Consider the following 144179-nt stretch of genomic DNA (forward strand, 5'->3'; position numbering starts at 1 on the left):
GATGAGAGATACAGCCTAATTGGGTGTGTAGTCATAACTTTTTAAATGTTATTTTTCTATTTTTATTTTTATTTTTTAGAGTCAGAGGAAGAGAGAGAGCAAGAGTGAGAATGGGTGCGCCAGGGCTTCCAGCCACTGCAAACGAACCCCAAATGCATGTACCCCCTTGTGCATCTGGCTAACATGGGTCCTGGAGAATTGAACCTGGGTCCTTTGGCTTTGTCAGCAAAGAACCTTAACCACTAAGCAATCCCTCCAGTCCTGTAACCTTTTTATTCTGTCTTGTTCCTGAATAGTATGTGGCCTGTTTTCCTTCCTTACTTCCCCTCCATGGTGGTTTAAATATAAACACATGCACCCCCCCCCATAGCCTTAGGTTTTTCTATTTTTAATTTTTATTTATTTATTTGAGAGGGAGGAAGAGAATGGGTGTGCTGTCAGGGCCTCTAGGCACTGCAAACAAACTTCAGATGCATGCACCACCGTGTGCATCTGGCTTATGTGGCTTCTGGGGAATCAAACCTGGGTCCTTAGGACTTGCAGGCAAGCACCTAACTGCTAAGCCATCTCTCCAGCATACCTTAGGTATTTTTGATTAAGCTTCCTACTTAGTCTTCAGCAGTCCTTCTGGAGAAGGCATGTCACTGGGGGAAGATCTTGAGCCCAACCCTATTAGATGTGTAGAGAGCTAGCCTGAGCACTGAGGTCATCTGTGGCAGAGCCTCATGGCATGAAGGGTATAGTGGAGCAAAATCGGTAACCTTAAGACAGTCAGGAAGCAGACAGAATTGGACCAGAGATCAGGTACAACATTCAAGGACACATCTTCAGTGAGCTACTTCCTCCAAGTAAGCTCTACATCCTAAAGTTTCTACCATCTCCCAAAATAGTGCCACCAACTGGGGAATAAGTGTTCAATAACACAAGCACGTGAGGTACTATTACAGCACATCCGAACTATTACAGTACTAATCCAATAAGTAGCAGATTCATGAATCTTGAACCCTATTCAGATGACAGCGTTCTCATCAACAGAATGCAAATAACAAAGCAAGTGCTCATGGAGCTGCTCCGAGAATTGAATGAGGTGATCTGAGAGAGACCCTGACAGTAGTGGCTGACAATGGCAATCAGGGCTTCATTATTTGTGTGTTTCAAGGCTCTGGGGAATTCTGCAGTAGGGGGACCCACCTAGGCCTCAGCAATGCCTTAGGGACCAATTTATAGAAGAAGGGATATTGCTCAGGAGAGACCTGGGCCTGAAACAATACATAGTTCCCAGTCTGAACCCAGACTGGGCCAGGACATCTGGTGATGACCTTTTAGCCTATTCAGGGCACAACACAGCATGGCTCTGGCGCAGTGGGAGACATTTAAATACTGAGATTTTAGCAAGTTCTGGGAGTCACCAGAGGTTACAGCATTTGGACAGACATCAGCATAAAATCCAGTATGGATCCTGAATGTCTTCCAAAGGCGCATGAGATGCTGCTGGGAGGAGTGAAACCTTCACAGGTAGGGCCCAGCGGGAGGTCTCAGATCCCTGAGGGTTTGTCCTTGAAGAAGCCTGTGGGACTCTGATCTTTCTCTCTTTGTTTTCTATCAGTGGAGTGAACAGCTTTGTTCCGTTATGAACCCCACTAAGATATGTCGCCTCACACACGCTCAACGCAATGAACAGGAACCTCTGAACTTACAAACCAAAGTAAGCCATTCCTCTTTGTAAACTAATTGCCTCAAGAACTTTGTGATAATGATAGAAAGCTAATTCACACATCCACCAATAAGAACTCTGCTCTTTCAGGAGATGAGGAATGCCCAGGGTACCTAGTGATGTCTCTCTTTACTGTGCTTTCTTCTGTTTTCATATTCAGAGAAACTGTCTCTTTGTGACACTAAACATGGCATGTACGGGCAGACGATGTCACTCAGTTGGTGCTTGCCCAGCATGCGTGAGGCCCTGAGTTCAAAGCCAGCACCACATAAAGCATGGTGTCTGACACCTATAATCCCAGCATTAGGATGGCAGAAGTGGGATGACCAGAAGTCAAGGTCCTTGACTACACAGCAAGTTCAAGGCCAGCATGAGTGCAAAAGACCCTGTCTCAAAATGTGAATGAACAAACTAAGTATATTGGCATCTAGAATAATTTCTTAATATTTAGCTTTTAAATTTTATTTGTTTTTTTGAAATTCAAATAAAGTTACATTGAAACACTGCCACATTTGATCATTTACATATTTTTAATTTAAGAACTTTATTGAGAGCTTTACTATATGAACATACTGCAAACTGGTCTTATGTCCCCTCTTCCCTGCTCCCGTTCCACTGAAGGCCCTCCTCAGTGGAGCTATTGGTAATCACTGTGGGGTCATTAATGCCCTAGTCAGTCTCTGTGTGGAAGGGGGTCAATACCTCAGAGTACATCTTCCCACTCTGTAGCGCTTACATTTTCTGACAGTTTTGTTCATATCACATGTATGCTACTATCCTCTCCCCCTAATGCACCTTTACCCACCACCATGGCCCTTTTCTAGTTCTTTTACCTCTAAAGATACTCACTCCAACTTAACACATAAATCAAAAATTTGAAGCTAGGCTCTAAATATGAGAAAGAACATGTGTATGTATTTGTCTTACTGAGCCTGGGTTAACTTGCTTGGTATAATATTTTCCAATTCCATCCATTTTCCTGCAAATATCATAATTTTGTTTTCCTTTACAGTTGAACAAAAATGCTATATTATGTGTGTGCAAACACATTTTCATTAGTTACTTATCAATTGATGAACATCTAATCTGGTGGCATTTCCAAGATGTTGTGAATAGAGCAGCAATAAAGATGGGCATACAAATATCTGTCCTAGAACATAGAGTCCTGTGGGCATATGCCTAGCAGTGATTAGTTGGGCCATGTGATAGTTCTATTTTTAACCTATTGGGAAACCTCCACATTGACTTCCACAGTGGCTATACTAGTTTACACTTCCGCTAACAGTGAATAAAGGTTCTTTTTTCCCCCACATTCTCACTAGCATTTGTTTTCCTGATGACAGCCATTCTGACCAGAGTCAGAGTGGTACCTGCCCCTTACAACAAGGCGTCACATGAAGTGGTCAAGCCCTCTACACTCCTCAATCCACCAGCTTTTTGAAAACACAGATGTTATCTATTGCATTGATAATGAAGCTCTCTATGACATGTGTCTCAGAACGATAAAGCTGACCACATCCATCTATGGTGACCTGAGCCAGCACGTGCACACCACCATGAGGTTGGTAAATACTTGCCTGTGGTTCTCTGGCCAACTAAATGCTGACCTGTGAAAGCTGGCTGTGAATCTTCAGTGTGCAATTATTCAGTTGAGGATTTGGCATCTGTGTTCATCAGGGAGATTGGATTGTGGTTTTCTGTTTTTATTGTATCTTTATCTGGTCTTGATATCAGGGTAATATTAGCTTTGTAGAAAAAATATGGTTCATTCTTTTACTTTCCTATAGAATAGCTGTGGTGTGTTGGTGTTAATTCTTCCTTGAAGGTCTGGTAAAATTCACCAGTGAATCCACCTGGGCCTGGACTTTTTGTAGTTGGGAGATTATTTTTAGTACTGCTTTTATTTCACTGCTTGTTAAAACTCTGTGTAAAGTATCTCATTATCATTTAATTGTCATGATATATAGTGCATATATATGTATATATGTATGCATATAGGAATTCATGCATTACTTTTATATTTTTTCCAGTTTAATGGAGTATATGTTTTTATGGTATTTTAAAAAAATTTCATCGGTATATGTTATAATGGATCCCAGCTCATTCTAATTTTATTGATTTAGGTTTTCTCTTGGTTAGTTTAGCTAAGACATAAGATATAGGACCCAAGATAGATTAACTTTTTCATTTGAGCTCTCTCTGGTTTCTTAATATGGGCACTTAGAGCTATAAACTTTCCTCATAGGTCTGCCTACAATATATCCCATGTCTTGGTATATTTATTTTCATTAAGAATTATTATATTTCTTTATTTCTTCAATAACCTATTTATTATCCAGTAGTGTGGTATTTAATATTCATTAGTTTGTTCATGTTCTCTAGTCTTTTTAAATATTTTTTATTTTTATTTATTTATTTGAGAGAGAAAGAATGGGTGCACCAGGGCCTTCAGCCACTGCAAACAAACTCCAGATGTATGTGTCCCCTTGTACATCTGGCTTACGTGGGTATAGGAGAATCGAACCAGGGTCCTTTGGCTTTGCAGGCAAGAACTTAACAACTAAGCCCAGCCCCCTCTAGTCTTTCTTTATGCTGATGCTGGTTTTATTCCATTGTCATAATATAGAATACAAGGAATTATTGCAGTTTTTCTATATTCATTAAGACTCTCTTTGTAGCCTAATACATGATCTATTTTAGAGAAAGTTCCATGTGCTTCTTAGAAGAACGTGTATCTCTGCCTGTTTGAATGGAATATTCTGCTCATATATGTCCATTTGATCTATGATGTTATTTAATCCAGATGTTTTAAAAAGGTTTATTTAATTAATTTATGAGAGAGAGAGAATGGGCATGCCAGGACCTCTAGCCACTGCAAACACAACTCCAGACACATGCACCACCTTGTGCAGCTGGCTTATGTGAGTACTGGGGAATCAAACCTGGGTCCTTAGGCTTCAAAGGCAAGCACCTGAACGGCTAAACCATCTCTCCAGCCCCTCATCCAGATGTTTGTTTTTTCCTGGAATAAGCTGTCAATTGGTGAGAGTGAGATATTAAAGTTAGTACTATAGTGCTGGGATTAATCTATGGCATCTAGTAGTGTTTGTTTTATGAAATTTGATACACCAATATTGGTACATATTCAGAAATGTAATGTCCTCTTGACACACTGTAGTGTGACCTTAACCAGTGTAAGGTGACCTCTTTGCTTTATCTCTTCTGAATAGTTTTGGTCAGCGGTCTGTTTGTCAGATAGTGGATGTCTGCTTGTTTCCTAGCTCTATTTGCTAAGATAGTGTCTGGTTCTTTTATGTTTCTTGAAGACAACAAGTAGATGGATCCTGCCCTTTAGTCTTTTCTGCTATTCTATATCTTTAGATTGAAGAATTGTGATCTTTTAAATTGAGTTGCTATTTGTTATTTTTATTTTATTTTGTTGTTTTGTGTTTTTTTAAACATTTTATTAGTAGTAGTAACAAAATGTTTCAAATGAATACATCATGTGTTGGTACTCTCTTTTCCTTCGGCCCTGCCCTCATTCTATTGAGGACACTCCTCAGTGGGGTTGCAGGTATTCCCCATAGTGTTGTGGTTTGTGCATTGTGGGAGCAGTAGTCAGTTATTTTGGGAGAAAGGGTATGATGTCTCAACCTGTGGCTCTTAACAATCTTTCTGCCCCCTCTTCTGCAAAATTCCCTGAGCTGTGGGTGGGTGAGTTTTAAGTCTACTTCAGTGATGAGCTCTTTGGAGCCTCTGGATCTCTGCTTTGGTAAGTGTTGAGTGTCCTCAAGGTCTGTCTCCTTCACCCTGGTGCTTATCATCAGGAGCAGCATGGAAGCAGCACTCTTGTTCATGTCCCCATTCCTCTGTAGATTCAGCTGGCTTGGCTGAAGTGTGAGGGGTGGTTTATCTCCTCCAGTCTCTCTACCTTTGGGACCAGGAAACTGGGAGAAGCCACAGGGATCAAATCTGGCCTGCTCAGTCCATGCCTGCCTGTTTTGGTTTTTCAAGGTAGGGTCTCACTCTAGCCCAGGCTAACCCAGAATTCACTATATAGTCTCAGGGTGGCGTCAAACTCATGGTGATCCTCCTACCTCTGCCTCTTGAGTGTTGGGATTAAAGGCATGCACTACCACACCTGGCTCCCAGAGTTAAAGGTGTTTGTTGGGCTGGAGAGATGGCTCAGTAGTTAAGGCATTGGCCTGCAAAGCTAAAGACCCTGGTTCAGTTCCCCAGTACCTACATAAAGCCAAATGCACAAAGTGGCACATGTGTGTGTAGTTTGTTTGCCATGGCTGGAGGCCTTGAAGTACCCATTCTCTCTCTCTCCTCTCTGCTCATAAAAATTAAAATAAAAAAAGTTAAAGGTGTGTGTTAATTTTTGTTAAATTTTATGTTATCCAATTTGGTGTTTTCCTATCCTTCTCTTGTTCAACTATTATTCAGGTGTGAGTGTGATCTATTTTTTCCTATGGCATCACCAATATGTTCATCTTCCTCATCAGTCTAAAGGGCTCCTTCAAGTACCTTGTAGTGCTGGGTTAGTGCATATGAACTCCTTTAGCCTATTTTTATCATGGAAAATTATTTCTCCTTTGGTTATTATGACAGGCAACTTTGATGGGTGTGGTGTCTAGGATGGAACTGTCTTTCAGAAACTGAAATGTATCATTTCAAACTCTTCTGGGTTTTAAAGTTTCTGTTATGAAATCTGTTGTTGCCCTGATGGGCCAGCCTTTGTAAGTGACTTGGTCTCTCCTGCCACTTTTGCTGTTTCTTTGTTCTAAATATGTACTGGTTTATGACATGACCAGGAATGATTCTTTTCTGTGATTACTTAAATTCATTAGCAATTTGACAGGACCTATGTTCACCTAGGAAGTGAGCTGCTGTGCATGCCTGGGTGGGGCTGTCTTGAGCAGGTGGTGAGGTGGGAAGACCCACCTTAGCTGTGGGTTGGTAACCTTCCACAGGCTGGCGGCCCAAACATGACAAAACAACATGCTAACAACACATGAGCCTCCATCACTTTCTACTCCTGACTGTGGACACAATGTGACCAGCTGTGTCATGCTTCCGTTGCTAAGCCTGCTCTGCCGGGACGGAGCTGTAACCTCCAACTATAAGCCAAAATCAATCCTTCTTTCCATTTTATTTTGACGGAGTGAGGGAGAAAAAGGCAGATAGAGAGAATGGGTGCACCAGAGCCTCTAGCCACTGCAAATGAACTCCAGACAGATGCACCACCTTGTGCATCTGGCTCTACGTGTGTCCTGGGGAGTCAAACATGGGTCCTCTGGCTTTGCTGGCAAGCATCTTAACCACTAAGCCATCTCTCCAGCCCTGTTCCTTCTTGAAACTGATTTCTATCAGGCATTTTGTCTGAGCACAAAGAGTAACTAAAACACTGCTCTTGTCTGTTGGTGTTGCAAATGGCTCCTGGATTGAAATCGCTTTCCCTGATTTGGGGAAATTTTCTTTTATGATTTTGTTGAAAATGTTTATGTGCATTTAGACTAAAATTCTTTTCCTTTGCCCACAGATCTTAATTTTATCTTTTCATAATGCCTTAACTGTCTTTAAAGTCCTGCTTATATTTTCTTATTAATTTATCTTTGTCATGGTTGGAATGTACCAATTCTTCCACCTTGTGACCAAATCCAAATATTTTATAAACTCCTCAATCCATTCTCTTGATGAGGCTTTCATGGAGTTTTTACGTTAATTTACTGTTTTTCTTTCCCAGTATGTTTTTTCAGAATTTATTTTTACTGAATCCCTCTTTCATATTTTTTAATCAACATCCTTATTTCATTCAGCTGGTGTGTGTGTGTGTGTGTGTGTGTGTGTGTGTGTGTGACACATGCATGTGCGTGTGTGGTTTTCTCTTGAGCTCATTGATTTTCCTTGATTCCTTTGAACATATTCATAATTATTTTAAGTTTTCTGTGTGGGATTTCATCAAATTCACTCTCATTGGAAGCCAATACTCTGGGATTAGCAATTTTGGGGGAAATTATGTTACCTTGACTTTTCATGTTTCTGTTTGTCTTTTTATCTCACCCCCGAGAATTCATTTTTTTAATATATTTCTTCATTAGGATTGAAGCATCTGAGATTATTTGGTTGCTTGCATTTTTTCCCATTGGCTGTACTCATAGGCACACAGTTCAGAAGTTATATTCTTAGACCAAGAGCTCAGAGTGCCTGGTGTACCCTCAATGTTGCTCACAGTTTAGAATGGTAACTACAGGAGTGACCACAGCTGTTAGATATGCCCATTATGAAACTATCCTACCAGCCAGTTAACAGCAGTGGTCCTTTGCATGTCAGTAACTACTGGAGAATGGGAAGGAGCATATTGGGGTCTTAGTTGCTGATATTAGAAGTGGGGGGAGTGTAGAGAGGGTGAGAATAGGGACTATTGTTAGGATGACCCTGGAAAAACTCAAGGTGGGAAACATATCTGGGAGAGGAAAGCTGGGATAGTGTTAGCGTCCACAGATTTCAGAGGTAGTTAAGGTGTGAAGAGGGGAAATAAGAAAGAGGGAAAGAGGAAGAGAGGTTGGGGTAGCAGATTGAGTGGTGTGTGGGAAGACTGCCCAACTGTAGACTATGTTGAAAAATGTGCAAAACAATACTAAAACTTAGCTGAGCAATATACAAAAGTAAAGCTACTATGAGCTACTTATGCAAAAATACATTTAAAATAGGCACTAAAAGGTCAGAAATACTAAAAATGACAAATACTAACTATAACATAGAGACTATCAGCAAGGGGGAATGTATAAAAAATGCACATTAAACTGAAAGAAAGGAAAATACTGCATTGGTTAGTACTTCTTCCCTGGTGGGGTGAGTTTGAATTCTTCTCCTCCCCGTGGCCTTTCATTGAGCAGATTGCATGAGTGGGGAGGTACAATTTGCACTTCCAGGTTAAACCTATAGAAGCAGGTTTGGTGTAGGTACTGCCCTAGTGCAGTTCAGACCAGTGACTTTTGGAGTTTCTAGCCCCCATGTGCCGAGGTGGGGAGGCAGGTCCTTCCTAGATGCACTCTTGCCTGGGCTCAGCTTGCCCTGTGCTGTGTAGTAGAGGAGGCAGCGGGAGTCCTTGGCTTCAGCCAGTCTCAGTGTTACTGGTGCTAGCACATGGCGGAGCGGAGGCTGTGAGCTGCAGCCTGGCGGTTCCCCCGACCTCAGCTGTCCCCGCTCTGTGCTATAGCATCTTCGCATCCTGCAAGGCTGATACATTGCTTGGAGAGAAGCTGTGCCCTGAGCTTTCCACTGCTCTGACAGGCAAGGGCCAGTTCGTGTGAGGAACTGGCAGCTGGCACCATTTAGTTCAGCTGGGCACACAGATCTGGGTCAATTTGTAGCAGCTCCCACCTGCTTCCCTCTGGAGATCTCACCTGGCCTAATAAACTAACTTACAGATCTTGTCTCCTGCAGAAAAAGAGCTTATTATGTCTTATCTTGAATATTTCTCCCCTCAGTTTCCTTGGTGAGCCTTCTAATCTGCCACATTACCTGGAAGTCAGCATCTAGTGTCTTTAGAGCTTCTGACTTACCACCCCAAAGGGAGAGGACTCATCTTCCCCACTTGGTTTGACAGCTTGAGTGACATATCCAGCCTAAACATCTTACAGAGCCACAGAGATGTGACATTCCAACTGGCCTGGTCTAGAGCCTAGGCTGAGGATCAAGATGGTGGTAATCTCCAATGGGCTGAACACTTGAAAAGGATGAGTTTGAATCGAATCTCAGATTTCCTTGACTCCTTGTGCTGGGTCAGGTTTTCCCAGATATACACTTGAGATGAGAATGCATATGCTCATGATTTAGAAATTGCTCTCAGGGGAAACCTGGAAGAGCCAGAGGGAGAGAAGCAGGACAAGAAAGAGGAAAAGCCTAGAAAGAGAACAAGTTCAGCAAAGTGCCATAGGGACTAACTGAAGCCTGCACCTCCAGGGGAACCTAGAAATGGAAATTATACTTCATATCTGTCCCCAAACTAGACAGCTGGTCCTGTGTGCCCATGGCATGCTGCAGGAATGGAAATGTCTAATTACTGCTACCTTCCCTAGCTGTGGGCCATCTAGCCCCAGCAGACCACAGTGCTCTGGGTAGAAAGTTAAAGATACCAACCAGTGGGAGTAGAATCAAGCCAAGATACAGTCGCATTGGAGGGGTGGGGCACAGAGCCATGGACAGTGGTTACTAGAACCACAAGCTCCATACCTTTTGCTCTGTGCCACCCTGCCTAGCCTCCAGTTCTTCAGGCCAGATAGCAGTGTGTTGCCTGTGTTTTGAGTGGGGGCACTTGGCTCTAAAACACCCACGTCACAGGAAACCAAGGAATTAGACAGGAGTTGTGTTGCCATTATGACCACTTACCAAAGAGCCCATTTGCCAAGCCAAATGTGCTTGGCACACAGGATGGCCCCTTCATTTCCTTAATGATCCTGCTATGCAAATGATCTTCGGTTTGTCCATTGCATAATCAAAGCAGCAGACAATTTAAGTGGAGGCATGCACCAAGAGTGTATTTGGCTCTCTCGTCTTTTCCAACACATGCCCAGGAAAGAGCTTCATGACCACAGGGATGGCATGCACCATTAAGGACTGCAAAATGTGATTCTGGTGTGTCGTTGCACATCCTAGCCTGGGACATGTGATGTGGTAGGGCTGAGCCCACTCCTCTCCCATGAATCTTAGCTGGTTCGGCTGTAGAAGGGCTGTCTGGGCTTTTTCTTGGCCAGATTCCCTTTATTGTGAACGCAGTCTTCCAAGAGCCTGCATCAATTGGTGCCCCAACATTCTATTCTTCCATCACCAGCTATATCCAAGCCATGGTGGTCACCAACTGTATTTGTAGATGCAGTCACTGGGGTAACACTTTTCCAAAGTCATCAGCCCTAGTTAGACGGTCACTGGCTGTCTCCCTCGACTAGGCTCGCTCTCCCTCTCAGCTCTTGCTTGGATGCTTTTCTTGGTCAGGAACCAGCAACATGTAGTCCCCATCACTGCAGGGGTGTTGGTCCTTTCAAGAATCCTTACTTCTAGCCTTCATTTCCCTTCTTGTTTATTTATACAGCAACACTGGGGATGGAACCCAGGGCCTTGTGCATGCTGGGCAAGTGCTTCACCACTGAGGCTCATTCCCCAGGCTCATTCTTCCTTTTAAATGTAGAAGGCAGTATCACAAAACCAAATAGGGGCTGCTGGAGAGATGGCTTAGTGATCAAGGTGCTTGCCTGCAAAGCCAAAGGAGCAAGGTTCGATTCCCCCAGGAACCACATAAGACAGTTGCACAAGGTGGGGCGTGCATCTAGAGTTTGTTTGCAGTGGCTGGAGGCCCTGGCGTGCCCATTCTCTCTCTCTCTCTCTCTCTCTCTCCCTCTCTCTCTCTCTCTCTCCCTCTCTCTCCCTCTCTCTCTCTCTCTCTCTCCCTCTCTCTCTCTCTCTCTCTCTCTCTCTCTCTCTCTCGTAAATAAATATAAATAAAATATTTCTTAAAAAAGAAATAATCAGTCAAAATACTGCAGGAGTGAATACTGAAAGAGTGGAATAAATGAAAGAACGAACAAATAATCTCACCAGCTAACTTAAAACTCATCCCCTGACATTTTACTGTATGCTCATTTGTACCCATAAGTCATTTCTCCAATAGTATTATAGGGCTCCTGGGAGAACAAATTATTGTTATTTCATTTTGGAGAGCAGTCTGGTGCAAAGAGGCATTGTAGAAACAGCAGAGTTCAAGATCCTAGTTCTGTCACACTGCGGATGAATTTCCTGGAACTCAAAATCCTCATGAGTGTTGGCATTACAAGCCTGCATCACCATGCCTTGTACTCATGAGTTGTTTTAAAGATTTAATGGTATGTCTTTTGGGTGATTAGCCTGCAGCTAATAATTACAGCCTGTAAGTTCCTGTCCATATGGACACAGTGAGAACCATTCATTCAAGAATGCTGTGTTAGGCTTCTCTTTAAAAGAAATGCAAAGTCAATCAGCACGTGAAAAAATGTGCAGTGCTTAGAGCCAGCTAAGTCAAAGGCACTTCAAAATCGCAATGAGATGACACCTCACACTTACCAGGATGGCTTGAAAAGAAAGCTCTGACACACACTACAGAGTGAGTGAACCTTAAAGACATTACTCTAACTCAGATGAGCCACCAGTCACAAGAGGCCAAATATTGCATGATTCCACTTACAGGAGGCAACTAGCGTACTCAAAAGTAGAATAGTGACAATTAGGTATCTTAGCCTGTTTTCTGTTGCTACAACTAAATACCAAAGAATAAACAATTGATAAAGAATAATTTTTTTTCACAATTCTGGAGGCCAGGAGATCCAGTATCAAGAGCTCACATCTCTTAAGGGCTTCCTTGTTAGTGGGGACTCTTCTGAGCTCCTGGGCAACGCAGGGCACCACATAGCAGGAGGGGTACATAGCAGGAGGCCCAGCAGGGCTGAAGAGATGACTCAGCAGTTAAGGAGCTTGCCTACAAAGCCTAAGGACCCATGTCTGACTCCCCAGATGCCACATAAGCCAGATGCACGAGGTGATGCATGTGCAAGGTTGCACATGTGCACAAGGTGGTGCACACATCTGGAGTTTGATTACAGTGGCTGGAGGACCTGATGTGCCAATTCTCTCTTGCATACTTTCTCTCTCTTTCTCTCTCTCTCTCTCTCGCTCTCTCTCTCTCGCTCTCGCTCTTGCTCTCGCTCTCGCTCATTTAAAAAAGACCAGTCTGTTGGGCTCACCTCAAAAATTTAAAAATTAAAAAAAAAAAAGAGAGAGCAAACTGACTCTTCTTTTTTTAATTTACATTTTATTTTTATTTATATTTGAGAGAGAGAGAATGGGTGTACCAAGGCCTTCAGCCATGGCAAACAAACTTCAGAAGCATGTGCCACATGGGTCCTGGGGAATCAAACCTAGGTCCTTTAGCTTTGCAGGCTAGTGCCTTAACCACTAAGCCATCCATCCAGCCCCAAACCAAACTGGCTTCTCTAACACACTAACTCTTTTTTTTTTTTTAAATTTATTTATTTGAGAGCGACAGACACAGAGAGAAAGACAGGTAGAGGGAGAGAGAGAGAATGAGCGCGCCAGGGCTTCCAGCCTCTGCAAACGAACTCCAGACGCGTGCGCCCCCTTGTGCATCTGGCTAACGTGGGACCTGGGGAACCGAGCCTCGAACCGGGGTCCTTAGGCTTCACAGGCAAGCGCTTAACCGCTAAGCCATCTCTCCAGCCCCCTAACACACTAACTCTTAAATAAGCCATCACCCAGTAATCTACCCACCCATCCTAAGGACAGGGCCCGCCTGGCCTGATGTGGATCCATGTGGTCCCAGCTCTTAATGGTTCAGCGCGAGATGTCAACAGGAGTGCCGGTACTGAGGAGCTGAATGGGCAGAGAGGTGGCATGAGAGGAGGGGAACCGTCTGCAGACAGTTCTGGCGGCAGTGATGTGCATTGAGCCTCACACCTATAGCGGCAGTCTCTTTTTAAGCACGAGGACATGAGGGGACAACCATAGGAAAAGCAAGTTGCGTATCTCAGCACTCACTGGGCAAAGGGACATGTGTAATGGGAAGCCAGCAAGTCATGGGCTTGGAGTGAAGAGCCAGAAAGTAGGCAGGTTTAGCAATGGAGGTGGGCAACAGCTGTGTGGTGGTGAGCCTCTTCAGAGAAACAGTGAGAAAACCCAGCGCATCTGGGCAAGCCTGGTTAAGATCTTGGCCAGGGTGCAGGGAAGATATATAGAAAGGGGAAAAATAGGGAAAGTTACAGTTTTTGAACTAGTACTCAGAAACGCAGGCCGGCTTACCAATGAGGACCCACAAGCAACTGCCATGCGTTGTGAGTTGTGGGCTTAGTGGTTAAGGTGCTTGCCTGAAAAGCCAAAGGACCTCAGTTCGACTCCCTAGGACCCTCGTAAGCCAGATGCACAACATGGTGCAAGCATCTGGAGTTCATTTGCAGTGGCTAGAAGCCCTGGCATGCCCATTCTCTCCCCCCCCCCCGCCCCGTCTGTCTCTCCTTCCTTCTCTCGAATAAATAAATAAAATTAAAATATTTAAAACTAAAAAATAAAATAATTCAAGATGATGAGAAAACAACTGGCATAGCCCAAACTTGGGTTTCTTTGGATATGTTTCTTACCAGGTAAAAAAAAAAAAAAAAAGGTCAAGAGTGCCAGATACCACAGGAGCTGAGTGAGGGTCAAGACCAGCCCGGCTGAGCCATGTTTTATGCTATGACCCTAGAAGGTGACCTGACTGACCCTTTAATGCTGGTCTCGCCTTTCCCCCATGCACACAGCCACAGCTTTTCACTATGAACCTGTGCATTATGAACTCAGAAAATGGACATTTATTTGAAGTTTTCAGTACTCCATTTAGCCTTGCCCAGAAATGACCTTCTTTCCAGGGCCAAAAGAAAAGTGATTTCTCTGATCGTCCAACTGACCCCAGACTCTGACCTCCTGCATTTTTCAATTCATTTTAAATCATGCTGCACTGGCCAATATGATTCCAGTTCTTAGAAAAAAAAATGACAATTTTACTGATGATTCTGAGCCATTTTCAGATTTGTGCACTTGAATAGCAAAAAGAAAATCGTGCCTATTGAGTCCTTCTGCTTTGGGGCAGTACGGGGTAGGGGGAGGAAGATGAAGGAAGCAGTAGCATGAAGATTCAGAGAGACATGTGAATTGGCTCTGAACTAATGGCTGTTTGGGCCCCACTGAAGTTGGGGGAAGATTGGGTGGGAACTGCGGTTCTTTTTTCCTCAGGTCAAGATCACCATCATCCCAGGAAGGACAGCCTGTGTCTCTTGTATCGTTTATGACATTTGGAACTGCAGGTTAACACCAAGCCCAACGTGACCTGGCTTGAATGATGCAGAAAATATTTGTTCCTGCAACAAAGTCCCAAGCAGAGTGACTGTGTGGTCGGTAATCAGAAATTCAATGTCATTAACAAGGACCTATCCTGTTCCTCCACAGCCACAAGCCAGCTTTCATAGCTGCATATACAGACCACACGATGGAGGACGTGTCATCTTTGGCAACCCAACCCAACCCAACAACCAGCGCACTTCCCCCTCGCGTGAGTCTTTCCTCATGCCGATGCCAGACCAGGCGTCAGCAAAATTGTCCTATATGGGGCTGTTGCAGTCAGGTTTGCGCTGCTGGTAGAAATTGCCCAACCAAGAGCAGCTTGTGGGAAAAAGGTTTATTTTGGGCTTACAGGCTCGTGGGGGAAGCTCCACAATGGCAGGGGAAAACGACGGCATGAGCAGAGGGTGGACATCACCCCCTGGCCAACAGAAGGTGAACAATAGCAACAAGAAACTATGGCAAACACTGGCAAGGGGACACTGGTTATAACAACCCATAAGCCCGCTCCCAACAATACACTGCCTCCAGAAGGCTTAATTCCTAAATCTCCATCAACTGGGAACTAGCATTCAGAACACCTAAGTTTATGGAGGACACCTGAATCACACCACCACAATGGCCAAGATGAGAAATGTGTTTGGCTTTGAAGTCATATATTTGATCACAATGACTGTACATTGCCATAGGGTGGGAAAATGGTCCTAAGGAATGTGTCTGCAAACAAGCATGGATGCCTTCCAATAAAGCTGTAGATATGTAGCCAAGTGGCTGCCTGGATTTGGCCCATGGACCACCCTTGTACACCCCTGCTATATTCCAGTTATCCTCAAATACAGAACACAATTGACTGAAACACATCACAGGAAATTTCTAACTAATTTATGACAACAGTATAAGTGGCTTTCTTCCATTCTCCATTGGCACCTAACAAGGATATTTAGGGCTCTAATTGATAGCATTGAGCATAAAAATCACCCAATAGGCAAATGAAAATCATAGCACAGAAAATCTGGGGCATGGCTGGAGAGATGATTCCATGGTTAAGTGTGCTTCCTGCGCAAGCATGAGGGCCTGAAACAGCCCAATTTTGAATCTCCAGAACCTATGCAAACAGCTGGACATGTCCACATATACCTATGACCCCAGTCCTACAAAGGGGAACAGAGACCAGGGAATTGCCCAGGCTCATGAAAAACAGCCAGCTCTGGTATCAGTAAGAGATCCTGGTTCAAAAATGAGACCAGGCGGAAGAGCAATGGAGTGGGACATCTGATGTTCTGCTCAGACCACAGGTGAGTACCCACACTACAGATAAGCATATGGGTGCTGCAAGGGCACACAAACATGCATGCATACACCACACACACACACACACACACACACACACACACACACACACACCACAAAGGAATAAAGGGGGGGAGGAAGGAGAGAAGATATGAAAGAAGGAAGAAAAGCAGGAGCACCAAGATAAATTAGAATAAAATTTCAAATAATTTCTTATTCCCTAATGATCATCCAAATAGGTGCTATGGGAGAATTGAGAACTCAGCTAAACCTTGTTCAACTTTCAGGGGATGCTATGATTCTTCTTAACACCTAAATTCCACTGTCAGTGTTCTAGAGGTTGTTCGCATTGCTTTTCCTTGCTCCTAAATTGAGCGACAAGACTAAAGAGACCCTAGCACCTACTACAGGCCCCAAATCCTGCAGATGAGGAAATGGAAGCTCAGAGAAGGCAAGTTCCTTTTCCAAGGCCACACGGTCACTCGGTGACAGAACCAGGCTCAGGCCCAGGCTGTTGTAGGTTGTAATATCCTTTCAGAATATTTGCCCACTCCAGAGAGGAAAATCAATTGCGCAACTTGCTGCAGGAACTAGTTCCCAGCCATGATGGACCTAACTCTAAAACTGGGAGCTCAATTCTTCTTGCCCTTGCATTGTTTCTATCCCATATCTTGTCACAAGGTGAAGAGAGTAACTAACTAGCATAGTAAGTTTCAGGGTTAGCCTTCCAGGGTTCAAATCTTACCCGTGGGGTGACTTTGATTATTGTCTCAGCTCCTCACTTTCCCCATCAGTAATGTAATATTAGTACTGTTTATACTTTCATAACAAAAGACCCTAGAGTGAGTAAATTTATAAGCAACAGAAATTTATGCCTCATGGTTCTGGAGGCTGTGCAGTAGTACCTTATGGGGACTGTCTGCTCCATGGGGTGTGGCCTCTGCATGTCCTCCATGGTGAATGGTTTAAAAAAAACTCCTTCAAACTTTTTTTAATATAGGTACTAATCTCATCTATGAGGGCTCTGCTTCTATGACAGTCCCCTAATAGGCTCTGCCTCCTAATACAATGCACTCATGATTAGGTTTCAACATAGGAGGGACAGAAGGCTTCAGGCCATGGCTGGTACCTATCCCTCAAAGACATGCTAACAATTCAATAAGCCACAGACTATTCAACACAGTCTGTCCCTGATCGGACATTTCAGTGACAATGAGTGGTCAAGAGATTTCACTGCAACATGCCAATACCCACCCCTCCAGAAATTGTTGGCCCCCCATGTGTGAAGCTGACAACCATCACTGAGCTTGAACAGGCTCAGGGGACAGGGCAGGTGGGGTTCTATGGCAGGGGTTTAAGGAGGAGGGCCTCTGGAGCCAGACTGATCAGGACTCACATCTTACCTCTAGCCCTTCCTTCCTCTGTGCCTATAGCTAAGTCCCTAACCTCAGTGAATCTCAGCTTGAATCTTGTGGGGTGAGGTAAGGATTCAGTGAAATGATTCATGAAAAACTGCTTATCACGGTGTCTGGCATACTGCAAAGATTCCGCCGACATCAGGATCAATATCAGTGTTCTACCAATACAGCTGAGGAAAACATGGGGCAGAAAGGAGCTGCAGGAGGTGAGTCATCTCTCAATGTCTAAGGAATCAACTGGGATCATTGCAGCCTACTCAAGTCCCCAGAAAATTCACTTCCTTGAAGTCAGGCTGATTGTCTGGTTGGTGACAAGTTGATAGAAAATCAGCCACCCCCGCCCCCACACACACACCTCATTGCTGGAATGGATACCCATAGCTGTCAGGGAGGGCCAGGTTGGGCTGCCAGGTCTGAGGAATTTACTGGACATCCATCGAGATGATGAGCACTCAACCTGCCCATAGCCCTGGGCATGTGGGTTTGACAATGAGAGGAGGCACAGATTAGGTGAAGATAAATGGTGTCCCTTCATATCTGGCATGGGGCTGCCCATGAAAGGAATCCTGTCACTCATTTCCTTCTCAGCCACCTTCTTCTGAGGGCAATGCTGCTGGCAGGAGTCATGCCAAAATGTCCAAGAGAAGCCTTTAACACCCTCACTGGACTGGGAGCTCCACTAGGGCCCAGGCATGTTTGCTTCTCTCTAGTCTGCTGAGGGCCTATGCTGAGGCAAATGACTGGTTAGAGGTAAACCCCATAAGCCCAGGCCTTGCCATGCTGAATGTTAGCTTGTATGTTAGCTACTTTCCTCATTGCTGTGACAAAATACCTGATAAGAAACAAGGGAGGAGGTGGGGGGGGTCGTATTTTGACTCCTAGTTTAAAGAAGGGAGACAGTCCACTGTGGTGGGGAAGGCAGCTGATCACATCAAATCCATAGTCAGGAAGTAGAGGGAGATGAAAGCTGGTACTCAGCTCCCTTTCTCTGTATGTTGTTCAGGATTCCAGAGCCCGTGGGATGGTACCATTTAGGGTGGGTCTCTTTACCTCAATTAACCTAATCTAGAACATCTGTCACAGACATGTCCAAAGATCTGTCCCCTAAGTGGGTCTAGATCCATTCAACTTGACAATAGTAACCATCACAGTCTATCCCTTCTCAACTTGACAGCCAATTATATCACTTTAAACCATAACCTTTCACTATTTGTCCCCATAGGCTCATGCCCATCATCTCATAATACAAAATACATTCGTTCTGACTTCCAAAGTTCTCATAGTCTTTAACAGTTCTGATACTGTTCAAAAGTTCAAAGTCCAAGTCTCCTCTGAGACTCAAGGCAATCTCTCAACTGTTAGCTTTTATAAAACAACAACAACAAAAAGCCACAGAGTTCCAATATAATGGCACAGAATAAATAGTCCCATTCCAAAAGGAAAGATAAGATGGGCATAACAAGAAAAGACTGGACCAAAGCAAGACTCAACATGGCAAATGCCAAGCCCTGCAGCACCATTTCTGGCATCTGGAGTTCACCATGTAATCATCTGGTTTCCAAAATACTTGGGTATCCATGCCCCTCCATCTATGATACTTGTAGCACACACAACCTGTCTCACTCTTGGGCTCCATGCCTGCAGCTACTTTTGCAGGATCTTCCATGGCCCTGGCGTCTCCACCATACTGGGATCTCTACTGCAACTTCGGCTCCAACTTCTCAACTTCACACAATGGCCCCTTAATCCCTCCTTGCAGGGAGGGGGCTCCAGTCTTGTCACACATCTTCTGGCCTGTCCAGCTGTTTAGGGACCTTGCTGCAAACCTCCATGACTCCCTCATTCTTTCATCTTTTCATGTCTGCAAAACCAGTACCGTGTGGATGATTCTGCTGAGTTCTGCTGCCAGCTCAAGATATACCCTGACCCTTTGGCCCATAGTGGTAATGGCCTTTGCATGCTGATCCAGAGGAAAGAACTCCCTGGGCAATTGTTTTGGAGCAGGAAACTCCCAATTCAGGCTTGCTCCTTTCAAGTAAATTTTAATTTTCATAAGATGGAGCCTTGCCATCCTGTTTCAGTACAAAACACTAGATTTCTCTAATGGTAATGGCCTCCTTAATAATTATAACTGGTTTCTCAGTCACTGTGTCTACAATTTTTAAACTCATTTCCCAATCAAATTGTACATTTCGTATTTTTCTGCCTCATTTGTTCTTGTTTGCTATAGCAGTTACCTACTTACTGCTAGGACAAAACACCTGAGGAAGTTTCATCATGAGGGAAAAAGTGTAGCAAGAGTAGACAGCAAGACATCACATCTTCACTTCAGTGGGTCGAAAGTAAAGGAAATAAGCTGGCTAGCAAGCTGTGCTGGACTATAAAATCCCAGAACTTCCTGCAGCAAGATGATCTGCCAAAGGCTCTCCAAGCTGGGATCAAGTATGAGGCTTAATCACAAACACATGTGGCTATGGGTGAGATCTTACATTCAAACCACCACATTCCACCTCTGCCCCCCATCTCACAGACTCATGGCCACCTAATGATGTAAAATTCATTCAGTACAGCTTTGAAAAGTTCCCTTGACCAGGCCCAGTGCTGTTCAAAAGTCCAAAGTCTCTTCTGAAACTCAAGACAGTCTCTTAATTATGTGCAATCAAAACACAAATTACATACTTAACAGAATAGCACAGAGTAAACAAAATTGGAACAATCAATGCAGGACAGAAACCAGCAGGGAAAACATCACATCCTCAAGTTCCATATTTGGTACCAAGGACTCATGATGAAATCCTCTGGGTTCCAAAAGGCTTGGGCAACTCCTCTCCTCCAGCTACACTGCTTGATTCCTGGGAAGAATCTACCACAGCCAACATTTTTCCATAGTCCTGGCATGTCCAACATCCTGGGCTCCCCACTGAAACCCACAGTTCATCTTCACAGCTCTGTCCCATAGTGCACCATGGCCTCCATGCAGAGACAATGACCTGTCTCACATTGCTTTGTCATGGCAGCTCTCTTCAGAATTATGTTGCAATCCAACAACTTTCTCTTCCATGCATTTCTCATACTTCCAAAACTAGTACCATGTGGGTGACATGGCCAAATTTTTATCCGGATGGGTGAAGGGTGACTTTGACAAGCAAGAAACTGCTTTAGCATTCTTCCCTCAGGACCCTTCCTTACGAAGGAACCAGCACTCTTCTATGTGTCCCAGTGCAGAGCAGCTGGTCTAACCTCAAGATGTAATTCTCTTAAACAGCAGGAGTGGCTACAGTTTCTGGGACCAAAGACCCATTCACATTTCCTCCTATGCCAAACTTCACATTTTTACATCCTTCTCTTCTGTACTTCCCACTGCCAAACACATATAAGTCCATTCCTTCTCATTCAACTTTGCTCTAAACGTGGATTGAATGCAGCCAACCTAACTTACTAGAATATCACACTTCATAACAATGGCCTTAGCCTAGTTCCTAACAAAGTGAGTTCTCCCCCTATGAAACCTCATGAGCCAAGCCTCCAGAGTCCACATTTCTCCCTGCATTTTGATCTTTCAAATGCTCATCAGAATGGCCCAATAAGCTCTGTCTACCTTACTGCAAAGCTTCTCTAGTTCCTAGTTCAATTCCTTCCATGTTCTTCCCACAAGCCAGTTCCAAAAACCTAAAAACCAAATTGTCAAGCTTATTGTAGTAACGGCCCCACTTCTGGGTACCAATTTTCTAGAGCATTGCCTTCTAGTTGCTGGGACAAAACACCCAACCAGAATCAGCTTATGAAAGGAAGAGTTTATTTCTGACTTTGAGGGGACATTATATCCTGGCAGGAAAAACATAGCAAACACAGACTGCAGGGCATCACATCTCCACATCAGCCCACAGAAAGGTGAAGAAGTAAACCGGGGCTGGAGAGATGGCTTAGCGGTTAAGCGCTTGCCTGTGAAGCCTAAGGACCCCGGTTCGAGGCTCGGTTCCCCAGGTCCCACTTTAGCCAGATGCACAAGGGGGCGCACGCGTCTGGAGTTCGTTTGCAGAGGCTGGAAGCCCTGGCACGCCCATTCTCTCTCTCCCTCTATCTGTCTTTCTCTCTGTGTCTGTCGCTCTCAAATAAGTAAATAAAAATAAAAATAAATAATTTTAAAAAAAAAAAAGAAGTAAACTGGCCAACACTGGAAAGCTGGGCTGGATTATAAAATTCCAAGGTCCGTCCCCAGGGACAACACCTCCTACATGAATGCTCCACCTCCCAAAGGTCTACCAGCTGGGGATTAAATATGAGGCTTAATCACAAACACCTGAGGCTATGTGGGAACTTTATATTCAAACACTCACATTCTACCCCTGATAAGCTAATAACCATCTCATGATGTAAAATGCATTCAGTCCAATATTGAGTCCCCATAGTCTTCACCAATCCCAACATTGTTCAAAAGTCCAAAATCCAAAGTATCATCTGAGACAGTCTCTCAACTGTGAGCCTATAATATCAGAACACACACTGCCTACTTCCAGCACATAATAGCACAGAGTAAACCCAGCACCCTTTCTCCTTCTTATTGAGTCCAAGAGCCACACAGCCCATGGAATGGTACCACTCACATTTAGGAGGTGCACCTTTCTTCATTTCACCCAATCTAGAAACTCCCTCACAGATATGCCCAGAGATATGTCTCCCAGGTGACTCTAGAAGCTGCTAAGAGATGGTCAGTATTAATCATCTGAACTTGTCTGCTAGAAATCTTAACATTTCCAGAATAAGCCTTTGTCATGCAAGGGAGCCTGGGAGGAAAAGGTGGTAGTCCCTCTTGTTTGAACGACTTTATTGGATGTTGCTATTGTGAATGCCACAAGTGTGTTTCTCGAATGTTCCTATGTACCAGACAATGTTTTTCTCCATGTCTCAAGGGTGGGGAAGTAAGTACCAAGACTCAGAAAGGGGTAAAAATGAAAGGCAGATCCAGTGGAAGCTTTGCTGACCACTCTGTTCTATGTCATGCCTAAGAAAATGCTGGAAAGAAAGTGCAAGGGACCTCATGGAAACATCACAAGAACCTTCAACCCTCACCAGAAACATCATGAGGGGCTTCAATCCCAAGGAAAGAGAATGGGAAAGAACAGTGGGTACAGACCTTGACAAACTGCACAAGAACCCAACAGTCTTCCTGCATTTTTCCTCACAAGCACCACTGTGAATTAGCAGTGCTCACTGCTGTGCTACTAGGAACACCTTCCCACAACCCTCATTTGAAACCTTGAGGGTGCTGAACAATTGTGTAGGTTTATCACTGAGGCAAGAGAGGTGGCAATGAAGGCCCATGAGAAGAAATAGTACAAAAATGGAGACATCTCTGGGGAAATAATTGCAAAGTGACATTTCAGGGTAGTTTAATATCCGATTACATTTTAATGACCAATAGAGAAAATATAAAAATGCCATTCATAGAGAAACTACAGTGCTTTGTTTTCTGGTTATTTTAACAGATCATTTATAAGGTATGTAATATGATTTCTTTGAACAATCTTCTGCCAGACACTATCATCAGTCTTTCCTGCTATAGATAATTAATGTGTGTCCCATAGTCAAGATAGAAGTGAATGGAGATGAAACGGGAAGAAAACTCACCCTTCACCCCTTCTGGAGCCTTTTGCAAACTCCAGCCGTGGGCATTTTCCCATCTTGTTTATTTTGACTGATTTTTAACAGAAATAATGTTTCTGTTCTTGGGCATTAAGTGGTCATGGTGGGGGATGCATGAGAGACCCTTTGGGGTTTGGGAGGCGAGAGGCAGCTTTCTAACCCACTAGCTTCCCCTGCCTCTCTTCACCATACAGAACCAACCCCAAAACTACCAAGAGAGGTGAGGGGGCTGGGCTGGGCTGGGCTGGGCTGGGCTGGGCAGGGCTGGGCAGGAGGACACCTTCAGCCTCAGCTCAGCCAGTGCTTCATGGGTGGGAGGGACCATGGCCAGGGCTATCTGCAGGGATGAACTCATCTGGCCAGCAGACTCCAACTCATCTCACATATCCGACTTAGGTCCACCACACAGGGATGTTTACCATCCAACTTCGGCTGCTAGTAACATTGCAAATGCAGAATTGGGCTTCTCAGCAAGGACTTCCGGCTTCTCAAACTCAATCACCTAAAAGTCAGAGAAGAGCTGAAATTTTCAGAAAAAAAAAAAAAAAATTCCACCCACCAAACTATGGAAGCCTTTGAGGAGCCAACCAGAGCTTCCTGCACCTTCCCATTCTCCATGACCAGGACGAGGTCACAGTTGAGAACCGTGTTTAGTCGGTGGGCGATGGTCAACACCGTGCACCCTTTAAAGGCCTCTTTGATAGTGCTCTGAACAAGGGTGTCTGTCTTGGAGTCCATAGAGGCAGTAGCTTCATCAAGAAGAATGATCTGCCAAGGAAGAAATGCTATAAAAGTCACAATAGGCCAAAGCCAGATATCTACTAAGAAGAACACAAGGAAAACAAAAACTGAAATGCTATGAACAAAACATCTTAAAAAGTCACACACAGCCGGGCGTGGTGGCACATGCCTTTAATCACAGCACTTGGCAGGCAGAGGGAGGAGGATGACCATGAGTTCGAGGCTACCCTGAGACTTCATAGTGAATTCCAGGTCAGCCTGAGCTAGAGCGAGACCCTATCTCGAACAAACAAACAAACAACAACAAAATCAAAAAGTCACACACAATGAGCTAGAAAGATGGCTTAGTGGTTAAGATGCTTGCCTGCAAAGCCTAAGAACTCATGTTCAAATCTCCAGATCCCATGTAGCCAGACACACATGGATACAAGCACACAATGTCACACATCACCACAAGGGGGCACATGCATCCGGAGTACTTTGCAGTACTGAAAACCCTAGCTGGTGTACCCATTCTCTCTCTCTCTCTCTCTCTCTCAAAATAAAAAAAAAAAAAAATCACACACACAAGTGAGATGAAAGAAAGTCCAACCTCACCATCTTCATCTTCCTCAGAGAGACCTACCAGAGGAACAAGCTTGAATCCTCAACTCCTCTTTGAGTGGTTTAGTCAAACACTGCCCATAGGTAGGAGGAAACCTCACATGGGCTTTCTGTACTCTGCTCATCAGAGCCAGCATGGGGCAGAGTAACAGCACTGACAGTCATTGGCTACAGCTGCTATAACAAACTACCACAAATTTAGAGACTTAAGGCAACTCAGACTTACTTCTCATAGTGCTAAAAATGACATCCCACAGCCAAGATGCTGTGAGGGCTGCACTGCTTCTGCAGCGGTGTGGACAAAACCACCGCCCTTCCCGCCTCTGCATTCCTTGGTCCGTGCCTGTTTCTACTCTCTTTAACTTTCCTTCTTGCTTCTTAAAAAACATACACTAAACCCACCAGACTCAAGATAATCTCCCCATCTGAGATCTTACAAGTAATCAATACCTTCAAGGTCCCTTTTGCCATGTAAGAGAACACAGAGCTTTGGGGTGCTGTGGTGCAGAGAGCTTTCTCTTTTTAATGTTTTGTTTTTGTTTTTGGAGGGGAAAGGTGCATTTTTCTTCCTGCCAAAAGTGCTGAGTGAATTTTACAAATCAGAGGCTTAATCTCAACCCCTGCCTGAACTTATCCTTGCCAAGGTACCTAACTTCCTTACACGGGAAAGAGCCATCCCTGATCACACACATGGAATAAGAAGGTACACGGGGGGCCCATGTGCCACCACAGACATTACATGGTCCCCTTACCCTCTCCGGGAACACGCTGAGGACACACAGCACGGTGCGTCCCTTTACCCGGCTTCAGTGAATCAGAGTTCAAAAGCAACACATTCCCTTCCTCAAAATTAGAGAGCAAGGCTTGGTTAAGTCACTTGGACAAGTAAGTATCAATGTTACAAATCTTATGTGCTGGGATTTGGATAGTTTTCTTCGTGCCCAGGCTGTTGTGCTGGAGGACTCGGAATTGTACAGGACAAAAGAGAGGAAGTTGAGAGGCAGATTGTCCCAAACTCCAGCCACCTAGGAGAGTGGAGAGAATACCTAAGGAGACCTCCCGAGGTGAAGCTCAGGGGAGAAAGGTGTTATTGCTGGAAATGGCTGTCATTTTTCAATTTTTTTTTTTTTTTTTTTTTTACCCCTCACAACTTTGTCTTAAAAAAAAAAGTGATTGGTTTTTAAATGACTCAATCACTCTGTCTTTACTGAAAGACAAGCATGTGGCTCGACCTCCTGGATTGAGTGGCACTGCGGGAAATATCCAAAATTTAGCCAATCCATTTTCCGTGCTGTTTCCTTACTTTTGAATTACGGAGAAGTGCTCGGGCCATACAAAGTAGCTGGCGTTCCCCTACTGAGAAGTTTTCCCCATTTTCTGTGACTTCTGCATGTAATTTCTCAGGGAGTTTCATTATCTGTAAACCATAGAAAATGCCACGTTTTTGCTGACAATCTATAAAATTGTCCTGTACCGTCATATTGATTGCCCCTCCTCTTGCATTCATCAGCTTGCTTTATTTTACTGTGGGAAAAGAGGTACAAGACAACAATCATTTCAATATTGCAAACAGGCACCAGGGAAGACCGGGGAGTAGGCAGACATTAATAATTTAAAATCACAGTGTGACTCACCAGAGGAAGACAAATGATGCATTCACATTTCCAAAGAACACACAAGCAAGGGGAAATGGCCTTCGGGGCTGCTATTTCCATGGACAAAACAGAGAAGGGACAGGAGAGTTTTGTGGGGAGGGTGAGACAGGGACTGATAATTCATCGTGACAAGCCTCACTGGCTGTGGGAGTCTCTTACCTCGGCACCCCTGGGCTGCACAGGTAGTATGCTCACCAGCTAACCCCAACTGGGACTACAGCTCTTATAGGGCAGGGTCCTGTGACACAAAGCACTCAGTTCCCTCAAACCAGCCATATGCCCTTTTCTCAGAACATGCTACTATACCCACTCAGTTTCTAGTGTCTCGTTTATCCTGATAAATCAACGAAGCCATTGTCTAAGAAATCAGGCTCACACTAACTTTAGACTCAAACTGACCTGGGTTCAAATCTCCATTTTGCTACTGACTGGCCTGGACAGTTTTCATCTTACATCACAAAAACACGGTGCAAAAATACCAGCGTCAGAGGGCCGTGGTGTGGATGAAGTGAGAAGATACAGGAGGAGCTCTCGGACAGAATCAGCGCCGAACCCTGATAAACAGCACCGTGGCTGCTTCTGGCAACAAAGTGTGCGTAAGGATTGAAGTCTACTAACTTATGTGGCTGCTACAGATAAACCTGGCCAAGTGCTGGCCCAGGGGCTTGTAACCTGAGACCCAGGAGCCAGGACATGACCTCATGCTGAGCAGCCCCAGAGACTTACTGTGTCTTTCATGAATGTTCTTTCCAGAACGTGCCAGAGCATCTCATCGGTGTGATTCTTGAGAGGATCCAAGTTGAACCTATAGCGAAAGAAAGGAGAGGGAGCTGGATTTCCAGGAATGAGGGAATGAGCGAACATTGTGAGGATGAGAGGATGGGGAGTGGGTGTGATGCTGGAAACAGGCACTGGTAGCTATTTAAGGATGTAGTCTCTTCCCTGCATTATTTTGGAAACAACAAGAGGCAGGATGAGAAGAGCCCACGGCTCCAAGAGCTCGAATCGACCCAATTCCTGAGGCCAAGGACTATACCATACCTCTGTGACAGAGCCATGAGGCCGTCTAAGTGAAAACACACCTGGGCCTCTGCATTCATGTGCAGCAAAGCACATTAAGCCTCATGCAAGTGATTGACAGAGAAAGAGGGAGAGAGCAACTTGGGCTGACATCTGTCACATTAGAGGCACAGCTGCAGATGCCAAGGGCCCCACAGAGGAATGTGAATTGAGTGTTTCAAGGTATGTACTGCATCGTTCATACAGTCAACTCTACAGAAATACAATTCCCCGACAGCATCTCTTGCTCACGGGGAAGAATGCCCCTTTCCCGGAACCAACTGAAGTGCCATGCTACAGGTCACAGCCCTGCTCTTCTCATAGGTGAACAGCTTCAGTTCTGTAGTAAGAATGAATTAATGCAAAAAAAAAAAAAAAAACAAACAAACACATGGCTGCACACTTACGTAGGGGAACTACTCATTCTATTACAGATTCTTGGGTACTGTGAGAGGGACCATTGCTAAGCCTGCTGAAACCAAACAGGACTGTCCAGAGTCAAATAGGATACCTACGTACTCACCCTATGTATAAAAAGGATCTTACTCTTTGGTAACACTGTAGTTTCTGAAATACTAGCAGGTCTCAGGACCCTGTTCTCCAGTTCCTTCCAAAGCTTTCTCAAAAACAGGCATCACCGAGGCTTCTGAGCCCCTGAGGAAGCTGGCACCCTGAGCTAGGAGAGCCCCAGAAGAGCCTCGGCCAGGAGACTTGAGCAAGCTCCTGGTTGTCTGATTCCACCATCCCCAAACAGCAATGCACGATGATTGAAGGCAGCTACCTTACTGTACCTACAAACAGGACAGGATCCTGAGGGATCATAGTCAGCTTGGTTCGGAGGTCTTCCAAACTCACGGTGCAGATATCCACCTCGTCAATGAAGACCGTGCCACTGGCCGGCTCCACCAGACGGAACAGAGCCATTCCCAGTGAAGACTTTCCTGGGGACAATAAGAGCAAGGACAACAAACCAGACAACAGTTTGTACTTGCTTCATATCTAGGCATTTAATTAATGGAGTCTTCAATGCAAGGCACATGGCTCTGCATGGATAACCTTGCAGGCAGATGTCCCTTGCTCTGGGGCCCCAGGCCGCCACAAAACAGTTAACCTCCCAGGCCCTGCAGCACACAACTCATCTTCAGGGCCTCATTTCCTCCAGAATGATTCTCATTTAATTAATTCAGAAATTTGTGTGTGTTTGCTCCCAACTCCACACACCCATTCAACCTGAAATCCTAATTTACGATAAAGAGATGTGAGGGAAAAGAACTGTCAATCCAGCAATCATGCACACGCCTCTGAAGCAGGGCTTAACTAGGGTACATTCCATGGGAATTCAAAGAAAACAGCTCAAAAGAAACAAAGGCAGAGATTGTCCTCACCAGATCCTGTTCTTCCCACAATGCCAACTGTCTGCCCACTCTGGATGTTCAAGTTGAGCCCGTCGAGAACAAGGGGGGTGTTGTCTCTGTATCGCATCCGGTAGTCCTTGAAAGTGATCTCCCCACGGCTTGGCCAGTCCTTGGGACAGGTCCCCTCTTTGAAGGGGTGGGTGCATTCAGGAACGCAGTGCTGAAAAGCAATAGTCAACCACCAACTTAATAGCCACTTGCTTGACCCGTTGCTGAACTCCTCAATCACACTACAAATGAGCCAGTGGACTGGCGCTCAGGGGTGAGAACTAGTGAGCTAGACTAGTCAAGAAGCTCACATTCTGCCAGGCACAGTGGCACACACCTGTAATGCCAGCACCCAGGGGGCTGTGGAGAGCTCCAGGGAAGTCTGAGTTACATAGACAGACTCTGTTAACAAAACAAAACATTCATATTTTCCAGGTGTGGTGGCGCACGCCTTTAATCCCAGCACTCGGGAGGCAGAGGTAGGAGGACAGCTGTAAGTTCAAGGCCACCCTGAGACTACATAGGGAATTCCAGGTCACCCTGGGCTAGAGTGAGACCCTACCTAGGGGGGGAAGAAAAAAAAAAAAGCTCATATTCCAGTGGGGTGTCAGGTAATAAAAAAGAGATAATGGAAATAAAACCACATACTAAAATAATTATGTTAGGTGAGGGCAAAAGAAGAGGAAAAGTCCTTGAGGGCTGAAGAACACATCTTTGAGGATGTGGCAGACCTACACTGAGAAGAGGATGCCAGTGGCAAGGATTTGCACCCAGAACCCTCCAGAAAGGGAAGGTGGCCAATGCAAAGGCCCGGAGGCCAGAATTTCCTTGGGCCAGTGTTTAGTGATGAATGGATGAGTTAGGGGAATAAGCAAGGGACAAATCACTCCAGGCCTTGTGGGCCTAGGCTAGCATTAGCAAGATGACCTTGGGGCTGTGAGACAAACCCAGACTGAGCCTGAGATTCACAGAATTCCATCAGACATAACCTCAGCATCTGCTGGACTCATCATGGTGCTAGGAATAGATGAGATGTCAGGAATGAATGTCCAATTTAAAGACTGTTAGAGCTTAATGGACAAGATACTGAATTTTCCTTCATAAGTGTCCAAGAAACTCCAAATCTATTAGTAAGAAGATATGGCTTCCTTACAAGACCAGTCCTGCCTCTTATATTATGAAGTCTCTCTAACAACTAGAGAGAGGTCTCAAGGGCACCATCAGGGTGATTGGCTGCCCCAAATTTCTGGTCAGTAAGGAACCTCAATTAGCTGAGAAAACAGCTGCATCCTTAGAGGGTTTTTAAACCCCAGAAAACTTAGAATTGAGAATAAAAACATTTAAGGGATGCAATACTATGCCAGTAGTATTTTTAGTTTAAGTAATCTGCATGCTTTATGCTTCAAATATTTATAATATTTACAGAATTTGGACTTGGGATTCTAATTTTAAATGTATAATTGAATAATTGATTTTAAGCTAAAAGCTTTCTGTTTATATATGGCATGGGAACTGTCATGAGAACTTAAAGCTCACCATATTTGTGGGTTTAATTTATTAGATTTATACAAACTCTGGAGGGTTCATTTGTTAAAGCAGATCATTGAGGTACTTAAAAAGGAAATTGAATGTAGTAAATTTTAAAAGGCAGCTTTAAATGTTTTAAAGTATTTAATTAAGTTTGTAAGTGGGGCCAAATACCATCCAAAGGCCCTTAACAGTGATTGGTAGGCTTGGTTAGACCTCTTTTCAGAAGAGTAGCTGTATTCGTAAGTTGAACAGACAAACTTACAAAGAAGAGTGAAATGGTCCTTATGCAACTGACAGCTTTAATCAAATGTTAATTTTTTAGAAGCCAGGCTTGGGCACTAAATTGCTTTTTCTGTGTATAGAAACTGCTCAAAAGGCGTTTTTTTTGGGGGGGGAGATAGAATCTTACATTCAACATCAAGAATATTGGATTATACTGTAAATACAGGTTTTAACAAGAGATCAAATAGAAAAGATCCTCTTTCATATAAAAAAAAAGATCAAGCCGGGCGTGGTGGCGCACGCCTTTAATCCCAGCACTCGGGAGGCAGAGGTAGGAGGATTGCCATGAGTTCAAGGCCACCCTGAGATGACAGAGTTAATTCCAGGTCAGCCAGGACCAGAGAGAGACCCTACCTTGAAAAACTAAGAAAAACTAAAAAAAAAAAAAAAAAAAAAAGATCAAAATGTACCAGCCAGAGAGAACCTGCCCCTGTCCTGGTCACACACTTGTTTCTTACCGAAATGTACTCCCTGAGTAGCTCCACAGAGGTGAACTTGGCTTGCGTTTCTATGCCCGTCCGCACACACACCTGCAGCAGGCCGCTGAGCTGTCGGGAAGGGAAGGAACAGGTAGCTGCTATGAGTCCCCTTCCCTCCTCCCCTCGGTTCTGCTGTTCCAGGTTTTGGAGGACCGCCCCTGGGGAAGAAGCCCCCAGGCCTCTCTCTGGCCACGTGCAAAGGAGGCCTGCAGTTCTAGTCAGGCCCCCAGAAGCAAACATTCCTGTTGGAGTGTTTTGTCTTTAAACACTTCCTTTGTATTTGAAAACAAATGGTAATTACATGTTCCTGGCGCTCCAGATGGTGAGAATCATCCCACCACCTCACCACTTGATCACTCTCTCTTCCGAGAGCCAGGGAGAGAGAAATGCTCTGGAAAACCCAATTGCTGGGAACCTGCTCCTTGCTGCCACCTAGCAGGATCCCACGTCCCTCCCTCCCCATTCCATCCCAGCCAACAAGACACCTTGAAAAATCACAAGAAAATGCCAAGCTATCAGGCATATCCTCTGGCTTCAGGTGTGAGAAATCAAAGTCCAAAATGAGGGAGGTGATTTACTAAGGGTCCCTCAGAAGCTAATCTCAAAATCTGAGTGCAAGGTCAGGTCAAAGGATGTCTCTTCCACTGAGGAGGAATTAGGTCAGGACAGAGGGCCCAGAGTCCAACATCTGATCCAGCCTATGGAATCAGCTCTCTCTGCCCTCATTCCTGAGCCAGCCCCTGAACCCAGAGCAATCAGCTCTCTCTCAGACTCACCTGAGCCTGAGGATAAAGCCCACTACAGTATGATTATAAGTGAGTAAGGCCTCCTTTTTCACCTGCCTTCAGCTTTCAGGTCCCTGCTCTGTTAAGCCCCCTCATCAGCCCATTCATCTGGGCTGAAATGGTGGGTAACCCTGACCCCCTAGTTCCATGAGGGCTCCCTACCCCCTCCCGCCTTCCACATGGCAGGAGCTCTCCATACTTTGCTCCTCTTTCCTTCTCTTAATTGAATAAAGTCTCTCTAAATCTTACCCTCTGGTCTGTGGATTTTAACTCTTTAAATTCATAGGACAAGAACCCAGAGTACCCTAAATTTATTGGCAAGAAGCCACCAAACTCCCATTATAGCCCCATTGTAAATGATATGTCCATATACAAATCTCCAGGACCTGGGAATATTATCTCATTTTGAAGGCAGCTGTGCTCATCACTATACCACCAATGCACATTATTATCTCCTTCTGAAAAGGATTTATTGGTGCAGGTGTCATTAAAGACCATGAAAACATCCTGGATTCTCCTGGGTGGGTCCTAAGTCCAATAACATATGCCCTTATTTAAAAAAAAAAAAAAAAGGAGAGGAGGGGGCTTCTAAGAGACAGAGGTAGGAGTGGTGCAGCTCCAAGGCAGAAATGCCACCAGCCACTGGAAGCTGAGAAAGACCCAGTATGGTCAGCCTTCCCTGGAGCGACAGAGGGAACGTGCATCACCTCACACGTTACAGACTTTGACCCTTCAAAACCATGACAGAATGAGTTTTTATTTTAAGCCACCATGATCATGGGAATTCAGGGCAATACGCTTAGCAAATGACTAGCTAAACCCGTGGTGTGTCCTGGGACTTGTGAAGCCTGAGGGCTGACTGGAGCCACTCGTTCCCTTGGACATTGCTCAGGCTTGTCTGGCTGTGAGAACCCCTCTGGCCCCCTCTACCTGCCCTGGGCTTAGATTGACAGTAAAGGACCAGTTAGCCCATGCGGGGGAGGCAGGGCGTACCATGGGAAGAGGCAAGGTTGGCCATCTTTCACTGAGTAGTATACATTTCCAGAGCAGGCATAACGGGCCAGGCATGGGTAGGACGCAGGCTCACTGAGGTTGAACATGATAGACAAAACCTTTGCACCTGAAAGGCTCATAGTTTAGTGGATGGCTGGATGGCACACAGGAATGCCAGTAAGAAAGGCAAGGATGGTGTGGGAGACTGGGCTGACCTTAGCACATTGGTTGAGAGGAAGGCTCGAGTGAGGTGTTCTCATGGGCCAGCTAAGCAAGCTCTGGTAAGCAGCAACTAAGCGGCTTTCACAGAAAAGAGGCAATGGGTCTGGAGAGATGGCTTAGCAGTTAAGCCACTTGCCTGTAAAGCCTAAGGATCCGGGTTCAATTCCCCAGTACCCACATAAGCCAGATGCACAAGGTGACACGTGTCTGGAGTTCATTTGCCGTGGCTAGAGACCCTGGTATGACCATTCTCTCTATCTGCTTCTTCCTCTCTCTCTCTTTCTCTCTCTTAAATAAATAGATAAATAATTTTTTTTAAAGAGGCAATGCAGGGACTGGAGAGATGGCTCCGTAGTTAAAAGCCAATGCTTGCAAAGCCTGTTGGCCTGGATTTAATTCCCCAGTACCCACATAAAGGCAAATGTACAAAGTAGAGCATGTGTCTGGAATGCATTTGCTGTGACATGAGGCCTTGGCATGTCTATGGTCTCTCTCTCTCTCTCTCTCTCTCTCTCTGCCTCTTTCACTCTGTCAGTCTTCCTCTCAAGTAAATAAATAAAAATTACAAAAAAAAAAAAAAAGAAAAGGTGGGCCTGGGGAGATGGTTCATCAGTTAAAGGTGCTTGTTTGCAAAGCCTGCTGGCCCAGGTTCAATTCCCCAGTACCCACATAAAGCCAGATACACAAAGTGGCACATGTATCTGGAGTTCATTTTCAGTGGCTAGAGGCCCTGGCATGATCTCTCGTTTTTTCTCTCTCTCTCTGTCAAATGATAAGTAAATAAATAAAATATTTTAAAAGACAAAAAGAAGCAATACAGACAAAGCCAGTGAATAAGACAGGTGTGCAGCCACTCCAGGCCCTCAGAACTCTTCTCAGTCTGCCTCGCCCACCTCCCTACTTAACACAGGCCTCAAGCTTCCTGTTTCTCTTGACACTCCTCACCTGCCCTGGCAGCATGTGACAATACCCACAGACATTTTGGGGTGTCACAAAATAAAGAGGGAAGTAATACCGGCAGGCAGAGGACAGGGAGGGCACTAAGGGCCATTCAAGCTGCAGGTAGTTCAATGCCCTGTCTGCCTCACAACGCTCCTCGGATTCCAACCCTCCGACCTCTCTACTCAAGCCGCATGGACTTCCCAGCTCCTCGGCCAGGCCAAGTGCACGTCTATCCGGAGCTTTTCCCTGGCCCCTCTGCCTGAAGAACCTTCCTCTCAGTCATCCTTGGCTGGCTTTTCCTTTTGTTTTGTGGTTTGGTTTAGTTTAGTTTAGTTTCCTTTTTTGAGACATGGCCTCACTATGCTGCCCAGGTGGGTCTGGAACTCAGTCCTCTCCCTCCCCAGCCTTCCGTGAGTGTTGGGATAATGCAGGCTTGCACTGCTCTGCCCAGCTTCCTTGGCTGGTTTTTCCTTGTTTGGAATTCAGCTTGAAATCCCCCTCCCAGGAGAGGCCTCCACTGGATGTTGGATGCAGTACTGCCTCTCCTGACAAGATGCTTCCCTTCTTTATCCCGGTAACACACACTCTTTCTGATGCCTTCTGAGTTACCGGCCACCTTATTTATTTGAGCTCTCCACTAGAATGTAAGCTTCTGAGGCTCCAATGTGTCCAGACTGTTTATTACTGGACCACAGCAACTGGTGCAGCCTCCTGCTTTATGACAGTTGCTCGGGGGTATCTGGTGAGTGAGTGAATGCCCTTGCAGAGGACTCATGAACATATTCTGACAGAAGAGTATCAGCTCTTCAATGCCTGGCACAGTCCCACCCTCTCTCTAGGACTTGGGACCCTACATTGACACATCCCTGGCCCCAGTAAGTGCATATTCTCCACTGAGTCATGCAGCATCTGTAATTTCCATTGTTTTTGTGCCCTGTCACACTGTACATCAATTTCTCATCCATCTAGAGAGTTTCCTCTGTTTTCAAGTGAAAGCACTAGAAAGTATGACCTTAATTTGGGCAAGCTGTTTTACTTAGACCAATTAAATGAAACCTTCCAATGTCATCTATTTGATAGTTTACATGGCAACAGCAACTGGAGAACTCTACCAATAAGAAAAACTGATTATCCAAGGAAAATGCATTTCCTTACCTCAGAGCACTGAGAGTATAGTTTTATATATCCTCCTTCCCAAAATACCATTAAAATAATATCAGAGAGATTTTCAAAAAGAATAGACCTTCAACATCAAGGGGATGGGAAGAGACTTTAGTTCATGAAAGACTTACAAATTTCTGCTAGGCAGAAAGAGGATGAAAGCCTGTGGATGAGACAGAAGCAGGAGCTGCATCTGGGGTTTGGAGTGTTCTATCTAGAGGAGCCCAGAGCCACTCCATGTGTGAGAAGGGGGCCCACAAAGAAGCAGTTGATACTCTGTGTATGGAGCACTATTCCTGGTGCACCCATTTATGTCCCTCCCTCCTCTTCCTCCCAAACACACACAGACACTTTCCCTCTATGCATGTGGCACACCTGCCTATGAACACACACACACACAAATTTTCTCTAGAGAAAGTCAGTTAACTACCTGGTGATTAAATGGGGCTCTAAGAATATGACCTTTCATTTAAAAATAAAACAAAACAAGAAAGCAGTTAAGTCTAGCATTCGAATGTTTTCTCTAAGAGAAGCCAGCCTACCGAGAGTTAGAGAACTTTCCAGAAGAGGAGATAGGCATTTGCAACCCTGAAAAATCAAACCAGTCATACATTCTGAACTACAAATGCACACCTTTAATCCCAGCACTCAGGAGGCAGAGGTAGGAGGATCACTGTGAGTTTGAGGCCACCCTAAGACTACATTGTGCATTCCAGGTCAGCCTGGAAAACCCTACCTCGAAAAATATATATGGGTTAAGAGACAGATGAACAAACCAATGCAAGACAGAGCAAGAACTGTAAAAAGAAGAAAAATTGACCCAGGAGAAAACATATAAATCCAAGAATAAAGGGAAGCTTTAAAGAGAGAGACTCTAATGTTAATATCCTTAGAAGAATTAAAGATATGTATTTCATCCACTTAAAACCAAAAGAGAGCCAGGCGTGGTGGCGCACACCTTTAATCCCAGCACTCGGGAGGCAGGGGTAGGAAGAGCGCCATGAGTTAGAGGCCACCCTGAGACTACAGAGTGAGTTCCAGGTCAGCCTGAGCTGGAGTGAGACCTTACCTCAAAAAAAAAAAAAGAGAAAAGAATAAGAATTTGGAAATTCAATGTATGAATATATGATTGCCCCACTTAAAATTCAAAAGGATGTCTTGATAACAAAGCTGAGAAAAATTCCCAAGATAAAGTAAAAGATAGGAAAATAGAAACTTTGAGATGGACAAGAAATACTAAAGAGTGTTGCAAAAAAATCCAATAAGCATCAAGTATGAGTCACAGAAAGAAAACAGGAAAGGAGGAGATTGTCAAAATAAAGATGAAAAAGTGGGTAGTTTTCTGAGTTGCAAAGAGACTTGACTTTCATCTTGAAAGAACAAACGGAGCCATGTGGGGGTGCAGAGTGCAGGGGTTCACCCTGGTCATCCCAGCGCTTGGGAGGCTGAGGCAGGAGGCTCAAGACGTCAAGGCCAGCCTGGGCTACATAGTAAGGCCCTGTCTCAAGATAAATAAAAATGAATAAAAGAGCCCATGTCATTGAACATAATATATATGTTTTAAATACCTAAATTCAGATGCCTTGTCCTAAAATTTCAGAGCACCGAGGGTAGGAACTTCAAGGGAAAAGATTCTAAAGAGGACATGGTAAAGCATGTGCCCAGGGACCAGACTCAGATGAGATTCACACAAACATCTGCTCAAACCATGACTCGCACAAGGAAGGGGCAGGTCTTGCTGGAGCTCAGCTTTCTCGTCTGCAAAGCGAGACTTGCTGTGCCGGCTCAGGGAGGCTGAGGAGGGCAAGACCCGAGGCAGGGAAACACCGTGTGCTCGCCTGGCAGACCAAGCGTCATGGGGATGGGAAGAGACCGACTTCAAAGGGGAAAATGCCCAAGCCGGCAAAGGCTGTCAGTAATAATTTGCTTATGTCCACCTAGAGTTAGAGAACTTTCCAGAAAGGTACACAGGCAGATGCAACCCAATACTATGCTCACCCTTCCAACAGCGCTCCTCCCATGGTGAAGCATCCCTGGGAGGGGATGTGACTCTGCCCTCCACCCTAAACCAACTACCCTGCTCTCATCAAACCACTCATGAGTTCTTGGACACCTACATCAATCCAGACAGTAAATCTTGGGCTTTGTCCAGTGGCCCAGAAGGGAAATGTTTTTGCCTGCTTTCCTCCTCCTGTAGAACTCCAAGGCCGCAGGCCACTGCTGCATGATTACAAGGGAAGTCATCACAGGAGGACGAAGCTAAGAGCCACGATCCAGCTATGTGTGAAGCCCACACAACTGCCCCAAGTTTCAGTGATCTGAACCACTAGACCCTCTTAAATTCTTTAAAATTATTTTTATTTGCAAGCAAAGAGTGAGTAGACACACAAGGGCCTCCTGCTACTGCAAATGAACTCCAGACGCATGTAGCACGTTGTGCATATGGCCTTATGTGGGTACTGGCGAATAGAAACCAGGCCAACAAGCTTTGCAATTAAGTGCCTTTAATTACTAAGCCATCTCTCCAGCCAATAAATTTTAAGTAGTTTGAAATTTTTTATTTAGTTGCAAGCAGTGAGACACTGAGAGGAGACAGAGAAAGAGAGAATGGGTACACCAGGACCTCTAGCTTCTGCAAACAAATTCCAGATGCATGTGTCACTTTGTGCATCTAGTTTACGTGAACACTGGGCAATCAAACCTGGGTCATTAGGCTTTGCAGGCAAGAGCCTTAACTGCTGAGCCATCTCTCCAGTTCCCTCCCTAGCCAATAAATTTGAACACTTTTCCTGTCATTGTTGGTTTTCAGGTAGGTTTCACTCCAGCCCAGACTGACCTTGATCTCATTCTGTAGACCTAGGCTGGCCTTGAACTCATGGTGATCCTCCTACCTGTGCACATCCCGAATGCTGTGATTAAAGGTGTGTAACATCATACCCAGGTCTCTTAAATTTTTAAAAACTTTTCTGAGTTTTGTGACATAGTCATCTAAGAGGAACCAGCCCCTCTTGATAAGACTCTGAGCCAGAGCCTCCAGGCCAAGCTCAACCTTGTGCCAGCTGTTACCTGGATGATGTATGACAATGACAAGCCTTTGGATGAAGCACTGATTGAGGAGAAACTCAGGGTCACCAACAAGGCCACAGCCAAGGTGACGATGTTCATGAGGACATCCATTCGGAGTGCAAACCACCTGAGAGCACAGTTGAAGTACAGCAGGTGGCTGGAGTTCTTATCGTTTAGCACCTTAAACCTAAAATTGAGAAAACCAGACAGAATAAGAGGTCAGGCTCTGCTTCCAAGGAATGAAGGTTGGAGCTCCTTGAGGAACAAAAAGATTTGTTAAATCAAGGAACAGTGACTTCGTGCAAAAATGAGCATATATTCACACTTCTGTCTGGCCCATCGAAGGCATTTCTGATTTGCACATATTCTGGGAAATCCTGTGTGGCAAAGTTGACAAGTGTGCTAAGTGGGCCCTGTCTGTGTTTCCCAGAACTGGCAAGTGGAGACACAGCCAGGAGCAAAAGCAGCTGAGAACTTCAGACTTGAGCTTCACAGGGTGCACTAGCTTGAAGAAGCTATAACTGGCACCCACGATATGCAAAGAGAGTGTGGAAGAGGCCACCTTCAGAGACAGCCAATGGTGCTGGTGGAAGAGCATTGGCAGGGTCCTCCTCCCACCGCCTGACAGACAAGGGCAGGGTCACTACTTAACCTTCACACAGTGGTGCATATATGTAATTCCAAGAAAGGAGGCTTAGGAGTTCAAGGCCAGCTTGGGCTACATGATAGATCCTGTCAATCAAACAATCACACACACACACACACACACACACCCCTAACAGAATCACTGCTTAGATAGCTGAGGGTCTCTTCATGGAGAGAAAACAGATATCTTGTGTCCCTGTTGAATATCCACTGAGCTCCAGGATGTGCTGAGAGAAAGAGCATAGAGGAGAATGACAGAAAGATGGGGAAATTGGACCAGGTGTGGCACATGCCTTTAATCACAATACTCCAAAGGCAGAGGTAGGAGGACAGTTGTGAGTTTGAAGCCAGCCTGGGACTACAGAGCGAAATCCAGGTCAGCCTGAGCACGAGTGAAACCCTACCAGAAAGAAAGAGGGGTGGGGGAGGAAGGAGGGAGGGAGGGAGGGAGGGAGGGAGGGAGGGAGGAAGGAAGGAAGGAAGGAAGGAAGGAAGGAAGGAAGGAAGGAAGGAAGGAAGGAAAAAAGGGAAGGGAAGAAAAACAAGAGAAGAAAAGAGAAAGGAAGGAAGGAAGAAGAAAGAAAAGAAAGATGGGAAAATGGGGGCATGATCCACCCTTGGAGGTCCTCATTCCCTAGACATAAGCAGGGTGTCCACTGCCAGTTTCTGCAGGTTAGAGCTGACAGTGCAGAGTGAAGGTGACATCTAGGCTGAAATTGAGCCAGGACTCTCCTCAGCAAAAGCCTTCCACAGCCCAGGGGCATGGTGACATGCGGCCAGGCCGAGATCCTGAAAAGTCAAGCAAATTGTGCTGAATAAAGGTGCAGCACTGGAGGGGACTGGCTTGCACTGGGACCTCCGCCCAGCCACTACATCTGCACAGTGAGCTGACTCAGTGGTAAGGACCTGTACACAGGAAGGAATGGCCCAGGGTCTGGGTAGTCACGTGAGGCTGTTTCCCTCCTGGTCCTCTCCCCTGTTCTCCTGAGCCACTATCAGAGACCAGGGTCACAGAACAGGTGTGGGTGCGAGAAGAAAACAGGGTGCTTCCCGAGTGCAAACCTGTTTCCCATCCACAACATACATGCATACATACACACTGCACATGTGTGTGCACACACACAGCCCAGTCTGCCACGCCCAGCCTTTAGGGGAAAAGAAAGCTTTGACTTGACTAAAGTCCAAAGCTAGAAGTTTAACTACCCATTTGCTATAAGAGACATCCAATTCCATGGCCACTGAAGGCCTCTTGACCATGTGAGAAGGGGCTTGTCAAAACAATTGGTGGAAATAACTGAAAAGAAAAGGAAAACCAGCCAGGTGTGGTGGCACATGCCTTTAATCCAGCACTTGGGAGGCAGAGAGGTTAAGAGGATCACCAAAAGTTCGAGGCCAGCCTGAGACGACACCGTGAATTTCAGGTTAGCCTGGATTAGAGTGAAACCTTACCTCTAAAAACAAAAACAACAAACAAGGAAAAGGAAAGCTTGAGAGGAGTCTTGGGTATGGACCGGTACAGTGGGAAGGGCGCAGAGGAGGCTACAGCTATTGTGTGCTGAAGGTAGCATTTGCAAATCTTGCCAGAAACCTGCAGATAAATCTATCAAGTTATCATCTAACTTAATAAATGCTACTTTCAGCAAAGACCAGGCTTTTTGCCATTTTTTTTAACAGTAAATTCCGGGACCCCAGCTCATATTCAGACTGGTCTTCTCTCCTCAGTTAATGATCTCTGAAAGTACCGTCACAGACAAGCCCAGAAGTGTGCCTCACTAGCAGTTTTTTTTTTTTAATCTAGTCAAGTTGACAACTGAAATTAACCAACAGAGGACACAATTATACCTAGACATATCAAATATTAAAGCTATTTTATTAGATATTTATTTATTTAAGAGAGAGAGAGAGGCAGATAAAGAGAATGGGCACACTAGGGCCTCCAGCCACTGCAAACCAATTCCAGATGCATGCTGTGCATCTGGCTTACGTGGGTTCTGGGGAATCACGCCTGGGTTCTTAGACTTTGCAGGCAAGCATCCTAGCCTTAACCATTTAGCCATCTCTCCAGCCCTAAAATGATCGTTTTAAGGAGAGAAAGCAAACCTTCCCAAGTGGAAATCCCTAAGGAGATACAAGACAACTGCTCTACCCACCTTCAGGTTTTGCAAGTCAGCCGGGGACTTGGCCTGGAAGTGCCTCTCACCAGCCATCCCGGGCTCTCCACAGCTCCTGCTTCCTGTTTCCACTCTAGCTTTTTTCGTACCAGAGTTTAGTTAAAAAAAAAAAAAAAAAATCCCAGCACCATGATATTTGAAATAGAAATCTGTCTAGTGGCAAATGCAGCATGTGTCACAAGCCCAGGCTCTCAGGAAAGTGAGTGTTAGGAGAGGGGGGAGATCACATCAGTCACGCGAGGCGAGGCCAGGCTCAGCTCGCTGAAGGATGCTCTGCTTGGAGGAGAGGCTGCGGGGAGACCGCGTGTCTTCTGTGTTCAGCTTGAAGAGCTGAATGAGTCCAGGGATGATGCCCTTCAGGTTTGGATGTTAGAAAGGTCTCTGTGGTGAGGGACTTGGGGCAAAGGCTGTGACCTCAAGGGAACATTGAGCTCCTCAGCAGCAAATGTGATTGTGAGGCAGACAAAGAAATTAGACACAAACAGTGAAGTGCCCAGCATGAGCTCCTTCTATTCCTCCTCCTCCTCCTGCTGAGACAGGGTGTGTCTATTCCGGCTGCCTCCACCTCCCAAGTGCCATGATCACAGGAGCGCGCCATATGCCGGCCTCATGTTACATTCTAAGGACTGAAAGAACGTCTATGTGGCAGAGAGTGCTACTAGTCGGCCACACTCCACCGGCATTCCCTCCGTTGGACATAGCTGGAAGATGTTCCCCCAGTTCCTCTGCAGTCAGTTGAGTCTGTGTGATTGAGATCCTACCAATGAACACGCGAACAGACTGAGCTTCTTTGCTGGGATTCAGCCATAAAAATTTCCCATCGGGAGCCTTTAATCCCAGCACTGGGGAGGCACAGGTAGGAAGATTAGCATGAGTTTGAGGCCACCTTGAGACTACATAGTTAATTCCAGGTCAGCCTGGGCCAGAGTGAGACACTACGTTGAAAATCCAAAAAAAAAGCCATGGGGATCCATCACCTTCCTCCTTGCCCTTCTCTGCACATGACTTTTGATAAGGAAAAGCCCCAAATGCAAAGCAACTGCACAAATCTCTTTCCTCGACTTGAGGAGGAATGAACCTTACTCATGGTAAGATCCCAAAATGTGGGGTGGTTTGTTACTTCAGTGAGCTTTCTGTGACTGATAACTTTTTATCTTTTATATTTTCCAAGGTAGCAGACAATGTAACAAATTTTATTATGGGATTTTCATACACAATACATGTATACCATTTTACTTGGTTCTTAGTCATTCCCCTTCCCCATTGTTCTGCTTCATCCCTCCAACCTCTTTTGCTGTTTCCCTCTCTCCCCCTAAAAAGTCACTTCTTTCATGTCATGCCACATATATTCCATTACCTTCTTGTCTTTTCCTCCCTCTCTGTCTTAAGATCTTTTCCTCTCTTCTCACAGTCCCTTTTCTTTTTTTTTTAAGTTATTTATTTATTTGAGAGACAGAGAGATAGAAAGACAAAAAGAAAGAGACAGACAGAGATAGAGTGAACATGGGCATGTCAGGGCCTTCTGCCATTGCAACCAAACCCAGACACATGCACCCCTCTATGCATCTGGCTTTAAGTGGGTACTAGGTAATCAAACCTGGGTCACCAGGCTTTGCAAGTAAGTGCCTTTTAACCACTGAGACATCTCTGCATCCCATCACAGTCCCCTTTTTATTTATATGACCTGCATGCATATACACACATGCATATATAATATACATTACTTATAATATATAATAATATATGTCTAAATATGAAGTCTACATATGAGAGAAAATATGTAGCATTTGCTTTTCTGAGTTTACCTTATTTCATTTAATATAATGATCTCCAGTTCCATCTATTTTCCCACAAATATAGCAACTTCATTTTTCTTTATAGCTGAATAAAATTCCATTCTGTACATGGGCCACATTTTCCTTATCCACTCACCTGTCGATGGACAAGTGAACTGGTTGCATTTCTTAACTACTATGAATAGTACACCAATAAACATGGATGCACAAATATTTCCGTGATGTATCTTAGAGTCCCTTGGACATATACCCAAGTGGTAAAACTGGGTTATATGGTAGTTCTACTTTTACTCATTTTGAGGAACCTCCATACTACTTTCCACAGTGGACACACCAGTTTCTACTCCCACCAACAGGGAACAAATGTTCTTCTTTCCCTGAAGCCTCACCAGCATTTGTTGTCCTTGATTTTCTTGATGACAGCTATCTGACTGGGATGAGGTACAGTCTTAAAACACTTGTAACTTACACTCCCTCAGTGGCTAAGGATATTGAACACTTTTGCAAATATTTATTGACCACTTCTAGTACCTCTTTGGAGAAATATTTATCAGTTCAATTAGCCTGAAAATTGATTGGATGATTTGAGTTTTAGCAAAATATATATATATGCATACACACACACACACAAGTATGTATGCATGTATGCATATATATGCATATATACATATATATATATTTCTGTATAAATTAAAGATATTAATCCCCTATCTGATGAGTAATCCATAAAGATTTTTTTTCCTATTCTATAAGTTCTTGGCTCTGTTGAATGAATTTCTGTGCTGTATAGATGGGATTTTCTATTAATTTTGTTTGTTTCATGCATTCACATTGTTAATTTTGTTATTATTTCCTATGAAATTGGAATCTTTCCAGAAAATCTTTGCCTATGCTCTATTTTGAAGTATTTATCTGTGTTTTTCTCCACTAGTATCAAAGTTTCAGGTCTTAAATTTAAGTCTTAGAATCATTCTGAATTGGTTTTATGCAGGGTGAGAGATATGGATCTAGTCTTATTCTCATGTAAGTGAATGCCCAGTTTTCTCAACACGATTTCTTCAAGAGATTATCTGTTTTCAAATATATGTTTGTGACACCATTGTCAAAAATTAGGTGGCTGTAGCTGTGTAAGTTTATTTCTGGGTCCACTATTCTGGTCCACTGGGCTATGTGTCTGCTTTTGTGCCCGTACCATGCTGCTTTGTTACTATTGCATTCTAGCAGTTTGAGATCAGGCACTGTGATGCCTCTGGCAGTGTTCTTTCTGCTTAGGATTACCAGGGATAATTGGGGTCTTTGGGGCTTCCATATGAACCTTTGGATTGTTTTTTTTTTTTTTTTTCTTTTTCTGTTTCTGTAAAGAATATAATTGGGATTTTGATAATATAAATTGAAATTTGATGTGGCTTGCATTGGATCTGTAAATCACTTTCAGTAATATAGTTTCACAATATTAATTTTGCCACTCCATGAGCATAGGTTTTTCCATCATTTAATACCTTTTCAGTTCTTTCTTCAGTGTCTTAACATTTTTATTGTAGAGATATTTCACATCATTGGTATGTTGTTTGGTTTTGGACTTTTGCATATGCATGTGTGTGGTATTCATGTGTGCATGTATGTTCATATGTGTGTGAGTACACATGCATGTAGAGGAGAGAGGACAATGTTGGGTATCTTCTTCTATTATTCTCCATCCTATTCTTTGAGACAGGGTCTCTTGATAAGCCCATAGCTCACCAACTCTGCTAGACGGGCTAGCCAGTGAGCATCACAGATTCCCTGTCTTTGCCTCCCAGCAATGGGATTACAGGCACCCGCCACCATTCCTAGCATTTTTAGGTGAATGCTGGAGATCCAAACTCAGGTCGTCACATGTACAGCAAGCACTTTACCCACAGAGACATTTCCCCAGGCCCTTCGGTAATTCTTTAAAGCAATTGTGAATGGGATCTTTTTCCTGATTTATTTCTTAATAAGTTTGTTATTGATATATAGAAAGACTACTGATTTCAATGTCAATTTTTTTTTATATCCTGCTACTTTTCTAGAAGTGGTTCTCTGAAGAGTTTTCTGCTTTAGGCAGAATCATGCTAGATGTAAATAAGGATAATTTGACTTTTTACTTTCATATTCTAATCCTCTTTATTTCTCTTTTGTCTTATGGTTCTAGCTAAGACTTTGAGCACTGTTTTAAATAAGAGCAGTGGGAATAAGCACCCCTGCCTCATTCCTGATTTTAGAGGAAGTACTTTCAGTTTTTCCCCACTTCGTATAATGTTGGCCATAGGTTTATCATATATATCCTTTATTATGTTAATATATATTTCTTAATTCCTAGTTTTTTCTATGCTTTTATCAGGAAGAGATATTGATCTTTATCAAAGGCTTCTTCTGCACCTATCATGTGATTTCTGTCTTTACCCTATTTATGAACTATACTACATTTACTGACTTTTGTTTGTTGAACTAACCTTGCATCCCTGGGATGAAACCAACTTGCTCATAGTTATGATCTTTTCAATGTGTTCTTAAATAATATTGGCAAAATGATTTTGAGAATTTCTGCATCTGTCAAGGAGATTGGTCTATGGTTTTCTTGCTTTCTTGTGGTGTCCTTGTCTATTTTTGATATCAGATTAAATGCTGGTTTCTTAGAAACAGTTTGATAGTATTCCTTCCCTTTCAATTTTGTTGAACCATTTGAAAACTATCAGTGTTAGCTCTTTAAGTTTTTAGAATTAGGCTGTGAATCCATTTGAGCCTGAGTTTTTTCTTAGTGGGAAGACTTCTTAGTACTGCCTCAACCTCATCATTTTTGTAGGTTTTTTTTTTTTTTAAGATTTCTTATATCTTCTTGATTTAATTTGTCTAGAAACTTATCCATTTCTTCTGCATTTTCCATTTTTTGGAACATAAGTTTTCAAGGTACACCCTAATGGCTATCTGGATCATGTTGGATATGTTGTTAACCTCTTCTGTTCCAGCTCCCATCTTATTAATACTTCTTTCTTCTTGTTATTTTGGTTAGTTTGGTTAAGGCTTTGTCAATTTTATTCATCTTTTCAAAGAATCAACTTTCTGTCTGATTCCTTGCACTGTGCCTTTAGTCTCTCCATTTCATTAATTTCTGCTCTGATCTCATTGTACTTTGCCATAACTGTTACTGAGTTTGGCTTCTTTTGTCTGTATTTTTTTTTTTAAGATCTTTGGTAACATTAAGGGTTTTTGCCATGTTACTTATTTGAGATTATTCTGTTTCTGTTTTTTTTTTTTTTTTTTTTTTTGGTTTTTTGAGGTAGGGTCTCACTCTAGCTCAGGCTGACCTGGAATTCACTATGGAGTCTCAGGGTGGCCTTGAACTCATGGTGATCCTCCTACCTCTGCCTCCCGAGTGCTGGGATAAAAGGCATGCGCCACCATGTCCAGCCTGTTTTTTTTTTTTTTTTTTTAATGTCAGTTCTCATAGCTAAAAACTGTCCTCTTAAAATGTCTTAACTGTCTCCCAAAGGTTCTAGTAAGTTGTGATTTCATTCTCATTTGGTTCTTGAAACTTTTGAATTTTATTCCTAGTTACTTTAAAGACCCACTGTTCATTCAAAAGTAGGCTTGCCTCCCCAGCAATGGGATTAAAACAGGTTATGAATTATTGTTTGTCCTTTTCTTCCTCCCTTAGTTAGTATTAGTAACTTGCTGATTTGCTGTGCTAGACATGACAGATTCCTTTATAGGTCTCCTTTGGTCAGCTGTTTCTCTCATGAATTTTATTCTTTCCTGTGTTCTCGTAATTGAGGCTTTCTTCCTCCTTTGTGTATAGCATTCCCTTAAATACTTTCTGCAGTGCTGGCCTTGGTTGTCATGAACTACCTATCTACCTTTGTGCTTAACATATTGAAATACTCTCATTTCACCTTCAATTTTAAACGGCAACTTTAGATCTAACTATTTGGTTGGCAATTGTTTACTTTCAGGGCTTAAAGCACACCATTCCCTGCTCTCCTGAGTATCAGCGTTATTGATGAGAGATCTGCTATGGTTTGGATGTTTGCAGCTGAGTTGATATTTCCCCTTTACCACTTTTAATATTGTTCCTTTGCTTTGTCATTTTGACATCTTGAATAACATGTTGTGGAGAGCATCTTCCCTGACCATGTCTTCTTGGGGCATCTTAAATGCTCCCTGCATTTGGATGTCCATTTATTTCTCTGCGGCGAACCCCCTGACAAGCAGGAGAAGAACGACCAGCAAACGAAGATCCTTCTTGATCACACTTTATTGGAGAGCCACTTGGTTAACAGGAAAGCTGATGGCGAGGGGCGAGGGGCGCAGGAGTGTAGCTGCTTTTATAGGGCAGAATACTACGGGGCGCCTGCTGATTGGCTGCCATAGGCTCACCCGCCCACAGGAGCCACGGGATAGGCTCGGGACAAGGTGCGTCAAGCGCATGCGCAACCTCAAGCGAGGTTGGCGCCAAGGCGCTGCCTAAATAAGGAATTGTTTACCTCAAGACTGGCAGGAAGCCAGTGCCATCTTGTAATGGCGTCTGCATTAGCTCCCTACATTTCTCTATATTTGGAGTGTTTCCTGCTAAAATTTCATTGAATGGATTAGCTGACCCCTTAGTATTTATCTGAGCTCCTTCTTCTGTCCTGTGGATTCCTGGGCTGTCTCTTGATTGCATCCCAGTGTTCTCAGATGCTGTGGTCATGCTCATTTACTTTTTTCCTTATCAATTTTATTGAAATGTACTATTTCCTGACCCTTCCTCCATCCATGATATTCTTTCCTTGGCTTGATCAAGTCTATTGTTGATGTTTTCTACAACATTCTTTATGTAGTTCACTGACTTTTTCATTTCTAACATTTATATATCATTTTCTTTTAGTTCTTAATTTTCTTGCTGAATTTTTCTTCTATGTTACAGACTTAGGGATTTCTTCATCCATTTTCCCCCTGTATGTTGCTAACTTTCCTCTCCAGATTCTGTATGGAACCCATGTGCTTGTTTGGATCCTTTCTTGGGTTACTGATCATTTGTACTGGGAAGCTGTTGAAATCTTCAGCTGGCATTTTATGTAAGTCAGTGTCTTTGAGTCCAGCAGTTGAAGATGTATGATCTTTTGGAGGAGATGTGTTGCCTTGATTTATCTTATTTTCCGTGATGAGATTTTCCATAGCTGTTGGTTTGGATATCTCTTCAGTTTTGTTGGGGTGGGGGGAATCTTCTCATTGACCAGCTGATTTTTATGTATTTTTAAATTAATTTTTCAGGTTAGCATAAAAAGTAATTGGTTTCATCATGGCATCTTCATGTAGTGCCTTCCCAGAGCCCCTTCTTCCTCTCTGGCTTGTTACCTTTCTTCCCTCTGAGCAGGCAAATTTGAGGGCTCAAACCCCAGGATCACTTTTGAAGGAGTCTTCACTTCCCTTCCTACCATCGGGGAGCCACATGGCTGGAACTGTATTTGGCACTGCTCCTTTCCCATGAGTCGCCTATGTTTTTGGTCACACTTCTCAGGCAGCCTATCACCAGCCTCGAGCTCTTTTCTCTTTCTCTCTTTGGCATAGTCTCTGTTTTCACTGGGCCACCATGGCAGCTTGTAGTCTGTCATCTCACCTGGAAGTTGTGACTTACACATTTTCTATGGTTTGTTAGAAGTCTGTAGCTGAGAGACTGCAATGAAACATACTAATCTAGTCTGTAAAGCTTTAAAAAGAATGAAACTAGTCTACCCACAAAATGAAAAGTCTTTACAAAATTGTTTTTGAGCTTTGGTAATCCCAACACTTCAGAGATGGATTCAGAAGGATTGCAAATTACAGGCCAATCTAGGCTGCATATCAATCAAGACCTTATCTCAAATATGTATGTATATATAGTATATGTAATTATATGAAGATGCTATGTTAAATAATTTCTGAGAACTAAACATTGTTAGTAAAAACAAGAAAAGAATGGAAATAAATAAGGTTTGAGTATTCCTTATATTCTCTGATTCTTGGGACCAATAATGTTTTCAATTTGGATTTCTGGATTTTTTTTAAATGTTGACATATTTACATATACGCAAGAAGATGCCTTAGGAATGAAAACCAGGTGTAACCACAAAAGTAATTCATGTTTCATCTCTACCTTAGATATCCTGAAAATTATTCATTCAATTTACCTTTTGAATATTGAGTATTGACCATAGGACTTTGTACATCCTAGTCAATTCCTGTGCCAGTTATCTATGCCCTTATCCATTTTTCTTAACTATTTTTATTTATTTATTTGGCAGAGAGAGAGAATGGGCACATCAGGGCCTCCAGCCACTGCAAACGAACTCCAGACACCTACGCCCCTTGTGTATCTGGCTAACGTGGGTCCTGGGGAATCGAACCTGGGTCCTTTGGCTTTGCAGGCAAATGCCTTAATTGCTAAGCCATCCCTCCAGCCCTTAGCTATTTATTTGGAGACAGGGTGTCACTAAGTTTCCCAGGCAGGCCTTGAACTTGTGACTCTTTGCCATAGCCTCTGAGTAGCTGAGAATATAACATACACCACCAGGCATTAAGGGTTCACTGCATCTTTTAGGGGAGGGCAATCTCTAATAGCCAGTGGGAGGGCGCAGAGGGGAAAAAAAGGGAATCACTGATTCCCTCGCTCGCGGGTAGCCCAGCAGACCCCAATCTCCCCCAAGCAGCCATCCCCACAGTGCCAGCTTCAGAAAACTCCCACACTTATTGTAGGAAAGGGGACCCAGGCCAGGATAGTTCCACTTGCCTCAATGCACAGGGGAAATCACCCTGCTACCCCCGCCCATGTGTGACCTTGGACAGGCTCCACCCACTGGCCTGCTCCAGCTCAGGCTCCATTGGTCCATCTGCTCAACACACATGCACTGCCCATCTCTGCTTATGCAACTTAGCCTGTTCTGCCCATTTGCCCACTTACTGCTCCAGCCACTGCCCATCCATGCACAAGCTCAGGCCCATTCCACCTGCCCAGGCAAGTTCAGGCTCACTCTGCCTGGCTGCCTGAGCCAGCTCAGACACAATCCCCTGCCCGTCTGCCACGCTGGCCACCCACTGGTGTCCTGTTGCACTAAGACTGCTTCTGTGTCTCCGTGTCATGCCACGTGTAAGTTTAGGCTGCTTCTGTGCTTGGTGCACAGCATCCCGCAGAGCGTGAGCTCAGGCTGCTTCAGTGCATCACTATGTGAGAGCTGAGGCTACTTTGGCACCCCAGCCAGGAAGGAGCTCAGGCTGCTTTGGCATTCCACCAAGTGAAAGCTCAGTCTGCTTTGGCACCCGGCCTCAGGCTGCTTCAGCTTCCTGCTGTGCATGGGTTCAGGCTGATCCACCCACCCACATGTTAACTCAGGACCACTCTGCCCATCTGCTTGCCTGCCAGCTAGCTCAGGCCAGCTCCCACAAAAAGCACCACTTCCCCCACCCATTGAGACCACAGTCCTACTCTGTCTGCCCATACATTATGATGGGCAGACCACAGCACAAAAGTAATAACATGAAAAATGTAATGCAAGTCAATCCAGTAAGACCACCCAGTCCTACAGTGAACATCTCTAATCAAAACATAGAAGAGAGACATTAGAATCAGGACACCAAAATGAAGCTATGTGCAATGCAACCCTGACCAAGCTACTGGTAGAACTTGTAGAAAAGCAACAAAGGACCGATAATCTTGTGGATGCTGCCATCACCAGACTAGACCTAATAAATAAGAAAATGGAAGGAGATCAAAGAAAGTTAAGAGATATGAGGGAGAGTAAAAAAAAAAGAGAGAGAGAGAGAGAGAACCTCAAAAATCAGCTGGTGATGCTAAATGAAGACATAAAGAAATGCAAGGATGAATTCCAAGAAGCATCAAGAAAACCAGAAAATGATGTGAAAGGGGAGATTGACAGAGGGATGGAAACTATACATAGAAAAGTAGTAGAAAATGCAAACCTAATTGAACAAGTCCAAAACTCTCTAGAAGCTCTCAAGAATAGAGACAGTCATGTGTAGGATAGAAACTCCAATCTGGAAAACAAGACAGAAGAAACAGTTTGAGAGTTCAAAAATTTCAATAAGTTCAAAAACTTCTGTGAACAGAACATGAGGGAATTGTGAGATACCATTAAACGTCCTAATATCCAGATCATGGGAATACCAGAAGGTGAAGAAATTTAGACCAAAGGTATGGAGAATTTATTTAACAAAATAACTGAAGAAAACTTTCCCACTCTCTCAAAATCCATCAAGATACAAGAAGCTAACAGAACTCTAAACAGATTAGAGCAAAGGAGAAACTCTCCAAGACGTATCATCATTAAGACTCTAACCATTAACCCCAAAGAGAAAATCCTAAAAGCAGCTAGGGAAAACAGCACATTACTTTTAAAGGTAACCCCATCAGAATTACTTCAGACTTCTCAATGAAAACCCTAAAAGCCAGAAGGGCCTGGAATGAAACACTGCAAACTCTAAGAACCTATGGCTTCCAACACAAACTACTATATCCAGCAAAAGTATCCCTCATAATAGATGGTGAAAGAAAATCTTTCCATGACAAAACTCAGCTTTACAATTATATGAACACAAAACCAAACCTACAGAGAGTATTTCAGGAAATTCTCCACACAGAAGAATCAAATAATCAACTTCAAATGTCTACAAGAAGCAGATCACAATAAACCAAACTCAGAGAAGGCACAAAAACTTCAAAGTCCATGAAAATACCAAACCACATATATCAACACAATATGGCAGGGATCAAATCAAACCTCACAGTCATTACCCTAAATATTAATGGCCTTAATTCACCCATCAAGAGATACAAGCTAACAGGATGAATCAGAAAATTAGACCCCTCAATCTGTTGTCTTCAAGAAACCCATCTCACCACTAAAGATAGATACCTCCTCAAGGTGAAAGGGTGGAAGACAATATTCCAAGCAAACAGAAATAAGAAACAAGCAGGCATAGCTATATTAATATCAGATAAAATAGACTTCAAACCCAAAATAATCAAAAAAGACAAAGAAGGCTACTTCCTACTTACCAAGGGAACAATCCATCAAGAGGATATCACAATCATAAATCTGTATGTACCAAACACAGGGGCACCACAGTTCATAAAACAAAACCTACTTGACAATAAAACAGAAATAACCACCAACACCATTATAATTGGGGACTTCAATATACCATTATCAGTAATAGATAGATCATCCAAACATAAACTCAACAGGGGAGTAAGAGAGCTCAACAGAAACATAGATCACTTCGACCTAACAGATATCTACAGAGCATTCCATTCAAAATCCACAGACTACACATTCTTCTCAACAGCCCATGGAACATTCTCTAAAATAGATCATATACTGGGTCACAAAGCCTGTTTCCATATATTTAGGAAAATTGACATAATTCCCTGCATGATATCAGATCATAATGCTATACTGCTAGAAATTAATGACAGAAGACCCACCAAGAATCCCATTGGCACCTGGAAACTAAACAGCACACTTTTAAACAATAAATGGATAGTAGATGAAATAAAAAATGAAATTGTGAAATTTCTAGAAATGAATGACAATGAGAACACATTGTACCAAAACTTATGGGACACAGTGAAGGTGGTCCTCAGGGGAAAATTCATAACACTGAATGCCTTCATAACAAAGACAGAGAAATACCAAATCAATAACCTAACCATCCACCAAAAGGCACTAGAAAAGCAAGAAGAATCCAACCCAAAAAGCTCCAGAAGGAGAGAAATAATTAAGATCAAAGCATAAATTAATGAATTGGAAACTAAGAAAACAATTAAGAAAATTGACAAAACAAAGAGCTGGTTCTTTGAAAATATAAACAAGATTGACAAACCCCTGGCCAATTTGATAAAAGAGAAAGAGAGATGCTTCAAATTAACAAAATTTGAAATGAAAAAGGAGAGATCACGATGGACATAAGTGAAATTGGGAGAATCATCGGGACTTATTTCAAAAACTTCTACTCCACAAAACTGGGTAATATGGAAGAAATGGATGAATTCCTGGACACATACCATCTATCAAAGCTAAACTCAGAGCAGATTAATCTCCTAAACAAACCTATCACACTCAGTGAGATTGAAAAAGTAATAAAAAAAAAATCTCCCCAAAAAGAAGAGTCCAGGACCAGATGGCTTCTCAGCTGAATTCTATCAAACCTTCATGGAAAAACTAAAACCAATCTTTCTCAAACTGTGCCACAGAACTGGAGAACAGGGAAAGCTCCCCAACTCCTTCTATGAAGCTAGTATCACCCTAATTCCAAAACCAGGCAGAGATGCCACAAGAAAAGAAAACTACAGGCCTATTTCCCTGATGAACTTAGGTGCAAAGATCCTGAACAAAATCCTCACAGACCAAATCCAACAACACATCAAAAGCATTATCCACCTTGACCAAGTGGAATTCATCCCAGGAACACAGGGGTGGTTCAACATACAGAAATCTGTCAATGTAATAGACCACATAAACAAGGTTAAACACAAAAACCACATGATCATTTCTATAGATGCAGAAAAAGCCTTTGACAAAATACAACATCACTTCATGATCAAAACATTGGAGAAAATTGGCATGGTTGGTTCATATCTTAACATAATAAAGGCAATATACAAAGCTCCTAAGGCCCAAATAATACTTAATGGAGAGAGACTGGAGGAATTCCCATTGAGATCAGGAACAAGACAGGGTTGTCCTCTCTCACCTCTGCTCTTCAATATAGTACTGGAAGTCCTAGGTCAGTCAATAAGACAGGAGAAGGAAATAAAAGGGATACAATTTGGAAAGGAAGAAGTTAAGTTAGCTCTATTAGCTGATGACATAATTGTATATGTAAGAGACCCAAGAGATCCATCCCAAAACTGTTGAAGGTGATTAACTCCTATAGCAAAGTATCAGGATACAAAATCAATGTACAAAAATCAGTAGCCTTTCTATTTGCAAATGACAAAGATACAGAGAAAGAAATAAGGGACATGGTCCCATTTTCAATAGCAACCAAAAAAATAAAATACCTTGAAATAACATTAACCAAGGAAGTGAAAGATCTATACAATGAAAACATAAAAGCACTCAAAAAAGAAATTGAAGAGGACTTGAGAAAATGGAAAGATCTCCCATGCTCCTGGATAGGCAGAATTAACATTGTGAAGATGGCAATCCTACCAAAGGCAATATACAGATTTAACACAATTCTAATTAAAATCCCAACATTGTTCTTCACAGAGATAGAAAAAAAAATGATCTCAAAGTTCATATGGGAAGGCAGAAGGCCTCGGATATCCAAGCATATCCTCAGCAAAAGAAATACCTCTGGAGGCATCACCATACCTGATCTAAAGCTATATTACAAAGCCATAGTAATAAAAAGAGCATGGTACTGGCATAAAAGCAGGAGTATAGACCAATGGAATAGAATTGAGGACCTGGACTTTGGGTCAAGCAACTACAGCTACTTGATATTTGACAAAGGCCTTAACAATATAGGCTGGAAAAAAGACAGAATCTTCAAGAAATGGTGCTGGACAAATTGGATAACCATATTCAGGAAATTGAAATTTGATCCACACATCTTGCCATGTACTATACTCAAGTCCAAATGGATCAAAGACTTCAATATAAGACCAGAAACTTAGCTACAACTGGAAGAAAATACAGGAGGAACGTTCCATGATATAGGAATGGAAAAAGACTTCCTGAACCAAACCCCAGTCACACAGGATCTTAAACAACCACCTAACCAATGGGATCACATAAAGCTGAAGAGTTTCTTCACAGACAAGCATACAATAAGCAAAGCCAATAGATTACCCACAAAATGAGAGAAAATATTTGCTGAATATCCAACTGACAGAGGCCTAATCTCTAGAATCTACAAAGAACTCAAAAACCTAAACAATAAACAGTCAAATAACCCACTCACAAAATGGGGCAAAGAGCTCAACAGGCAGTTCACAGAGGAAGAAATACAAATGGGAAACACACACTTAAGAAAATGTTCATCATTCCTAATCATCAGGGAAATGCAAATTAAAACAACTATGAAATTCCACCTTATCCCAGTAGCAAATGTCAAAAAAATCAAATGAAAATAAATTCTGGAGAAGATGTGGAGAAATAGGAACCCTCATCCACTGTTGGTGGGAATGTAAGATGATATAACCACTTTGGAAAGCAATATGGAGACTCCTAAAAAAGCTGAGCATAGAGTTACCAATAGACCCATTTATTCCCTTCCTGGGCATGTACCCTTAAACCTTTAAACCTCAGTCCAGAGAGCTTTGCTTAACCATGTTTATAGTGGCTCAATTTGTAATACCTAAGAGCTGGAATCAACCCAGATGTCCATCACTAGAAGAATGGATAACTAAGATGTGGTATATTTACACAATGGAATTCTACACAGCAGTAAGAAAAAAATGACGCAATGAAATTTGAAGAAAAATGGTTGAACCTGCAACAGATCATTCTCAGTGAACTTACTCAATCACAGAAAGATAATCGCTGCATGGTCTCACTCATCTACAGCAACTAACCTGAATCTACCCAAGATGCTGACATACCCAACAAGCATCTCGAGGACTAGACAATAGGGTGGGTGGGGAGGGAGGGGAAAGAAAGGGAAGAGGTGGGGGATACAAATCTAGACCCAAACAGCAATGGTACCATAAAATTTTACATACTAAAAGGCAGACCAAATGGTTGAACCTTCACCAGGCCCTTAGAGGGAACACCTCAATCACAAGGCACTGGAAAGGGTATGATGAAGACTGACCTTAATCTTCTACAGCTTCCCTCCCTCCACCCCCCCTTCTCTTCTGTCTAACTCTTTTATATTAGTTATCTTTTTCTTCCTTCTCTTAGTGGACACTAACCTGGAACTCCCAGTACCAGCAGGTGGCTAACATCCACAATGAGCTTTTGATCAGAGAAACCTACAATGTTTCCTAAAAGAAAGACAGATTTCTGTCAGAGTACTTGATGACCCACCAAAGGTTACCAAAGGTTACTGCTGAAGACACCATATGTGGTTGACATGTAAAATGGAATGACATGGCTGGAAGCTGGAAGAGAGTCAGTCCCCAGACAGTCAGTATGTCTAGTGCCAGAAGGTGCTACATGGGTGACTGGGGGAAAATTACCAATATCTGTCCAAGCAACTCACGGTCTAATGTACTTAGCAGCAAATTACCTGTCATGATGCTCACACAAATGCACAGCCATGGTGGGAAACTAACTGCTCTTGATTTGGCTGATCCACTCAGTGGAACAGAACCCATAGCTGGATCTGGGAAACAAGTCAAAACCAGATCCAAACACAACCCCACTCTCCATTATCAAGCTACCACCAATCGTAGGCTACAAGAGGGCCTACACTTACTAAATGCTCTCTTTAAAAAAAAAAAATGGTTATCCCATTTATCTTGTGCTAATTTTACTCCCTGTTGGAGAATTTGCTTCTCTTTTTCAAATAGATGCAGATCCTAAGGAGAGAACCACCTCATCATACCTCAAAAGGGCCCCAGCTGAAACTAAGAATAATTGGTAAAACAAGCAAGGGTGCTGTTTTTGTGGTGAACCTGGTACCAGCACAAGAGTGAAGGAGATCGACACAGAGAACAATCAACTCCTACCAAATCAGATATGCAGAGACACAGAGGCTCCTAAGACTTCATCACTGAAGCAGACCCAAAATGTACCCAAGATGGCTCAGGGAAATTTTGTGGAAGAGGGGGTAGAAAGAATGTCAGAGCCACACTTTGGGTCATGATACTCAGATACATTTCTACCCATAACTGTGGGCTAATTCCACAATGCATGACCTATATACCTCAACAAGGAGGGGCCAAGGGGAGGGAGTAGGACCTTGAAAAGCCTAACAATGGTACCAACTTGACTGTATTCACTTGAGTACAAAACTAATTAATAAAAATAAATAAATTTTTTTTTTTTTTTTTTTGGTTTTTCGAGGTAGGGTCTCACTCTGGTCCAGGCTGACCTGGAATTAACTCTGTAGTCCCAGGGTGGCCTTGAACTCATGGCAATCCTCCTACCTCTGCCTCCCGAGTGCTGGGATTAAAGGCATGCGCCACCACGCCCGGCGATAAATAAATTTTTTAAATGGGCATGAAAATACAAACAGAATCAGGATTTGAGGCCCATGAGTTACTTTCTTCTTCATGCTTTTCCTTATTTTCTTGAACATGTTTTCAACATTTAAGAGTGACAAATAGAGCTGGAGGATTGCTTAGCAGTTAAGGCGCTTGCCTGAAAAGCCTGAGGACCCAGGATGGATTCTCTAGAACACATATAAAGCCAGATACGCATGGTGGCACATGCATCTGGAGTTCATTTACAGTGGCTATAGGACCTGGCATGCCCATTCTCTTCTCTCTGTCTCTCCCTCTGCCTGTGCCTCTCTCTGTGTGTTTCTCTCCCAAATAATTTTAAAAAAAAAAAAGTGAAAAATAGGGGATGGGGAGATGGTTTAGTGAATACAGCACTCAAGTTGGAGTAACAGAGTTCAAACTTTTGATCCCATGTAAAATATGGAAGCGAGTTTCTGGTATAGCTCATGGGAAATTCAGCAAAGAACAGCCAGAGAGAATCCAGACAGGGAAACTCTGCCTCCAATGAGTTAGAAAGGCAAAGGCTAACCCAAAAGTTGCCCTCTGACCTCCACACATACTGTGATATACACATGCCCCACACACCAACATGCATACACACACACAAATTTTAAAGGGGGGGGAGGACTGACGCTTAATGTTCATATGCATATACCAATGCTACCCTCATTTCTGATTAAAGAAGCATTTCTTTTCAGATGACAATGATCACTGGGATGACCCAAAAGGCAAGATGGTGCTAAGAAGAGGGGACAGAGGAGTTTCCAGCACTGCAACATCTCACATCTTCCAAGGCTCAGAGTTCATTGCGGAAGAGGTGGTGGAAAGAATGTAAGAGCAAAAGGAAGGGTACCACTCCTTACATGCAACTGTCTGGACAGAAATTGGCCTCGATATCCCTGGTATTGCAGTGCCTAGCAATACCTGCACAAGACCCTCATAATGGGAGAAAAAGATGATGTCATCAACAAGAGAGACTAATGGAGAGAGGGAGGGGATATGGTGGATATGATATATATGATGGATGTGATGGAGAGCAGAGTTATGAAGGGGAAAGTGGAGGAGGGGAGGAAAATATCCTGGTTTGTTGTCTGTAAGTACAGAAGTTGTGTGTGTATATATAAAAGGGGGCTGGAGAGATGGCTTAGCAGTTAAGGTGCTTGCCTGCAAAGTATGAGGACTCATGTTCAACTCTCTCCAGTCCCACATAAGCCAGATGCACAAGGTGACACAAGCACACAAGGTGGCACATGCACACAGAATGACACACACGTCTGGAGTTTGATCTCAGTGGCTGGAGGCCCCGGTGTGCCTCTCTCTTTCTCTCTCATATAAAATAATTTAAGAAAAAAGTTTAAAGATAAAGAAAACAAGAATTAAAAAAATAAAACATGTAACACCATGTCCTGGAGTGGTAGTACATGTTAGAGGTAAAGTGCTTACTGAGCATGCATAAGCTCTGCATTTATCCCCAGTACTGTGAACATGTATACATGCATGTGCACACACACACACACACACACACACACACACACACACACACACATGGAAACACACATTTATGGAGGTCATCATCGAGCAAGCACTCATAACTCACATCTTTTGGGACCCGGGATACTGAAAATACAGCTCTTACCTGCTCCTGCTGGCTCTTTACCCATGTTCTACACCACAGCAGTCTACATTTTCCCCTCTCAGAACCAAAGAACCTTGGTACCTCCTGTTTGGGGTGGGACAAGAGGCGGGGAGACTCTGGAGGCAGAGCCCAGTAACTCACTTTCTGATGCAAGCCTCCGTTTTGTTGTAAGCATGGATGACGCCCAGGCCCTGGATGGAGGTGGTGATGTGGGAGAACCAAGGTGACCGGCTAATGTTCTCCACCTGTTTGAGCTGCTGGACTCCCCGGTGAAAAATGCTGCAGGGAGAATGAGACAGGCCAAGAAAGCACAAAGTGAGATGTCTGGGAACACTCTGTCAGTACAGTGATCCTGAACATAGCTGCGTCAGATTTTGGTGCTATACGTGGGAAACAGAGGGACCTGCTATCCTCTCTAGTATGTCCTCCTCCCCAGTCGAATGAGAGATGGGCACCTGAAAAGTACGGAGTACACTATTCCTTTATTGGATCTCAGACCTGAGACCTGAGAGCATGCTGTGGCATAGGATGTGGCTCTAGTCTTTGAAGACCCCACATTTTTAAACAGTGCAGCCCCCAAATATGAGCCAACCTTTTTTTAATGCTCACTTGACCAGACAAAGAGTGATTCATTCTAGCTCAGAGGAAATTCTGCCTGTTGACTGTCAATGTGTGGCCTGCTAAAGGGCCTGCTAAAGGCATTTACATATGCAATTTTGAATGGGCATCATGACAGCTTCAGGAGCTGACTTTCAAACTGAAGCCTCACAGGATTCCTCCCCTGACATGGAAGTCCCAGAAGCCCTGCTGAGTGGGAGACTTGTTTGCTGGCTATCAATGAGAGAATCAAACCTGCGTATGGGCTTTCAGCTAAAACAAATCCATGGGCATAAGAGGGAGCCTCATTAGCCCAGAGCTTAAATGAGTTCACCGGAAATATTTGGATAATTCAGTCAAGGCAACCCCTGGTCTTTTCTGTCTTTATCGAAAATGTGGGGGTGCAGGGAAGAGACTTAGAAAGCTTCTACTAGGTCAATTAATAGCATAGATAGGAGAGTAGAGAGCAAGCCAACAGAGGGGTTACAGAAATGAATAGAGGCTCAGGGAATTCATATGAAGTATTAGTATCCATGACATGCTTTATCTTTGTAACAGCTTTCAGAAATTACTTTTATCTGATCATTACCATACATCCGTCAATTTGGAAACATGTCTTTTTACGGTGCCACCAAGGGTAATACAGTGAGACCCTGGTTCTGCCAACTCCCAGGGCAGTAGCACTAAGTCTCATGACCACACTTGGTCCCAAAGTCAAAGCCAGCTCTTCAGCCACTGTGCATCTTTCCCCCACCCACCATTATCATAGGTTCCTTGCTTGGACTTGATGAATGAGATTGGATCCAAAACCAAACAGCAGTTGTGATTGCCCAAACTGCTTCTCCCACACCACTCACATTGCTGAACATCAGTCCCCACACCTTGATCACCCCCATCTTCCTAACACCTAAAACTCTACCAGCTGTAAAACCTTGATGATTCTGCCTTGCAAGTGGCACTGAAATCTGTGTTTTCTGGGCCCTGTGGTAGCTACCCATGGCTGGTCCTTCATCAGCTCTTACTCTAACTCTGAATCTCTCAAGTTCACTTAACATTTTATACTATTTTTGATTGACAAGACATTCATCATCTAGTCTCCTGTGGTCCTCAATGCAGTCTTTCTGATGCAGGTGAGGAACACATTTCAATGACTAGGTTTTGGAGCTAAAGAAAAAGATGTGCGGCATCTCAAGGTTCTTCAACTAGTTTAGTGACAAAGCTGAGACTCTCTTACAAACTTTTCTGACTGGCAACGTCTGCCTTCACTCTATATTCCTACCTGCTGAGAACCTGTGCTTGCCCTCCACAGGAACAGAGGATAACTGTGCCCCCTGGAAGCTAGAATATTGCCACCTCCTGCTTCCCCCTAGTTGGCTGTACACAGCCTCATTGTCTACCACACCTTTCTCCAGCATCCCTCTAGGGTGAAGGCTATTTTTCAACATTCAGAGTAACTAAGGAAGTATCTCCTCTCTCCTTTTGGACAGCAGAAATGATGGAGCCCAGTGGGAAAGAATATGTCAGCAGGGGGTTAGGGAGATGGCTCAGCAGTTAGATACTTGCTTGCAAAGTCTGGAAGCCCTGGTTTGATGCCCCAGGTCTCACATAAAGCCAGATACACAGGGTGGCATATGTGTCTGGAGTTCTGCAGTAGCAGAAGGGCCTGGTGCACCCATACTCACTCTCTCTGTCTGATTTTTTTTATCTCTGTCTCTCTCAAATAAATAATATATATATATATATATATATATATATATATATGTGTGTGTGTGTGTGTGTGTGTGTGTGTGTGTGTGTGTGTGTGTATATACATATATATATACATATATACATACATACATACATACATACATACATACATACATACATAGCAACCATGGTTTCTAGATTCCTGGCTTGGGACTGGTGACTTCACCTCCCAATAATCTGCCTACCTCCTGTGATTGCTGAGGAGCTAAAAGCCACATGCAGGCAAAGGCCTTAGCATAGCACCCAGTATTTGGTGAGTGACAAATATCAGTGGTTCTACCATCAGAGAAGAAATCAGGCATTCAACATCACCTGACTACCACCCATCGTGCATATGCACTGTGAGTGTGGGTTTAGTTTTCCCTTTTTAAGTTCTGTAGTGTCCTACCGTAAAAGAACGATGAAGAGTATGGTAAGACCAGCCAGAACCAAAAGGACTGCAGGAAACACAGCAGCCAATATTAGCAGAATTACTATCACCATAAAAAACTGCTGTAAAAAGTTCTCAGCATGAAATGGCAGCCTCACATCCAGTTCATCCATATCTTTAGAAAAACGGTTCATTAGCCGGCCTGTGGGGGTTGTGTCAAAGAAGCTCATTGGACTCTTTATGACCTGTGGATAAAAGCAGAGAGTCAAACCAAGTCCGGGTGAGTGTTTAGTGAATCCCAGCCACTGTGTCAGGCTGGAATGGTAGATGCAGGACACCAGACCTTTTATTCCTCCAGAGCACAGCACAGCCCAATAGGCCAGGAGATCCTAGAAAAGTGGGATGGATCCTCTCCAGCCTTGTGGCATCACCAGTGAATGTGGGGGAAATTCCACCTCTCTGTGGGGCTCCTGTGGGTCAGGTTTCCTCTCCAAGTCTGAGGTGCAGACTGGAAGGAGGAGGCCAATGCTCTTGGAGGAGGGAAGGATTCTGAGCCCCAGGGCAATGAAAAGCCTCATTTCACTGTGTGTCTCTGCTCCAAGGTATGGAACACACCTGTGCACTCTGATTAGAGTCTCTGTAACCAATGGCTACTGCCCACTATAACAAAGGGATGAAGGGACCAAAGAACACATTCAGATTGTCCCTGTAGCTAAAGTCTTTATGGACAGAAAGTTCATCTCAGATCCACAGTGGCTTCCCTACAAAAGCCCCCGAAACAGCTTAAGGACTCACAATGTGCCCCCATAGCTCCCTGTAATTAGCCTTCACAGTTGGTAATTAGGTAGGAAAGATTTTGTGAACTAGATAGTAGGGCAGGAGTAGATCAGGACAGCTATCCTATCCCCAGAGCCCAGCACAGTATCTGGTACATTATAGGGCCCTTAAAAAAAAAAAAAAAAAACCTGTTGGCTGAGTGATAAGGTGGGCCCGTAGCCCCTGGCAGTGCTACCTTCTGAAACACTCTGTTGTGCAGTGAGGAGGAAGCCATCAGTGTAATGTTGGTGAAGGTGAAGCCTTTGATGATTCCGAACACCAGCACAGCCATCATGCTTGTCGCGTACACCCACCGGTATATGTGTTGTTTGGTGTCTACCAGCATCGTTCCATTATCAAACACAGTCTGATTGACTTTTTCATAGATGATCTTTGGAACAAAACAAGAGATGCAGCAAGAATTGGTCAACTGTCAGAAAAAGGGAATATTCCAGAGAATCTCTTGAGAGAAGAAACTACAAAGAGGCAAAGGATTGCTAAGAATGGGTCAGGTGAGTAAAATCAAGTGCACGCCCCCTGGGAGCCTCCGGAGCTTGGCCTGGACTCCTCCACCAGGGGCACTGTAGCTTCTTGCTGGGACAAAACACCTGAACAGAAGCTGCTGGTAGGAGGAAAGGATTTATTTCTGGCTTACAGTTTTAAGGGGAAATTTTGTCATGGTGGGGAAAGCATGGCAAGAGGATAGCTGAGCATCACATCTTAGCAGGGAGGAAGTAGAAAAAGCAAGATAATGAACACCCAATGGGGCAGGACTCATAAACCTCAAGGCCCACGCCCAGTGACACGCCTCCTCCAGCAAGGCCCCACTTTCCAAAGGCCCCACCCACTCAGGGATCAAGTTTGAGACTCAACCACAAACATGTGAGGCTGAGGGGGAACATTTTGCACTTAAACCACCACAGGCACCTTGTGGTGTGGAAAACAAAGCAAATGAACAGATGCAGAACAGCTATCCCAGATGTAACCAGTGGCTCGGGAGACTACAGAAGTGATGCCCAACCAGGAACGTCCTAACCCTAACAGGGCCTGTGGATTCCAAGAGGCAGCCCAGAAAGGGCAGGGGATGAGGGATCAGCCACCAACATGCTCAGCTGGCCAACAGCAGCCACCCTTCTGTGAGACTCAAGACACACAGGAGGGGTTGGCAAGCTCTAAGCCCTATCTCTGGCCTTTCTCCTAGGACTAACTGTGAGGATGCTTCCACAGTGCTCCACAGTCCCTGGTGATAACAGAGAGCCTAGTGGACACAGCAGGCTCTCAGAAGATTCCGAGAAACCACGACTCAGTCCTGCCCCACAAGCGGGGGTGAGGGCGGGGAATGCAGCCTGACCATCATTTCTTGGGAGGGACCAGCTCTTCCTCCTTCCCAGACGCTGACAGCTTCATTCTACTCTGGGCTATATGCTAAAAGTCAACAATGCCTTTGGGGAGCAAACAAGCATGTTTCTTCTAAATGCCATTCTGCTGATTACAGTAATGCAGGAAGTACGCGCCAGAGTTAGCTGATGGATGAGCCTCTACCAAGGCGAAAGCATCCCTGGGGAGTTTACTGATGAAAGGCTCAGCTTGCTGAGGACACTTCGCTGTGTTGCAGGTTGTGCCTGGGAGCCAGGGATAAGCACGGGGGATCTGACACCATTGCAGCGTGTTCAGTGGTCTACTGAGAGAGCAGGCTAGGAGGAGACTTCTCTAGACCCTGCACCCCGAGGTTCTCCAGGAAAGGGCTCTTCAAGGAGTGAGGACCTGGAAGGACGTACACATTCCAGAGGTAGCGCTCCACCTCTGCTCACTTCTTCCTGTGGGAATGGACTCGGGCAGCTACGTCCCACGGCCTCCTTCCCTCCTCTCCCTGCATTCCCGCTTTGTCATAGCAAAAAGATGGTGCCAAAATGTCTTCCTGGAAGATAAGCATTCCCTGAAGTTTCAGAAAAACCACTGGGCAACAGCAAGGAGAGATTCCAGCAGGCTTGAGGGAGAGCAAAATGAACCAGTAGGGTCAAGGAAGGACCCATCCAAAATGGGAGGCAGGAAAGGCTCCTGAGTGTCCTGTAGCATTTCCAGGGACTTGGGTCCATTTCATTTTCCCTCCCTATGGGAGCAACTTGGGAGAGTACTCATATAGAATCTTCTGGCCCCCAGCAGTGTACATGCTAGGCTGCCACTTTGTCTTCAGAGGCAGAAATACAGCAATCAGCGTTCAGTTTTCCTTGTCCCTCCTCAGAGGATGCTTAGGGCCAAGGCTGCAGAACTGTCCTACCCTGCACATAACTTGTCGCCCACATCCTGGCCTGGACTGGCACTGTCTTTTCCAGCCAACCCTTCAAAACTGAATTTGGCACATAAACTTGCAGACACTCTACTTGTCTTGAAAAATAGAAAGAGACCTCAGAAGTTTAAACTGTGTCACATTAGCCACTGACCTGAACTTCACAACAAGAGTCCAGGGGACAATGGTGAGCTTGTTGTGCATTAGTGGGTGCACACAGCCTCTCTTCACTTAGTAATCTTTTAGCTCCAAGATACAGGCATACTCAACACTGCTGATGGAAACTCACCGGGGGGGCCGTGTCTAGCCAGAGACCCAGCCACCAGGTGCTGAAGGCAGAGCTGCCCATCATCATGAAGAACAAAGACATCACCAGGAGAGAGGAGAGGTACCCTGCCAGAGGAATAGAGGGCCCAAAGGGTTATGGATGTGAGGGGTAGCACCCTTCCCAGAGCCCAGACCATGGCATTTGGGAAATTCAAAGACTGAAGGAAAAAAAAAAAAAAAACTCCTCCCATCTTAAGAATCTACCCTTTAGGCTTATTCGGGATGTCTGAACATTGCCCCCTGAAGCCCCAGTGAAGATATCTGTTCCATGTGGTTGGAAAATCAGACCAAACTGTTAATATGCTAGAAAACCCTCCAATATGCAGTTTGTTTCCTTATTTGTAATATGGGCTTGTTATACAGTGCAGGATAGCCTCAAACTATATAACTAAAGCCAGCCTCAAAGTGGTGATCCTCCTGCCTCAACCTCCCCAGGGCTAGCATTACAGACATGTTTAATCATGTCCATTCAGTGTCCCGTTTAACAGAAGCGTCTCAGTATGCCTTCAAAGCAAATCAATAGTCCAAGTCTGTAATCCCAGCCCCAAGGACGCTGAATCGGGTGGATTATGAGTGTGAGGTTGGTCAGCCTGGGGTGCACATGAGATCCTAAATAAATACCTAACTCTCTAGGCGCACTGGGAAGAGACCTGCATATGCAGAAGCTCTTGTGTGATGAGCCAACTGCGCCTGCACTCAGCAATCAGAGTGCACGTTTGTGGAAGAGCCATTGCTCGCTTCTAACTGCTGCCCACTCAGCTCCAATAAAACGGAGCCTGGCAGCTTTAATGGAGATAAAAAATGATTCCATTTAAAAGGCTGTATTATCAGACTTTAGGTTTTGGTAGGGGGGGAATGAAAGCACTGATAAGCAGTCCCAAGCATAAAAAGAGTAATTGGTAAAGGAATCATAAAATGTGAACCCAACAGTTTAAGAACAGATTTTTTTAAATGCAAATTAAATCAAGAAACTCGTTGTTTTATACCAGACCTCCAGAAGCCTTAATGTACGTGTGATATGTTTTCCAGGTCACGACTCCTTCCTGGGGGGATTCGCTCTGGACAAGCTGGTGCATTGGAACTATGGAGACAAACACAAAGCCGCCAGCTGGGGTGGGTGGGCAGTGAGGCCGGCCCGCCCCTTCTGCACACTCCACTCTACTGCTAAGCGACCCTGTGACCCACCCTTCCCTTTTCCCCCTGCTTTCAGACCCCTAACGCTTTGTTCTGATTTTATTTTATTTGATCTTCATTATGGCCCTGTGAGAACTCAAGTGTTTACTGTGGACTCAGTCCTGGAAATCCTGAGCAGGCCTGTTCCCTCTCTTCCAGAAGTAGACCCCAATCAGATGAAATGGCAGGCTCTCTCTGCACCCACAAGCTACCTGTCTGGGGAGTCAGGCAATCTGGCCGTGAAAAGAAAGATCTGGGGTAAAAGAAGCAGCTGACTTTTTTCTTATACTATCCCCTAATTAATATAATAATTATTTATATAGCAGTAATATTGCATGTGGTGTTTTATTAAACATAAAATGTACATTATCTGCATAACTGAAATCAAAGTGATATCAAATGTAGGGGGATGTACATGGATTTCGTGCACATGTTGGGCCATTTCATGTAAGGGTCTTGAGCACCTTGGTATCCATGGAGGTCCTGGAACCAATCCCTGGAGATATGGAGGGTATGACTGAAGCTCATTTGGGAGCTAATGGTTGTCAGGATGGGAGGACAAGGTGAAAGTCAGATGGCCAAGCCAGGGACCACTGTGGGCACCTTAACCTCCACATAGAGAGACAGAGAGATGGAACCAAGTCATATAGAGACATCTACCTTGGAGCCTTTTCATGTGCTGAGAGAGATTAGGGTGTCCCTGTACCAACTCTTCTTGCCCACTTGGGGGAAGGGCTACTCCATAGTGGTATTAATTTCCTAACCAGAGAAAGCCTGGCTTTTACAGTCAGTGGGTGCAGCCTTGGCATGCGGAAGTTGTTGACTTGGTCATGTGGTGACATGGACACTCACACTTACTTTTACCCTGCTCATCCTCTCAATGCTCACAACAAACAGAAGGAATCCCAGGGCATTTTCCTACCCAGCTGCTGTGTGGACTCCTGGATCCCTCCATATGGTTGGCCCAGGCTGCCCTACTCCCCAAAGGGAAGGCAAAGTCCTCATGGAAATAAAGTTGCCCAAGAGCATAGGAGAAAAGTCTGGGCACTTCCTTTCAGCCCGGGGAAGACTTAGAAGCTGTAAAAATAAGTTGTATTTCCAAGTGCGCATGCATATGCCACAGCAGCCTCAACAGTGCCAGGTTCCATGGATCCAAAGACTTTCCCCCTTCATATTTCAATGCACTAAATTCAAGCTGGGTATGCCGTCCCTTTGATAAGCAGTATAATTTCATTGGAAGAGAGGTCTTTTCATTTCTAACAAATACATAAGACGATGGTGGGCTTGAAAAAAACAACTGCCATTTTAAATTTAATGACATGGATTGATTGATTTTGTTTGTTTGGGAGCCAGGGTTTGTTAAGCAGCCCAGGTGAACCCTGAATTCATGATCCTTCTGCCTCAGCCTCCCTGGTACTGGATTACAGGTGCATGCCACTACACCTGACCAAAAGGTACCCTTTTATCCCCCCAGCTACACATTGGTGAGTAACAGAGCTCTTAACAGAAAGACAACCCACTGTGTGCACTTTGAAGACACAGGGCGGGGCAGGGAGCGGGTGCTCGGGAAACGAGCAAAGGATGGGTAGCACAGTGTAAGGAGGAGAGATGGCCTCTCTCTCTTCCTCTTATGGAAGCCCCTTAAGATCCCATCCACAAGCCCTCTACACTCTCTCCCGCCTTCTCTCTGCACAGTCCCTACGAAATTCCTATCCATCCCTAAAAGACCAGGGCAAAGGAAGTCTGCCTCCTCCTTGAAGCCCTCCCCGGCTTGTTATACCCACGCCAGTGCCTCATTACTCTTGTCCCAGTTTCTCGCACCTCCCTACTTGACTGGGACTCCACCAGACCATAAGACCTTGTGAACAAAGACATCTCTCCTAGTGTAACTTAGGACCTGGCACTCGTGATCACGTTCAGAATTATTTGTCAGAAGAATGAAGAATGTGATCCACCCTTGATCCCTGCCTTGCTTCTCAATCCTTTCTCAGTGTTTCCCATGGCGAGAGGGGGCAGCTCTGGGCTAGCTTCACTTCTGGTCCATTTCTAGACATTGCTTTGCCCTTTCCAGCAGACGACAATCCAAAGTACTAAAGGTGGCTGTGTGCGGTGTTCTGAACATGGAATGTCCCCTATGGCCTCATGTACTTTTGGTGCCTGGTCCTCAGCTGGTGGCAATTTGGGAGAGTGATGGAGCCTTTGGGAGGTGGAGCTGTGCTGGAGGGGTCGTGTCATTGAGAGAAGACCTTGCCTGCCACGATGAAACTTCCCTTCAAACCCATAAGCTAGAATAAACCCTTTCCTCTCATCAGCTGCTTTTCATGGGATGTTTTGTCCCAGAGACACAAAGGTAACTGCTACACTATGTTTCAGGCACTGTGCTAAGCCCTTTGTGTACAGTTCATTATTTAACCCTTGTAAGAATTCATAAGGTCAGCACTATTATTTCCCCACTTTATGAATCAGAAAACTTGGGTTCAGAGTAGTCAAGTATCTTACCCAATCTCAGAACTACTCAAGGGACAAACCAGAATTTGGACTCTTGCTCCATGTATGATTTTTCATCCTTGTGACCAAAGAGCTCAGAGATGATATTTAAAAGGAGAAGGGGGAACCGGGCGTTGTGGCACAGGCCTTTAATCCCAGCACTTGGGAGGCAGAGGTAGGAAGTTCGCCGTGAGTTTGGCCTGGGCTAGAGTGAGATCCTACATTGAAAGAGAGAGAGAGAGAGAGAGAGAGAGAGAGAAGGGGTTTATTCTGGCTCATGGTTTCAGGGGTTTCGGTCCCTCATAGTGGAAAGGGCATGGTGGAGTAGAGCAGTTCACCTCAGGATGGCCAGAAAGCAGAGAGACAGAGAATGCCTACACTGTTGGGGGCTTTCTCTTTTCTTCCCTTTTATTCCACCTGCGCCCTCAGCCTATGGGACGGTGCTGCTCTCCTTTAGGGTGGATATTCTCCCGTAGGCAATTTTCTCTTGAAAAGCTATCAGACACAACTCAGAAGTAGACTTTCCTGATCTCCCAGCTGTTTCTCAACCCAGCAAAACTGACAATAAAGATGAGCTTTGTCAGGCTCATACAATATGCCATTCAAGTCAACCTGCCTCAAACAACATCGATGATACCTATACCTTTCGGTCCCCAACAGTAGATACCCATCATGCACTTCTAGGTAACACAGCCAAGGGAACAGATGGCAAATACCTTTTATGTCTACAAATTCTGAATCTGTTTCAGGCTCTTTTCCTTCATCTTTCTCATCTCCTGAAGACAAGACTAAAGTGAGAAATTAAAAAGAAAACGTCTGTCTCCATTCAAAAGTCAGGGGCATTACAGGAGGGAAGAGTCTCTAAGTCTGATCATACCAGTTTCTTCATGTTTCCAAACAGGGCTCTCCTTCAGAGTTTCTACCATGGCTTCATCGTAAATGTGCTCTGGATCCTGGAGAGAAAAGGAAATTCCTTCTGAAAGCTTAAATGACAGAGCTCTCCCAGGTAGGAAGTCATGAAGGCAGGCTCTCAATCTCCCCCAGCCAGGCTCACAGAGTTACCTTAAATTGCAACCCTCGGAGATTGTGAATCAGCTTTGCATAGCGCCCTCTCTCTTCCATTAACTTCTTGTGGGTTCCCTTTTCACAAATCACCCCATCCTCTAGTAAAATGACTTCATCACAAGACTCTAGGAACTGCAGAGACAGTACAGTGCCACTGTGAACTTCTGCCTTGGTACGAGCGAGAAGATGCCACACCAAGTTCTCATTCAGCTATGGCCCAGGCCCACCTAGTTCCATGGCTTCTCCCCCTTGCCACTATTGACATGACAAGTCAAATCACTCCTTGTCTTGGGGCACTGTCCTGTGAATTGTAGGCTATTTGGTAATCTCTCTGGTCTCTGGAGGCTAGTAACACTCCTTTCCCCAGTAGTGACAAACAAAAATGTCTACAAACATTGACAACCACCCCCTGGAGGCCCCAGCTGAGAACCACTGATCTAGTTCCCAAAGTCCTCAGAGTGCCAAAGCTGAACTCTGGCTGCCACCGTGAAGCAACTGAACCCTCCTTGACTTCTTCTCCTCACATGAACTGCCCTGCTAAGAAGTCAGACAGTTTGGTAGAGAGGAACACGATCTCACCCTGACCCCCACTTATAACACCTCAGTCCCCAGCCTTTCTGAGCCTAAGGGATACAGACCAAGTCACAGGCCACACTCCAAAGTCCAAGTTCACACCAGCTTTCAGAGTACAATAAATGTACGGCTACATCAATATGGGAATTTCCCATTTTACCCAAAAAGCTTCTGCTGTTTTATTTTTTCTGATTCAAGTTTCCTTTACCTCCACAGCAGTCCTGTGATCAAAGAGTCCAGATTCCCTTCCATTTTGGGATCAGGCAGAGCTCTCCCCATGGGACCAAGCCATCAAAGAGCAGGAAGCCCCCTCCTAGAGGCAGGCAAGATGCTGTGAGACTCAACACGGTGCCACCTAAGGAACGCCTTTGCATGAGGACCAGAGATCTCCCCTTGCACTGCTGGCTCCAGCCAAGGCCAAATTACACTTGTGTGCTCTCAACTAGAATCCTATCAGGACTGGTCATTGTACACTGACACGGTGGACGGATAGTGTCCAAGTATTGCAACACAAGCAATTCTGACAGCTTGCCCGGCCTCTGTGTTTTCTCCAGATGGACAGTCCCAGCGCCTATCCTCTTCCCCAGGCAGCCCAAGCCTGAGTGTTCGTGTCCAGTGGAGACACTTTCTGACCGAGTCGTTCCTATAACCTCGTAGCCTTTGTCAGCATACCCTAATGGTTCACGGCCTGATCTGCTGTCTTACCGTTAAACCTCCTGCAACTCTTACTGCAAGGAAGCAAACAATTTTGTTACCAGCTGATATTTTAGGTAGGAGAAGGAAGCATGTAGGGCCTCTTGCAGCCCATGGCCTTGTCAGCCTCTGTTAGGGTCGCAGCCCAGCCCAGGAAAGGCACAGCCAAGGCGCCTCTGGCCACCAGGCCCTCGGTTTACTACAGCTTTGCCCTGCAAATGCTCATGGATCTCACCCCCAGGTAGGTATCAGCAGCAGGCCACTGGCCTTCACTTCATTTGCTTCTCCAAGTAAGTAGAAGAGCGATCATCCTGTCTAGCTGCTCCAGAGCACTGGGAGTTAAAAAGCAGCAGAGAAATGTTATGAAAAAGCCCCAGGGCTCCAGTTCTGAGTCCTCTCCTTTCCTCCCCCACAGAGGATGGGATGACTGGATCAGGATTCTGGCGCCACCTGCTGGCTGCCTGCACTTTCCAACATGCAAAAAGTGAGCTGAAATGACCTTGGGGAAAGGTCTAATGAGAAGACTGCGCCTAAGCAAGAAATAGCTTGCTTAGCTAAGATCAGGCTTCTACTTCATAGGGTTCAAAGATGGACCGCAACTCGAGCTGCGATTTCCCCTCTAGAACGACTCCTGGAGGGACAACTCTGACCCACACCTGTCAGGAGCAAGGCATTATCCTCTGGGTTCCTAGAGCCCTCCAGGAGGACAGCTGCCCCAGGGTGAAAACTGAATATTCATAGACTAGAGCTGTGGTTACCGCGTTTACACCCTGGCTGGACCAGAGTTCATATCCGGTCACCACATGGAAATCCAGATGGGACCCAACCTTCTCCACCCTGACCCTTGACCAGCAGAGGACCTAGGAGCTCCTGATCAACCAGTCTAACTCATTGCTTCCTGGATGTAGTGGATAACCAGCCAAAGAAACAAGACAACTTTCAAGGGCAAAATTTAAATGCTTCGAGCTCATTCTGTGGTGCTCAGGTAAAGCCAAGTTTTCTGGGTCTTCGAAACACTCCTCCCTTTTCATGATGGTCCGCTTGGCCTCGGCTACTGTCCTAACATACTGGCTGCAGTGTCCTACAGCCATGGCAACTTCATTTTCTGCCTCACCCCCACCCTACCAGCTGGACTCACCCTTGGATGGCAATGAGAATTGCCCCCTGCCCTCAGACCAAGTCTGCTGGACAAGGAGGCAGGCCTTCTGTACCCTTGTCCCAGTGGGCCACCTCTTCATGTCCATGGGATGTCCTCTCCAGCAGGGCAGATCAGAGAGAGGGAGGGAGGGAGGGGGTTGGAAGGAAGAGAAGGAAGAAGAGAAAAAACCTATCTAGAGACTTGGGGATTTTCCATGGCTAAAAGTAGAGGGAGACAGCAAGAGAGGGTAATCCTGGCTTGCATGAGATGGAGATGGAGACAGGTCCTAGATTGCCACTAGATATTCAGGACTTGTGTGGGGGACAGATGGAACAAAGACAGTACCCATCCTGCCAAATTCTCCAGCTCACTCAGCACAAACCCAGTTGCTTTCTTCAGCAAGGTCCACACTTCTTAAGTCTGAAGGTGACACTTCCTCAACTGGGGGCAGACATTCCCTATCTTATAGAAGTGAAGACTGGGGCATCTGGGCCTTTCATCAAAGGAGTCTACAGCTCCGTCCGATCCAGCCAACGTGACCCTGGCCTCAAGCCTGTCCAGCTTCTGTTGGAGGAAGGGTAGAGCCTAAACTGTTTCTGCCTGGCTCCCCATCTCCTCACCGCCAATGCAGACCTCAGAGTCAACCTGATCCTGGAGAATCTACTCTGTGGCTTGTCCCCTCTGATCCCAAAGATGGTACCAATGGTGGCCATGAACAGACAGATGGGGAACTTGTCAGTGTCTCCTGAATGCCCTGCCCTCTCTACACCATGTTTCGGGGAAGATGGTCTGGATGGGAAAGGCAGGTTTAAACAAGGGTCTCTGTGTACAGCCAGTGCCACACCCAGCCTGAGTCCTCACGGGTCCTGCATGTCCCTGGCACCTGCAATTGATGAGTCACCAAGACAATGGTCTTCCCCCTGAGTGTCTTCTTGATGCACTCTTCAAAGACATGTTTCCCCACATGGGCATCTACGGCTGACAGCGGGTCATCCAGCAGATAGAGCTGACGGTTGGAGTAGACAGCACGGGCCAGGCTGATCCTCTGCCTCTGTCCCCCAGAGAGGTTGACACCCCGCTCTCCAATCTGTGGACAGGGAGAATGGCACTGCTCATCACTGGGCCCAGGCTGCCATCCTATAGCTCTTGGAGATCAGGAGATTCCTGAAGATTCTCAGGACCCTGAGGATAATCCTGCTTGCTTCCTTGTGAAGCAAACATCCCCTGTAGGCAATTCTGTGCTCTGAGAAGACAGGGGACATGTTCCCTTGCTCACCATCACATCCCTTGGGTCCAGCACCACATGGGGCATGGGCTCAGGCATGTCCAACTCCATGGTTTACAGACTGCATCTGACTCAGGAGAACTGTGAATGTAGCCCAACACAAAGGCATACACTTATTTAAAACATTATGAGATTTTGTGTGTGTGTGTGTGTGTGTGTGTGTGTGTGTGTGTTGCGTGCGTGCTTGATTTTTGTAACTGCTTTGTGCAGTTCTCAAGCATGAACTCTGTAGAGAGAAATAAAAATATTGTGTCACAATGTCTAAAGGTTGGATACCCCTGATAGATGCTCAGTAAATATTAACTGAAATGATGAAAAGCCTAGATCACTTACTTCAGAGGAGCCCATCCTCCCAAACCTCCATCATGCTCAGCTGCTCAGCTCTTAAGCTGGATGCCCGGAGCATGACACACAAAACTAGACAAGAAAAGTGTCATGAGCTCACATTATAGCGGGGAGATTTGAACACATGAAAATAGCACCTGGAATACACAGAGCGCTAGGTGGGAAGCATAACTGTGGCGCTTGGAGACTAATTGCTGTGGACTGTGGTAGGACTTGGGAAATTCTCCCTCGGTGGATTTGGGGTTGGAACTGCAGACAGATTACCTGAGATGCTAGGAGGCTGGATACCTGAGCTGACAGGTAGGAGTGTGGAGGCACATCTTACATCTTGGAAGGGGAAGCCAGAGCTAAGTGGATGGCCAGGAGGGCCTACTACTCCTGACAGGTGGAAAGAAGGCCCTAGCATAGGCAGAGCAGGTGGCTCAGCAGAGAAAGGGGTGCAAGTGGGCAGGGGACAGAGGAGGGCGGCACAGTGACTCTGGGTCACCTGAATCAGCAGGCTCAACCCAGGACTGAGCCAGTCTTTTGGACAAGCAGCCCAGGGACAAGGTGTAGGAGGCAACAGCATACTTCTGGGCTGCACAGAGCCAGCCAGGGAGGCTAGACGTGTTCCTAGGACTCCAACTGTGGGGAGTCCTCTTGTCCTCTGCTTTGAGAACAGAGCTGGCTCTTGAGGTGAGGAAGCAGTTTTCACCAGGAACTTTTCCTGATGTGATGGGCAGATTGGGAGTGGGCCCTGGAGGCGACCACACTAATCCAAACACAAGAGTAGGCTTGGTAGCACTTCCAAAGTGATGTTCACCAAGCGTGGTCCCTGGTGGACAATTCATAATGGGCAGGGGCTGACTGTTGCTGATGTTTCCTGACAGCCATGCCTGTAGCATCTAGATGTGGCTCTTGGGCCAGAAGAACTAACGGGATTCCCAGCTCTGCTCACCTCGGTCAGGTCTCCGTAAGGGAGGTTGTTCAGGTCCTGCTGCAGGCCACAGACATGAACCGTGTGCTGATATCTGTGGGCACAGAGGTCAGAATGGTAAGAATGACCCCTGTACTAGTCCTGGGCTGCTTCTGAAGACACCGGCATTATTGCTGGAACAAAGTGAGGTTCAGGCCAGTGCTGTGTTCAAGGCTCCCAAGCCAGTTGCCTTGTCTTTGATGGCCCAAAGGGACCATTCCCTTCATCCCTGGGGCCTCCCCATGACCTGATACAGAGGGGACTCAGGGTTGTTCCCTTCCCTTGTTGGGTTCCTATGATGCAGGGAAGGTAATGCTAGTGTCCGTGAAATCCCAAGGGAGCCATCCGCTGACCTTGCTCCTTGAGTCAGGGAAAGGGGTTGAGTACGTGGACCAAAGTCATTGAAAGTGGATTCTGAGGGGATGCACAACTGAAGCAAGACCATGAATGGAACAAGAGATGTGTGCAGTGGAGCAGCTTAGGGATGGGTGATTACAGGTGTCAACCCTGACATCTACTGAGCCCTTCCGTGCAGAGAGCCTCAAGCCACCTTTCACTCCTTGCAGCTGGAGAAAATAGGACAATGAGACAGAGGATGCCATCTAAGGGGACAGAAGCCAAGCAGGAGTGGGACCCTACTTCTGGGGCCTCCTGAGCTCTCTGCTTTCTCCCTCAGCATCACCCCCTTGTCAAGCCTTGGGAATCTGAGTTCTGAGGCCCTGCCATCTAGGTACAATCAAGCTGCTGGGACAAGCACCTTGTTCTAATGAACATAAAAATTCTACTCATGCCCAGAAAGAAGTCCAACCCTTGGGAACTCTGGCACCCAGGATCTGGTGGGATATGTAAGCTCCTATTTGCTGTGTACTTCAGTCCCAGACATCCTCACCATGAGAAGACTTGTCCCAGGGGTACCACAGTCACCACATTGTCAGAAACCGGCCACTGCACTGAAGGGCTGGTGTGCCTGGCAGCAATTGTGGTGATGTTCCATCCAAGTAACTATCAGACCCCACAACTAGGTCCAAGGATTATGTCTTACTTGACAAGCTGCCTGCTTCTGCTGGGGGTGGTTGGTGAGTAAATGATTAATGACCTCATCCTCACCATCTTCATCATTATCATCTCATTATCATCATTACCATCAATTTCAAGGTCCTCCTTTCTTTGAGGTATGACAGAGAGTGGGCTTTACATTATTTAGTCCCCGCACTTTCCCAGTAAAAGGGCAGACGCAAGGGAGAGCATGTGGCAGACATGAGAAGCTGCCCTTTGGGTGTCACATTGGCCCCTTGACAGATTCCAGTGCAGATCCTGGCATAGCCCTGAGCATCAGGTCCATGTGTCAACTTGGTTCTATAGCATACAAAATGGCCAAAGGTTTTCAAATCAGAATGGCCTGGGTTTGAATTCAGAAGGGTGACTTAACAAGTGACTGTACCTCCCTGGGGATGCAGTCTCTTCCACTCTCCATGCAGTATGACACAATTAATCAGTCACTGGTTGCTGCAACAAATCACCCCTGACAATAGCGACTTAAGGAGGAAATGCTTGTAGCTGAGGGCATGCAGTCCATGGTGTCAGGGAAGGCATGCAGCGGGAGCATGGAGCAGCTGGTGACATTCAGTCAGGAAACAGAGAGAGATGAATGCTGGTGCTCAGCCAGCTCTCTCCTCTTTATGCAGTCTAGGATGGCCCACTCTTGAGATGGTGCCACCCTCATTTAGGTGGGCCTTCCTACCTCATTTAACCTAATCTAAAAAAAAAAAAAAAATCCCTCACACTCATTCCCAGGGATTTGTTTCCACGGTAATTCTAAACTGACAACTGAGATTGGCCATCACAAGCAAGGCCACCAGCACAATGGCTTGTGCTGCAAATTCTCTATCAGTGGAGTTGATATTATTACCTTTAACTGTGAGGCTGAGGTTGCTCAGCACATCCTTACCTCTCTAACCTCCCATCTTCCACCCCTCTGGTTCTTGTGGCTCTAAGAGCCGCAGTTTCTACCCCAGAAGCCAAAGCTTTGCTAACAATACCTCCTACAAAGGATGCACCCAGGCACTCTTCCAGGACTAATTCAATTTTCCCTGGTCCCTCATGACCTCTGCTGTCTTTGAACACTCCAGCCAAGCCTGCACCACTCAGCACATCCCCCCTTGACACGCTGCCATTTCTGTGAGTAGCATTTAGCCCCTTCTGGACCCAAGCTCTGAAATATCCTCCATAGGCTCGTGTTTTGCTCCCCAGTTGATGGTGCTGTTGGGGGAGGGAGAAGTAGGTCACTGGAGTTGGGCCTGTGAGGTTTAGATCCAACTGGCCTTTGGGTTCCTGTTCGGCTTCATGGACTGCTATGGTGTAAACAGCCTTTGCCACACACTCCCACGGCCATGAACTGAGCTACTCCACAATGCCTTCCTACCATAATGGACTCAACCTCTCTGAAACCATGAGCCAAAACAAATCTTCCTTTACTGGTTTCCGTCACAGTGATGCCTAAGTTTCTAATACAAGCCCCTAAGAAGCTGTGGTGGTTTGAATGTGAATGTGTTTACCCCCACTCCCCATAGTCTCAGGAATATTTGATTAAGGTTAAGCTTCCTACTTAAGTCTCCAGTAGCCTATTGGAGGAGATGTCATTGGGAGCAGATCTTGTAGACCAGCCCTAGGGTGTATAAGGATCTCTAGCTGTTCGTGTTTGCTGGCTGTTGCTGGTGTCTCTCTGCTATGAATCTATGGAGGTAGACAAGCTTCTTCCACCATAATAGAATGTCTCCTGGATTCTGGAAGCCTGAAATAAACCCTTTCCTCCCATAAGTTGCTACTGGTCTGATGTTTGTCCCAGCAATGCAAAAATAACTACAGTTGGAGCAAAGATTCGAGAGACATGGCTATGTCTCTCATAGTTCCCAGTGCATGGAAGGCATTTGATAAAACATTTGCCCTCTGCACTTCCGTATTGGTAAATGAAGTCACTCTTCTTCTGGCCTGCTTTTGTGGATGTAAAGGTATCCCGAGGGGGTTGTGGTCAAGAGTCTGAGCAGAGCAATATGGCTGGTGTCAAAGACTTCTACCCCTGATCAGAACTTTCTGTCACATCTGCGCCTCCTCTTGAGGAGTGTCAGCCAGGGAAGGAGAGGTTAACTGACGCCCTGTTCAGAATATACCTGCTGGCCAATGCCAACCATGGGGGCAGGGTTTGTGGGTTCCAAAAATGAGAGGAGAAAGTCCAAACTGTAAGTGGATTCCTAAGATCAACTTTCTTCTTACTTGGGTACCATGGTATTGAGGAAGTTTCTGAGTAGCCTGGCTGTCAGGCAGCTCCAAGGGGAACAAATGATACTGAATCTCAAGACACAAGTCCAAGAGTCAAGTCTACCACTTAATAGCTTTGGTCTTGGGCCAGTCAACTTGCCTGTCTGGGCTTCAGCTTCCTCATCTATGAAATGAGGGTGTAATGTAATGTAATGTAATCTCCCCTAGCTGGGTCTAGATGGATTCATATGGGAGAATTACATGACACCATGTCAGAGTTAGCAAAGAGCCCTAAGAAGGCATTACTTTTCAGATCTTAATGATAATGGCCCAACATGAAATAAGTATAGCCAGAACTTTGTCATATTTCATTAGACCATTTTGAGGACAGCAACAACAAAATATTCCGACAGTGCCACTGTGTGACTTAACAAGGTCAAGGCTGACTAATTGCATGCCTCCTGCTTGTGACCTCAAGCAAAGTTTTGGTTACTTCGCCTAAATCAAAATTGCATTTTTCTCTAGTCAGACAACATATGCCCTGTTACAGAGAACCTCAGAACATATGGTACTATGCAGGCTCTTCTCACTGTACCATGCAGTCACAGGTCTGCAGGATGTGCCTCTCCTAAACTCCTGGGCCAAGGAGAGAAAACCCAGCGCCTGTGTAGATCCTGTGAGTTTCCCCAGATCTCATTAAAGGAACCCCCATAGCCGACATTACCAATGACATCAGCGCCTGCCTGAGTAGACCAGCTATCACCGGGCCTCCCTCATCCTTTACGAGCTCTATTACCTTTGGTGATTGTACGTCTCTCCAAATAAGATGTTCTCTCGCACATTTCCATGGAAGATCCAGGCTTGCTGGGAAACATAGGCCAAGGGACCATTGACAGCCACGACCCCTTTCTGCAACCGCATCTAGAGCGACAATACCAGAGAGCCCTCAGAAGCCAGGTCCCAAGGCCTCTTTTCTGAGTGCCCAAGGCACCCAGCTGCCCTCTTATTCCATGAGCACTGGTGACAAGAGGGCAAGAGGGCTGACAGATGTCCACCCGACTGTGCAACTGTGGGTGCCAAGGCCAGGCACCTGCAAGGGCCAGGCAGAGAGGCTAGGAAAGAGGCAGCTCTGAATCTTGCTACCAACGTGGGCACCTGGCACACATATCATACCCCTGGGCTAACTACATCAAGACACCCTGTGTGTGAACTGGGTCCACCCCTCATTACTCAGATCCCTGGGAGCAGGGAGCAGCTACAACATAGAAGTAGTGGCCCCGGAGTGCCTCATCGTAACAAAGCAGCCTCGACTTGGTCACACAGTGGAGACCATGCAAGATCACAGGCCTGGTGTGGCCCAAGTTGATTTTTTTTCAAGAGGAGCGGTAAATCTACTTTCACGTGGAGCTTTGAGACTATTGAGAGATCAATTAGAAAATGACCATAGGCTCTGGTTTGTGACCCTGCATATAAAGAGATTTAAGCTGGCTCTGCATAATGGGCTTCTGATAGACAATGGTAGATATTAGTGGTGACAAAATGTCCAAAGCTATCCAGAGGGGGGACGTGCAGCAAAGACTACAGTGCTCAGGGCCAGTGCCCACAGGGCGGCAGCAGTGTGGCTGAGCAGGGAAGATGTCAATGGACCAGGTGCCATTACACCTCGGGAATGGTCAAGAGACAATGAATTAGACTTTAGAGAGGAGGTAATGACATTCACAAGAACAGTACTGGAACTGTCAGTAAAGTGTGTAGGTACCTTCCAGACACTGTGCTGAACATAGTTACTATGCCAATCACTACGCCTGGTCTTGGGGAATTAACCTAAAACTAACTATTATGAACATTATTTCATTTAATCCTCACTACAACTCTCTCTAGCCATTTTATAGATGAGGAAATAAAGTCAGAGAGGTCAACTTCTTTGCCCAAGGCTAAACGGCAGTTGAGACAAGTAATGAACTCTTGGGCACTCTGGAGCCTATAGGCTTAACTCCTATGCCACCCTGTCTCCCCCATGGTCCCATAAGGGGCCCAGTCCCATCACTGTCTTATGGGAGATGGAGTCTATTTTTTCTCTGAGAAATTCCAAAGGAATAGATCAGAGGGCAGAAGAGGTGGGTTGCACTCTCATAGTCATTAATGGGCTGTGAAGACTTGAGCTTCCCAGTACTGAAGTCTGAGCACAGGCTAGGTCATACACTATCCGGGAACCTACGGTGTTAGGTGGAGAGCGAGGCCGGGTCACCTTCATCATGCCCACTGACTCGAGGGGACTCACAGAGGTGCACACACCGGACCCCAGAACAGGGTGCTTCAGGAGCCCACCCAACCCAGCTCCCACCTCGCTTCGGGGCAGAGCAGAGGCAATCATCCTCCCTGGAGAGGGTTGAAGAGGCATAGAGAAGTCACCCACATTTAAGCTTGCATCGCTTATGCCCCCATTCTGGTGGGACCCGACTGAGCTTTGTGTCCTCATTTCTTCAGAGCTCTTCCAAATCCTCTCAATGACAGGCAATGCCAGCTGCTCAGCCTCCTCTTTAGGAGCAGCCATGGGGAGAAGGAGGAACTATTATTTTCCCCAAAAAGCATTTTATTGATTTAGGGCGCAACAAGTAAACTATGACAGCATGAAGGCCACCTGTCAATCTAACTGGTCTCACCATGTCCCTCGGGCTCCACAGCTAGCCGTGGTAGCAAAGGGACAAGACTTGGGTCTCCCCCTCATCTCACACAAGGTTTTCCGTGGGACTGGTTTGCATCGCTGCCTCCAAGCCCTTATTAAGCCACCCACCCCTTCCTCAGTGCTGGGGACATGGAGACAAGTGGTGGAAAGATGCACAGCAAGTCAGCAAGAGCCTCAGGCTCCCCATGTTTTCCACCAAACTGCTTTGGTGGCTTCGTAAATCAGGACACTCCAAGTCATAGGGGGAAGCCATGGATCTAATGACTCATCGCTTCTTTTAAGCAAGGTGAGCCTCAAGCAAGGAAGCCATCATCATTTCACACATACACACACACCATCAGGGGGCAAACCCAAGGATGTGTGAACATTCTGGCCCTTTCTAGCCAAGGGGCAGAGAGATGCCAAGTGCATTCATCCCAGGAAATCGTCATCAGCCATGTGCACAGCAACCGCATGCAGCCAAACCCGGCCAAGGCTCTGCAGAGCCCCTAGGTCCCCAAACACGACCAGAAGGACATCCTTGCATTGTGCATTATCTTCCCAGCTCTGACCACACACTTACCTGTCCTAGGAGAGCTGAAATGAGGGAGCTCTTCCCACTTCCAACATTCCCACATATTCCCAACACCTTCCCCTGTCAGAAAAGTAGAGATAAGATAGTCACTCCCCTACAGTCTCAGAGGTCCTTGGGCCAAAGGTGTCACTCCCATACTGTATTGCCAGGCCAGGCAGGGACAAGCAGTTACTGCTGGCTCTCTGTGGTGACAGGAGCAGTAGCAGCATCACCCCCAGGCCTAGTATAGTACCCGCAGCCCGGGAGGAGGCAGGGACATGAGTGAGTTTTAATTAAGCGCTCCCTCACCCAGCTAGTAGAGTGCCCGCAGGGCTTCTGGAAGCCGTGCTCACACACTGATGTGAACTAGCCTTACGCCAGTCTGAGAGACACAGGGCCTGGACATGAGGGTTGTCTTATGCCCAGACACTGAGAAAGCAAGTCTAATAGAAAGCAACAGGAGATCTATGGCCCAGGGGGGAGCAAGGAAAGCCTTTGAAATATGGAGAGCTGGGTGATTTCAGAAGTCATTTTTTAAACAAATTTCTTCACTGTAACAACCCAATTTAAATTACCGAGTCATTCCTCTACTTTTAACACATTGCGATCATGGATTGCTTTGTAGCTGCAGATATCTTAATTCAACTATCATCATCACCGAGCCTCTATGATGTACCCAGCACTGTTCGGAGCACCTGCTGTAACTGACTCGGAGGCCACGGCAGAGATGCACGTGCTGGAGCCCAGGGCAATTAGTTCCCAGCTGCCCAACAGACAGACACAATGGGTGGATCCTGTGTTGGCCCTCATAGAGCCTATGGTTTAGATGGGGCAGATGGACAGGAAGAGAAACAAATGGAATGCAGCATTCATCAAATGCGCATCACAGAAAAAATAAAATGTCAGGAAAGCAACAAGAAAAGGAGTAGAAGCGAGGTGTGGTGGTACACACCTTTAATGCCAGCATTTGGGAGGCAAAGGGAAGAGGATCACTGTGACTTCGAGGCCACTCTCAGACTACATAGTGAATTCCAGGCCAGCCTGGGCAAGAGTGAGACCCTACCTTTGGAAAAAGAAAAAGAAAGAAAGAAGGGAAGGAAGGAAGGAAGGAAAGAAGGAAGGAAGGAAGGAAGGAAGGAAGGAAGGAAGGAAGGAAGGAAGGAAGGAAGGAAGGAAGGAAGGAAAAAGAAAGAGGTACAAGGGAATCCTCACTGGGAAGGTAGATGTGCGAGCTTACATTTGATTAACAGCAGCTTGTGCTGCAGGGGCAGGCAGCACCAGGAGGGAAGGTGATACAGGAACACGCTGAAATGTGTACTATTAAGCCAGCCACACAGGCAGCAAGTGATATTCCAATGCACAAGGAGCCAGCAAGTGGACGAGGGCCTCACATACACCGGCTCCATGCTTGAGGAAGCTCTGGGAAATTGAAGACAGTTTTATACCCTGACACTCCCTTTACTGTCCGAGGGTTGTTTAACAAAAGTTTACCAGTCTGGGTGGTACATAGAGCTCTCTTGGCCAGATGAAGAACTAGCCCTTGGAAGATGGCCAGTGTATACTCAAGAGGTCCTAGGCACATGGTCAGGTCCCAGGGAACCCAACCCAGATGACACTGAGGAAGACCTGAAGTTAGACCAGGCTACACAGACCTCTAGGAGAACAGCCTGTGTAGAGAGTGAAGTAGAAGCATGTCTGCTTCTGTGTTCAAACAGACGCTGCGCATAGCGCACTCTAGAACATGTACAAGTAGGCCGGCTTCAACTCCTTAGGGAAAAGAGGAGGCCAACTATGGCTCCTTTCCCACCCTAAACTGGACCAGATGAGCTCAGCACCTTCCTGCCCCACACAGCAGGTGACAGCTACCATCTGCCATCAGTGACTCCTCAGACATCTTTACTGAATGCCAGGCAATATGCTAGGCACTGAGGATAAAACAATGATCAGGAGGCTGGAATGTCAGCTCAGTGGTTAAAGGAGCCTGCTGGAAAAGCCTGCCAGCCTGGGCTCGATTCCCCAGTCCTGGAATAAAGCCAGATGCACAAGATGGCGCATGTCTCTGGAGTTCATTTGTAGTGGCAAGACTCTGACTCACCTTCTCTCTCTTTCTCTCTCTCTCCTCACAAATAAATATAAATATATTTTTGAAGCAATTATCAGGACAGATGCAATCTTCTAGTGCCCTGTGTATCATTGAAACTGACCCTTTAATCCCAGTAGAAGGACTTAAGAGTCTGGGATATTATGAAGACTTGAAGGACAAAAGACTGAGGTGTGGGGTGCTCCCTTTGGGCATCCTTTGAGTCCTGGCCATGTCTTGGGGCCAGGGTAAGAGCTTTCTAGACTCATTTTTTATCTTCAACAGAAAGCTCATGAAGCTTGCATGGCCTGGGCTTCTGGTTATTCAGTGGTTCACTCTGCAGATCTGATCCAGAGCACTACAGCACGCACTGAGCTTGGAGCTGAGGGCGTAGCTCTGAACAACACACCCTGACCTCATCCTGGAGAACAAAGTCTAATGGAATCGTGGAGCTAAATTTGGAAGAAAAAAAAGATCACTTAAATGGCCTGAATTTATAGCAGTTGAGGGCAGCACTTAAGCTGGACATGATTGTTACGGGGAAAAGGCAGCAATGATTGCTATAGCCATTGAGGCTTACTATAAGCTTAGTGCTTTTTTATATGGTCTGTCTGTTCTCACAACCACCTTGTGAAGTGGGGGCTATTATAAAAATCCATGTAGCAGGCAAAGAGACAGACACACTTCAGGATGTACCCAAGATCAAGTCGTGGGTAAGTGCCTGGGCCTGGCAGTGAGGTCCACCAGGCTCCAGAGACAAAGCCTTCATTCCCACAATGGTGCTCTAACTTTATGTCCTACTTGGTTCACAGAAATACTGACCATGTCCTTGATGCACAAATCCAGACATTACCTATGTACTGAAAAGAGCATGAAGCAAGAAATTGTGGGGGTGAGGGGGGCTCAAAGACAGTTCTTTATGAAATGATATCCACTTCCTAATCCCGTGTCACTTGGGAGTGGCCAGGTGCTCTCCCTCAGAGGCAAGGTGGATGACAAGAAGGTTAGTGGCTGCACTCAGCAGGACTTGACTGGGATCTGAGCTCAGGGGCACTCGGCACGCCAAATACCAGACACTGTTTTCAGTGAGTATGTGGCAGATGGCCCTGTGAACTGCAAGAGGGGCCCATCTCCACTCTGGTTACTGAGCTTAATATTGTGTGATAAATAAGAACCTCTCCTTCTATAGTGTTTGCACAGGGGAAACGGTGGTCAACAAGATGGAGATTAATGCCAAGCTCTCTGAAACAAGACCAACACCGTCCTCCCTGGAGTGCCTCTGAGGGATCCCAGAGCGAGTGGATGCATGTGAGGAGCAGCAGAAGGCCCAGCATTCCCTAAGTCCATAGCCTCATCTAAAGGATCTACCCGCGCTACCTCTGGGGGAAGGAAGCTCATGGTGTCTGGCCAGCTTGGCTCTGGCACAATTTGCTGAGTTGGTTGGACATTATAGTTCGCTTCAAAAAAATTATTTATTTGCAAACACAGAGAGCAAGTGAATATGGGCATGCTGGGCCCCTTGTTGCTGCAAATGAACTCTAGATGCATGCACCACTTTGTGTGTCCGGCTGTACATGGGTACTGGGGAATTAACCTGGGCCAGCAGGCTTTGCAATCAAGTGCCTATAGCCTTTGAGCTATCTTCCCAGCCCTGCAGTTTGCTTTTATAAAAATACCTTTTAAATTTTATTTTATTTTTTTGAGAGAGAGCCAGAAAGGGAGAGAAAGACAGAGAGAGAGATTGGGCATGCCAGGGCCTTTAGGCGCTGCAAATGAACTCCAGGTACATGTGCCACCTTGTGTATCTGGCTTACGGGAGTCCTGGGGAATCGAACCTGGGTCCTTTGGCTTTGCAGGCAAGTGCTGCAACTGCTAAGACAGCCCCCCAGCCCCAGTTTTCTTCTTTAAAAAAAATAATTTAGCTGGGTGTGGTGGCACACGCCTTTAATCCCAGCACTTGGGAGGCAGAGGTAGGAGGATCGCCATGAGTTCAAGGCCACCCTGAGACTTCATAGTTAATTCCAGGTCAGCCTGGACCAGAGTGAGACCCTACCTCGAAAAACCGAAAAAAAATATTTTATTTATGTATTTGAGAGAGACAGAGAGAGAAGAGACACGTTGGGGATCTCCTGCCACTACAAACTCCAGATGCATGCCACTTTGTGCATCTGGCTTTATGTGGATACTGAGGGATGGAACCTGGGTCCTTAGGCTTTTCAGGCAAGCATCTTAACTGCTGAGCCATTTCTCCAGTCCCAGTTTGCTTTCATAAGAGTATTTTGTGGTGGTTAAGAGTGCAGGCAAGGGCTGGAGAGATGGCTTAGTGGTTAAGTGCTTGCCTGTGAAGCCTAAGGACCCCAGTTCAAGGCTCGCTTCCCCAGGTCCCACGTTAGCCAGATGCACAAGGGGGCGCACATGTCTGGAGTTCGTTTGCAGAGGCTGGAAGCCCTGGCGCGCCCATTCTCTCTCTCTCCCTCTATCTGTCTTTCTCTCTATGTCTGTCGCTCTCAAATAAATAAATAAATAAAAATTTTTTAAAAATAAAAAAGAGTGCAGGCAAGAAGATGGTAAGTTCCAAGCAAGTCTTGGCTATAAACAACAATAAAAAAAAAAAAAGAGCTGGGCGTGGTGGCACACGCCTTTAATCCCAGCACTCAGGAGGCAGAGGTAGGAGGATCACTGTGAGTTCCAAGCTACCCTGAGAGTACACAGTCAGCCTGGGCTAGAGCAAGACCCCACCTCAAAAAAAAAAAAAAAAAATTCAGGCTGGAATTAAAGCACAGTGAATTCGCAGCCCTCCTCCACTCGCTAAAGAAGTGACTTGGGCCAAGTCACTCAGCAGCTTTGTGCTTTGCCCTATTCAGACACAAAGTGGGGTAATGATCAGCACGGCTAAATCAATCAATTAATGTGCTTGGCAAATAGGTTATTGCTATCTGTCTTAACATTCCACTATAAAATTAGGGAGAAATCTAAAAAGATTTATGAAAGCCTCTAGGCTTGAGACTTGGTGCTTATAATAAAATGTCCATTCAACACTGTAAGTGCTAAGAACTTGACATGTCATTTCGTTGTAGGATGCTTGCATAACACACACAAAGGCTTGGGTTCTATTCCCAGTACTTCCAGAAAACAACAACGTAACTGGCAAGCTAGTGGAACACACTTGTAATCCAGCACTCAAGAGGCTAGGGTAAGAGGCTGGCTAGTCTAGTTCATGGCCAGCCTGAGCTGCATCGTAAGACTCAAAAACACAGTAAAACAAGTTGCATTTAAAATCAGAGGTCGTATAAGACCATCTTCTTTAAATTTATGGAGGATGCCTCCACTATTCATGTATGCTATTTTTTTTTATTTTTTAATTCTTTTATTAACAACTTCCATGATTATAAAAAATACCCCATGGTGATACCCTCCCCCCCCCTTTGAAACTCCACTCTCCATCATACCCCCTCCCCATCTCAATCAGTCTCTCTTTTACTTTAGATGTCTTGATCTTTTCCTCCTCTTATGGTGGTCTTATGCAGGTAGCATGTACACTATTTTTTAAAAAGATTTTTATTTATTTATTTACAAGCAGAGAGATAGAGACAGAAGGAATGGGCATGCCAGGCCCTCGTGCTACTAAAAATGAACTACAATGCATGTGCCACTTTGTGCCTCTGGCTTTACAAGAGTTTTGGTGAAACAAACTCAGGTCATCAGGCTTTGCAAGAAAGTGCATTTAGCTACTGAGCTCTCTCTCCAACCTCCATGTACATAGTTTTAAAATCGTCAGATGAGGCGGGGAGAAAGAAAACCTACTTAGAGCTATCCCACTTCCATCTATAGCTCACACTGAATTTTATGAGGATTGCGAAGGCCGTGGCTATGCCGTACAAGTAAGATGGACGGAGGCCATACCTTTAGAACCCACACCCACTGCTACAGTCTGTGTGCTGAACGTTCCCAGAGATTCATGTGTGAAAGGTTTGGTTCTGAGCCGGCGTGGTGGCACACGCCTTTAATCCCAGCGCTCGGAAGGCAGAGGTAGGAGGATCACCGTGAATTTGAGGCTACCCCGAGACTACGTAGTGAAGTCCAGGTCAGCCTGAGCTAGAGTGAGATCCTACCTCAAAAAAAACAAAAAAAAAAAAGTTTGGCTCTCAGAGTACCACTATTGGGAGGCAGTGTTGACTTTTGGGAAGAGAGGCCTTGGGGACGATCTTTAGGTAATTGCAGACATGTCTTCAAAAGTGATTGTGAGATGCCAGATCTTCTGTTTCTTGGCACATGATATAAGTGACTTGTAACAGTACCCACACTCCACCACAATAAAGTCCCCTTGTCAGGGGCTTACATCTATCTCTCCAGCCGCCTATCTTGAACTGCAACCTCCAAAACTGAGTCAAAAATAAACTCTCTGAGCTGGGGTGTGGTGGTACATGCCTGTAATCCCACCACTTGGGAGGCAGAGGTAGGAGGATAGCTGTGAGTTCAAGGCCACCCTAAGACTACATAGTGAGTTCCAGGTCAACCTGAGCTACAGTGAGACCCTACCTCAAAAAATAAATAAATAAATAGAATAAACTCTCTGTCTCCCTTTGTGTGTGTGTTTTTGTGTGTGTGTGTGTGTTTGCTTTGTGTATTTTTGTGTGCGTGTTTTTGTGTTTGTGCATGTGTGTAGTTGTGTGTGCTATGTGCACACATATTTGTGCAGATGTATACTCCCTACATACAAATGTGCAGAGGCTGGAGGATATCAGTGTTCTCTTCCATTGCTCTTCTGCCTCATTTACTGCGACCATCTCTCACTGAAGCTGCATTGGCCAATCTGGGAGCTCCAGCAAGTCTCCTGCCTCCAGCCTCTCCTTCCCCCCACCAGCATTGTGGTTATAGGCCCGTGTGGCCCTGCCCAGCTTTTTTATGTGGGTTCTGAGAATCAACCTCAGGTCCTCATGTTTGTACAGCAAGTGTTGTTTAGTGCTGAGCCTTCTCCCCAGCCCCCACCTTTTCTCTCTATAGATTAGTTGCCCCCAGGGATTTAATTTCCCCATGTATTTCATTATACTAATGCAAAGCTGACTGACACACTCACCTTTCTCACCACAAAGCTGATATTGTGAAGAACCGACTTGGGTCTGTCACTTTGCCCCTCTGGGCCGGCAACCTCCTGGGCTGGTGAGCTCTGCTCACCGTTTACCTCTGGCCTCTGTTTCTTGAAAAAGCAGCTTTTCTGGTCCCGTGCTTTCTTTGGCTCACCTCTGCTGACGGTTTCTTGCTCCCATGTCAGAGTGGCATTTGCTAAAAGCAAGATAGTATCTGGGTCTTCTGGTTGGGTGACGTAAGACGGGGGGCTTTTCGCTATGAGAATTTTCTAAGATTAAAGAGACAACATTAAATGGGCAGACATCATCCATTTATAAGAATTCTCCTAATATATCTTCTAATGACCTCAAATCACAATCTTCCATTTCTACCTATGGTATTCAGGACTGCCCAGAAACTATTCCCCTAGGAGAAGCTGGAGCAGAAATAGTCTTCGGACTCAAACTATCTGGGACAGATGCCTTTTAACCTGAGACCTATGTAGGTCACCCACATTGGAGAATGCTGGCCCAGCTGTATTTCACAGTTGTTTCCAAGACCGTCTTGCCAGACTTCGGGAGATGGGCTTCACTGGGTGACAGGGATGTATATGAAATCAAGCTTGTGTACTGAGGCCTTGCTATGCCCACAACTCAGCAAAACATTCTCAGGTACCTAACTGGCACAAGGCATGGTTCGGGGCAAACAGCAGAAAAGCAAATATAATATAATGCAAATAATAAGGTGCTGCTCTTGTCCTTGAAGAGATTGCCTGGGAGGAGATAGAAGCGAGCACAAATCATTGAAGGGTGACAAGGACAAGGCACTGTAGTTGTCAGAGAAGAAACACCTGACTGCCCACCTTAGAGGTCTGTGTGGCTGGCCGCTTGAGCTGTGCAGTGCAAAGATGAGGAGGAGGAGAGAGTGAGGGTGTGGGAGTGGAGGGCACAGCAGGGCACACATGAGAAGGCATGCCAAGTTTCTGGCAGGTGGGGAGGTGGAGTGGGGGGACAGGAAATAAGTTATCGAGTATTGCTGAGTCACACAGCTCAAGAGTGGGAAATGAGGAGCCACTTATGCAGGCTCAAGTTCAGTCCTGGAGGGAACACAAGCTCATGGATTCTGGTGGCCATATCAATACTTTAGCAGATGTTTAGGAGTTGAGTGCAATATGCATTTGAGGAGGAGCATGTTGGAAAAGAGGGGCTGGTTTCTAAATCACGGTGCTGGTTGGGATGTGGAATGGCAGAGGCCCTAAATGAGAGTGATGTCAACAGGGACACGGTGAGGTTGAGGATTAGAGAGCTAGCATCCTTCCTCTGGTCTAAGAACACCTTGGATTGTTCTCAGGCACAATGTGTCCTGTGACTGTTATGCTGTTGGTTCTGTTTAGAAGGGCCCTTTCCAGTCCAATCTTATGATAATACCTCTTAAAATGAGAGGATATAGTGATCAGGAGGCTCAAAACTGGGATTTAGATAGGTTGTGAGAAAAAAAAAAAAATGGATGCAGGAACCAAAGATGCTTAAGATGGCTTCTGAATTCCATAGCTACCTGAAATGGCACTCTGTTGACAAGTATACCCTTCTCCTTTTCCTGTCTTTACCTCAAAACCATGTCACTGGCCATTCTTGCATGTCACTTAAATCTTTACTATGTATATAAACTATCAGAACATCTATCCTGTGCTAGAATGGGAGCTCTTAAGGAAAAAGATTCTTCCTTTCTTATATCTGCTTTCCCAACATACCTTGGATACAGGAGATGCACAAGTCTTTGATGGATAAATAGAATGACTCAGTGATAACCGTGGGGGGAGTGCCCATCACCATAACCTTTGCAGGATAAACTAAGAAAAAAAGGGTGTACAGCTCTGTACAAAGCCAGCGCCACTGCCAGGACAACTTCAGACTCGTGGCTTGGATCAACAGTGGAGGTTGCACACACCGGCTCCGCACACAAAGACTATCCACTTTTCCCACCAGGTGAGACCTCCTGCAAAACCCTGGCTGTTCTCCTTTCCCCGTGCACACCAACTTCCCCGATTCAGCGTGCAGAATGCTGCCCCCATGTCCACTCAGCATCTCAATGGACCCCGCCCACCAGGGGATCCACAGCATCCTCGAGTCTGGGCATTTTCCCACCCAGAAATGAGATCTCCTCCCTACTCACCCAGTGTTAGCTATACCTTCATTCTCCTTAGAGAGACACTGGCTTCGGCCATTGCTTTGACCGAGAAAGGCAAGATTGCAATTGAAAACTTCATTACATTAAACATGGCAATCACACTAAATGCCTGAAGAATAAAAGAGAGGAGTGAGGTTTTTAGGATTGCAAGTTGCCTTAGCCCTAACACATTCTATCCCTGGGGGGTGGGGGGGTTAAACTTACTGACATAAGAAACAGTGGCACAGTTGGGATTCACAGAGGAACATTTTTTCATTTCATGGCTCAGAAACTATGGGTTGGTAAATTAAGGACAATGGCATCATAATCTACTTAACATTTTGAGTTTCTTTAAAATGGTAGGAAATGGGCTGGAGAGATGGCTTAGTGGTTAAGCGCTTGCCTGTGAAGCCTAAGGACCCCGGTTCGAGGCTCAGTTCCCCAGGTCCCACGTTAGCCAGATGCACAAAGGGGCGCATGTGTCTGGAGTTTGTTTGCAGAGGCTGGAAGCCCTGGCGCGCCCATTCTCTCTTTCTCCCTCTATCTGTCTTTCTCTCTGTCTGTCGCACTCAAATAAATAAATAAATAATTTAAAAAAATAAATAAATAAATAAAATGGTAGGAAATGTATTTATCTCTTTGTCTCTACTGATCTAAGAGTGACATTCTCCAAGGCAGACTCTTGAGGGAATGACTTCAGAAATACCTACCCATGTCCATCTTTATTCAGACCTTGAACACTCATCCGAAGCCATCTGCACTGTTTGCTTGCTCACCTTCCACTTTTGGCTTGTGGGGGGCATCTGCTCCCTCTCCAGAGTCACTGGCTTTGGGGGTTTTCTCACTACCCTACCTATATAGTGGGCAAACTGGACAGCCTAAGTGAGGATAAGCTTGCTCCTGCCTGCTGACACCCTCGGGGGACACGACCTTCCCTTGGGCTTCATCTTCTCATGTGCCCAGCCTCTTTCTAGCCCAGCTAAGAAACTACTAACACAGCTTCCTCCAAAATATCTTGAGTGATGCTGTCTGCTATAGAACGGGCCCTGGGGACAGACTCTGGGCTTCAGCAAGTCTAGATGCTCTATAAAGAGCATGACAAAGGCGGACGTCCCAGCACTCAGGAAGAGGTAGGAGGATCACTATGAGTTCAAGACCAGCCTAAAACTAGAGAGTACCTGAACCTCCCCCCCCCACAAAAGAAGAGCATGACAAAAAGGTGCTCCTATTATGTCTGCTCTAAATATGCTCCCAAAAGGAACTCAACTCTCTCAGGTTTTAAAGAGTTACTTTGGCTCAGGAATCCCAGATCTTGGCTGATGGGGCCCATGCTCTTGGAGATTGACCCCTGCTCCCCAGCTGCCATGGCCCCAGCAGAGGAGGAGGATGAAAAGGAATTGGAATCCACAGAAATAAGAGCATTGTGATTAGGGGGATTTGATCTGGGCCAGCTTTCTTCTAAACTGTCACGTCAGAGACTATTAACCACATTTGGATTCAAAATGACTTGTTTGATGTGCTGTTGCTGGAGGGGGAGAAAAAAACATATTGATGCTCACGATTGTCAAAAGCAGTCACAATAATTGGGCACTATCCTGCTCAGGCTTCAGTCCATTATTGCTATTTGTTCGAGCTTGCTTCTGGCTGAGTGTTTTATCCCAGCAACAAAAAGGTAACTGCTATACTTTTTGTTGGCTTTCTTCCAAGTACTTGTCCTACGGATGCTTGGTTTATTATCTTAGCCAGATTTTCTTTCTTCATTTAAGCCAAGAGCCATTTTCCCTGTAGTTCAGTATTTCTTTACCTTTTAATGCTCAAGTCCATCGTAAAAAGCACATATAACTGACATTCACCCCAAGGCCCCCTTGGACACTTCCACCTGCGCCTGCCTGGCCTGAGCATGAAGCGGGCAACACTGATGGATACATAAGGGAAATAGGACCTCCAGTCCTCACACCTGCCCTGACAGAACTGTTAACTCCCTGTTCACTGATCATAACGCCAAGACCGGGCATGTTCAGTGGTTTTTCCCTAAGTGAAAGCTAGGAAGGAGGAAAGCTAGGAGTTAAACAAGGCAGACCTGGATCCCAAGCTAGGGAAGGGCCCTCACTCCAACCCTGGCCCCAATACCTCTGATTTCTCCCCCTGAGAACATAATCTCGTGTTTTCCTGCATGTTGTACACAGGATGGAAACAAAAAATGTATAGGTTGCTAGAGAGATGGCTCAGCAGTTAAAGCACTTGGCTCCAGAGCCTAACCTGAGTTCAGTTCCCCAGGACCCACATAAGCCAGATGCACAAAGTGGCACATGTATCTGGAGTTCATTTGCAGTAGCTGGAGGCTGTACTGCACCCATATTCACTCAATCTCTCTCTCTCTCTCTCTCTTCCCTTGCAGAAAAAAATAAACAAAAAACTAAACTTCTTTTAAAAATCATGTAGGTGTTCTCTTGATTTCAGTTTCTCTCCCACCAAGTGTACAATTGTGTTCCATTGTTAACAACCATCCCTGCCCTGTGCAAACTGGCTAAGAGTCATTGGCAAGTTCCCTCAAGCCCTTTGTGAGCCCAAGGACTCATTTAAAAGTTGAGATATTCGGAAGGCAGAGGTAGGAAGATCATGGTGAGTTCAAGGCCACCCTGAGACTACATAGTGAATTCCAGGTCAGCCTGGGCTAGAGTGAGACCCTACCTCAAAAAACCAAATAAAATAAAAGTTGAGATGAAGGTGAGGTATAATTCAGTGGTTCGGCATTAGCCTAAAAGGTACAAGGCCCTGAGCTCCATTCCCCAGTCCCACAAAACAGGCTAGATTAATTAACTAAATGGGTAAAAGTTAGAGCCATAGTCTGGCATCATTTGGTGAACTGTAATTAAGAGTTCTGATGCCAGGTGGGAAACAGTAGGAGGGACTTCGCACTTGGGCCATGCCAGGGACAGGGTACAAGAGTGGCCTGCTCTTACCACAGGGGCAGTGAGATTGCGTTTCAGTAAGATGTGGCAGGTGAACGTTGACACGATGGCCATGGTGGACACTATGGGAGCCAGGGCCGAGTTCCCACTTTGGACATAGCCAGCTTTCTGCAATAATTTCTTTTCCCTCTTTCGTATATCTGTGAAATAAAAAAACAGTCGGATGTGGTCTTATTTTGCATGTCACGTACTAATGTTAAGATGTATTGCTCCTGCTTGATCCTTCTCCATATGAAGGTTAACAGTTAAACCCTCAAAACTGAAGGTCTGGACCCTCCAAAAGTACTGAGACCCTAGGGCATAAACCCAGCAGTACCAGAGCTCAGTAGAATACACCACTGGGGCATATCGATCCCTTTCAAGGCCTTATATGTGTGGAGTTATAAACAAGATACCTTCAGGGACCCGGCAAGGACTGTAACTGGCAGAAGCTGGCACAGGGTTACAAGGGTGTGGAACACAACAGAACAGAGAGAACAGAGAGCCACATGCTGAGCTCCAGAAAGCCTAGTATGACCAGGCCTGCAACCACCCAGAAGTCTGTATTCAGACTTTTTTTTGTGCCAGCTCCCTCCATAGACTGGGAACCCAAGGTCACCACGGACATCTAGCAGAGGCAATAGCAAGTTCAAAGATCCTGAGGCACAAAGGAACATGGCGTACTGCTTTAGAAACAGACAGAGGTTCTCATGGCAGAACAAGAGTCAGTGCAGGTTACAGTAAAATGTAATGAGGTCATAAGGAGTCACAGTGGGGGTGGGGGCCGATCATGTGGTACCTAACGAGTCAAGTGAAGGAGTTTGAGTTTCAGTCAAAAGATCTAAATTTGAATAATCTAGGTGTGATGAGAGAGTCAGGCATGGTGACCCAATGCCTATAATCCCTGCACTCAGGAGGCTGAGGAAAGAAGATCACTGTGAGTTTGAGGGCAGCCTGGAACAACAATCAGTTCCAGGCTGGCCTGGGCCACCTCCAAACAAAACAAAACAAAGAAAGCACTGAAGATTTTCCAGCAGAGGCAGATTCCAGTTGGTCTCTTTAGGGCGTGATAGGTTGTAGCTGGGACAGGGAAGGAAGGGCCACTACCCCCTCTTGCATAGGCCTTGAGAGAAGCCTGGCCGGGGCAGGGAGGGGTGGCGGTGGGATGGAGAGAAGCGCGGGGGTTCAGCATCGGTGCTGGAGCTAGAACACGCACACTTGGGCCTATTTTTGAGCTTGGCTCTGTGATCTTCCCTAATCTGAAAAGTAGAGCTACCTTTTCCTAGCTACTTGCAGAGCTCCCAGGGTCTGCACATAGTAGGGATGTGATACATAGTCACTGAATTAAACTGACTTAAGTTCCACTAAGTCCACTTATTAAGTCCAATGGAATCAGGATTATTCAGATCAAATTAAGTTGTCCGCAAGCGAGTTCAGACTGTGAAGAAGTGTCTCTGAGGTAGTGCCACAGGGCTGCGGGGCACACCCCTCAGCAAGCAGGGCAGCAGACTTTGAGGGGGGAAAGAGGAGTATGGTTTTGTTTTGGTTTTGACATGGGGTTTTACTACATAGCCCTGGCTGGAACTTGCCATCCTCCTGCCTCAGGATCCTGGGAGCTGTAATTACACGCAGTGCCACCACTGACAGGAGCAGGTGCTTCATGAAGTACCCCTAAAGTCAGACACATGGCTCTGGCTTGATTATGTGCTAGAGCCGGAGCCTAAGGGCAGATCCGAATGCTGAGAGTCACAGTGAACTCCGGCCATTGGCTAGCCAACCACCAGCAGCCATGTCAGCAATGGGTGCAAATGTCCCTGAAATTAAGATTTGCATTTAGATTTGACTCAAATGGTTTTGAAGATAACCTTTAAAAACCAAAAACCTACAAATGCATCCTCATATCTACCCAAGGAATGTTGTTGAGTCAGTGGCTATTCAAACACAATGAAGCTACAGCCAGCAAGGTGGAGAAAGAGATAAAGAGAGGATGAGAAAGAAAGGTGTGAAGTCAAGGAAATAGCCTAAAGACAGCTCCTTCATTTTCCCAGTGTGTTCAGGGATTATTTTTGTAAAGGCTGCCTGGCCAGCACCAGACTGCTTGTGCCCCAGTAAAGACCGAACCATATGTCGCTCACCCTTGGGCTCATCACAACAGATGCCGCGCTCTGTTACAAAATCATTGTCGCAACCCTTGGAAAAATCCTCTGACCTGCAGAACACCTCAGGCAGTCTCCTCAGCTGCCTTCTGCAAGGCCTGGCCCCTCGAACCTTAAGAGCACATGCTACCCACGTAAGTGGTTTGTAAGGAGACGCGTTGACATACCTTGAATGGCATTTATGAAAGATTTCTCCCAAGCGTACATTTTAATCAGCTTGATGCAGGTCAGAAACTCGTTCATGGTCTGAACACGCTTGTCTGTCACAGAAATTGCTGATCTTCGGAAAGCTGAATTGAGTTTGGCCATAAACACCTGAAATCGAGGTACAAGCACTGTATTCAAGAAGAATCGCTCCGCTGAGAGTGTCTTAACCATCCAGGAATCAGAACACAAGCGCCAGCTTGGAGAAAGTTCTAAAGGCACTTGGCTGAGCATCCCGGTTGAATCCTTCCCTTAAGCTGGTGGCAGCTGCTCTGACCTGGGGGAAACCACTGGGTAACAGGCAGGTGATATCATGAAGTGCCAAGATACAAGGGGTGACAGGGACTTTGGCAAATGCACAGGCAGGCCTCCCACCCCACAAACTGCTCAAACTCAAGCTCTTAGGAAATTACCTATGAGTTGGGCTTTAAGTGGACAACCTTGAAATGAAGCGCTCAACACAGTGAAAGTGTGTGTGTGTGTGTGTGTGTGTGTGTGTGTGTGTGTGCTGCGTGCAAACACCAACCACTTCCAATTGCACAGCCATGCATCGTTACCTGAATGGGGATGAATATGATATATATGGATATCCCGATGAGAGCTGTGTACCCCAGAATGAAAAAGGCGTACACTGCACAAACGATCATGAGGATGGGGATGGTGGCTGGCAAGGGACAAAACAAGGCAGCCTCAAACAAGGAATAGCTATCACTTGATAGGATGTTGAGCACCTAAAAAGAAAGCACATGGATTCAGGCTTGGGACACTTCATTAAAGGTTTCCCAGTTAGCTACTGAGGACTAGCAAAGGGGCAACATGATGAGCTGTGTGGCCTTACTCTGACTTTGGAGGGCCAGCCACTTAGAAATGAGGATACCAAGCCAGGCGTGGTGTCACACACCTTTAATCTCAGCACTTGGGAGGCAGAGGTAGGAGGATTGCTGTGAGTTGGAGGCCAGCCTGAGACTCCATAATGAATTCCAGGTCAGCCTGGACTAGAGTGAGACCTTACCTCAAAAAAACAAAACAAAACAACAAAAAAGAAAGAAAGAAAGAAAGAAAGAAAGAAAGAAAGAAAGAAAGAAAGAAAGAAAGAAAGGAAGGATACCAAAGGGGGAAAAAACCCACAAAGAACGACTGTACTGTCCAGGAATGTGCTGGAGACCTGTTTCTGCCTGGTCCTTCTTCCTTATTAATACAACTCTGCTTCATTCAGGGCAGGAACATGGCCAGCTCAAAGGCTTGAGAGACTAAGGTGGAAAAATCTTGAGTTCTCGGCCAGTCAGGGCTCCATAGTGAGACCCTATATCCAAAACTCCAAGGAGGAGATGTAAAGGGAATGGAAAATTGTGGTACTTGGAATATGTAGCCCGATAGACTAGGGTATTTTATTAAAACTGAGCTTATGACATGAGCCCCCAGCAGGCACAGCCCTGCTTTAGGAAGCATGTCATGGGGTGGGGATGGTACTGGAGTCCAGCCCTAAGGTGTGTGTGGGGATGGATCTTGAGTCCAGCCCCAAAGTGTATGGAGCGCAGTTTAACTCTGGCAGATTTTATGGTGCTGGCTATTGGGTGATGCCTCTGTGCTATGATCTATGGAAATGACCCAGCTTCTTCCACCAGTGATGGTGTTCCTTGGGAATTTATTTGCAAGCCTAAAATAAATCCCTACCTCCCTCTGGTTAGATATTTGTCCCAGCAACATGAAGGTGACTACAACAGAAATAAAGGAGTAGGAAAGGAAAGGGTAGGAGGAAGAGGAGGAGGAGACTCTGACTCCTTTGTGGAAGGAGTGTGGCATGACTGTGTGATGGGCAGTGATAAGTACAAGAGAGTGTAACATGGGACATGGGGGCGAATGCTGAACTTAGAAGACACACACGTTCCTTTTGTTTTGCTCTCTTTCCTCCCACCGTCCAGCAACCATCCTGAGCCACTTAGTGAGACACGTGATAGGACAACGATGAAGAAAGAGAAAGGTCTTTGCTTTGTTTGGTCCAATCTTGTCCTGGGTTCTCCGTCCCATGCAGAATCCACTCATTATTAACGTAAGATACCTTGAGTAGGCGGAAAGAGCCACTGTAGGACAGAAGCCAGCCCTTTTACCTCACATCGTGTGGGCTTCCCTTGACTGGGGAATTCTTCCTGAATAAGCAGCAAGGATTTTATTGCTAAGGATTAAGGGCTTAAGAAAATGTCAACTCTGAAGTGCAGCAGGCATATGGTTTATATTATGGTTTTTATTTTTGCAAGTGGTAACAGGGCATTACTATGTAGCTCAGACTGGCTTCCACTTTCTGGCCTCCTAGGCTCCATCTTCTCACCACCACGCCCAGCTAGTCCATTAGTTTTTTGTTGTTTTTTTTTGGGGGGGGGGCTGCTTTATTTGGTTTTTTGGGTTTTCGAGATAGGGGCTCACTCTAGCTCAGGCTGACCTGGAATTCACTGTATTGTCTCAGGTTGGCTTTGAACTCACGGCAATCCTCCTACCTCTGCCTCCTGAGTGCTGGGATTAAAGGCGTGCGCCACCACGCGCTGCCCCATTAGTTTTCTTAAACACCTATAGTGTTCTGTGTAGTGCCTCAGTGTCCCCACTAACAAACAAAGAAGGGATTCGATAACATCACCCACCCCTGAACCCCTGGTCCAGCTGAAGCCTCTCAAGTTTCCCAACTCAGACAGAGCTGTCTTCTCTCTGAAACCCTCTTGTGCTTTGAGTCTCCGCTGCCTTTCTTAGCAGGGAACCCGATGGTCAGGAGAACAAGCCAAGGGAGGCCGGTGCCCCACAAAGGAAGCACATCTTACATATTAAAAAAAAAAACAATATTAATTTTCTTAACTTAGACTTCTGGACCAGCTTACCTCGCCCGCAGAGATGTGAGTCAAAGTCCTGAAGGACAGCAGGTTTTCAAAAACCAGGGTGGAGAGAGCCACCTTCAACCGTATCGCCGTGCGGTAGTTTATGGCCCAGGCAAGGGCCCAGAAGAGGACTTTGGTAAACTCGGTGCCAAAAAGGGCCAGGCACAGGCTGATGCCGACCCAGACTTTGCTAGAGAGACTGGTAATGTGGTGGAGGATTTGGTGAATGAGAATCGTCTGCAAAACAGCGCAGTGGAGAGAGAAGGGAGGACCATGGGGGTGGAGGTTGGCACAGGAGGCCTCAGCTCATGTCAGCTAGCTGACTTTATGAGGCAAACTTTTTAATTAATCCCAGCAGCTGCTGCTGAGCCTGACAAGGGTTGTCTTTATGAAAACTCGCCCCCCTGAGGTGCACACAGATAAAGACAACGTACTAAGCCCACCAGCTCGTAGACAAAGCTACTCGTGACGCGTCTTGCCTGGCTGGGAGGACACAGGGAAGGAGGCAGAGGTCCACCACCCCGTGCCACCCCACTCACCGGCCCTATGGCTGCCATGACGATGCACAGGATGTTGGCCACAATATCCATGAGAACACGCGTCCTCTGGAATTTCCAGACCACGCGGCCCAGAGAGGCCTTCTCGGGGCCTACCTTTTCAATCTCTTCATCCCACAGGACTTGAAATCTGTAATCAAGGAAAAGGAAAGGGCGAAATTCCCACCTACTGTGCAGCTGCTTTGGCAGACAACCTTTGTTAAGAGTGCATGCCATAGGGCTGGACCCCGGCATGCAGTGGCGCCTTTGGGCCAACAGCATTCATCACCTTGCTTTTCTCTCTTGGCAGGTGGAATACTGGAGGGGCGAGAGGCAATAGCTAGCCAGAAACAGGTGCACAGGGGCACGTCCCAGACCTTTGCTTCCTCTGCCTCCCGGCTATAATATTTCTGCCGTGAAAAGATGGGGACAACTGAAAAGACAGGAGGAAACTCTTCTCTGGGGAAAAGAAAATTATGCCTTTCGCCCGGCATGGTAGTATATTCACCTAAGAAGCTGAGGCAGGAGGGTTTCAAGTTCAAGGCCAGTCTGGGCTACATAGCAAGATGCTGTTTCCAAAAAAAGAAAAACAAACAACAACAATCTCTGAAGTTTATTTGCATCAGCTAGAGGCCTTTGTGTGCCCATTCTCTCTCTCTTTCTCTCGCTCAATTAAATAAATATTTTGTAAAAGAAGATCTAAAAGCAGTGTGGCAGGGATATGACATGCGAAGCACAGAACACCAGCAGGCAAGACTGACCTCATGAGCCTCAGGAAGGAACTGAGATGACATTCCAAAAGCAAGGGAAGCCATTGCAGGTCTTTTATTGTTAAATAGTTTTATTTGTTTAGTTGCAAGCGGAGGGAAATAGGACAATTTCCAGAATAAAGGGGTGCAGAAGTTCACCTGGCTTAAGACACTCTAGGCCACCGGAACCAGCATTCAATACAGCTGTTAGAATGTATTTAATGCCTTTGTTCAGATGTGAGCATGTCTTTATAAACTTTCAACTGAAGCAAGGTGATCACTAGTTCCAGTGTTTTCGTTTCCATCTAAATAGCCCGTGAGTAGAGAGATGGGGGAGGCCATATTGCTATTTCCATATTTCCATGCAGACATTGGCAGCGCAGGGCATGTTTATTCAGAGGAAGAAAGTTTGGGCTGGAAATATGGCTTAGCGGTTAAGGTACAGGGACCCAGGTTTGATTCCCCAGGACCCACATAAGCCATATACACAAGGTGGCACATGTGTCTGGAGTTCATTTGCAGTGGCTAAAAGGCCTGGCATGCCCATTCTCTCTCTCTCTGCCTCTCTCTCTCTCTCTCTCTCTCTCTCTCTCTCTCTGTCTCTGTCTCGCACATAAATAAAGATTAAAAAATTTAAAAGAAAAAGAAAGTTCTGGGCAGGGCTATAATTACTTGAGAAGGGCATATAATGAAGAGCTTTTGGCAGGGTATATGCCAACACTTGAATGGGCAGAAGTACTAGGATCATGTATTCAAGGCCAGCCTGGACACAGTCAAACTGTCTCAAAACAACAACAACAAAAAAAAAAAAAAAAAAGAGGACACAATATGTTAGCCATGTCTGCCCCTAAGCATGGGAGCCAACATTTTCCTAATAAACTTAAATTAGACTATATCGATGACATTTTCATAAGTCAAGATTGGCAAACATGGGTAGTTTATACTACAGAAGTATGATTGTGATTTGTTTTTGTAAGTGAGGCAAGAAGTGATGCCTAGAGCTGCTCACGACAGCCCAAGTGTGGCCTGACGGGCACAGACCAAGGGGAACTCACAAATGCCTGTGCACATTGCTACTTCTACCAGGGCTCCTCAGAGCCCAGCTTCAGGCTTCCTGTCTTCCAACCCCTCTTCTGCCCAAGCTCTGCCCAGTCCACAACTTCTCCAGAGACTGCACCAAGGAGTTGGAGGCAGTCCAGCCCAAGTTTCAGTGGGCAGCCACGGAAAAGGGTCACCAGCACCCCTTGGTGTCAATTCCCACGGCAGGAAGCACAGCACACAAAAGGATACTCAGGCTGGCGCACGCCTTCAATCCCAGCACTCTGGAGGCAGAGGTAGGAAGATCACTGTGATTTCAAGGCCACCCTGAGACTACATAGTGAATGCCAGGTCAGCCTGAGCTAGAGTGAGACCCTACCTTGAAAAACCAAAGGAAAAAAAAACAGGACACTCAGAACTCCTTGCTAGGGTGAGGGTCCACTCCCCACATGACCCAAGCAAACCCCAGTACCTCCTGGTGTTGATGTCAGATGAGTCATAGGGCGATAGTGGAGGCAGGCTGTCCACCGTCAGTGTGTTCCTGTAGCTTTGGACCATTATTGGCGTGAGCCAAGAAAACGTGGCAAAGGAGAACAGCCCAGCGTCGTCCACCGGGTTGGATGCCAACCTACAGCAAATGACTCGTTCAGGGTTCCTGGGTGTTGGGCCCATTGCTCTCACCCCTGGCTCAAACCCATGATCACAGTCCTTGGGTGCAGGGGTGTGCTCAGGCCAGCTTGTTGCTCACGAGAGCCGACTGGCAAACTTTCAGGAATTTTGCAAGTCAATTGTTAAACACAGCCCATCTTCAAAATTAAGTTATGCAGATATAAGTAAATTATCCTAGAACCAAAAGTAACCATACTCAAAACTCACCACTTCCTACCTCTTTTACTATTTTTAGTTATAACTTTGAACACTTTAGATACATTTTTAGGGCTGGCAAGATGGCTTGGTGGTTAAGGTGCTTGTCTGAAAAGCCTAAGGACCCAAGTTCAATTCCCCAGTACCCACCTAATGCCAGATTACAAGGTGGCATATGCATCTGGAGTTCGTTTGCAGTGGCTGGAGGCCCTGGTGCACCCATTCTCTCCCTCCCTCTCTCCCTCTCCCTCTCTCTCTCTCTCTCTCTCTCTCTCTCCCATATTTTTAAATATTTTAAAAAATACTTTTTATTTGTGTGTGTGTGTGTGTGTATGGGCACACCAGAGTTTCTGCCACTGCAAAACGAATGCCCATTTGGGCTTTACATGGGTAGCTAGGGAGTTGAACCAAGGATATCAGACCTTGCAAACAAGTGCCTTTAACTGCTGAGCCATTGCTCCAGCCCTGCATTTTGTTTTTAAATGTAGGCTAATAGGAACATGGTAAAATATTAGCCTACATTTAAAAACAAAATGCAAGGCTGGAGAGATGACTCAGCACTTAAAGGTACTTGTTTGCATAGCCTGACTACCTGGGTTCAATTCCCCAGTATCCATGTAAAGCCAGACACACAAACTGCTACATGTGTCTGGAGTTCATATGCAGGAGCAGGAAGCCCTGGTCTGCCCATACACTCTCCCTCTCTCAGATAAATAAATATGTAAAAAATCAAATCAAATCATGTTTTGTGCATGGTCCTTACACAGGGGTCACTAATCTCTTTATGGTTCCAATTGTAGTAAACATTCTACAAAATCAAGCACTTAGGTTACTGTCACTTGCCCTCTGGAATTTACTTTCACCTATTTATCATCTTCATGGTAGAAACACACCTCAGCTACTATGCATCTTTCCAGTCAGCGGCATTGTGCTGACAGCCTGAATTTGGCCATAGTGTGGAAAATTGATAAACACTATAAGCTAATAATTTTTTCGTGAGCTGGTTGCTGAATGTTTTCCCTATCCTGGAACTTCATAACCTCTCGTGGGAAAGAAGACACCTGCTACTTTTGACACGTGAGGAAACTGAGGTGTATTACCCGACCATTAGGGGAGTTAAGTGAACGGGTTTTGCCATCAGAAGATTGGGAAAGCCTGAGCAGTGGAGTGAAATATAATACACTGCAAGGTCACACCTGTGAGCCTGGAAGTAAGGATACATGAGCTCCTATCCTGGAGTTTAAAAGTAACCCAAGGACTAGGGAGATGGCTCAGCGGGTAAGAGTGCTTGCCACACAAGCTCCGAGAGGGCCTGATTTGCCCTCAATTTGATCCCCAGCACCCAGATAAAAAGCTAGGTGTAGCCATGCACACCTGTAATCCCAGTCCTTTGGGGAGTGAATATAGGCAAATCACTGCAGCTCATCGTTCAGCCAGTTTGACCAAAAATAGCAGCTCTGGGTTCAGTGAGAGGCTGTCTGAAGCAAACACTCAGATGAAGAAAACCCGACTTCTGTGGCCTCCACATGCGTGGCCTATCTAGACACACATTCACATGTATGCACCACGCTACACCACATCACACATACTACTACACGCAGTAAGCCGTGCGCTTTCCCCATCTGTCCATTTGTGTCCTACCCTTGACGTGACCTTATATTTCATTCCAGCAAGGGGTAGAGTGTGTTTCCCTACACCCAATTTTTTAGATATTTATGTATTTATTTGAAAAACAGAGAAAGAATGAATAAGAATGGGCACAGCAGGGTCTATGCTGCTGCAAACAGCTTCCAGACACATGTGCCACTTTGTGCATCTGGGTACTGGGGGACTGAACCAGGGGCAGCCGGGCTTTGCAAACAAGCGCATTAAACCACTGAGCCATCTCTGCAGCCCCCGCCACATATACCTTGATTCTGAGCTGGGACGCGGCTTGCCCTGGTCAGCATCATGCCACAAAAGCACTGTTCTGGTGTGGCTGCAAGTCTCAAGATAGACTACCCGTGTCCACCCATTCTCTTGCATGCTTGAGCCGTATGCCTGTGTGATCGGTCCAAGCCGGCCTAAGCAACTACATGGCCTCGTGGTCTCCATTGCCCCAGCCAACCCCCAGAAGCACAGCCAAGTTTACATAGCAACACATGCCTGAGCGAGTCTGGTCAAGGCGAAAGCTCAAAACATCTCAGCCCAGTTGCTTTATGTTACAGGGCAACCCACAAAATCGCAAGCTGAGTGGCAATTACTTTAAGCCAGTAATTGGTGAAACAGTTTGCTTAAAAAGTGAAGGCCAGCTATTGAACTGTAAGCAAGTGACTTAACCTCCCTTCTTCAGTTTCTTTCCTGTCGGCTAGTCACAGTACCTCAGGAGTGGGTGTAAAGACTGAAGGAGAGGCTGGGTGTGGGGCACACCCCTGTTCTCCTCAGCACACTTAGGAAGCTGAGGCCGGAGGATCCTGAGTTCCAGGGCAGCAAGATCTTCTCTCAGAAATCCAAAACAAAACAAAAGTGAATGAGATGTTTTATAAGGCACTTGGACAGTGTGGGAATAAGGAAAGTTCTTCTATAACATTAACTATCATCTCCCCCTCACCAACAGCAAGAGGCGGCAAGAAATCAGTGGTGAATAAATGAATGAATGGAAAAATAAAAGCACAAACATACAAAGTAGCACATGGGGCATAGAGGAGGCAGTACCAGATGGGCTAGAAACCATCCTTGGGGGTCCTCCTTTGCCCTTCGACCCTTCCCCTGACTTACCTTGCGCAGGGCCGCACCGGAATCATGGTTCTCAGGCTATGGTTATATTTCTCTGTAAAGGTTCTCCGATGGCCTGGCTGGTCCAAGTTCGAAATAAGGTAAGGACCTTCGCCCACCATCCTGATGGCACTCCAGAGCCCTGAGCTCTTGTCCTTAGGATAATTTGATGCTGTGGAGAAAGATGGGGAAGGTCCACTGAGAAATGAAACTGTCGGAAAAAAGAGTTAGGAGCCCCTGCTGCACCCTAAATGTCTTCCTTTGTTTTGAATCATTGCGCCTGGTTTCACCAGTTAGCCTCCACATTTAGGAGTGGGTGTGGCAGAGCCCCATCACAACCCTTACCTCTACAATGAAACCTCCTTTATTGAGCAAGGGCATTCCATTCCCCTCCTGCTCCCATGTTGGATTTGGCTAGGGGCCAAGAACCCTTCTGTAAAATTTGCTGGGTAACAGCCCATGGTCAAGGCTGAGTCCCAGGCCAGCAAAGAGCCCCACGAAAAAGTTCTTATTTTCTTAGTGTGACCAAGAGAGAGGTTTGTCACACATGTACCCTTTGTTCTTCCAGATCCCTTCCAGGAGCTTGTGCATCCATATCCCCTCGCCCTAGAGATTTGGTAGGCAAAGCACTTCAACAAAGGGTACCCCACAAGCCTAGCCACACCCAGATGGCCTGTATTCCGCCTCACTCCGGTGGCCAGTCCCCCTATAAAAACACACAACTCAGGTGGAGAAGATGTGCTTTGTGTGGTCCCCATTTATGGAGATGCCCCCAGAAAGTTCTTTTCCCTAGGCCCCATGCTTGCTCCATGTTTACATTCTTCTCTCCCCAGATCCTAGAAATAATTTCTTCTTCTTTGCCATTGTGGGGCTTAGGTTTCTATCACTGTCAATCAGAGGCTAAAACTATATTATTACATATACATATGGGTCACTTTCCTGTGAATTCTCTCTGGAGGTTCTCAAGGCTACAAACATTGAATAAAGCATTGCTCACTGAGGTATTAGTAGATAATAACCCATGGGATGGTCAAGCTGGCAGTGCCCTGATGGGGATGGATCGTTTATAAATTCCCATTGTATAGAAGACAAAACAGAGGCAAGGAGAAGGGGAGGCCCCATCTGCACAGAGAATGCCCTGAAAAAAAATCTCATCTCATCTTATACTATAATAGGGGTGCCTCTGAAATGATGCTTTTCCCCTTTCAACAGACTGGAAAAACCAAAACTCCTTTATTGAAATAAGAAAAATCCTCCAAAGTGGAAACTGAAGCATGATTGCCAGGTGGAGAAGGCATATGCTTTATGGGAAAGAGAGCTGCTCAAAATCTCTTCATTCACTTTGCATATATCAATGACATGAATACCACAGACCCTCACCCAGGTTCACAATTCAATCAGAAAATAGAAGTCACCAGGGCAAAAGAAATGGCTCAGCAGTTTAGGCACTTGCCTGAAAAGCCTAAAGGCCCTGGATCAATTTCCCAGTACCCATATTAAGCCAGATGTGATGCACGGAGTGGCACATGCATCTGGAGTTCACTTGCAGCAGCAGGAAGCCCTGGCACCCGTTCTCTCCCCCTACCTTATAAATAAGTAAATAAAGTATTTAATAAATAAATAAAGGAAAACAGAAGTCACCAAAGTTCCTAAACCTGTTGCTAATGTGCACCCCGCCCTCCAAAGTCCTTAGAAAGGACAAATAAGCATTCAATAAGCATATTAAAATGTAAACCATGTGATGGGGAGGTAATATGATGGAGAATGGAATTTCAAAGGGGAAAGTGTGGGGGGGAGGGAGGGAATTACCATGGGATATTTTTTTATAATCATGGAAAATGCTAATAAAAATTAAAAATTAAAATTAAAATAAAATAAAATAAAATGTAAACCACAGGACAGCATAAGTACTAGAAAAAGACACTAAAGGGGGAGTTGAAGCTAAGAAGTCAATCAAAGAAAAAAAAAAACAGGACTTCCGGTTAAGATGGCGGCATAGGTACCACGCCAAAGCAGCCTAGGGGGGAAAAAGACCAAAAAAACTCAGCAAAATACACACTGTTACTAAAAAGTGAGGTGTATAGGAAATTGAAGTGGCAGCAGAGAAGTAGAAGAGTTATAGAGCATCCAGAGCCTGCACAGGCGGGAAAGGCGGCTCCGGCAGCTCGGCCAACCGCCACGGCCGCGGCGCACCAGAAAGCCGCCAGGCTCGGCTCCAGCCGCAGGAAAAGCCAGGTGCGGGAGCTTCCCCTCACACCGCGCTCTCCGCAACTCGGGAAACGTGAGGGGAGAGCGGCAGCGAGCAAAGGAGGAGCAGACCGCGAGGTAGAAGAACGCTTGGAGCAGCGAGACAACCAGAGCAGCTGCAGCTCCCTCCCCTCCCCCACCTCCTGAGCCCAGCTCCGGAAAATAGAGCAGCGGCCCGGGACCCGGCCACGCCAACTTGGGCTGACTGCGGGACCCAAGCAGGAGCAGAGTTCGGCAGCAACATCAGCGGCTCCAGCACCGGTAACAGCGGCCCCAGCAGCAGCAGACCCAGGAGTGGCAGCAGCGGCAGACTCGGCAGAAGCAGCTTCAGGGCGAGCAGCGGCAGTGGACACAGCAGCAGCAGCTTCAGCAGCAGTGGTGGCTCCAGCAGTGGCAGCTACAGCAGCAGCAGAGGCAGCAGCAGCAGCTCAGTTTGCCCGGTAGGAAAAGCAAGTGCCCAGCTCCAGAAATCAGAACAGCAGCCCGACGACCCAGGCAGCAACTTGACTGAGACTAAAATCATCCAAGGTAACTGGGATTGCACCAGGGAAGGGTCTCACTTGGTCACAAGCTGACTTGGATCCCTCAACAGACCAGAAATCTTAACCTCTTTGTTGATAGAGGATCTGGTCGTTATAATAACTACTCTTGCATACATACTTGGGGCTGTTTTTGATTGAATGTGTACAGTGTTTAGTTAAATTTTAGAATCTACCTGTATTTTATTCCACTCAGCCTGCTTAAATACTCCTAAAGCAGGGAAACTCAACCCCTAAGAACATCTTTGTAGATACTCTGAGAGTCTTAAGAGCCACACCTAACACCTTAAGGTCCTACCCTGAAAATACATTACATCAAATCAATTGATACAGCTAAGAATACACAGCTAGCTAGAAAATCCAATCATTAACTTAATCCAAGATGCAAAAATATATACATTATAACACAAGAAACACTAAAAAGCAAGATGATATAAATCCACCTAAAAGTATTAATGCATCAGAAATGTCCTCCAGTGAGAAAGAGTTAGAGGAAATGCCTGAGAAAGAGTTCAAAAGAATGATTATAAATATGTTCAAAGAGGTCAAAGAACACATCAAAACAATCAAAGAAGAAATCAAAGAGGAAATCAAAGAAGATGCAGGACACCAATTTAATGAAATAAAGAAGGCAATACAAGACATAAATAAGGAAATAGAAATAATAAAGAAAAACCAGTCAGAATTACTAGCAATGAAGAACACAGTTAATGAAATAAAAAACTCTGTAGAAAATCTCACCAGTAGGATGGATGAGGGAGAGGACAGAATATCTAAGCTAGAAGACCAGGTGGCAGACCTAATGCAGTCCAACAAAGAGAAAGACAAACTTATAGAAAAGTATGAGTGGGAATTTCAAGATATTCGGGACACTATGAAAAGATCCAATATAAGAATTCAGGGCATAGTAGAAGGAGAAGAACTCCACTCCAGAGGCATAGTAGGTGTCTTCAACAAAATCATAGAAGAAAATTTCCCCCAAATTGGGAAAGAGGTGCCAATGCAGATACAGGAAGCCTTTAGAACCCCAGCCAGACAAAACCCAGAAAGAGCCTCTCCTTGCCATATTATAATCAAACTTCCAAACACACACACCAAAGAAAAAATATTGAAAGCAGTTAGAGAGAAAAATCAAGTTACCTACAAAAGCAAGCCCATCAGGATTACAGCAGATTATTCAACACAAACTTTTAAAGCCAGAAGGGCTTGGAGTGATATATTCCAAGTTCTGAAAGATAACAACTGTCAACCAAGGTTACTTTATCCTGCAAAGTTATCCATTCAAATAGATGGAGAAATAAAGACATTCCATGACAAAAGCAGGTTAAAGGAGTATTTGAAGACAAAACCAGCTCTACAGAAAATACTTGATAGAATCCTCCATGCTGAACAAAAGGAAAAGCACACATATAAGGAACCTAGAAAAAACAAGCAATACTCAAATACTAGTTAACAGAAGAGAGCACAGGTAGAACCAGAAACACACACACACACACACACACAAAAAGGGCAAACACAAATACACACCTTTCAATAATATCTCTTAATATCAATGGCCTCAATGCCCCAACGAAAAGACATAGATTTGCAGACTGGGTTAAAAAGCAGGATCCTACAATTTGTTGTCTCCAAGAAACTCACCTTTCTACAAAGGATAGACATTATCTTAGGGTGAAAGGTTGGAAGACGGTGTTTCAAGCAAATGGGCCTAGAAAACAAGCAGGGGTTGCTATCCTAATATCAGACAGGGTAGACTTTAGTCCGACGTTAGTCAAGAAAGATAAGGAAGGTCACTTTATATTGATTAAGGGCACACTCCAACAGGAGGACATTACAATCCTAAACATATATGCACCTAACATGGGGGCTCCCAAATTCATCAAACAAACACTATTAGAACTAAGGTCACAGATAACACCAAACACAGTGGTGGTGGGTGACACACCCCACTCTCATCAATTGACAGGTCATCCCAGGAAAGAATAAACAGAGAGGCATCTGGACTAAATGAGGTCATAGAAGGAATGGACTTAACAGATATATACAGGACATTTCATCCAAAGGCTGCAGAATATACATTCTTTTCAGCAGTACATGGAACATTCTCTAAAATAGACCATATATTAGGACACAAAGCAAATCTTAACAAATTCAGGAAAGTTGAAATAATTCCTTGCATTCTCTCTAACCACAATGGAATTAAACTACAAATCAGTAGCAAGAAAGGCTATAGAGCATACACAAAATCATGGAAACTAAACAATACACTACTAAATGATGAGTGGGTCAATGAAGAAATCAAAAAGGAAATCAAAAAATTTATAGAGTCAAATGATAATGAGAACAAAACATACCAAAATCTCTGGGACACAATGAAGGCAGTTCTAAGAGGTAAATTTATAGCCTCAAATGCCTATATTAAGAAATTAGAAAGGTTGCAAGTAAACGACCTAATGCTTTGCCTTAAAGCCTTGGAAAAAGAAGAACAAGGCAAACCAAAAATCAGTAGACGGGAAGAAATAATAAAGATTAGGGCAGAAATTAATGAAATAGAAACAAAAAGAACAATCCAAAGAATTAATGAAACAAAGAGTTGGTTCTTTGAAAGGATAAACAAGATTGATAAACCCTTAGCAAATCTGACCAAAAGAAAGAGAGAAGAGACACAAATTAATAAAATCAGAGATGAACAAGGTAACATCACAACAGATTCCAGAGAAATTCAAAAAATCATAGGGACATACTATAAAAGCATATACTCCACAAAGTATGAAAATCTGAAAGAAATGGATGATTTCCTTAATCTATATGACCTACCTAAATTAAATCAAAATGAGATTAATCACTTAAATAGACCTATAACAAACATGGAGATCCGAACAGTTATCAATAATCTCCCAACTAAGAAAAGCCCAGGCCCGGATGGATTCACTGCTGAATTTTACCAGACCTTTAAGGAAGAGCTAACACCATTGCTTCTTAAGCTTTTCCAGGAAATAGAAAAAGAAGAAATTCTACCAAACTCCTTCTATGAGGCCAGCATCACCCTGATACCAAAACCAGGCAAAGATAGAACAAAAAAAGAAAATTACAGACCAATCTCCCTCATGAACATAGATGCAAAAATTCTCAATAAAATATTGGCAAACAGAATACAAGAGTATATCAAAAAGATCATTCAGCCTGACCAAGTAGGCTTTATCCCAGAGATGCAGGGATGGTTCAACATACGCAAATCTATAAATGTAATACATTACATAAATGGGTTGAAGGACAAAAATCACATGATCATCTCATTAGACGCAGAGAAAGCATTTGACAAAATCCAACATCCCTTCATGATAAAAGTCCTACAGAGACTGGGAATAGAAGGAACATATCTCAATATAATAAAGGCTATTTATGACAAGCCTACAGCCAACATATTACTAAATGGGGAAAAACTGGAAGCTTTTCCACTAAAATCAGGAACAAGACAAGGGTGTCCACTGTCCCCACTTTTATTTAATATAGTTTTGGAAGTCTTAGCCATAGCAATAAGGCAAGAGACACATATAAAAGGGATACAAATTGGAAAGGAAGAAATCAAGTTATCATTATTTGCAGATGACATGATTCTATACATAAAGGACCCTAAAGACTCTACTAGCAATCTGTTAGAGCTGATCAAAACCTACAGCAATGTAGCAGGATACAAAATAAATACACAGAAATCAGTAGCCTTCACATATGCTAACAACAAACACACAGAGGATGAAATCAAAGAATCACTCCCATTCACAATTGCATCAAAAAAAATAAAGTACCTTGGAATAAACCTAATCAAGGAAGTAAAGAATCTCTACAATGAGAACTTTAAATCACTCAAGCGAGAAATTGCAGAAGACACTAGAAAGTGGAGAAACATCCCTTGTTCCTGGATTGGAAGAATCAATATTGTGAAAATGGCAATCTTACCTAAAGCAATCTACACATTTAATGCAATCCCTATCAAAATTCCAAAGGCTTTCTTCATGGAAATAGAAAAAACAATCCAAAAATTCATTTGGAATCACAAAAAACCTCGAATATCTAAAATAATACTGAGCAACAAAAAAGAGGCTGGTGGTATCACCATACCTGATTTTAACTTATACTACAGAGCCATAGTAACAAAAACAGCATGGTACTGGCACAAAAACAGACATGTAGATCAGTGGAACAGAATAGAGGACCCAGATGTAAGCCCAAGTAGCTATAGCCACCTGATATTCAATAAAAATGCCAAAAATACTCATTGGAGAAGAGACAGCCTCTTCAGCAAATGGTGTTTTGAAAACTGGATATATATCTGCAGAAAGATGAAAATAGATTCTTCTCTCTCGCCATGCACAAGAATTAAGTCCAAATGGATTAAAGACCTTAACATTAGACCGGAAACTCTGAAACTGCTAGAGGAAAAAGTAGGGGAAACCCTTCAACATATTGGTCTTGGCAAAGACTTTCTGAATACAACCCCAATTGCTCAGGCAATAAAACCACAGATTAACCACTGGGACCTAATGAAATTACAAAGATTTTGCACCACAAAGGACACAGTGAAAAAAGCAAAGAGGCAACCTACAGAATGGGAAAAAATCTTCGCCAGCTATATATCTGGTAGAGGATTAATATCTAGGATATACAAACAACTCAAAAAGTTAAATAATAAGGAATCAAACAAGCCAAACAAAAAATGGGCTATGGAGCTAAATAGAGAGTTCTCAAAGGAAGAAATACGAATGGCATATAAGCATCTAAAAAAATGTTCTACGTCACTAGTCATCAGGGAAATGCAGATTAAAACTCCATTGAGATTCTATCTCACTCCTGTCAGATTGGCCACCATCATGAAAACAAATGATCATAAATGTTGGCGGGGATGTGGAAAAAAAGGAACCCTTCTGCACTGCTGGTGGGAATGCAATCTGGTCCAGCCATTGTGGAAAACAGTGTGGAGGTTCCTAAAACAGCTAGAGATTGATCTACCATATGACCCAGCTATAGCACTCCTAGGCATATATCCAAAGGACTCATCTCATTTCCTTAGAAGTACGTGCTCAACCATGTTTATTGCTGCTCAATTTATAATAGCTGGGAAATGGAACCAGCCTAGATGTCCCTCAACAGATGAGTGGATAATGAAGATGTGGCACATTTATACAATGGAGTTCTACTTAGCGGTAAAGAAAAATGAAGTTATGAAATTTGCAGAAAAATGGATGGACCTGGAAAGGATTATACTAAGTGAGGTAACCCAGGCCCAGAAAGCCAAGCGCCACATGTTCTCTCTCATATGTGGATCCTAGCTACAGATGACTGGGCTTCTGCGTGAGAATGAAAATACTTAGTAGCAGAGGCCAGTAAGTTAAAAAGGAGACATAAAGGGTGGAGAAAGGAAGGGAGGAGGATACTTAATAGGTTGATATTGTATATATGTAACTACAATGATTGTAATGGGGAGGTAATATGATGGAGAATGGAATTTCAAATGGGAAAGTGTGAGGGTGGGGAGGGAGGGAATTACCATGGGATATGTTTTATAATCATGAAAAATGTTAATAAAAAAAAAAAACAGAATACTAAATGTTAGATTAGCACTCTCTCCCCAAAGTAGTCCACAAGGAACAGTGGAATAAAAAACATGTGATGCCAGGCATGGTGGTATGCACCTTTAATCCCAGCACTTGAGAGGCAGAGATAGGATTTCTGTGAGTTTGAGGCCAGCCTCAGACTACATAGTGAGTTCCAGGTTAGCCTGGGTTAGAGTGAGACTCTATTGCATAAACAAAAACAAGAAAAAAAAAAAGAGCATGTAATAGGAGATGGAGAAATGGCTCAGTGATTAAGTCACTTGCCCCAAGCTCAATTCCCTAGTACCCACATAAAGCCAGACGCACAAAATGGTCTATGTGTCTGGAGTTTGTTTGCGGTGGCCGAAGGCCCTGGTACACCTATTTAGCTTTCTCTCTCTCTCTCTCTCTCTCTCTCTCTCTCTCTCTCTCTCTCTCCTATCTCTCTCTCTCTGCTTGCAAATAAATAAATAAAATATTTTTTTAAAAAAATGCAAGTTAAAAAATATACAAGTTAAGAAGGGTCTGGAGGTATAGCTCAGTAGAACCCTGTGTAGAATGCATGAAGTCTTAGATTTAATTCCTAGTATCACTAAAATATATATAAAGGCTAAAAAAGAAATGCCATTCCAATGGTAATAAATAAATATGGAGAGATACACTTATGAGCTTTGAATAGGGATTTACTTTTTTATTGTATGTGTATACACATGTTTGTATGTGTGTGTGTGCGTGTATGTGGAAATCAGAGGAAAACTTTGCAGTTGGTCCTTGTTTTCCAACTCATTTTGAGGCAGGATCTCTTGTTGCACACTGCTCCCTTTGTGAGCTTCTAGAAAATTCTCCTATTTCCACCCTCCCTTCTCACCATATGTGCACTGGGATTGAAAGGCCCAAGAATCCAGAAGCCCAGAAATACTATCACGCTCCAAAAGGAGCTTAAGCGGGCCCCTGCATACCTCAAACTCCAGGCTCTACTCTCTGTTGGAAGTAAGTAAAGAATCCCTCTTCTCATTAAATCAGAGCCTGCTCCTAATATAAAACTAGGTAAAAAGGGCATGAGATAGCCCTCAAGGATGGGAAATGAGTAATGGAGTAAACCGCTTATTTGGTTTCTGTAAATAGCCTGCACCATAAGCCTTAATAGCCCGCACCGTAAGCCTTAATATCCCACACCGTAAGCCTTAGTAGCCCCATAAGCCGTAGCAGCCTGCCTTAAACTATACTTTGCCACCCCCACCCAAGGACCCGCGCAAATGCTGACCACCGAGGTCATAGGAAACTGATTGGTCCATGGGGGGCTTGAGTAATTTAAACTAATTGGCTCAGAAACTATGGAGTGGCATAAACTGACTGGCTCGTACCACGCGGGCTCCTGATGTTAAGAAATGATTGGTTTAATGCACAGGCTTTGTTAGAAACCCTATAAAAACTGTCCCGTTCCTGCATTCGGGGCTCTGCAGTCCTCTACCCCTGGGTGGTGTACAACTGTGGGCCCCAGCGCGCTTGGAATAAAAATCCTCTTGCAGTTTGCATCAAGACCGCTTCTTGTGAGTGATTTGGGGTGTCGCCATATCCAGGTAGAGTGTGGGGTCCTCGTTCTGGAGGTCTTACAGGATTACAGAAGTCTTCCATGCCTTGCAGTTTTTTACATGGGGCTTGTAGGTCTGAATTCAGGGACTCGGAGTTGTGCGGCAGCACTTTATCCACTGACTAATCTCCTCAGTCCGAGGAAAGGATTTACTAAAGCTAATTCAAAACATAAGGCATAAGCTAAAAGCTTGATTAATAATACTACATCGAAATCACAGATTTTTATTAATCAGAAGATATAATTCTTAAAAGACTGAGAAGCAAAATGTTGGTATAAATATGATCCCTTACCTGTAAAGAATTATTCACAACTTGGCTGGAGAGGTTGCTCAGTGATTAAGGTGCTTGCTTGCAAAGCCTGACAGCCTCAGTTCAATTCCCCAGTACTTACTTAAATCCAGAATCACAAAGAGGCACATGCATCTGGAGTTTGTTTGCAGCAGCAAGAGGCCCTGGCATGCCCATTCTCTCCCTCTCTCTTACAAATAAATAAATAAAAATAAACTAAAATTTTATGCAACTTATAAAGAACATTTAATATAAAAAGAAGAACTAACGGATTAGAAAAAGGAACAAACACTACAGTCCTCTCCTCCCAAGTACCTATTAACAGTTAGTGGTCCCTGGAGCAGGAAACACGGCAGGGGTGAGGCCAGCCTATGCTACATAGTGAGATCCAGTCTCAGAAAAACAAAAGGAAAGACATTTTTTCTTTTTTTTTTTTTTTTTTCCGAGGTAAGGTTTTGTTCTAGTTCAGGCTGACCTGGAATTCACTATGTAGTCTCAGGGGAGCCTCAAACTCATAGCAATCCTCCTACCTCTGCTCCTGAGTGCTAAGGTTAAAAGTGTGCACTACCATGTCAGGCTCAGAAATAATTTTTTAAGCACACAGAAAATATGCTCTCTGAATATTAGAGAAATTATATTAAACCCATAGTAATGGCCATTTCTGTTTCTTCAAATAGCCAATTTTATAAAGCATAAAGTGGGGACATAGCCAGTCTTAAACCCTGTTGGTAGGAATGTAAACTGTACAAATAATTTGTAAATCTGTTTGGTATTATTTGGTCAAGTTAAGGACTGTCTTACTAACATCGCCAACAACTGGGTGTATTTATGCAGAGGTGCCTTTTCAAGCACCCTAGTATGGAGCAAACAAAACTGCAAGTTCCTTTCCACTCTCCTTTTATCGTATCCCCTGCCTCTGTCAGCCTCTCTTCTCTTTTGCTTACTGCTGTCAAGACTGAAGTTTAATCTAAAAACTAGCAAAGTGGGAGGTAGCTCAGCAGTTAAAGATGCTTCCTTGTATAGCCTGCTGGCCTGGGCTGAATTCCTTAGCACCCATGTAAAGCCAGATGCACCCCCTCACACACACACACAAATACAAATAAAACTTAAACTCCCAAGGAAACAATCCACAGAGAATACAATCTCATGCAAAACATCTTTGTGGCCTTTACAAGAATATTTGTAGGAGCTCTGTTAGCAATATCCTAAACATGAACCAAAAGGAAAATGGATAAAAAAAAAAAAGTATATACTCTGAACACTGTATATTACTACTTAACACTAAAAATGAGTAAACTAAGTCTATATCTCAACCTATGTGACTAGTACATATTATAAATCAAGAGCTAAAAATGAGGCAAAAAAAAAAAATGCAGATACTGAGAGCAAATGAACCAGCAGTCAGGTCACCTAAGCAAAGAATCCCTGGGAACCTACCCCAAGTATCCGGTGCCCCAAGCGCTATCTCTACTGCTGTCTCCTAGCTTTTCTGCATTTACAAGGAACCTTAGCGGAGCTGCTGTGCAGGCTGGATTAGCTCACCTTTGACTAGGTCTTTGGCACCTGGAGCAAATACAGTCCAGCTTAGATCACAGAGCTAAAACAGAGCCCCAGTCAAGGGACAGCCTTTGCGCCTATCTTGCTCCCACAGTCACACCCTCATTACTGCCATAACATGAGTGGCAGTCAAGCTGGATTCCCTGGCCAGCTATCAAAAGCCTCCCTCTGGTGACAGGACCACTCCCCTGCTCACTCCCTACCCACTGTGGCCAGAGCAGAGTGAGACAAACAGATTAGCTGGTGAAGATGAAGTTGTTCAACAGTTCTGAAACCAGACAAGCACTGTGTCAGGGAGAGAGACAATTATAAAACCCAGGAGTTGAAAAAGCCCAAGAAGACATCAAGAGTGGCAAAGTTCCTCTTATATGAGAATTTCCTTCTGGCTAAAGTCCAGTGAAGTTTGGTGACAAAAACCCAAGCCATCATGTTTATGCAGGAAACATAATCTAGAGGGAAGACTAGACACACCCATAAGAGCATTCTACAAAACTGGTCTGGGTCTGTGGGAAGAAAAATGAAGAGAGAAAATGTTCCAGATTAAAGGAAACCAGAGTCAGGAGAGCTAAGAGCAAAACACAGTCCTTGGCAGATAATGGACCCAAAATATAAAATTCAAGGGCATTATCAGGACAACTGGAAAAACTTGAATGTAGACTATAGATTATGCCAAAGCCAAATATCCTGATTTTGATCAATCCACAGTTTGATAATAAACCATATTGTTGATTTTGGTTATTTGAGAAATAATCCTTATTCTTGGGAAATACATACTGTAGCACTGAGGGATAATGCAACAAAAAATCCATAAATGACTTTCAAATGTACCAGGAAAATAGTAATAATAAAAATTTTTGCCAGGCATGGTGGTGCACGCCTTTAATCCCAGCACTTGGGCGGCAGAGGTAGGAGGATCGCAATAAATTCAAGGCCAACCTGAAACTACATAGTGAATTCCAGGTCAGCCTGGGGCTAGAGTGAGACCCTACCTCAGAAAAAAAAAAAAAAAAATTAAGTACTAGCCCAAGCAATAAGAGAAAGAAATAAAAAGGATACAAATTGGAAAGGAAGAAGTCAAGTTAGCCCTGTTTGCAGATGACATGATCCTATATATAAGTGACCTGCAAGTCTCCATCCCAAAACTTCTAAAGGTGATAAATTTCTTTGGCACAGTGGCAGGATACAAAATCAATGCACAAAAATCAGTAGCTTTTCTATATGCAAAGGACAAATATACAGAGATAGAAATCAGTGAGGCTGCCCCATTTTCAATAGCAACAAAAAAATTAAATAGTTTGAAATAACACTAACAAAGGATGTGAAAGAACTATATACTGGATACCTGAAAGCACTCAAGAAAGAAATAGAGGGGGACTTGAGAAGATGGAAGGACCTCCCATGTTCCTGGATAGGTAGAATTAATATTGTGAAAATGGCAATTCTACAAACAGCAATATACAGATTTACCACAATACCAATAAAAATAACAGCATCATTCTCCACAGAGACTGAAAAAATGATCTCAAAATTCATATGGAAGGGCTGAAGGCCTCAGATATCCAAACATATCCTCAGCAAAAGAAACACCTCTGGTCGTATCAGGATACCTGATCTAAAGCTATATTGCAAAGCCATACTGACTAAAACAGCATGACACTGGAATAAAAACAGAAACATAGACCAATGGAACAGAGTTGAAGACCCAGACCTTAGGGCAAGCAAGTACAGCTGCTTGATCTTTGACAAAGGGGCCAATAATGTAGACAGGAGAAAAGACAGCATCTTTAACAAATGGTGTTGGACAAATTGGATGACCAAATGTAAAAAATGAAATTAGACCCACTCATTTCACCATACACAAAAATCAAGTCCAAATGGATTAAAGACTTCAATATAAGGCCTGAAACTTTTCAACTACTGGAAGAAAAAAAATAGGAAGCATTCTCCATGATATAGAACTGGGAAAAGACTTCCTAAACAAAACTCCAGTAGTCAAAGAAATTAAACAAGCACTCAACCAGTGGAATCTCATGAAGCTAAAAAGATTTTGCACAGACAAACATACCATAAGCAGAGCCAATAGATTACCTACTGAATGGGAGAAAATTTTTGCCAGCTATGCCACTGACAGAAGCCTAATATCTAGACTCTATAAAGAACTCAAAAAATGGGCTGGAGAGATGGCTTAGTGGTTAAGGTGCATGCCTGCAAAGCCTAAGGATCCAGGTCTGATTCTCTAGGTCCCATGTAAGCCAGATGCACATGGTGATGCCTGCATCTAGAGTTAGTTTGCAGTGCCTGGAAGCCCTGGTGCACCCATTCTCACTCTCCATCTCTCCCTCTTCCTTTCTCTGTGTTTCTAATAAATAAATAAAACTAAATCTTAAAAAAAAAAAAAAGTAGGCAGGCGTGGTGGTGCACACCTTTAATCCCAGCACTTGGGAGGCAGAGGTAGGAGGATTGAGTGAGTTTGAGGCCAACCTGAGTCTCCATAGTGAATTCCGGGACAGCCTGGGCTATAGTGAGACCCTGCCTCTCAAAAAATCAAAAAAAAAAAAAAAAAAACTAAATAAAACTGAAACAATCTACTCCAAAAGTGAGGCAGAGAACTGAATAGGGAGTTCTCAGAGAAGAATTACAAATGGCTAGCACACACTTAAGAAAATGTGCAACATCCCTAACCATTAGGGAAATGCAAATTAAAACAACTATGAGATTCCACTTTACTCCAGTAAGGATATCAAACATTAAAAGAATCAAATGAAAGCCAGGTGTGGTGGCACACGACTTTAATCCCAGCACCTTGGAGGCAGAGGTAGGAGGATTGCCGTGAGTTCAAAGCCACCCTGAGACTCCATAGTGAGTTTCAGGTCAGCCTGGGCTAAAAAAAACCAAAAAAAAAAAAAAGAATCAAATGAAAATAAATGTTGGTTAGCATGTGGAGAAATAGGAACACTCATTCACTGTTGATGGGAATGTAAGCTGATACAACCACTGTGGAAATCAATTTGGAGACTCCTGAAAAGGATGAATATAGAGTTACCAACAGACCCTGTTATTCCCTTACTGGGCATTTACCCTAAAAGCTCCACATCCCAGTTCAAAGGTATTTGCTCAACCATGCTTATAGCTGCTCAATTCATAATAGCTAAAACCTGGAATCAATCCAGGTGCCCATCAGTGGATGAATGAATAACCAAGATGTGGTATGTCTACATGATGAAATTCTATTCAGCACGAAGAAAAAATGACCCATTGGAATTTGTAAAAGAAAAAAAGGTCAAACTGGAACAGATCATTCTGAGTGAACTCACACAATCACAGAAAGACAACTGTCACATGATCTCAGTCATCTGCAGTTCCTAACCTGGATCAGCCCAAGTTGCTGACATACCTGAATAGCATCTTGTGGCTTGAACAATAGGGAGGATAGAACTTGGGGGAAGGGAAAAGGTTGGGGGACATGAAACTGAACCCAAATTAAGCCGGGCGTGGTGGCGCACGCCTTTAACCCCAGCACTCGGGAGGCAGAAGTAGGAAAATTGCCTTGAGTTCAAGGCCACCCTGAGACTACATAGTGAATTCCAGATCAGCCCAGACTACAGTAAGACCCTTCCTTGAAAAAACAACTTTAGCCGGGCGTGGTGGCACACCCCTTTAATCCCAGCACTCGGGAGGCAGAGGTAGGAGGATCGCCATGAGTTCGAGGCCACCCTGAGACTACATAGTGAATTCCAGGTCAGCCTGAGCCAGAGTGAGACCCTACCTTGAAAAACCAAAAAAAAAAAAAAAAAGATAAAACAACTTTAAAAAACTGAAGACAAATTGAACAGGAACCATAGAATCCTATATCCTGGAAGTCAGACTAAAAGGTGGAAGCCTCAAGAGGGCCTTAGAGAGAGCACATGAATCGAAGGGCCCCAGAGAGAGTGAGACGAAACCTAACCTCAAATTTCTCCTGTTTCTTTCTTCTCTGGCTTCTTCTTTTTTCTTTTCCCTTGGTGCTGGCCTGTAATTCCCTGTACCAGGATGTGGTCTACATGCACAATGAGCTATTGATCAGAGAGACCCACTAGATCTCCCAAAACAAACAAGGCAGACTTCTGTCGGAGCACTTGATTACCCACCAGAGGTTAACAGTAAGACTCTACTGCCGAAGACACCAAACGCTGTTGGCATGGACCATGGAGAGACCTGGTTGAAATCCAGAGGGAGCCAGTCCCCAGACAATTAGCTCATCTAGTGCTGGAAGGTGCTACATGAGTTACCAGGGGTAAGTGGCCAACATCTGTCCAAGCAACTCAAAGTCTCAGCGACTCAGAAGCAAACGACTTGAACATAAGCACAATAGTGGCCCACAGCCTCGGTGGGAAACCTCCGAGATTGCTCTAGGCTTGGCTAACAGATCTGCTCAGTGGAAAGGAAACCATATCTGGAACTGAGAAACAAGTCACAATTATATCCAGATAATGATTCTGCTTTCCATTGTCAAGCTCCCACTAACCTCAGACTATAAGAGTGTCTAAACCCTTTTACTTCTCTCTAAATTAATAATGTTTATCCCATTTAACCAGCATTGGCTTCACCCTCCATTGGAGAATCTGCTTCTTTTTCTCAAATGGGAACTGGACCTGAGGAAATAAAATGACCCAGCACACTCCACTCCAGGCCCCGCTGAAACCATAGAGGAATTGGAGAAATGAGCAAGAGCGCTGCTTTCTTAGTGAATCTGATATCAGCACAAGTGTGATAGAGATAGATGCTGAGGACACTCAACACCTACCAAACCAGAGATACAGATGCTTCTAAGTGCCCACAACTTAAGTAGACTTAAAATGCTCCCAGCATGGCTCAGGAAATTTTGCAGAAGAGGGGGCAGAAACATTGTTAGAGCCACAAGTTTTGCCGAGACATTGCCTCTCCCCCACTCTTCACAATGCATGACCCACAATTCCCATGGGGTTGACCTGTATCCCCAGCAAGGAACGCCTCTTCAGAAAAGGGGCAGGAAGGAGGGAAAGGATGGTATCAACATGTGTTGTTTACAGACAAAATATGTCCATATCTAATAATAATTTTAAAAAGTCAAGCATGGGGTCACATACTTGCTGGTATGCACACAGGAGGCACTGACTAGAGAATCTTGCATGCAAGGATAATAAATAATGCATAGAGATATTAAAACAAACGTAGCAACATGTTACTTTGTAAGCCAGCATAATTGGAATTTCTTGGCATTATTTATATTACCTTTATATAAATTTGAAATCAATTCAAAAATGAAAAGTTAAGCAGTTGAAAAAAAAGAACCCTAAAGGAATGATTTTTTTTTTTCCCTTCTACAGCCCTTGCTCTATTGTGCCCTCTTCCATTTAAAGATAATCATCTTTCTTCTTGTTTAAGCTCTTGCCTTCTACAGAGTCAACTACTGGCCCTTCCATTCTGGTCTACCTTCTCAGATGGCAGGATTCATCATGGATGCAAAACCTTGCCTATGACTTCCCATCTCTTGTTTCACCTTTTTATTGGCAGAGGGCCCTCTCAGCAAGCTGTCAGCAGCTTATCTGAGAGGTCTTCAGGCCAGGATGCCCAACTCAGATGACCCGCCTCCAAGGGCCGCTTTGGGTCCTGGTGCTGGGAGGTCATTTCCCTGAGCGCTGCGCGGGGCTTGGAGAGCTATGATTACCTAAGACCGCCTGGAAGCTCTGCAGCTGGAATGGTATTTTGCTAAATTTGGCAACCCTGGGGGGAGTGAGACTTTTTAAATCAGGAAGTGTGCTTTGGCTAACGTCTCTATCCCGTCTGTCATGCCATCCTCTGCCAGGATTGAGAGGCTGCCTGGAGTGAGGAATCTGCTTGCCGGCAGTCACAGGAAGGAGAGAGCATCTGATAGATTGTGGGGGGGCGGGGGCCACCTCCCCAGGCTGGAGCCCCTGCAGCCATTATTTCATTCTTGGCCCAGCACCTGACAGTTGGCAGGAGATGACAAAAAGTCCCTCTGCTTGCAGGTAGGAGTTCATAACCTAACCTCAATACGCTGGGTGGGTAGAAGCAGAGAGGTCTCCATTTAAAGCAGAGAGCTCAGATATATATGACTTACAGATCCATTTTATGTGGCCTGCACAGTTCCATTTTTAATTTATGGAAAACATTTAATAATGAAGATATGATACAGTTAAATAAAAACACTTCTTGCTTTCCAAAAGAACAGCAGCTCTCTAACAAGCATGTTGGTGCATTCCTTTAATCCCAGCACTCCAGAGGCAGAGTAAAAGGATAGCCATGAATGTGCAGCCACCCTGAGGCTACATAGTGAATTCCAGGTTAGCCTGAGCTAAAGAGCAAGATCCTACCTTGAACCTCCCCCTCAAAAATAATCTGAGGGTGGGCTGGATAGGTGGCTCAGTAGTTTAAGGCATCTGCCTGCGAAGTCTAACAACCAGGTTCAATTCCCCAGTACCCACATAAAGCCAGATGTACAAAGTGGTGCATAAATCTGCAGTTCATTTGCAGTGGCTGGAGGCCCTGGCATGCCCATTCTCTCTGTCTCTCTTCTTTCTTCTCTCTCTCTCTCTCTCCTTATAAAGAAAATAATTTTTTTTTAATTTTAAAAAGCTGAGGATGGGGCTGGAGAGGTGGCTTAGTGGTTAAGGCACTTGACTGTGAAGCTTAAGAACTCATGTTCAACTCTCCAGATCCCACATAAGCCAGATGCTCAAGGTGACACACACATCTGGAGTTGATTATAATGGCTGGAGGCCCTGGTGTGCCCATATTCATTCATTCTCTCTTTCTCTTTCTCTTTCTCTCTCTCTCTCTCTCTCTCTCTCTCTCTCTCTCTCTCTCTCCCTCTCTTTCTCTCCCTCTCGCTTGCTCTTGCTTTCTCTCATAAAAAAAGTGGGGACTAGAGAGATGGTTAAGCAGTTAAGGCATTTGTCTGTGAGGCCAAAGGACCCAGATTCAACTCGCCAAGACCCACAAGATGGCACATGCCTCTGGAGTTCGTTTACACAGGCTGAAGGCCCTGATGCATCTATTCTCTTTCACTTTCTCTCTCTCTCTCTCTCTCTGTCTGTCTCTGAAATAAATTAATTAAATACTTTTAAAAGGGGGGACTGGAGAGATGGCTTAGCAGTTAAGGTGCTTGCCTACAAAGCCAAAGGACCCAGATTCGATTTCCCAGGACATATGTAAGCCAGATGCACAAGGGGGTGCATGTATCTGGAGTTCGTTTGCAGTGGCTGGAGGCCCTGGTGCACCCATTCTCTCTCTCCCCGCCACCTGCCTATTTCTGTATTTCTCTCAAATAAATGAATAACTAAATAAAACATTTTTTTTATGTATGTTGGGCTTGCTTCAAAAAAAAAGCTGAAGATAGAGAAGGGATTGCCACATAAGTCCTCACCCCCCCACACACACATCCTACCCGCCAAAGACCTTGAAATGGTGCTCTGTGCGTGCGATGCTTTCACTAAACAAGGTCATTCATTCAGTACAGAGAGGGCACGGTAAAACTAAAGAAAGATGAGAACCCCTGTTTTTAAACCTATGAGAACCGCACAGTATTGTAGAGCAAGAACTTCCAAAGGTAGACATGCCCCAGGAATCCTTTAAAAACCTCTGGGATTCCCCAGGCCCCAGCTTTCTCCCACAGGGACATCATGGTCTATCTTGTCACCCACCACAGCCTGTCCTCAAGATTGGGTGACCAGGGCCCTCAGGACTAGCCGGTGGTGGCCACTCATGGCAGCAGAGAGCAGCTTACTTGGTCAGCGAATGTACCAGGATAAGAAAGAGAGGAGGAAAGGGCCAGAAGTCATGAGCTCACAGAATGACACCTACAGCCCCCCCCTTACCTGGCTTCCTCCTCTCCCGACCTCAGGTTTAGCTCCCCTTGCCCTCACCTGCCTGGAGCCCTCCTTTCCAACTGCCCCATTCAACTGCCACTCCCACCACTCCTGAAGAGGGAACTCTCGGAGGTCAACATTCCCTCAGTCCACATTAAAGGGCACTGCCCCCTCCCAGTGGCAGGGCCGGAGGCCCCACGAAGCTCCTTCAAGTGAGCACCAAAGCCCACACAAAGTGCTCCTCCCCTTCGGCACTCTTCTGCATGTCTTGGGGGTCATACCCCGAGCTGTGCAAGAAAAAACAAAAGGAGCAGGGAGGTCTTTCCGGCAAGGCTGAGCCCAGAAACTACATCTCCTGACCTTTATGTGTCTTTATCTACCTTTCTTCCTTTGTGTAGCTGCCAAAGATGAAACCCTGGGGGCAGGAAGCGGGGGAGGGAACGACGAACTCGGGACCCCAATGTTCAAAACAGAGAAAAATCTCATTTATTCATTCACTCTCTTCTTTTTTTTCTAACCAAAATAAAAGGGCAATTTGAGCCCAATTTTCTTTTCTTTTCTTTTTGCTCTTGAACAAAGGTCAGGCTGGGAGTGGAACTAGCCCTTAACTCTTGGATGTGACAGTTTCCCAAACGTCAGACGCCAAACAGGACAAACTCTGGAGTGTGGGGTTTATCTGATTCAGTGGGTCCCTTCTGTGCCTTGTTGGGAGCTGACAGCCAATCACGCACGAGGCTAGGACAGCACAGGGGCCCTGGAGCAGATGAGCAGGCAGAGCAACCTCTCTCAATTCCCTAACGGTAAACCACCCAGCTCACCTAAGCTCCACCCTGCTCACTAAGCTCCACCCAGCTCACCTAAGCTCCACCCCCTCACTAAGCTCCACCCAGCTCACCTAAGCTCCACCTAGCTCACTAAGCTCCACCCAGCTCACTAAGCTCCACCCAGCTCACCTAAGCTCTGCCCTGCTCACTAAGCTCCACCCAGCTCACCTAAGCTCCGCCCAGCTCACCTAAGCTCCACCCCTTCACTAAGCTCCACCCAGCTCACCTAAGCTCTGCCCTGCTCACTAAGCTCCACCCAGCTCACTAAGCTCCACCCAGCCCACCTAACCTCCACCCCTTCACTAAGCTCCACCCAGCTCACCTAAGCTCCACCCTGCTCACTAAGCTCCACCCAGCTCACCTAAGCTCCGCCCAGCTCACCTAAGCTCCACCCCTTCACTAAGCTCCACCCAGCTCACCTAAGCTCTGCCCTGCTCACTAAGCTCCACCCAGCTCACCTAAGCTCCGCCCAGCTCACCTAAGCTCCACCCCTTCACTAAGCTCCACCCAGCTCACCTAAGCTCCGCCCTGCTCACTAAGCTCCACCCAGCTCACTAAGCTCCACCCAGCTCACCTAAGCTCCGCCCTGCTCACTAAGCTCCACCCAGCTCACATAAGCTCCACCCCCTCACTAAGCTCCACGCAGCTCACCTAAGCTCCACTCAGCTCACCTAAGTTCTAGGACGCCTTTTACTTTGGCAAAGAGGTTTAGCTTGCCTTAATTTCAGTTAACTGCAGTCAGCAGAAAGTGCTAGATGGAAGATTCCGGAAATAAGACAATTCAGAAGTCGTGTTAGCCCCATTCTGAAGAGTGGGATGAAAACTCAGTGCCATCCTGGCTCCTGCGCACCAGGCTGTGATTCATGCATGCGCTTGGCCAAGCTCCCTGGGTGCCACTGCCTGTCAGTGTCTGAGTAACTGGCTCCATCATCACACTTGCTGTCACAGAACCACAGTGCTGTTCAAGTGACCCTTATTTTACTTCATCGTGGCCCAAAATGCAAGTGTGGTGACGCTGGCAATTGTAATATAGCGTACTGTTAGAATTGTTCCATTTTTAAATTATGTGTGGTGGTTATTCTCTTACTGTGCCTAGCCCATACATATTTAGCTCTATCATATGTCAGTAGAGGGGAAAACAGCATTACAGAGTTCAGTGCGGTGTTTCGTTTCAATCCATCACTAGGAATCTTGCAACCCAAGAGAAAGGACCGCTCCATTTCACGTCGGCCAGAGCTCCTTCTGCTTATCCTGGCCAATTCCTCCCCCTGCTGGCTGTTTCTGGATTCTACACTTGTTGCAGATAGAATTCCCTAACCTGCTATTTCTCTCCCAGCTCTGAAGGGAGATGGAAATGGAGCAGGCCTGGACAAGTTTAGTAAGAAAATGGGTGCTTCCAGGAAGTCCTCTCGCCGGGGGAGCGGGCTGGACCAGCTCAGGTTTTCTTTACACGTGTCTAGAGTATCGCGCTTCATTTGCCTCCCTCCCTTTCTCCATGCATGCAAATCACTGCTAATAATATCACTTGACATTTATAGTGCCCTTTGCTTGATTTTCACAACAGCCCCAGGGCATCTCCCAAAGCCAGCCTAGACTCCCTTTCACACTCTTTCAAAAAGATTCAGGGTATCCAGCTTTTCTCCATCTTCATACAAGGCAGGCAATATTTTGTTACTACATAAAGTACCAGAGACCGATCTTCATAGGGACAAATTCTGTAGCCAAACGATGGAGAGGGGCCAAGAGAGTCCTTCACAGCCGAATCTATGAGCTCCTGCCCTAGACAGAGTCTGAGCTCATCCAAGGGCAGGGAACAGAGGTCCAGCTGAGTGAGCCCATTGTGGGAAGAGGAGCCATTGACAGCTGTGGGAAGGAGGGAAGTGGATTACAGGAATGGTGAAAGTCATGCCTTTTGAGTGAGGATCCAAACAGCAGATGGGTTCTGGCCATGGAGGTCAGCAGAGCAGCTACACGGGTAGGGGCCTGGCAGGGAGGACCCGCCGAGCAACAGTCAGAAAACCTAGAGTCCCTGTGCAAGCATGCTTAGGACTTCAGTCAGAAGAGATAGAAAGGGAGAAAAAGGAAAAGTATGGCTTTTTTTTTGAATTAGAAAAATGGGCAGGCTCAGCAGTGGCGCTCTGCAAGCAACTGCATTGAGGGAGCAGCTTCTGTGGGTTTAATTATCTCATTAAGAGGATAAATATTCCTCCCACCTCCTTAATAGGTGAGGGGTGGTCTCTTGGGTGGGTGATAGGGTGATCAACAGCCATGGCTGAATTAACTCTTAAGGGACAAGACCATAATCTTATGTTTTTGGGTAGTTTAAAATGCCATGTCTCCATCCAAAGCCAGTGGTATTACTCAATTTGGGTTTGTTTTGTTTTGGTTTGGTTTGGGTTTGGGTTTGGGTTTGGGTTTTGGTTTTTGGAGGCAGGGTCTCACTCTAGCCCAGGCTGACCTGGAATTCACTATGTACCCTCAGGGTGGCCTCGAACTATGGTGATCCTCCTACCTCTGCCTCCCAAGTGCTGGGCTTAAAGTTGTGTGGCACCACACCTGGCTGTTTGCTTATTTTTCAAGGTAGGGTCTCATGGTAGCCCAGGCTGACCTGGAATGCACTATGTAGTCTCAAGATGGCCTTGAACTCACAGCATTCCTCCTACCTCTGCCTCCCCAGTGCTGGGATTAAAGTGTGTGCACTACCATGCCCAGCTTAAATTCATTTCTTTTGACTAGGAGGAAGTAGCTTTCTTCAACACATCTCTGATAACATCACCCTCCTCCCTTTACCAGGAAAGGGGAAGTAATGTACACAGCTTATCAGGAGGGAAAGAGTCCCTTCCAAGTCCTAAGGCCTGTATAACTACCTCACTGGCAGGAAGATACTCTAGAGACACTTGCACCCTTCCCTTTGACTATCAGACTACTGAAACAATGGATCCCAAGTAATTGGAATTTCACCTGGAATCTCAAGATGGGTTGCAATGGCAGAAGCCAGGTGTCAGCCACAAGAGGAACTTGCCTCAGAGAAAGATTTGACAGCATTGTCAGGGAGGCTGGAGTTGAGGCTTGAGATGGGTAGGCATGTATCTTACCTGGGACTCCTTAGCTAAGTATATAGCTTGCCTTCTATTTAAATCTGAACCTCATGTCAGCACCCCAAGACAGGTGCAGTGGTTTGAATCAGATGTCTCCCATAAGCTCATATGTTTGGGGTGTTTGATGCCCCAACCTATGGCAATTTGGGAGATGGAGCTTTGTTGGAGGAGGCATGTTCCTTGGGGTGGTCTTAGGGGTGTTATCGCTAGTTTCCCCTCACTCTGCTCTGCTCACGCACTTGCTGTTGTCTTCTACCCCTGTGGCAGAGGTGATGTCCACCCCTGCTCGTGTCATGCCTTCCCCTGCCATCACGAAGCTTCCCCTTGAGACTCTAAGCCAAAATGAACCCTTTGCTCCCACCAGCTGCTTTTGACCTGGTGTTTTGTCCCAACAAGGAGAAGGTAACTGCAACAAACTAGGGAGGTCACTGGACCTCTTGGTTCTTCCCAATGTGTCCACATTGGCTATATCTCCTTTTTTTTTTTTTTAAATTTATTTATTTGAGAGCGACAGACACAGAGAGAAAGACAGATAGAGGGAGAGAGAGAGAATGGGCGCGCCAGGGCTTCCAGCCTCTGCAAACGAACTCCAGACGCGTGCGCCCCCTTGTGCATCTGGCTAACGTGGGACCTGGGGAACCGAGCCTCGAACCGGGGTCCTTAGGCTTCACAGGCAAGCGCTTAACCGCTAAGCCATCTCTCCAGCCCGCTATATCTTTTTACACTTTTCACTATCACTTGTTTGTTTCACTGGCTTACTGAGAACAGGTGGCAAAGGGAGCGCTGTTAGGACTCAGGCTCTGACCCTAAGAACTCCAGCAACACGGGCATACCATGCTTGTCTTTGCAACGGAGTGACGCCATGTCCCCAGCCCTTGCTGTGCGCTTGTCCCTCCTCTCTTTCCCTCCTCTATTTTAGACTCAGATTGTAAGCCAGCCTGATCAAAGCCAGCGGTGGGGCTTCCAGCAAGGCACCAATTCCGTCTGCATCTTGGACTGCCTGTACAAAATCAAAGAGCTGAATTTCTTAACCTTTTTCTATGTCACGGGCCTCTGGCACTCCAATATATTCTCAGAATAATTTCAAATGCTCAAAATAATATCTGTAGAACTGCAAAGAGGATGGATTCTAACTGAAATATGGTTTGGAAAAAAAACAGAGCTGGATATTGCAAAATATAGCCTGCTGTACTGATGCACTAGGTAATATGATCTGGCAGTAGATCCATTAACTCCCCAAATTCCAACGCATTAGTACGTGTGATATTTTGTCATATCTGAAACAACTAAGTAGGGCTAGAAAATATCTATTGGTGACACCATTGATAGGAGAAACACTCATATGATGTAGTTTATTGCCCCAGTTATAAAGAGGGAAATGTGAAATTTCAGATAGTAAAAAATAAAGACATATTTTTTCCCATCCAAACTCATGTCTCCCTGGGTCTAGCCAACAGGCCTCTAGACCCCAGGCTGATTTCTGCATTGGTACTCTGCAAGGGTTCTGATTCTGACATGGTTGGAGTCTGCAGAATTATCTGAATGAGACAAAGGGTAGAATGGGGACAGATAGGAAAATGGAGTGGGATTTTATAATAAAGAGTTGACACTAGAGTGCTTTTGTCTAGAGAACTACCTGGGAGGCATTGTGCCCCCTTATCGATAACCCCAGCTACTCGCGAGGTTAGGCAAGAAGATTTCAGGTTCGAGGACGGCCTAGACTATAGTATAAAATTTTAAGGCCAGCCTGGAATATAGAGTGAGACCAAGTCTCAAAAAACAAAATCTGTAGTTCTGGAGCAATGGCTCATTAGTTGAAAGCACTTGCTTGCAAATCTGCCAGCCTGAGTTTAATTTCCCAGCACCCACATAAAACCAGATGCAAAGTGATGCTAGGGTCTATGATTCCAAGATATCTGTAACAGTGGGAGGCAGAGCCAAGAGAATCCAGAAGCAACATGGGCCAGTTAGACTGGCACACACCAAGCAGAAAAACAAAAACACACAACAAAAGAGGGAGAGAGACCCTACCTCAAGCAAAGTGGAAGGAGAGGACAAACACCTCACACCTCCACACATATTCTGGCAAGCATACACACACACACACACACACATACACACACACTTTTAAAAAATCATTAAGTGCTGCTGATTTTGAGAATTATCCTAGGAACAGAGGCTGCTGCCAGAGGTGGGGACAGAGCAGTGGGTGGAACTCTGTGGCTCAGTGGCATCACTTCTCTTTCCTGCCCTCACCCCCACTTCCCCCCCCATTCAGGGGTCACCCCTTTCCATATTCTCAGTGGATCCCTCCCTAGTTTTGAGCCTTCCTGCATTTGGGGGAAGAAGCTGCCATCTGCTGGCCAATTCAAGGAAAAGACAGCAGCTACAGCTAGCTGGGAAGAACACTGGAACCGGTGACAGCTACTTGGGGAAGGCTTTCTGTTTCTACAACAGGCCATTGTCCCACAGTGACTCTGGAAGGGGCATGGCCAGGTGAGTAGAACAATTTTCAACTGGAAATTCTGGCCTGCAGAGTTAGGATGGGATGACACTGGTGGACCCCCAGGTACTGTTCAGGGCCCTGAAAAAAAAAAAAAGAAAAGAAGAGAGAGAAGGGACTGGGGGCAACAGACACAAAATAATAGGTCAAAAGGCTACTTAAGAAGGAAAAGACATTTACAACCAGGAAATGAGCCAGATTTTAAAAAAAAAAAGCAGGTGACATCATAATTCTAGAAAGTAACAGAAGGGAATGGATATGTGTCCCCATCTCCAAGGAAAATGGCATTCTCCTGTGTCTGGTTCTGGGATCACATCACTCCTGTGTAGTTCATATTTGCTGGCTGTATGCCAGGCTGACCTCTAACTCACTATGTGGTTTGGACTGGCAATTCCCTTTGCCTTGAATATTCTTCCATGCTCTGTCCTCCTTGGTTGAGCAAATGTTTCTTCAATGCAGGTCTCAGGAATCTTCCATGACTCTTCTACCTGGAAGCCTGCTCTGGCTAACACTTCTCCCAACTCTGGCTAACCCTTTTCTCTGCTCAGGCTAATCCTTCATCTCGCTACTCTGGTTAACCAATCACCCTACTCTGGCTAACCCATCTCTCTAATCTGGCTAACCCATCTCCCTGCTCTGGCTAACCACTCACCCTGATCTTGCTAACTTTCACCCTGCTCTGGCTAACCCTCCATCTCCCTGCTCTGGCTAACCCTCCATCTCCCTGCTCTGGCTAACCCTCCATCTCCCTGCTCTGGCTAACCCTCCATCTCCCTGCTCTGGCTAACCCTACATCTCCCTGCTCTGGCTAAGCCTTCTCTTACCTTTTATCACTGCTCTGGAACAGTCTGCTTTGTCTCACAAGATTCCAAATTCTACAAGACTAGGGATGTTAGTGTTTCCCAAGGGTAAGAACAGTAGGAAATATTGGTTTGCTAATTTAGTTTCTTTTTTTTATTTTGGGAAATTCAGAAACCCTAAGCCAAAAACAAATAAAAGTACTTTCTCCTACAATTATACCTGCCTGAAAGTTGAAAATCATTTCCTTTTCTTTTCAGCATCTCTAAACACTTTGAAGGACCTGCTTCCATTCATGCCCATTCCTTCTTAGCATATCCCAATTTTGTTTTGTAGAAACAGCCCCTTCATTCTCAGTTCACGTGATTCAGTGAAGCTGATCTCAGGCCCAGGGATGGGGATGTGACGAGTCTAGAAAATCCTTGTCTTTAAATTTTTTTTATTTATTTGAGGGAGAGAGAGAGAGAAAATGGGCAGGGCAGAACCTCTAGCCACTGCAAACGAACTGCAGTTGCATGCGCCACTTTGTGCATCTGACTTTGTGTCCTGGAGAATTGAACCTGGGTCCTTAGGCTTCACAGGCAGATGCCTTAACTGCTAAGTCATCTCTCTAGCCCTCAGTAGGTAAGTTTTAAGTCAACAGGCTTTTAACTGTTTGATGCCTTCTAGGAAAAGATTCCTTCACTTGGTTCTAGACACTCCCATTTCAGCTTTAAAAGTGGAATATTAGGGCACCAGATTGTCCAAGATCCAGCTGTCATGTCTTACCACAAAAATGTACCCTGTGAAATGAGGGAGCTCTTTGTTGCTGTTTTCTTATATTTTATTTTTATTTATTTGAGAGAAAGAGAGAGATACAGAAATAGGCAGAGAGAGAGAGAATGGGCACGCCAGGGCCTCCAGCCACTGCAAATGAACTTCAGATGCATGCGCCCCCTTGTGCATCTGGCTTACATGGGTCCTTTGGCTTTGCAAGCAAGTGCCTTAACTGCTAAACCATCCCTCCAGACCCAGCTCTTTGGGTTTTTGCAGAAAGAGCAAACAGCATGGTGCCCACTGTGACATCCCCCATGTCACACATCATTTGTGACTTTTCATGGCCATTCAGTAGTGGTAGCCTCACTGTGAAACTGTGAAGAAGGGATGGTTTGAGCAATACAGAACATTGATCTCTTTCCTTTGATCTCACAGTTTGTCCAAACATTTTTCACATCCTTCATATTTAACCATGCTATGTGGGTATGCACATGTATGTAAATATCTATGTGCATATATATATATAATATACATATGGAAATAGTGTACCCATGCACATGTGTATGTGCATGAGCTTCTCCCTCACAAAGAAATGATCACCAAGTACACTATTTCTGCATAAATGTGTCATATACGTGGAGATCTGGGGGCAGTACTGAGTGTCGGTCCTCACTCTCCACCTTGTTTGAGACAGGCTTTCTTGTTGCTCACTGCTGAATACACCATGGCTAGCTGGCTTCCAAGGGGCCACCTTTCTCCATCTCCCATCTCACCATGGCCTTGCTGGGATGAAAGGCACCAGCTATTGTGTCCAGCTTTGCATGGGTCCTGAGGTTGTGGACCCAGATCCTTGAGCTTCTGCAGCAAGAGCTTGACACAGTGAGCCATCCCCCAGTCTGCATGAAGTCTTTTGAGAACTTTGAGAACTGTAACACAAGGACAACACTTTGGCAAATCTTTTAACTCTATTCTCTAGTGCTTTTGTTCCTGGACAGTGATAGCTCACTGTCATCCCAGGGCCTCTATATGTGTGAGCTCCTGTGCCTGGGATGTTCTCTAATGATCATTCTCTGAAAAGAAAAAGAAAAGATCTTCCTTTGGCTGACCCCTCAGTACTTTTTTCTCAGTGGCCACACTGTCAAAACCTTGTCCACTACCCTGTCAAAAAGAACTGTTCCCATGATGAGGTCTTGGTCTCGTTGCTGTCTTTCCAGAGCTCATGACCATCTAAAGGTATGTCTGGCATTTGTTTGCTTGTAGTATTTCTCTTTCTCATTGAATGTTAACCTGAGCTGAGGAGATTGCTCAGTGGTTAAAGGTACTTGCTCTAATAATAGCCTGAGAAGAGCCACGGCTTTGCCATGCCCACGTAGAATAGTGCCTGGCATACTCTTGGTGTCTGAGTGTCATCAACCTTGGTCATGTCATCTCCAGGAGACTATTTAATCCAAGGCTACTATGATCCAAAGTAGCAACCCCTGGGATACTCCATGAGGAGAGTCCCCAAAAGAATGGCTCCCCTGTTGAAGTTGCAGGCTGACCAAGAACTGGACCAGTCTTGGTCCAGAATGTCCTGTCCTAGAATTCCAGCTCCATTCATCGGTACAAGTCACAGGGGGCTGGGTTGGATCTGCTATATTGATACAGAGTAGGATGACGGATTGGCTCAGCAGTGAGGAAGGTACCTCAAAAATTAGGAATTTTGGCAGAGCCGAGAATGGGAACCGAGGGGAGCGTCTGAACACCAATATCCTCTCCGCGTGCTCTCTCTCTCTCCACCTCGCTCTTGCCACCTGCCCACCTTCCTTCCCGTCAGACAGCGGCTGCCCAGAACGCCTTCCACCATGTCCACCTCAGCAAGTTCCAACTTGAACAAAGGCATCAAACAGATGTACATGGCCCTGCCTCAGGGCAAGAAAGTCCAAGCCATGTACGTCTGGATGGATGGTACTGGAGAAGGGCTGCGCTGCAAGACCCGCACCCTGGACTGTGAGCACAAGTGTGTTGCCAGAATGGAATTTTGATGGCTCCAGCACTTTCCAATCTGAAGGCTCCAACAGTGACACATACCTCCTCCCAGTTGCCATGTTTCGTGACCCTTTCCGCAAGGATCCCAACAAGCTGGTGTTCTGTGAAGTTTTCGAATATAATCGGAAGCCTGCCAAGACCAACTTAAGGCACACCTGTAAGCAGATCATGGACACGGTCAGCAGCCAGCACCCCTGGTTTGGAATGGAGCAGGAATACACTCTCATGGGGACGGATGGGCACCCCTTTGGTTGGCCTTCCAATGGCTTCCCTGGGCCCCAAGGCCCGTATTACTGTGGCGTGGGAGCCAACAAAGCCTACAGCAGAGACATCATGGAGGCTCACTACCGGGCCTGCTTGTATGCTGGAGTCAAGATCTCAGGAACAAATTCTGAGGTCATGCCTGCCCAGTGGGAATTCCAGATTGGACCCTGCGAAGGAATCCGCATGGGAGATCACCTGTGGGGGGCCCGCTTGATCTTACATCGTGTATGTGAAGACTTGGGTGGGATAGCAACCTTCGGTCCTGAGCCCATCCCTGGGAACTGTCACAGCACGGGTTGCCATACCGACTTCAGCACGAAGGCCATGTGGGAGGAGAGTGGCCTGAAGTACATTGAGGAGGCCATTGAGAGCCGCCCCAGTACCGTGTGGGTGCCCATGATCCCAAGGGGGTTGGTTAGTTTACCTCTTGTGTTTCTCTTGCTTGGAGCCACACACACCCTTCACAAACAGCAGCTCAGTGCCAACAGATGGCTTGTCCTACCTTAAGAGAAGAAAAGTTCTTTACTGCTTGGTCCTCCATTTATAACACAAAGCAAAGTAGTATTTTTATATTTAAATGTAAAAACAAAAAAATTACATAAGGGTTGTGGATATGTGTGATTTTCTAAAGAAAACAAACATCCGGGTCACTGGGTGCCAAATGTAAATTATTTGGTTCAAGGGTCCCCTTTGTAAGTAAAGGAAGTAGCAGTGGAGAACATAGTACTAGAAAAATTGGTTATTTGGCACTGTTCCTCATTTTACCAGGATTTCCCTGCCCATTTTTTGCAGGTGATAGGTACACATTACTTGCAGTCTTTGAGCCCCGTGTCTAACTCTAGAAGACACACACGCACTTGTCCACACGTGGGTTTAGAAGTATGAGTTGGCTGGTCAACTTTTGTTACTGACAATGGGGTGTCGGAGTTATTTTTTGGTGGGATTTAGCATGTCACTAAAGCAGGCCTTTTGATATATTAAACTTTTTAAAGCAAAACAAGTTTTAGATTTTAATCAGATTTGTAGGGTTTCTAAGTCTAGTTTCACAGAATTGCCTGTTTACTTCAACTGTCTTTCCACTTGCTTCTTGGCGGAGCTGGGGACAGACCTGGAGTTAAAACACTTGTAATTTTGTATCCTAGTGTCTTGTTCTCCCAGCAAAATGTTCTTGTTTGTTAAAATTCCTAGGGAGTAGTCTTTCCTATCATAATAAACACGCCCCGCCCCATAAAAAAAAAAGAAAGAAAATTAGGAGTTTTGTCTTTTGTCCTTGTCTTGAGAATGTCACAGTTAAAATGAATGTTCGGGTTAGAACAGGAAATTCAAAACACTGAGAAAGAAAGAAGAGCAGGGGCTTGGGGTGTTTGCAGTTGGGTCTGAGAAAGTCAAGCTGACCAGGTGAGAGGGAGAGTGAAAGGCTCTGGAAAAAACAACAAAGCCAATTTTGGCAGGCCCTCAGCCAGTTCCTATGAAGCTTCTGTTTTGCTTCTCTCTTGCAAAGTTTGCAGGTGGGTACTGAACCCCCCACCCCTTCTAGATCCAGAGAAAAAGAGAAATGTAGTTCCTTAACTGAGAAGACACCACATACACACCATGTGGGGATTGAGTGTTGGGCCAGAGCATCACTTCTCTTTATCTCAGTCCAGTCACAAAACCAACTTATTTCTCTAGCAGAAGCCATATAAACCCCAAGACAAAGAAACTCATCAGAGACCCACTTTCCTGGACCCTCTCTGTTACAGAGAGCTTTTTACTTTCATGTCTTTCACTTTTATGGGCAACTTCTCTTTGGATCCCATTTCATATGGAATTTCTCCCCGTGTGAAAGCTCTTCTCTGTATTTCTTGTATACAATAAAGTTTTTTTTTCTTCCTCTCTATAATTTGTTTCTAAATGTGTTTTTATCTCTGTAATACAGTTTCTCCTTTAAAACTCATCCTTCTTGTCTGTGAGATTCATTCCTGAATTTGTGAGACAAGGAACCTGGAGCCGCTGACTTGGTGCAGCTTTGGTGACCATTGAGAGTCTGGCTCCCTAGTTCCTGAGTTAAGCCCACCTAAGAGCCGAGGTGAGACTCCATCACCCTCAAAGAGAGCTGGTTCAACATGAGAGGAAGAGAAGTGGTCAAAGGCCACACCAACTTTTCAGGGCCTGTTTGTATGCAGCTACATTATTGTGCTTAGGGAACCTGGGGAACCACCACAGTGGTATTTTCTTCTGCAGACAGGTTTTGTTTGGAAACCATCTCCTCTCCAGCATTCAAGCCATTTAATCCAGGTGAGGCTCTTCCATCCACCATAAGGATGGAGCAAGTGACTCAAGTATGAGCCAATCAGCTTATGGTAATTCCTGGACACAGGTGGGAAAGTAACCAATTGGAACCCACCTAAGTAGTTCTTCACAACCACAGGAAAATGAGGTTTTACCTCTTTGGGCTGAAGGAGAGGAGCTGTAACCATCTTGCCTCAGGAACTGGACATGGGGCACCCCTAGGGATCCATATGGAGCTTGAGGAAAAAAGCTGAAGAAAAAATTAGATTTTGAATTCAGCCTTGGCGTCCCTAGATCATAAGTCAATAGAGGCATCTTTTTGCTTAAGCCGTGTGTGTGTGTGTGTGTGTGTGTGTGTGTGTGTGTGTGTTGTAACTATCAGTATGATCTATGTCCAAAACATTTTCATCATCCCTAACAAATACTCTACATTCAGTAAACCACCTCTTTTCCTTCACTAAAAACTTTTACCCTACTTTCCCTTTATATGAACTTACCTACTTGGGGCCACTAATATAAATGGAATCCTAGTTTTCCCTCTCTGTCTGGCTTGTTTCACTTAGCATAGTGTTTTCCAGGTCCAACCATGATGTGATATATATCATAAGTTCAACTCTGTTTTCAACTCTTGGAAGCATATGAATAGACGTGCAGTTGCTGGGTTATATGCCAATTCTGTGTTTAATGCTGTGAGGATTTACCAAGTTGTTTCCACGGTGGCTGTGTGATTCTGCATCTCCACTGGTTACAGGCAGGGGTTCCATATTCTCTGGGTATTCATCAATAGTTAGCTTTTTCCTGTATTTCTTAATATAGCCTTCCTTGTAAGTATGAAATGATTGTTGTAGTCAGCTTTTCTATCTCTTGCAGTGAGAATAATCCTAACTGGCCATCCAGTGCACGAACTGTTCATTCTCCTGCAAAGACTTTCTCCATTTTACTACCAGACAAGCTCCTACTTATTCCCTTATTCAAACAGCCCCACCTGAAGTCACTTTAGCAGACTGAGTCATCCCACTCTGACTCCCTAAGCACTTTACTCATGTAGCTAATCTAACAACTGACACTTAGCACTGTAATTCATCAGGTCTTACACCTGTTCAAAACCTTTCTCCATCACTATGCTGTGAGTTCCAGGGAAAGCAGAAGAAATTTCTTTCTTTCTTTTTTTTTTTTTTTTTTTTTTTTTTTTTTTTTGGTTTTTCGAGGTAGGGTCTCACTCTAGCCCAGGCTGACCTGGAATTCACTATGTAGTCTCAGGGTGGCCTCTAACTCTCAGTGATCCTCCTACCTCTGTCTCCCAAGTGCTGGGATTAAAGTTGTGCACCACCACGCCCAGCCAGAGGAAATGTTTTTGGTGACTTTCCCATGCTGAGGATTGAACCTAAGGCTTCACACATGCAAGGCAAGTGCTATACCACTGAACTACATCCTCAGCTCTCTCTTTGCTTTTTATTTTGAAACAGGTTCTCAGTTGCCTTCATCTTTCTATCCTTTTTGCCTCAGCCTCCTAAGTAGCAAGGGCTACAGGTCTGTGCTGTCACACCTGAAAATGTGCTTTCATCAGAGTGTCCCCAGTCCCTTGCACAGTGTCTAGACCTGGTAGAAGCTCAGAAAAGGCAAGCTAAATGGTTAGAGTGAGGAAAAACGGAGCTCAGGGGGTTAATTTATCCTCTTGCCTCTCAGAATGCCCCTAGACATCACTGATGTGGGAACTGAACGGCTTTGAAGGTGCCATTCTTCCCTAATTTCACTGGATGTGAGAAGTGAACGGTCTTCAAAGTGCTGATCTTCCCTTGTCCCCATGTCTTTGCCTCCCTTCACAGGCAACTGCACCGTCAAGAAGCTGCGTTCATTTGGGTAAAGTTCAGTCCCTGTACCAACCTCCAAGGAAGCAGAAATCACAATGACACTGAGAAGTCCTATGTCATCTGTCCCCCTAGCTGTCTTGCCTGGGCTCCTTTTCCTTCCCCTGACCTGAATGAACCCATGCAGAGCTTTCTACCATACCCCAGTGTCCAACCAGAGGGAAGAGAGAAGAGAATAAGTCACAGGAGGACACCAAAGAACACTGTGGTCATATTGCAGATGCTCTCTGAATACTGACCAATATAATGGTTGTTGTGGGGTTTTTTTTCTAAGTAGGGTCTTGCTCCAGCCCAGAATGACTTTGAACTCAATGGCAATCCTCCTACCCCTACCTCCTGAGCACTGAGATTAAAGGCTTGCACCACCACACCCAGCTATAATGCGTTTTTAAAAATAAAACTTTACCTTGATTTTGTTCAAGATATTGTGGTTTTCAAAGTACTCGTGTGTATCAGGGTTGTGTTCAATCCTCAAAAACACCTCAGTGAGGTGAACCAGGTTGGCCTGGGTGGCCCAGCATGCCAAAGAATGATGAGAGGTCCAGCTGCTACATGATGTCTCCATACCATGCCTTTAGCCTTGAACTTGCCTGATGATTGCCAAAACAAGATCAGATCTGCTTCATTCACAGATGCTCCAGGCTAATGCTGAAGATGCCCACACCACTGGTGAGGATCCAGCCTGGCCCAGGCCCCATCACCCAGAAAGGCCACACCCAAGTAGGACTCACCTATTGGGCAAGAAAGCAGGATGACCCTTATTTCCTCAGACTTTACCAGGGGAAGCTCAAGACCCCTGTTCTTCGCATCTAAACCACACTCTTCTGTGGCTCTTGGCAGTAACATTGAGCGGTAAGAAGGCTGTCTAAGTCTCTGCTGCAGATGCTATCCAGAGCCATGAGCACCCTTCTTATAGCACAGACCAGCAGCAAGTAGCCAGCTTGATGCCACTGGAAATGATGCATGTGAAGTCTGTATATCAGCTGATGATACTGGACTGCAACTTCCTCCTGCTGCAGCCACCCAAGGGACCACTCATGCCTTCCATGTATAAGGAAGCCTTATAAACATGTATTGTTCATAAAGAAAGAAAAGGAAATCAACCACTTACCTGGCAGGGGAGATAACATGATCAAGAAAGGAAATCAATAGTTATATCAACCTCTGCCTATCCCTTGTGGAATGCTGGCTTCCAGCTGCTGGTGTCTGAACAACTCCAGCAAAGCCTGCACATGGCCAAGCCACCAGCTGTGGGGTCAAATGGATGAACAGCTTTTAACTCCATTCTGACTTGAAATATGCATCATTTGACCCCAGAAGATTGAATAAACCCACATAGCTAGCCATCTTGTTACTAACACTTTTTCCTTTTTAAAGATTTTTATTGACAACTTCTATACTTACAGAAAATAAACCATCATATTTCCCTCCCCTACTCCATTTTCCCCTTCACAACTCCACTCTCCATCATATCCACTCCCTCTCTCCATTTGTCTTTTATTGTGATATCACCATCTTTTTCTCCTATTATGAGGCTCTTGTGAAGGCATTGCGATGCACTACAAGGTCATGGATATCGAGGCCAATTTCTGTCTGGGCAGTTGCATAGTAAAGAGTGATGTCCTTCCTTTGGCTCTTACATTCCTTCTCCCACCTCTTCCTCAATGGACCCTGAGCTTTGGAGGGTGTGATAGAGATATTTCAGTGCTGAATACTCCTCCATCCCTTCTTCTCAGCATTATGTTGCCTTTTGGGTCATCCCAGTGGTCACCACCATCTGAAGAGAGAAGCTTCTCTAACCAAAAGTAAGAGTAGCATTAATACATTAATATGAATATTAAGTATAGTGCTTTCAGGGCAGTTTGGTGAGAATAATATATGCATTTAGCCAGACAAGAGCAGGTTTTGTACCCCTAATGCTCGTGACTGCCCCTGCTATAGGCTTTTGATTAGGTTTTCAGTAGTAGGCACGTATTCCCTCCCATAGAGTGGGCCTTCAGTCCAATTAGAGAGCAGTTGGCTTCCCCCAGAGCAGACAGGCCACTGTCACACCTGCTCAGTCATTTGGTCTGTCTCGCCACACTTGAGGCTTTCAGTGTCCACTGTTTTCACTGCTGATGACTTCTGTCTCCCATAGGGCTACATGCAGTGCAGCTTTTTGCAGCTTTCAGTTGGCTGGTCTACAGGGACAAGGTTTTGAGCTCACTACCAGCTTGATTTTTCAGTGACCTTGCCACCCAGACATGTGAAGTCTTCAGCAATAGGGTCTTACCATCTGTTACTCATGGGAAACTAAGGGCCTTGGCAATAGTCTGTGATGTTTTAAAAGCAACAAGGACCTCCCTGGCCAATAACTCACTGGAAGGTATCCCATCCTTGGCACTGAAAATTTTCTAGTAGCAATCTATAGCTTCTGGATGTGCCATTATCCAAAGAAGTGGGCTTTCATATGTCTTATTCAGAATATCTTGAATTTTGAATGACCCTCCCCCCACCCTTCTCTTACTCAATCTCTTCCCCTAGCCTCACTTAGGCCACTCCACTCCCTGTAATCTGTTCTTCTACTTACATAGATACAATACCAACCCCCTGAAGTCCTTCCTTCTCCTCCCTCCCTTATAGCCTTTTTCTAGCTGACTGGCCTCTACTACCAATTTTTGGCTTCAGTTCACACACAAGTCTAAACATTTGCAGCTAAGATTCACATAGGAAAGAGAACATGTGACATTTGGCTTTCTGGACCTGGATTGCCTCACTTAGTATAATTCTCTCCAGATCTATCCATTTCCCTGCAAATTTCATAATTTCATTATTCTTTACTGCTGAGTAGAACTCCATTGTGTAAATGTACCACATCTTTATTACCCATTCATCTGTGGAGGGACATCTAGGCTGGTTCCATTTCCTAGCTATTATGAGTAGAGCAGTAATAAACATGGTTGTGCAAGTATCTCTAAGGTAGTGAGAAGAGTCATTAGGATATAGGCCTAGGAGTACTATAGCTGGGTCATATGATAAATCTATTTTTAGCTGTCTCAAGAACCTCCACACTGATTTCCACAATGACTGTACCAGAGTGCATTCCCACTAATAGTGTAGAAGGGTTCCACTTTTACTGCATCCTTACCAACATTTATTGTCATCTTTTTCTTGATGGTAGCCATTCTGACAGGAGTAAGATAGAATCTCAAAGTAGTTTTAATTTTCATTCTTGTTATAGGTCTATTTAATTGGTTTATCTCATCTTGATTTAATTTTGGTAGGTCATATGAATCAAGGAAATAGTCCATTTCTTTCAGATTTTCAAACTTAGAGGCATATATATTCTCAAAGTATTTCCTTACAATTTTTTGAATTTCTTTGGTATCTGTTGTAATGGTGCCTTTTTTTTTTTTTACCTCTAATTCTATTAAGTTTTGTCTCTTCTCTGTTTCTGCTGTCAGATTTGCTAAGGGTTTATCAATCTTGTTTATCCTTTCAAAGAACCAGCTCTTTGCTTCATTGATTCTTTGCATTTTTTTTTTTTTTGCGGGGGGGGAGCTCTATTTTGTTCATTTCTTCCCTAATCTTTATTATTTCTTCCTGTCTACTAATTTTTGGTTTGCCTTGTTCTTCTTTATCCAAGGCCTTAAGGTGAAGCATTAAATTGTTTATTTGTGCACTCTCTAATTTCTTAAGATATGCACTTAGAGCTATAAATTTCCCTCTTAGGACTGCTTTCATTGTGTCCCAAAGAATTTGGTATGTTGTGTTCTCATCATCATTTGATTCTATGAATTTATTGATTTCCTTTTTGATTTCTTCAATCACCCATTCATTATATACTGTACTGTTTAGTCTCCATGAATTTATATTAACACTTTTTCTAACATTGTGAAGCTCAAAAAAACTAGAACCCATATAATGATGATACAGGCTGCAGCCTGACGTGGTGGTACAAGCCTTTGATCCCAGCATTTGGGAGCAGAGGTAGGAGGGTTGCCTTGAGTTCAAGGCCACCCTGAGACTACTGAGTGAATTCCAGGTCAGCTTGGGCTAGAGTGACACCATATCTCAAAAAAAAAAAAAAAAAAAAGAAAGAAAGAAAAAGAAAAAAAGAATCAAGATGATACAGGCAGCAACAACAACAAAAAAAAATTAAGCCCTATGTTGATAAGCTCAGAGTCCTTCAGCAGATCTTCTCTCCATTCTCCTCAGATGAGATGAGCCTTCTTCAGTGCCTTTCACAGGAGTGAGGTTAATCTTTACTGCCAACTTGACTGGATTTGGAATGACATGGATCAGTGGGGCACACTTGGGTATGTCTGTAAGGGCATTTTCAGAGGGCTAACTGAGAAAGAAGACCCACCAGAAATCTGGGTGGCACCAGCCCATGGGCAGGGTACCAAGGCAGAATAAAAGAAGGAAAAAGAAAAGATCCAACACAACAATAGCTGTTTTTTTTCTCTGCTTCCTGACTACCTCATGTGAGCTGTTCTTCTCCACTACACCTGTCCACCATGACGGGCTGATGCCTCTTAAACCACCATCTAAAATAACCCCTCCTTTCTTAATTTGTTTCTGTCAAATATTTTTCTTTGTGTGTACACACTGTGTGTGTCGTGCTCATATATGTGGTGTAGGCACATGTGCACAGTTGCACACATCCCACGTGTGTATATACAGAGGCCAGAAGACAATGTCGGGTATCTTTCTCTTATCACTCATGCAGGTATTTCTTTAAGATGGAGACTTTCACTCAACCCAGAGCTACTATCTATCAGCAAACCCCAGCAATTCTCCTGTCTCCACCCTTCCCACATACGTACACTCACACCGACTAAAGTTGCAGTTATACATGGCTATGCCCACTTTTTTTGAATGTGGATTCTGGGGGAGTTGAACCTGGTGGTCTCCAGCATGAGACACCCTCAGGCTTAAGCACTCTTAATCACTGAGCCATCTCCCCAGACATTTCTGTCAAGTTTTTCAATTGCAGACGTGAGAAAGTTAATTTATAAAAGCTCTAACAGGTTAAAGAGCTTCCTAAAGGTCATAGTGTGTGAGTGTACAAATGGATTCAAACCCTTATCTGCCTCCTCCACAACTCTGTAGCCACTGGGGGGACTGGAAGAAGATAACACAGGAGAAGAAGCAGGCCACCTGGCTACAAAGTTGTGTGTCTCCTCTGCAGGTGCAATGTCACAACATAATCCCTTGGCATTCAATCAGCGCCCCATGATTCACAAATTTCACTCACATAATGGAGCAGGAGACTCAACTTTAGAAGCCCTGCTGGCTCTAGGCTGTGGGGTGTAAGTAATTAAACAAGATGCTCAGTCAGGCCAAGCCTCAGTTCTTTATCGTGGTAGCAGTAATTCAGCTGATCTCATAAAATTGTTTTGTAATTTCATGAGAGTTGAAAGCCTATATTAAGGGCTCAACACCAAGACCTGCCTAATATTAAGGCCAAAAATGTGAGAATAGCAAAATAGAAAGGGAACTAGTTGGAAAGAAGGGGTTCAGTGGAGGGAGATTAAGGTTGGTGGGAGGGGATTTTGGTCAGGGTACATTGTATAAGTATGGATGTTATCAATAAAAAGTTCTTAGAAATAATAAGAAAGGGCTCTGCACAAAGCCTGGCCTGTAGGAAGGGCTCAATTGTGATAACAAATAGCATTATTGAGCCTTCACAATGGGCCAGGCACTGCCTTAAGTGCTGTATACATTTTCCCATTTCATCTGTGTCATAACCCATCGAAGGAGAGAGACACTGCCATCTTTTCCATTTCAGAGACAGGTACAAGCTTGAGCAAGTCACATAAGGTTATGCAGCAGATTACAAGTGGCAAGATGTGAGCCTGAGCTCAGACCAGTGATACTCTTAGCCACTATGACATAAACAGTAGCAGTCATAGTGACTATCACTGGTATTATTGTATGAGACAATCCTCTCATCCCTAAAGAAGAGGTTTTTCTCTCTGCATCCAAGGATACTGTGAAGGCCAATGTCTGGAAGAGCT

General features: G+C 45.0%; 1 protein-coding gene and 1 pseudogene across 3 annotated transcripts; one reads left to right on the plus strand and one right to left on the minus strand.

The window, feature by feature from the left end:
* Window positions 1-23249: 23249 nt before the first annotated feature.
* On the minus strand, window positions 23250-104227 carry Abcc12 (ATP binding cassette subfamily C member 12). 3 transcript variants are annotated; one of them, XM_012950214.2, is made up of 29 exons: window positions 104109-104227; window positions 100960-101115; window positions 98704-98851; window positions 98168-98401; window positions 95861-96034; window positions 95267-95414; window positions 92956-93104; window positions 90015-90122; window positions 87837-88115; window positions 80689-80760; window positions 78237-78361; window positions 74168-74240; window positions 72484-72687; window positions 69194-69328; window positions 69009-69084; window positions 68848-68919; window positions 65463-65552; window positions 64415-64537; window positions 62054-62232; window positions 61060-61286; window positions 58467-58604; window positions 37908-38094; window positions 30718-30807; window positions 28430-28619; window positions 27826-27985; window positions 26712-26790; window positions 25634-25747; window positions 23590-23754; window positions 23250-23488 (listed from the first exon to the last, which is right to left on the minus strand). In XM_012950214.2, the coding sequence occupies exons 1-29, from the start codon at window positions 104225-104227 to the stop codon at window positions 23402-23404; spliced, it is 4101 nt and encodes a 1366-aa protein (XP_012805668.2). In that variant the 3' UTR covers window positions 23250-23401. The 3 variants fall into 3 exon arrangements, with proteins under 3 accessions (XP_012805668.2, XP_044992538.1, XP_044992544.1); XM_045136603.1 differs by having other exon boundaries at window positions 37908-38064; window positions 68848-68924; window positions 69005-69084; XM_045136609.1 differs by lacking the exons at window positions 26712-26790; window positions 69194-69328; window positions 72484-72687; ... (10 more) ...; window positions 100960-101115; window positions 104109-104227 and having other exon boundaries at window positions 27840-27985; window positions 68848-68907; window positions 69009-69057.
* Window positions 104228-133590: 29363 nt separating this feature from the next.
* On the plus strand, window positions 133591-139244 carry LOC105944523 (annotated as a pseudogene).
* Window positions 139245-144179: the final 4935 nt, after the last annotated feature.

This window comes from Jaculus jaculus, chromosome 1 (assembly GCF_020740685.1).
Source record: "Jaculus jaculus isolate mJacJac1 chromosome 1, mJacJac1.mat.Y.cur, whole genome shotgun sequence".
In the NCBI taxonomy this organism is placed as follows: Eukaryota; Metazoa; Chordata; class Mammalia; order Rodentia; family Dipodidae; genus Jaculus; species Jaculus jaculus.

Excerpts from the sequence above, each read along its gene's own strand:
- Abcc12 (XM_012950214.2), bottom strand. The coding sequence starts at position 104,227 with ATGGTGGGCGAAGGTCCTTACCTTATTTCGAACTTGGACCAGCCAGGC. Across the intron at positions 68,920-69,008 it reads TTGGAAACATGAAGAAACTG|TCTTGTCTTCAGGAGATGAG; the intron begins GTATGATCAGAC and ends TTCTCACTTTAG. Across the intron at positions 23,489-23,589 it reads TGGTCATGGAGAATGGGAAG|GTGATTGAGTTTGAGAAGCC; the intron begins GTGCAGGAAGCT and ends TCTGACTTTTAG.